Source organism: Typopeltis vanoorti, chromosome 12, assembly GCF_054136105.1.
Source record: "Typopeltis vanoorti isolate ZY-2024b chromosome 12, IOZ_Tvanoo_1.0, whole genome shotgun sequence".
Lineage (NCBI taxonomy): Eukaryota > Metazoa > Arthropoda > Arachnida > Uropygi > Thelyphonidae > Typopeltis > Typopeltis vanoorti.
The window spans coordinates 77,129,975-77,274,153 of NC_143560.1; the positions used below are offsets into that span (position 1 = coordinate 77,129,975).

Consider the following 144,179-nt stretch of genomic DNA (forward strand, 5'->3'; position numbering starts at 1 on the left):
TGTTCGACCAAGCGAAAGAACTCCCCAGTGTCAACTCTGTAACCACCTCTCAACAGTTTAAAAGTCTCAATCATATCACCTCTCCTTCTTCTATCCACCAAACTCTGCAGTCCACATTCCCTCAGCCGATTCTCATAACTATCCTTGCACAGTCCTGAAGCCATCTTTGTCATCCGTCTTTGTATCCTTTCCACAGTTAATTTATCCCCTTCAAATCCTGGGGACCAAATCTGAGAACAATAGTCCAAGTGTGGTCTGATCAGAGACATACAACGGAATGATAACCCTCTTATCTCTGCAGGTCAGTGTCCTCATAATTGCAGCAATCCTCTGTGTTACCTTTACCACCTTTGCAATATGTCCCCTAAATTTCAGGTTTCTATCAATCATCAACCCCAGATCTCTTGTCTCCCCTACTTCCTCCAGTATAACTCCTCCCATAGAGTATGCAGCATCCCATCGATGTTTCCCAAACCTCAAGACCTTACATTTTGCTGCATTAAACTGACATCCCCATTCATTTGCCCATCTATCTAGCTTATTTAAATCCTCTTGCAGGGCTACCATATCTGCACTATTACTAATAATCCTTCCCAGCTTCTCATCATCTGCAAACAACTGAATATCCCCTTGCAATGTCATTGATATAAAGGTTAAACAATATAGGTCCTAGTACTGAGCCCTGTGGGACCCCACTTGTAACCCTCTGCCTCCTTGAAACTGCTCCACCATGCACAACTCTCTGATACCTATCAGACAGCCAATCCTGAATCCAGTTGACCAATCTGACATCCAGACCCATGTGTTGCAACTTAAATATCAGCTTATCATGCGGCACCCTGTCAAATGCCTTCGCTAAGTCTAAGAAAATTGCAGTATATATATATATATATATATACTGCAATTATATATATATGCATGCCTTTCCCTCATCTAATGTTCTTGTAACTTTATTATAAAAGGCTAGCATATTGCTAAAACAAGAGCGCCCTTTCACAAATCCATGTTGACTCTCACAGATAACATTACCCTCATCTGCCCAATGCTGTATATGGTCCCTCACTACTTTCTCCAAGATCTTAACAACTACTGATGACACACAGACTGGCCTATAATTAGACACTTCCAGTCTGTTACCACCCTCATGCAATGGCACTATCTTACCTTCCTTCCATTCCCTGGGCACCTTTGCCAAAGCCAGACTTTCATTGAAAAACCAGGTTAAAGGCACTGTCAGTTCCCTAGCACATTCTCTCAAAATTCGGGGTGAAATACCATCCAGTCCCACAGCTTTACTGACATCCAGAGTACTCAGTATCTGAAACACACTCTCCTCCTGTACTTCTAAACCTTGAACCAGCCCTATCCCTCTAGCATTAAAACTGACTCCTCTAGGATGAAAGACTCCAATAAAGTGTTCATTGAACAATTCCACTATGTCCTCTGCATCAGTCACTCTATTGCCATTTTAATCCCACAATATCATTCTTCAACAGTCATTTCTCCTCCTACTGGCCACATAGCTAAAAAATTCCCTAGGATTTTCTTTGGATCTTAGGGCCAATCTCTTCTCATATTCCAGTTTTGCTTTCCTTACCAAACTAGTCACTCTTCTGGCCTGTGTCTTATATTCTTCATGCATCTTCTCTTCACCTGTCTCCTTATATCTCTTCCATAGCCTCTTTTTCGCATGCAATTCCTGTTTAATATTGTTTGTCATCCACTTTACTCCAAATTGTGTCCTCTTCTTCACTCGTGGCATACAACTTACCATTGCTGCTAACAAATATTCTTTCACAATTTCCCACGCATTAATGATATCCCGGCCTTCCAGTTCCTCCCTCCATGAAACTTCCCGAAGTTGACGTCTAAGACTATTATAATCACCTGCATTATAATTCCACATAAGTTCCTGTCTCTTTGATACTCCTGCATGTCTATTCATTTTCCAAGTCAAAACCATATGGTCACTCTCTCCAACTGGTGGGAGAGATGTCAACTCAGTTATTATCAACTCTTCTGATGCTATAACTAAATCCAAAACTCTTGAACCTCTTGTTCTCTCTGTTACATGTTGCCTAAGACATTTGTCCCTCAAGAATTCTAGAAATTCCATTCCCCTATTACTACATGCATCTTCCTCTCTCCAATTTATACTACTCTAGTTAAAATCTCCCGTAACAATCATTCTTCATTCATGTTAATTCATGTTAATCAATCAATCAATCATTCATGTTAAGCAAAGAACTTTAGAATTAACTTATTGAAACGACTAATACATTTTACACTAATCAGAAAACATAATATGCGAATTGTGGAAAAAAAAAGGCTAATACCTTTATTGCAATATAGGGAATAGGTGAAGGTATTTAGTCCTGTCTAAACTTTTGGAGAATGAGGAGGAAGTCCAATCTTCACGGGTAGCCAATCAGAGATATAGCGGGGACAAGGTCATCTTCAATTATTAATGGTAGCTGGTGAAGAGATTGCAGGCAGTACTACCATCTCGTACTTAACATGATATATATTTATTGTCTAAAATAGGGCAGGATCTACAGTCAGTTTTCTTCAGATTACAAGGAAAGAGTTTCCATAAGAAAAAAACTGCATGCTTTTGCCAGGGAAGGTGTTACAGTTTTACCACGTTTTGCCCCAGTCCTGAAAATAGTTCAGGTGCTAACTTGTTTGCTTTGACACCTTTTTGGCAAGTTGTATGTAAAAATATAACTTCTGCATTACTTCAACCTTGGTATCACCTCTAGGTCTGGCTCCCACCGTAGTCTTCCAAAACAATTTTAAACTCGCCTACATCTTAGACGTCCTGCTCCCTTCCTCTATTTTTTTTTTTTTTTGTTTAAGAGACCATGCTACTTTAGAACAGCTCCACTCACACATTCTTAAAATGTTAACAATGTCAGATTATTCTCTAATGTCTTCATTTTTTGATATGTTACGATTGATGTCATCTTTTCGTTTCCTGAATTTTTTTTCTCTTTCAGAACTCTCATGTCTATAATTTTTGAATCTTTGATTGACTGTTTAATTTCTCAACCTACTCTCAGTTTCATAAGTTAGAAATGGTTTGAATACTCTCTTGAAGAGTAAGTGTTTATAGTGTTGACTAATTTCTCTCTTATTCCATATACATTTTATTCATCTGACTCTACCATATCAGAATATTATTATTATTATTATTATTATTATTATTAAAACAAGACCTCATGGAGTCAAAGACTCATCTAGGAGGTCCTTTTATCTCACACACATCTCATCATACCGGGTCTTAAACACATACAAACTCCTTGCAGACACCACACTCTCAGGCAAGGCATTCCAATCATTCACAACTCTGCACGAAAAAAACCTGCCTCTCACTCCCCTACTCACACCCTCTTTATACAGTTTCCAGGTATGACCTCTGGTTCTCCCCTGATCTCCCACTATTCTCTGTAGAACTTCTCCACCATTGATCCTATAACAACCCCTTACCAACTTGTAGGTCTCTATCATATCTCCCCTCTTCCTTCTCTCCACTAGACTCTGCAAATTACATCTTTTCAATCTTTCCTCATACTCGACATTCCAGAGGTCTGAAACTACCTTAGTCAGTCGCCTTTGCACCCTTTCCAACATCTCTTCATCCTTCTGAAAACCAGGTGACCAAATCTGGGCACAATAGTCCATGTGTGGCCTAATCAAAGCCTTATACAATGGAACAAGAATCTCCCTACTTCTACACGTCAGTGTCTTCCTCATCATTCCCAGAAGTCTTTGTGTTGTCTTCACAATTTTGGAGATGTGTCCCCTAAATTTTAGATCCTTATCCACTATCACTCCCAGATCTCTTATTTCCTCTACTTCCAACAATATATTCTCACCAAGCATAAATTCTGCATCCCATCTTTGTTTTCCAAATTTTAAAACCTTGCATTTTGCAACATTGAACTCGCATCCCCATTTGCTTGCCCAATCACTCAATTTATTCAAGTCTTCTTGCAAGGCCACAACATCTTCACTACTCTTTATGGTTCGTCCCAACTTTGCATCATCTGCAAACAACTGAATATCTCCATCCAAATCTTCGCCAATATCATGAATATACAAGTTAAATAGTAATGGCCCTAAAACAGATCCCTGAGGCACTCCACTAGTGACTTTCCTTTTCCTGGATATTGCACCCCCATACACAACTTGTTGATACCTATCAGATAGCCAGTCTCCAATCCAATGCACTAATCTAATATCCAACCCCATCTGCTCTAGTTTGACTGTCAACTTATCATGAGGTACTCTATCAAAAGCTTTTGCGAAATCCAAGTATATTACTGTGTATCCTTCTCCTCTTTCCAAGGAAGCAGTCACTTTATTGTAATAAGTAAGTAGATTACTAAAACACGACCTCCATTTAGCAAATCCATGCTGTCCATCAAAGATTATACCATTGTTGTCAACCCAACTCTGGATCCTAGTTCTCACAAGCTTCTCCAACAACTTAATCACAACACCTGACACACAGATAGGCCTATAGTTTGATGCTTGAGTTCGATCACCTCCTTTATGAAGTGGCACAATCTTGCCCTCCTTCCACTCTTTAGGGACTTGACCAAGTGCAAGACTCGTATTAAAAAAATATGTCAAGGCAGGTGTCAACTCTCTGGCACATTCCTTCAGAATACGCGGTGATATATTATCAAGTCCCACAGCCTTATTTACATCTAGTTTACTCAACTCCCCAAACACCTCTTGCTCACTTACAGTCAGTCTCTCCTCCCCATCATCAACTGCTATTAATCTCTCCATGAAGTCACATTCACAAGATTGAAAGATCTTTATGAACTGCTCATTAAGTATCTCCACCACACATTCTGCAACAGCTGTCTTTATACCATTTCCTCCAATCAATGTCATCCTTCCATAATCATTCTTTCTTTTGCTGGCTACATATCGAAAGAACTCCCTAGGATTCTTTTTAGCTTCATTAGCTAACTGCTGTTCATACCTCTCTTTAGCTACTCTCACCAACCAAGTCACTCTCCTTGCCTGGTCTTTGTAGAACTCATGAAATTGGTTACTTCCACTTCTCTTATGCTGCCTCCACAATGCCCTTTTTCTCTGTATTGCATGCTTAATCTCTTTATTCATCCATCTCACACCTAACTTATTTAACCTTCTCACCCGTGGTATACATTTAGACATTGCATCCACTAAATATTTTTTGAAAATCCCCCAAACTGCATTGATCTCTTTTCCAGCTAACTCCTCATTCCATGCTACTCCTGCAAGCTGTCTCCTGAGCTCTTCATAATCACCCCCCTTGTAGTTCCACATATACCCTTTTTTCACAGGGGTCCTTGCACTGCTAGCAACCACCCAAGTAATCACCTCATGGTCACTTTCACCAATTGGTGGATGATTTGATACCTCATTGATAATTACATCCTCCGATGAGATGACCAAATCCAAGACCCTTAATCCTCTTGTGCCCTCTGTTACATACTGTCTGAGGTAGTTATCCCTCAAAAACTCAAGAAACTCATTTTCTTTACTTCCAGTTGCTATCTCTTCATTCCAGTCTATATTGCCATAATTAAAATCACCCATAATGATCACCCTTTTCTTATTTGCTTGGCTTATTTGACTATACATTTCACTATCACCACCATCCACATTACCAGGTCTATAACAACATCCCACCAAGTATTTGATTCTATTCACCTCTATCTCACACCATACTGCCTCAAAACCACTGGCCCCATTTCCCTCTTGCATCTCTACTTTGTATGGACATAACTCTTTCTCTATCATCAATAGCACTCCCCCTCCCTTTTTACCCCTTCTATCCTCACGAAACACATCATACCTTTCCATCTCTATTCCTGTCAGGATGTCATCCTCATCTAACCATGTCTCACTTATTCCGACAATCTCTGGGTGCACAGACGCAATTAGTGCAACCATTTCATCCGCCTTGTTTCTTATACTTCTAGCATTGGTATACAAACACAACAACTCATTTCTGGATCTACAGCTAGTTCCACTGATACCACTCACTCGATGTGATCTCTCCATGCTGGACTGGGGCCATTTCCCTTTCTGCTTCTTCATTTTAGAACCCTTTGCAATTCCATCTGTTTCCTTTTGATCCCTGATCATCCCATTACTTTCACTCCTACACATTCTCTCACCTCCTCTTGGAGCACCCACCTTTCTCACGCTGTGTATCCCTGTCCACCCTGAACCTCCCCGTTTCCCTGCTCCTCTTGCACACCCATTCTCTCATTTTCTATAGCACATTTAGGTAAGAGTCCTAAAAATTTTATTTGATTTATTGAGGAGTTTAATGTACTTGAAGATCATGTGTATAAAATAAATTGCTGAAGACGATATATCTGATTTTGATATTATATTTAAAAGATTCAACATGAAAAGAGGCTATATGGGTAGTATCCAAAGAAAAAAAATACCGTTTGCAGGACATTTGATGAGCAGTTCTTCTGGAGAGCTCCCCAGAATCATATTACAGTGGAGGGAAGGAGAGGAAGAGGAAGATCCCAATTGCAATGGAAAGACAATATGAAAGACTGGACGGGTAAGAGTCTTGCAGAAGCAAGAGATAGAAAGGCATGGAAGCTGACTGTTCATCAGCTGCAACCCTCTTAATAGAGGAGGCCACAGGATTAGATTAGATTACATTTAAGGCATGTGTAGTCCTGTGGAAGTAATGTTTTCATACTGTTAAGCAGCCCGAAGTAAGCTTTTCTCAATTCAAATCTACTCATTGACTAGACCAGTCCGATGAAAGGGTTAGTCTAGTTAGTCCATTTTTTTTCCTCACGAAAACTCGTTTTTTTTTCTTTTCCCATAAACTTGCTATATTTCAAACATATTGTGTTAGAGACAAGGAGATGGACTGCTTTCCATCTCATAATTAATGATGGGCTTGAGCCAGCTATCTCTGCTTGTCTACCGGTGGAGATTGAACTTCCTCAGTCTCCAAAAGTTGGATATGGCATTAACGGATTTATTTATTTATTTTATGTTTAATGCCACTCTCGTTTATAACGTAATGCGTCCTTGGACTCTTGGATGCATCATGCAGCAATAATAATAATGTAACTATATAGATTATTATTGACTTTATCCTCAGCAATGAAAAACATCTTTCAAGATTGCTCTGTTATAAACACCTTCAATGTTGGAAGTCACCATCGTTTGGTACACAGTAAAATCCAAATAAACTGCCAAAAAGAAAGAAGAAAATGTTTTGGAGATAAAAGCAAAACATAGAAGTACACAAACTCAACATTAAAAAAGATATATTCCAACACGAGCTAAATAATAGATTTAAACATCTTATTATAGATGACAATGCTGATCTATCAGAAAGTAATGACATCATTATCCAAAACCCTCTACAATGCTCACTTGAAATAGTTGGTACCACAGAACAGAAACAAGACAAAATCTCTGAAGAAACAAAACAGCTTATGAAGAAACGAAGAGAAATGAAACAATCAATTAACCTACAGAATAAAATTGAATATGCGGAATTGTGCAAAACAATCAGAAAACGTATCACAGAAGAAATAAGAAAATTCAGTTGTAAATTCATACAAAACAATTGAAAACAACCGTAGTCTCAAAAAAGCCAAACAGCAATTGATGAACAGCAAATAGATGGTTGCAGTCAAACTACAAGACCGGACCATCACCAGAGATAGATATGCTATAGCAAAAAGAATTGAAGAATTCTACTCAATATTATATCACGATGATGAATTAAATGAAGAAGAAGAAGACAACTACAACACAGATGAAGTACTATTACAGATTCTACCAGAAGAAGTTATACAGAGCATCCAAAACTTCCAAAATGGGAAAGCTGCAGGTGAGGACAGAGTTATAGTTGAACTTCTAAAAACAGGTGGAGAAATAATCTACAAACTCTTGGCAAAACTATTTACTTTATGCCTGAAGAAAAATGATGTAAACAACATGGAAGAAGGCTACCCTAATTCTGATACATAAAAAAGATAGAGGACGTGATGAACTATCGACCTATCAGTCTATTATCAGTGGTCTACAATGTTTACAAAAGTCTTAGCTCATAGGTTTTGTGCGACTCTGGACCTAGCACAACCAAAAGAACAGGCAGGCTTTCGAAGGGGCTTTGGTACAATGGACCATATTCAAGTTGTAAAGCAGATTATTGAACGGTGTAATGAATATCAATTACCACTATGTCTTGGTTTTACTGACTATGAGAAAGCCTTTGATTCACTTAAAACTTGTGCAATACTTAAAGCATTATGAAACCAACAAGTGGAGGAGCCCTACATCAGAACCATCAAATCAGCATACACCAATGCCACAGCAGCAATTCATCTCAATGGAAACATATCTACTGTGGGAATACAGAAAGGTATAAGAGAGGGTGACACAATATCTACAAAATTATTCACAGCATGTCTAGAAGAAATATTCAAACTTCTCGATTGGGAAGAGTAAACCTAAAGAATACCCAAGTTATGTTCAATAGCTATGTCTAACCAGAAATAATAAAAAAATCAATAATGAGGAAATTAAACACGTAGATCATTACATATACTTAGGACAACAGACATCAATGGAACAAAATATCATGGATGAAATTAAAAGGGCACGATGCTTGAATGGAAAGCATTTGGAAAATTACATTCAATATTCAAAAGCCAACTACCATTATGCCTGAAGAGAAAAGTTTTTAACCATTGTATTCTTCCTATACTGACATATGGCTGTGAAACATGGACGCTGAATGCAAAGGAAATTCAAAAATTAAGAACAACACAATTTAGTATGGAAAGAAGTATGTTTGGTATCACAAGATTGGATCACAAAAGGAATACATGGATAAGAAATCAAACCAAAGTCTCTGACATCATAGGAAGAGTGAAACATCTTTAGTGGCAATGAGCTGGGCATATTGCTCGAAGACAAGATCAGTGATGGACAAAAGAAGTACTGGATTGGATTCCACGAGAGGAAAAATGACCATGACTCCGACATAAATCATGGTGGATTGATGATATCATGAGATTTACAGGAGTGACATGGACAGAATTTGGGAGTAATCTTGGAAAGGCCTTCATCCAGCAGTGGATCGACAATGGCTGACGACGATGACAGATTATTAAGAAAAGTTAATGAGATGCTTCCTTCACTTACACCTAATTGAATTTAAATTCCTTTTACAATTTTTCTTAGTTTCTTAAGCATCTTTGCACAATTCTTCCCTGAAAGTAACAAATGTTTTCACATTTCAGGATTCTGATGGCCTTTTCTATTGATGATTGCATTCCTCTTGTATAGTATTTTTCTGTCACTGCTTATTTTGTTAATTTTTTTTTTCAAATTATTACTCCAGACAACCAAAATATTGTTATCCTCAGTATTCATATCACCTTTACAGGTCTGATTTATATATATATATATATTATTATTATTATGTGACACCTCCAGGGAGTCTAAAGACTCATCGAGGGAGAGTGTGCCAACAGCATCGAATGTTTGAGATCTTCCGCCTACTAACCGCGTTCAAGCTTGCTTAACTTTTTGGTGCGCCATTAGTAGCAGAAGCTCTACCATTTCTCAATTTCTAAGCTTTTCAATAGCCTCCAGAACATATTTGTACCTTTATCATATTATTTTCATGACTTTTATTTAACTACTTTTACATGCAGCCTAGCTTTCTTAATTAATTTGTATATTTTCTCCCTCGCCTACTCCCGTTTACGGGAATAAAAAAGGCGTTAGCTGATTTTTTTTTTTTTTTTTTCTCCAAGTGCTTACTATCTGATTTTACGGAAACGGGAGATTAAAATAACTTTATTCCCTTTCTTGGAAACTTGTAATTAGTATGTAGGGATTTATCATTTTGTTATGTAACCTTTGAGAGGGCTAAAATTTGTGACAGAAAGTTCTAGTATCTAGTAATTCTGGAAAGTAAATCTACGAAATTTATGTACGAAGACAACATAGAAAAGGAGTCAAAATGTGATCGGAAATATGTTACACGTCATATCCTCAATCATTGCATCATTCCTAACGTCATCTCATGTGCTTGTTACTATGTAGACAGAAAAGTATGGATAGTTTTTTTTTTTTTTATTATTGACAAAAATAATAATTTATTTTTGTCAATTACTCAATGAACAGTTTTTCTTGATTTCACAAACATTTTCACAAGTAGGTATTTTCACTGTTTTTTTTTTTTTTTTTGTATAATATAATATAAATTATCTGATTATGAGAACGTCGTTTCACAAGACATCCAGAAGAAAGCGCTAGTTAAAAAATGTAAGTGAAAAGAGAACAAATTGGGCACAATTATGTACGTGCAAGTACACACTAGTATAGCAAACGGTGCTGCTGTAGAAAATATGGAATGGTAGCGTAGCTCGAAAAATGGAAGACTCTCTAAAAATATAGGATATAAAATTTACATGATGTTTATTACTCTTACCCACGACAAGAAAAAACTATGGAATTACAAATAGTTTCTGACACAGTCGGATTTAAGGTAGTTTCTTAAAAATATCTATACTCTTATAATCACATCGTCACATGAGCAACTACAAGACATCATTGATGATCCCAAGATATACAGCGAGACCAACTTAGGTTGGTTTAATCAGCTAGAGACTGTACCCACATGTTTTAGCCTGGTTAGGTTAGTAAATTAGAAGTTAGTTATCTAAATGAAGCAAAGCATATTAAAATATAATTTCCCACTCAGGCTATGTGGTATCCCCCATTTCTGAATTTAAAGGTATCAAAGTCATTATTATGTGATATGATATTTCATAGTGACAGATATATTAACTGTCGCTATGAAACACACTGATTTTGCTTTAAATTATTGGAGAACTTGCATTATTTTATTTGAACCCAGTTTAAGATGAAGACTTCATAAATAGCTTCTATTGTACTCTTATATTGCTCTCCACCTTGCAAGCTCCATGACAAAATTATCCGCTATTTCTGAATAGTACAACAAATTAATTAAATTAGGAAGAGATGCATACCCTAATCAGAACTGCACAAATTTTAAAAAAGACAGAGAGCAAAAAATGCGTAAAAGTTTAAGCTGATAGATGTCAACTCCACTCTCCAATAAACAAGTTGTGGCTTGAATTCCACTATGCCATGAATATTTGTGAAAGTGAGACCACCATCTGGAGATTAAATATACTTCTTTAGCCACATCAATTCATTCACTTCAACAATTCATTATTGGAGTCTTGATGTGACTTGAAGTATGCTTAATCTCTCGAGCTAGGATGCCTGGTTTATTTAATTGTCATTCTCATCCCCAGTACTAAATACATGTGATAGATTTACAAAATTTCATGGGTAGGATTCGCATTAAAAAAAAACAACAACAACTTAATGATGTGTATTTTAGTATTTACTCAATGAAGGCATTTCTATGTTTGTCCAAAATGTTATAGGGCATAAAATTTTAGATGAAAAGGAAAGCAACTCCTTTTTGAGGAATATAGTGAGATACAATCCTTAGATATAGAAAACGTCCATTTTTGTAGCAAACTATAGCAGTTCAATAAACTACCCGATTTATTTATTTATTTTTTTTTGTGATGGTGTTAGTGAACATCATAACAGGAAGAAGATGTGCTATACTAGCCACAGAACCCACTTGCATTTAACCGCAGAATATTTTCTCATACTGAAAATAACTGATTTTATATATGCAGTTTAGGAAGAACATGTTAACTGAAAGGCGAAAAAAAAAGAAAAAGATGTGTGTTTAGGTTGTGAATTGTGGTTATATGTTGTGATTGGGTTTTGTTTTGCTCACATGTTTCTGAATGTCTCTGTTCTTTTATAAAAATATTATTCCTTTTTTTATATAGGAGAAAGAATGTTTTTTGTTTAAACTGGTTGAGATTGATTGCTGGACTGTTTTGTAGTAGTGAAGCAGAGACAGTTCATTCCATGTTCCACATGATTTTTTTTTTTTTTTGTCATATATATTTGAGGTTTATGGCTATGGGCCATTCAAAGTAACACATCTGTTTCTGGCTGCACTGGTTGCGTGAGTGTACACTTATTATAAGTGTATTAGAAAATTGGAAAAAGTTTTTCTGCTTGGTTTCTTGTTTCAATCCTTTCCCCAGGCATTAGAAAACAAAACTAGTACATGAAATATCTTCACAACTAGTCTAGTTGTGAAGGAGAAGGGAATGGTGGATGAGCTGATTGCTTTCACGGATTATCTGAACAACTTGCATCCCAATATAAAATTCACTCTTGAACTAGAACAGCACAAAAAATTACCTTTACTTGATATCCTTGTCAAAGTAAACAGAGAACAAAAAAGTTTTATCTTTCTCCATATACAGAAAACCTACCACAATGGGAAGAATTTTAAATGTTGCTTCACACCGTCATCAATTGCAAAAGATAGGCATAATTAAAACTTTACGAGACAGAGCATACAATATATCAAGCACATCAAATAAAAGGAATGAAGAACTGTGCTACCTGAAACAGAACTTCACACTTAATGCCTTTGAACCCAAGTTGATCAGAAAAATTCTTAATACACCTCCTGCAACTCCCTTACTTAACCAAGATTTCAAGAATGCATTCATGTTGCATTACATCAAGAATATCACAGACAAAGTGGCTGCATTGCTCTGCGAGTACAAACATAAAAGTGGCTTTTTTTATCTTTACAAAAAATATCAATATTCTTACATTTCCTCCAAACCTCCACATCACCCCATGAAAAAACCAGGCATTTATGAGATTCATTGCTCTTGTGGCATTTGTTATGTAGGCCAGACAGGAAGGTCGGGAGACATCCACATGTCTGAACGCACAAAAGACGTCGAAAAAAGAAGAGAGCATAAATCAGGCCTGGCATTCCACTACTGGCCATCAAGTACTCTGGCAACAAACAAAAATGTCATATATTGATAATAACCGTATCACAAGAAAATTTAAAGAAGTCTCACAAATGCTTAGGATCCCTACACAATGCAATAAAAATCAAGGCTTAATTTTACATCAAGTGTGGTCTTCTTTCATCAAAAATGTAACTGCCACGGACCTAGGATATAGCATGTGTGATACCACAAAACATGATAGCAACAACTAGCAACGTTCCAACATGCATACAGTAACGAATTTATCATTTGTATTCTGGTTTATCAATTATATTTAACAGTTCTGAAGTTATCCAAAACATCTAATATGTTTTGGATAACTATGTGTAATTAATTATGTGTAATTACTCTTTCTGGCAGAAACTCAGATCTCACCCCCCTCTAGCACTATTCATCTGAACCTTCCAAACTACACACTCTTTAACTCCTTTTGACTCAAGGGTGGCGCTGCGCATACATCTGCTTCGATATACCTTGCCAGAGAGCACCCAACCTAGAATCACCCAACTTTGATCTTCTCTGGATGAAAATATCCCTACCCAACTCAGTCATTTTCATAGGCTGTCTCTATTGCTCCCCAAATGCAACCAACCACTCTGAGCTCTTTAATTTCCTCTTCCTAAAAATTGACTTTCTCCAGTCCCACTTTCCCAACAGCGAAATCATCCTCTTAGGAGATTTTAATGTCCACAATACCAACTGACTTTCCTCCTCCAGCTTTACAGATCCTGCAGGCAGATTTGCTGAAATATTCGCCATCACTAATGACCTTACACAACTCGTTCAGATCAGAAAAATAATACCTGATAACCCAAACCACTCTTCAAACACCCTAGACCTCTTCCTGACCAATGACCCTTCCAGATACACAGTGAAAGTAGAGGGCTTGCTAGGTAATTCTGACCACAACCTAGTGCTCATCTCCTCCCCATGCAACAGCATTTACACAGCCACTCCCATACAAGAATAGTTTAGCATTATAACAGTGCCAAGTGCGACAGCCCTCTGCAACTTCTATGCCTCATTCCTATGTTTAGACTATTGTTCCAACCCAAACACATGCGCTGAACTCATAACCAAAGTAATCCTCACTGGCATGGAATCATACATTCCCTACAGTACTTTGACCTGCCATTCCCTAACTAAACTCTGGTTTTCCAAAAGCAGATTAAAATTCAAATACTGCAAATTCAGTATAAATAAAAAACCAAATACACCATCAGTGGCTCAGATCAAGAACCCCATCCTTGTTTAGAGCTTATACCCAAGCCCGAAATAAATGCAAAAAAAAAAAAAAATCAATGCTTCGAAAAGAGTTCGAAAGAGCAAAAAGCAGGAAATTAGCAGCCTGTCCAAATGGCAGCCAAGCCTTTTGGTGTCTCACCAAAGCAATTGGCTGTAACTTCTGCCCAACACTATTCCCATCTCTATCATATCCAGATGGCTCCATTGCATCATCTCCTACAGAAAAATGCTAATCTCCTGGCCTCACACTTTGCCTCCAATGCATGCACAATCGACAATGGCAAATGTCCCCCAACCATTCTAGATGCCCAACATACAATGCACCCTATATCCTTTTGCCAGAAAGAGATCAGCAAAACACTGTCTAAATTAGACACAAAAAAGTCTCCTGACTCTGATGGCATTCCTCCAATTGTCCTGAAGGTTTGTGCACCAGAACTGTCTCCTGTCCTATGTCGCTGATATACACTGTCTTACTTCACTGGTATCTATCCCACAGCCTGGAAATTGGCCTATATTCAACCCATTACCAGAAAGGGTGACAAGTCACTGTGGTCCAACTACCGCCCGATCTCGCTCACCTCAGTCCTATCTGAAGTAATGGAAAAACTCATCCATTCCCAACTCCTACACTGCCTTGAAGCTACCTGTCTAATAAACAACCGCCAGTATGGATTATGTTGCTGCCGATCAATAGGAGATCTGCTCACATGTGTCACCCATCTCTGGTCAAATGCCATGGAAAAGTTTGGCGAATCTCAAGTGGTTGGACTTGATATTTCCAAGGTGTTTGACTAGATCTGGCACAAGGGCTTACTAAGCAAGCTACCGTCGTTTGGTCTATCTCAAGACATCTGTAATTGGATTGCCAGCTTTCTGTCTGGACACTCACTATGTGCGGTGATGGATAGCTCCTTATTCTCTCACCATTCAACTAATGCTGGGGTTCCTCAAGGTTCTGTCCTCTCACCAACCCTCCCTCCTAATATATATCAATGATCTACTTCTGCTTACCTCCAACCCCCAATACACAGTTTTGCAGATGACAGCACATTGCACTCCTCCCTTTCTTTTGATAAACCTTACTCCACACAACTCTCCTCAGCCTACAGAGCAGCAATCACCACTGCCCTTAATTCAGACCTCCAAGCCATCCTCCAATGGGGTTCAGATAACCTAGTCAATTTCAATGCAAATAAAACTCAGTACTGTCTCATTTCTCATAAAATAGAACCATTTTGACTATACCCAAATTTCCAGACAATCTGAGATTTCTCTTGGAATTATCCTGACATCAAGCCTCTCCTAGCACAAACACATAACGACCATTGCATCCGCAGCTTCTAAAAAACTAGGATTTCTCTTTCGCTCAAGACGTTACTTCACCCCAACAGCTATTAACATTATACAAATCACAAATCTGCCCAACCATCGAATACTGCTCCCGCATATGGGGTGGAGTCCCCAAAAGCTCCCTCAAATTGCTCGACTCCATACAGAGGAGAGCAATCAGACTTATTAATGACCCATTTCTTGCCAACTCACTCCCCCCCCCCCACTTTCACACAGATGAGCGGTCTTTTCACTATATATCTTCTACAAATATTTCCATGGAAAATGTTCATCCAAAATAGCATCAATAATTCCCCCACTTGGTACTAAGCTCATTGGAACACGTGCAGCTGCTGCTCAACATCCCTACACAGTGCACCTTGAAACCCACAGAACAAGTTTCTTCTCTTCCTCCTTCATCCCTGCAACTACTATACTATGGAACAGTCTTCCCCTTGATGTGTTCCCTAGGGAATACAATCTACAGTCATTCAAATCTAATGTGACCAAGTACCTTCTTTCCCAACCCATACACAGTACTAATGTACTATAGGTTGATCTACCAACCTCTCATATATGGGCTCAACATAAAAAAAAAAAAATTAATCATTAATAGGCTTTTGTTGTGTAAAACTTTCATGTACCACTACCCCTGATGATGCAGGAAACTTGTCAGGTTTTAATTGCTTATTTTTAATAAACTCCTTATTTATATTATATTATGGTCTTAATACCAAAAACTTCCCAAAGACCTACCCTTTATAAATCCATGCTGATCATCATAAAAAGTACTATGCCCATCAACTCGATTCTATTCCTAACCAATATCTCCAACGTTGACCTTGACTACAACTGTAGTTATAAAGACTAGTCTATAATTGGAAACTTCTGTCCTTAGGCCATGCTTGTGGAGTGGTACTATTTCCCTTCTTTCCACCCCTTAGGAACCTTACTGCAAGACTCATTAAATAACCAGGTCAATGGCATAGCTAACTGTTGTGCATGTTCCTTAAGAACACATGGTGATATATCATCCATTCTCACAGTCTTATTAACATCTAACCCAATCAACTTCTGATACCCTCTGATTCTTTCACTTCCAATTCTCCTAATGCTTGCCTCCCTTCTATATACAGGGTGTTTCAAAAAGAATGACCTGATTTCAAATAATTATATTTAATAATGAAAATGTGGTACAGTTACGAAATAAATTACCAAGTATGAAGTAAGGCCTAAAGTTTCACTCATCACAATTACAAATGGTGCAAGTTGCATTCATTTGTGGTTCATAGTTGCAGAGATATACAATTTTCAAATCAGGACATTCTTTTTGAAGATCCTGTATTTCACAGCATCATTTACACCAGTATAGTATATGTTAATAAAGTGCTTATTCAATAATACCACCATATCCTTTGCTAATGGGTGCTCTGCTGCCATGACTGTGCAACAATGTCAACTTGCCATAATTATTCTTTCTCCTGCTTGCCATATAGTTGAAGAATTCCCTGGAATTAATCTTGGCCTGATGGGTGCTCTGCTGCCATGACTGTGCAACAATGTCAACTTGCCATAATTATTCTTTCTCCTGCTTGCCATATAGTTGAAGAATTCCCTGGAATTAATCTTGGCCTGATCAGAAAATCTCTCATACTGCACTCTCTAATCTTCATGGATCCACTCTCCTGCTTGTTGTCAGAACATGCTTTCCTTCTCTACAAAGCATCAGTTATTTGTTTCATTGTTCCACCAGGAAAGCATGTTTTGTGTACTTTATTAGTCATGATACCTCTAATGATTTGAGTCCCCATACAATTATCTTTTGACTCTTTCTTCATAATGTTTACTTCCTCCTCATTCACATCAGCCAATCTCTTCTTTAGGTGTTTCATCTCATCTTACAGATGCTTCATTTCACTTTTCATTTTCACCAACTCTTGCCTAAGCTCTTCTTCTACAGTCTCAACTCTAGCTCCCATTTCTAATTGCTCTGACTTATCAATACACTTTTCACATACATTGATGCTTTCCTTCTTTTCATTTATCTAAAATTCCACAAATCTTTCACATTTTTCAGTGCATACATGAAGCAATTTTCATAATGCATCTACTAGGAAAGAAAAAGTCATCAATGGCAGAACTCGATCTTTGTGCCAAAACTTTTCATGCCACCAACATGTGCTTCTATATGTACACCGCTTTCAAAAGCAGAACCAGTAGGAACAAGTAGCAAAACACAATAAACAAACTACTGAAGGACACTTGTATCCAGCATGAAAAAATGTAATTTATGATAAAAAGTAACACTATACACTGTTTTAAAACACTTTTCTTAGTACAGTTCAAATATACCACTCTTTCACTCGCGACACTCCACAAATTATATTAAACCAATAATATAATTTCATGTCAAGTATAATATAGTCTGCACTTATGAGATGAAACTAATGAGAAGCTGATCTAGCCTTTGCTTTGCTTGAAACAAGGATTCAGTGCTGTTCTTCACTCATTATTATTATTACCTGACCTCCATGGAGTCAAAGGAATCATTGCAGGAGGTCTATACTCTCTCTCATGCAAAAAGATCATAAAACCATGCTTTAAACCTATTCACAGTTTTTGCACTCGCTACACTCTCAGGTGATGCATTCCACTTACCAATCACGCTTCATGCAAAGAATTTGCTTCTCACTCTCTTGCTCACACCCTCCTTATACAGCTTCTAGAGATGGCCTCTAGTTCTACCCTTGCTTCCCTCTACTCTATGAAAAATCTCCTCCATATTAATCTGGTAACAACCCCTCATCAACTTGGATGTCTGTCATATCCCCTCTTCTTCTTCTTCTATTCACAAGGCTCTGTAAGTTGCATTCTCTCAATCTCTTCTCATATCTGACATTCCATAGGAATGACAATGACTTGGTAAATCTTCTCTGGACTCTCTCCAATACATTCTCATCTCTTTGAAAACCAGGCAGCCAAACATGTGCACAGTAGTCCATATGGCTTGATCAAAGCCTTATACAAAAGAACCATAACCTCTTTGCTTTTGCATGCCAGTGTCCTCATCATTGCCATAATCCATTGCGATGTTTTTACAGTTTTAGCAGGGTGACCCTGAAACTCCAAGTCTTTGTTCACCATTACACCCAGATCTCTCATCTCTTCCACCTCCTTCAAAATTTCTCCATTAATTGTATACTCTGCATCCCAACCTTGCCTACCAAATTTCAAGACCTTTCACTTTGCAACATTAAACGAATCGCTCCATTCACTTTTCCACTCACATAGTCTATTGAGATCCTGCTGCACGGCCACATCTGCTTCTCATTGTTTTTTCCAGCTTTATCTGCAAGCAGCTGCATATCTCCAGTTAAGCCAGTCCCATTGCCATTAATGTATGAGTGAAAACAATAATGGTCCCAAAATCATTTAAAGTAGGATTGCCACATGCCTAGTGTGTGAAAGCTTATCGCAGTTTCACTACAAAATATTCAACAGATTTTTAGTGTTGCAGTTAAAGGTTCAGCTTCCTGCTTGTTGTCAATGCAATGCATTTGTAAAAATGAGAAATGTTCTTTTATCAGTTAGATGAAAATACCATTTTTATGTGATAATTTCAATGAATTTTGCAATCATAAAAGTAATTGAAATTGGGTATGTGCTCCAAAAGAGGTATTTATAAAATATTGATGTGAAGTCAATAACTTCTGTACACAAGTAGTCCAGTCATTGTTCACATTTAAGGAAAGGATTGAAAAATCCATTTCATTAAATCCTTGTGTTTCATTAAAATTAAAATTTGGAGTGATGTGAATAAACAATTATGAATAAATGAATGCTATGAATAAAATAAACAGTTTGTTTATTATTATTATTATTATTATTATTCAGGCCTCCATGGAGTCAAAAGACTCATCGTGGGAGGTCCTTCCTAAGAACATAAAGTCTGTCAAGACTCATCGAGGGGAGGTTCCCCCTAAGAAACACAAAGTCTATCATACCACTCCTTAAACTCATTGACCGTTCTTGCCTTCACCACTCTATCAGGCAATGCATTCCACGACTCAACCACCCTCCATGCAAAGAAACCACTCCTCACCCTCTTGCTCACAGTTTCCTTTCGTAACTTCCAGGGATGGCCTCTTGTCATCACTCCTTCCCGCTGTTCAACAAAGTGAAAAAACTCCCCAGTGTCAACCCTGTAACCACCTCTCAACAGTTTAAAAGTCTCAATCATATCACCTCTCCTTCTTCTATCTGCCAAACTCTGCAGTCCACATTCCCTCAGCCGATTCTCATAACTATCCTTGTACAGTCCTGAGACCATCTTTGTCATCCGTCTATGTATCTTTTCCACAGTTAATTTATCCCCTTCAAATCCTGGGGACCAAATCTGAGAACAATAATCCAAGTGTGGTCTGATCAGAGACTTATACAATGGAATAATAACCCTCTTATCTCTGCAGGTCAGTGTCCTTCTCATAATTGCAGCAATCTTCTGTGTTACCTTCGCCACCTTTGCAATGTGTCCCCTAAACTTCAGGTTTCTATCAATCATCAACCCCCAGATCTCTTGTCTCCCCAACTTCTTCCAGTATAACTCCTCCCATAGAGTATGCAGCATCCCATCGATGTTTCCCAAACCTCAAGACCTTACATTTTGCTGCATTAAACTGATCCCCATTCATTTGCCCATCTATCTAGCTTATTCAAATCCTCTTGCAGGGCTACCACATCTGCACTATTACTAATAATCCTTCCCAGCTTCTCATCATCTGCAAACAACTGAATATCCCCTTGCAATCCATTGGCAATGTCATTGATATAAAGGTTAAACAATATAGGTCCTAGTACTGAGCCCTGTGGGACCCCACTTGTAACCTTCTGTCTCCTTGAAACTGCTCCACCATACACAACTCTCTGATACCTATCAGACAGCCAATCCTGAATCCAGTTGACCAATCTGACATCCAGACCCATGTGTTGCCACTTAAATATCAGCTTATCATGTGGAACCCTGTCAAATGCCTTTGCTAAGTCTAAGAAAATTGCAGTATATGCCTTTCCCTCATCTAATGTTCTTGTATACGGTCCCTCACTACTTTCTCTAAGATCTTAACAACTACTGATGACACACAGACTGGTTTATAATTAGACACTTCCAGTCTGTTACCACCCTTATGCAATGGCACTATCTTACCTTCCTTCCATTCCCTGGGCACCTTTGCCGAAGCCAGACTTTCATTGAAAAGCCAGGTTAAAGGCACTGTCAGTTCCCTAGCACATTCTCTCAAAACTCGTGGTGAAATACCATCCAGTCCAAAAGCTTGCTGACTTTCATACATTTATTGCTGACTTTCATACATTTTTATTATAGCAGTTCAATTCAATTTAGTTAGGGAATTCTGCAGACTTGTACTGGATTTATTTGGGAGTATAACATCATCTGAATAAAGTAAACAGCTGAGATTAACATCTCCAATTTTGATATCAAGTTTAATATCACTTTCATGTTGCACTTTAATGGAATAATTTACATTGATGCACAAGGAGAAGTAATTAAACATTGTTTAATTATTTCTCTTTGTGTCATAAATTTCATTTATGGCAAAGGGAAATAATACAAAGATTTCACTGTACCTGATTTAGCATCCAGCCATCCTCTTATATCTCCTTCAGTTCTAACTGCTGACTTACCACTCATATATAGACTGTATTAACTCAGTATAACATACCACTTACACAATATGATTGTAGCATTTCAAACAGCTTTTCTCTTTGCACCTTGTTATATGCCTTTTCCAGATTTAAAATTATAATCTACTCTCCTCTGTTCCTAATACTCGTGACTTCAGTATACATAACCTGGATAACATTCTCTTTGCTCTTATTTTTTCTTAAAATTCTGTTTACCGTCATCCTTCTGAAATGTGACTTTGTTCTCCTTCATATTCATGGTACTTTTCACTTCTTTATCATTCATCTTACATTTATTTTGATAGCATATACAGTCAGAGTAAGTGCATCCATTTGACTGTCTCTCATTTTCCTGTCCGGAGAGATGTTTATTAGAAATGTTCATTTCTAATAAACATCTCTTTCTCTCTATCTCTCTCCCTCACACTTCTCCTCAGACATCCCATGCATCTATAGTCTCAAGGCCCCTCTTTCTATGCATCTTCAAGGTCATGGCATTTATTACTATTTTTTTTGGCTTTCCACTATTGCTTTTTAATAACATACTCATAATTCTATCTTGCCAGTCTAGTTGTCCAAATGGATAGCATCTTCAATCCCCAGGTTAGGTGTCATATCCCACTATGGTATATTTGATTTTTTATCATCATTACTTATTGGAAGCCTGAAATGGCAATGGTTTCAAAAGTATCATGTTTGGTCTCTATAATGGGTTTCTGGATAATCTGATCTTTACCCTTTCCATGGTATTAATTTATCACGTTTGCAGTCCTTTGTCCTTCTTATTGCCTCTTCTTACAAACACACTATTCTACTCTTACATCATTCTTCACAGGGAGGACTTCACATATAACAGTGTATTCATTATTTCACATTTTGTCTCTCTCCCTCCTCCATCATCATAGCATTTGGTCTTCCATTTCAGCTAGCAATCATTTCTAAAATTGTCCTACCTCATTCTGCAACCACCTTTATTTACTTCCCAACCTCATCAGTTCATTCCTTACCCCCCCCTATTTTTATGCTCATATTTACTTATTTTGACATCTTTTGTATCTTCGCTGTCACCATTCATTCATTCATTCTGCTATTCCAGTTTCTTCATTTTGCAGGGCATTTTATTACAGTAGTTCATAAGTGAACCCCCCCCCCCAATGGATTAGTTACCATATTTATTGATCAGGCTTTGTATACATATTTTTATTGTTGAAGCTTAAAGCATTTTCATGGATGATTCAAACTCATTCATCTAAATATATCATATACCTGGCATATAAAAGTTTGAATACTTAATGATTCAGCCTAAATTGAATATTCTGACTTAAAAGTAATGTTTTAATGTTTTTTTCAGTTTCTCTGTTTTTGGAGCCAACATCCCATAATGATGACTAGAAACGTAAAGAAACATAAGTGGAAATTTTTTTGTAATTGCATTCAGATGTCATCAAACTCCATGTTATCTTCATGCTCTCCTAGATTTATCAATGAAATGAAAATAGAAGCCACTGTTCATATTCAAAAGCCAGCAGATGTAATAGGATGCTCACCTGTTTCTGTTTGCTCACTTATAGGGAAAAAAAAGCATCTCATTAGAATTCAAGAAGAAGAAATTAAAAGAACTATGCTTAATTTAAAAAAACTTGATTTGAATGATATTTCACAGTATCCTGCAGTTATTTCCCTTTCTCCACAAACTGTTACGGAACGAATTCAGTGTTTAAAAGAGATAGGGATTTGCTGCATTAATTTACGAACCATACAAAGGTAGGGAAATTCCTTCAGAAAATTATTACTGTTTATAATTATTAGTAGCATATCTTCATGAGTTAATAGGCTGACTGTAGGAAATCTCACTCAAACAATAGCATGTCATACTTACACCCTTTAATTTCATTCACATTCACAATATTATTATTATTATGTTACACCTCCAAGGACTCATCGAGGAAGGGCACCTACTCTACAACTCTCCGTCCACCAACTGCAGCAAACCGCATCATCTACACCAACGCCATCTACTATCCACCATCACCACTGGTATTTTCACAGACAAATTCCAAACATCTATGCCCACAGCAGGATTTGAACCAGCAGCCTTTTGGCTAGAGAGCAGATACACTAACCACTTGACCAACCAGGCTGGCATTCCACTCCTTTACTTCTATCCACATAACTCCAATAACTTTATAGAAGAAAATACAGAAAGAATTATCCATAGCATTGATAAGGAATTTCTGTATGGAGAATGATGATGGTAAAAGTGTCAAAAGTATTTTGAAAATTGTGAAGAGGGCCAGAAGTGTGTATTGGGCTGGAAGCAAGTTATCAGTGTTATGAATAGTAACAAAGTTGATGAAATTTTGAATAATGCAAATATAGAATGAATGAAAGAGATAGCAATTCAAATGGTATGAATGAAGCAATGATGATTAAGAAGATCAACAAGACAGAAGTAATGAAAAAAATATTGTGAATATTTTTTTCATTACTCAAGCTCACACTGCTAACTTACAGCAGTGTGAGCTAGAGCAAAATGGAGAAATGTCCGGTGAGTGGTATAGGATATGAAAGAGCATAAGAAAGAGAGAACAAAGATAGTATTGTATATTATATTATAGAGATTTCATGAATGAATAACAAAATTTGTTTTGTTAATACGTGTGAAACTTTGTTTATGAATTTATTCCAAGTTTATGCATACATTGTTTCCAAGAAACAGCCTATGCATAAATCATGCCGATATTCTGTTTGAAATGGATAAATCCAATGATTGCCACATCTCTCAAACACATGCAGCAAAGTGTCATTGAATGATCTTTTCTAATTTCGAAAACCCCTTTGTCAAAAAAGAATTTATGCATAACATATCCTTCCTACACATGAAAATTATAAGAATTGTATTATAAGAATCAATTATAAGAATTGCTTCTATCACCAGAGGCATGAATTGTAACTACTTTATGCTTGGGCTCCTCTTTTCCTTCCATGATATAACTTTTTCTAAAAAAGTTAATTCTTGCATTCTGTCACTTTTTAATTTTTTTTTTCTTGTTTGTTTGAAAATCCAAAAATGTTCTTTGATTAAGTTATTAAAATACATAAAAATATATATAAAATTCTTAATAACATCAATTGAAACTGGCTGATAACAATTGCTATTATCCAATATACTGTGCGACCACAGATGTGAGACCCCATGACACTTCTGCACATGTCAGAAAAAGGAGAATCCATTCCAATAATAGGGTAATCAACGCATTTCGCAGGATGAGTGTTTATTATTATATGTCTGAAAATTAACATTTCTTTTATGAAAATTCTAGTTATTAAAGTGGTAATTATTTTGCTTGTACAACAGTTGGAAAATTTATGTATAAAGCATGTGATTTTGAATGTTGGTAACAAATTTGTACATCACCTTATTCCTTTCTCCCCTTTAACACGAATTGACTTTTCTTGGCACATTGCCAGCCGAGGGTCTCACATCTGTGGTCGGACAGTACACTAACAGCTTTTATTCCCTTATAGGGAGTAGTAGGCAAGGCTGTTTTAGCCCTGTCTGGCATTTGGAGATCTGGTCAGGAGATGGCTGTAAGTGCAGCCATCTCATAGTCTCTAACACAATATTATCTGAAATAGCATGGATTCTACAATCAATTTTCTAGAGTTTGCAGGATAAAAAAACCCAAGTTTCCAGGAAGAAAAACACCTGCTTGCTCATGGCAGAGATCAGCTAAATCAGGAACCGATCAAAGCAAGGCTTAGAAAAAGTTCCTTGGTTTGGTGACTAAAATTGAATTTAGGTCTTTCTTTGGGTTTACTAGCACTGTGAATTCAAATGTCACTTCCACCAAGCTATAACAGGCTCTTCTTATTATTATTATTATATGAAATTAGAGCCTCTGTAGCTCAGTCAGAAAAACCTGGATTCGATTCCTGTCCAAGATATGAGGAACCTTTATCTAGTCTCTTTCAACTAAAGGTGAGTTAGCCAGGATCTCATATGGAGGTAGGAGGTTTTTTTGCCTGTAAACTCTGGTTTTTCGTTCCCCAGAACAGGCAAACTGGCTCCGTGAACACACATTTACAGACATAAAAATTGTCCCCCCACTCTGAATGCCAGACTCTGCCAACAAGCTGGTTTGGGTTTCCCATAGTCACATAATCATAGCAGACCCTGCATCAGGCAAGATAAAATGCTATAAAAAGGAAGATTATTATATGAAATTTTATTATAATTATATGAAAATGAATATGAATGCCACAGTCTTCCATTGGGATACTAGATGAATGTAAATCTCCCAGTGGAAGACCGATAATAATAATATTATATGTGTACCTCTAGGAGTTAGGTAACTTATCATGGCAGGGATCTACTTATACACACATGCCCTACGTGCCATACCCTCCTTAAAGTTGTTCACATATGATGCAGTCATCACTCTCACATTCTATTCATCTTACTCTCTATCCACCAAAAGAAAATCTAGATTTTCATCATCATCATCAAATTCCTGACATGTACCCTCAAGGGGTGTACAGGATATGATAGTACTTCATGAAAAATTTACCTCATTACTAACTTGCTATCTACAATTTTCCTCCAAATCATTCTGTTACTTGTCAAGACCCCAACATTATCAGATCTTACATTTCTACCATCTAAGGCACTTTGTACCATATCAATCCACCTATATTTTGGTCTTCCTCTGGGTCGTTTTTCTGCCAACCTGGTAGAGAACACTTGTTTTGCTAATCTTTCCTCTCCCATTCTGTTCAAGTGACCATACCACCTGAGATTAGCTCTGGTAATCCATTCCTGAATGCTGACAATGTCAAGTTCTTTCCTAATATCCTTGTTTTTAATATGATACTGCCATTGATGCCATCTGTCCATGCCCCTAATCTTTCTCAGGGCTCTCATATCTCCAGTCTCTAGTCTTTGGTCAAGTGTTTTACTTCTGACCCAGCTCTCAGATCCATAAGTTAAAACTGGTTTGAACACTGTCTTGTATACAGCTAATTTAGTATTCCGACTAATTTCTCTCTTATTCCATATGAATTTATTTAATTGACTTCCTACAATACCAGCTTTGTTGATTCTGTTGTCTATTTCCATATTTAATTTACCATCTACAGTAAAAATCGTGCCTAAGTAGCTGAGATGTTTTACTTGTTCCACAGGCTCCCCATTCAAAACACAGTTGACATTTTCAACAATTCTACCTATTTTCATTGTCTTTGTCTTTTTATTGCTGACTTTCATACCATATCTATTACAACAGTTATTCAATTTAGTCAGGGAATCTTGCAAACTTGTAGCGGATTTATTTAGAAGTAAAGCATCGTCCGCATAAAGCAAAGAGCTGACATTAACATCTCCAATTTTGATATCATGTTTAATACCACTTTCCTTCATAATGTGATCCATATAGATAATGAATAACAGAGGGGATAATGTACATCCTTGTCTCACACTAGATTTAACATTAAACCATCTTCCTGTACTTACTTCAATTGTAACTGCTGACTTACAACTCAAATAAAGACTAAGAATTGCTTGATATAATGCCCCATTGACACCATATAACTGTAGTGTATTGAATAGCTTTTCTCTTGGCACCTTGTCATATGCCTTTTCCAGATCGACAAAACTTAAATACAGATCTTTGTTATATTCCCATGCTTTCTCAACTATTTGTCGTAAAGTGAAGATCTGATCCTGACAGCCTCTATTTTGCCTGAATCCAGCTTGTTCTTCACTAAGCTTTTCTTCCACAATTCTTCTCAACCATTTCTCAAGTATACTTGCATACATCTTGCCAGGAACACTCAGTAGGGAAATACCTCTGTAATTCTCACATTCAGTTTTATTTCCTTTTTTATATATGGGTACTATTAGAGCTCTACTCCAATCATCAGGAATTTGTCTCTCTGTCCAGGCTTTCTGAACTATACAGTGCAGCCACTGTGAGGCTTTTATACCACCATACTTCAGCATTTCTGGTCGAATATCATCTACTCCTGCTGCCTTTCCACATTTTAAGCCTTTGATGGCTTTTTCTACTTCAAGTACGGATATGTATTCCTGGCTGTATGTCGGTTGAGTGTTTTTTAATGCTGTGCTATCACTGCTTGTTTCGTTTAGCAATTTTTCGAAGTACTTCATACTTCAAGGATATCTTTTTCTCCTGTTTTCATGTCACCTTTATCATCTCTAATTCCTTTTACAGCACTCTTTCCTCCATTTCTGAGCTTCTTCAACAACCTCCAGAATATCTTGCCACCTTCTTGATACTTAGTTTCTATGTTCTTACCAAACTTCTCCCATGATTTTTGTTTAGCTAGTTTTACACAGTGTTTAGCTTTCTTACAATTTTCTCTGTATTCTCTTATAGCACAAGCTGACTTATCTGCCAGGAACTTTTGATATGCTTTCTTCTTTTCTTTCACTGCCTCTAACTTCTTGTGTTCACCATGGAGTTCTGATTTTTATATCCTTGCAGACAACGTCACCAAATGCCTCTCTAGCTGAATCAATTAGTGTTTTCTTCAGGGCTTGCCACTGAATCTCAAAGGTTTGGTTGCTGTTCTCAAACTCTTTCATTTTTTCTTCAATAATCTTTGTGTATTTTAGTCTACAGTTAACTTCTGAGAGCAGCTCAACTTTGATTCGCTTTAAAACTTTCTTACGTGTTATTCTTTTCAATATGAAATTCAATTTTATCCTGCTCAAGACTAAATAGTGATCACTTCCAATTTCAAATCCTCTGTACACTCTGGTGTCCTGCACCAGGGAGTAAACATCACTATCAACAATAACATAGTTAATAAGACTTTTCATATTCCTTGGCTCTTCTCTCCATGTGAATTTGTGCACATTTTTATGTTGGAGCATGGTATTAGTAATAACCAGTCCATGTCCTGAGCAGATATCCAATAGGTATTTGCCATTAATATTAGCTTTGCTCTTTTCTCCAAATTTTTCCAAAACATTTTTGTACGAGGTATGTGCTAATACCGTAGATTGAACAGATTTGTTCCAAAGAAAAAATGTAAATGGGACTAAAGAGGATGAGAAGCTGGCTGTTTGGAAATTTGATATTCAGCTATGAAAAGATGCTGATCAACTCCATATGTCTGACAATCACTTCCTACTCTGCTATTTAGATCCCCAACAAGGACCAAAAAATTCCTCCACTTCTACCTTAGTAGAGCCTTCTGTGGGACCATCAGCACAAATAAGTCTCATTGTTCAGTTCCCTATTCTGATATTTGCCCAAATCACTCTACTTGACGCTGCCTGCCATTCAAGAAGACGAGCCTCGTATTTTGTGTTGAATACTATGGCTACTCGTTCTTTTCCTTGAAAGCACTTAAGATTATAAGAATGACTCTTGATTCCTCTCTCTCTCTCCCCTTATCTATGGTAAGAGGAGGGGGGGGGGGGTTTAAAAAGGATATATTAAAAGATTTCGCTCGTCTCTTTCTTACAAATTCGTTACCAGCTTCTTTATCTATCATATGAGGTCTCCTATGCTTGTTTTCCAGGATTCATATGCAACACCTTAATTTGTCCTCATGATCAACATTTTACTATTCCATTATCATCTTGGTCACTTGCTTCTATACTCTATCTACTGGTTTTTCATCCCTCAGAACCTTGGGAACTACATCAGAGTACAGTAGATGTGATTGTATCAAGCCTTAATAAATATGTACATCTTGATGTGATCCAGGCATGATCATATCAAGCCTCATAAAGAGATACAATGATCTTTATATTAGTGTTATATTTTGTATCTTTATATTAGCATTCTACATATCATTGCTATCTTCTGTATTTTTTTTTTTTAATATTTTTGCCATCTTTGCTATACATAGAGCCAAATTCAAACTTTTTGTAAGGATGTGGAACAAAATCTCATCAATGTAATATGCCTTCCAGAAATTCTTCAACGTAGAATACATAACTTTGTCTTTGGCAACATTGAACTGATATTCATAATCATTTGTCAATAACAACAGTCTGCTTCGAATTCTTTATCATAATTGTTCCATATTACTCTACCCAGCTTAGCATCATCTTCAAACATTTGGATATCACTCTTCAAAATTTTCTGATAATCATTTATTTACAAAACTAACCAACAGCAGTTAAAGGACATTAGTCCACTGTTTAACTTGTTGCATCAAATCTCTGGAAACTATTTATTTAAAATTCTGAACTATCAAAAATAAGAAAAAAAAAACCGTGCAATATTTTAAAATGTTACTGTTTTTAATTTTACTAATAGTGTGTGTTAATACAGTATTTATTATATACTAATGAACTATACATTATTACTTATTTTATGTGTATTTTTAATTCATGTTTTTCACATGTCATGATTTATTGTTATTATTATCATCAGACCTCCACGAAATCGGAATCATCATGAGAGGTCCCACTGTCAAATACATAGCTCATTATGCTGTGGTGGAGCCTTCATGACTCAGTCAATGTTGACAATATCCTTTGGTTAGAAAGAGCTGGGTTCAAATCCCATTCAGGACATGAACTTTTCTACAGTCTTTTCAACTGAAGATGAGTTAGCCAATCTCATACAGAGGTCGAAGAGTTTTCCCCTCCTGGAAATTCTGATTTTTTATCCTGCAAAACAGGCAAACCAGCCAGAAAGAGACATAATTTACAGGCATAATACACTGACCTCATTGCCTTAGTTGTTTTAGCTATAAAACCAAAACAACTATTCCAAAATATTATCTTCCTTTAGAACTCATACTGTCCATCAGAGAATATGTCTGTTATCAACCCAGTTCTTAATCTTGGTCCTCTCTAACACTGTAACCAGAACTTGAAGCCTTAGTCTTACCTTTATGAAACAAAATAAGTTTGCTCTTTCTACTTCTTTGAAAATTGGTCCAGCATAATACTCGTGTTAATAAGGTATGTCAAAACTGTTTAACTTCCTGGAACATTCTCTCGAAATCCCTGGTAATATATCATTAAGCCTTACATCCTTATTAAGTTGACTCATTTCCTTATATACCTCCTACTCAGTCCTTCCTCCACCCTTCCCACTCTACTCAAGTTCTGCATGAAATATATTTATGAATTGCTCATTTAATATCTCAACTATATCCTCTGTAGAGGTTATCATTCTACCATTTTCACTGACCAGTATCATCCTTCTATAATCATTCTTTCTTCTACTGACCACATTGATAAAACTATCTGTTTTTTCAATGTGTGACTCACCTGCTCTTAGTATTCCTCATGCAATTGATTATTAATGCCACACACCTTTTGCTACTTTCATAATGCCCTGTTCCAGATTACATGCCTCACCTCTTCATTCATCTATTTCATATCTACCTTATTTCACCTCCTGACCCTTGGAATAGTCCAAGCCAATTTCTAAATGGAATACATTTAGACTTTGGCTCTACTAGATAGTTCTTGAGTAGTGGCCATGCAGCATTGATTTTCTTTCCATCTAGTTCCTTATTCCATGATATTGCTGCATGCTGCCTCCCGAGTTTTTCATAATCACCTGCCTTACAGTTCCATATATATCCCTTTCTCATAGAAGTCCTCATATTGCTGGCTACCACCCAGGTGATCACTGATCACTCTTCATGGTCACTCACCAACTGGAGGAAGATTTGATATCCCATTTATAATAGCATCCTCTGATGAGATGATCAAATCCAAGTCCTTTCTTCCTCATGTGCCCTCTGTTACATGCTGCCTTTTTACCTCTCAAAAACATGAGAAATACATTCCCTTTGCTCTCAGATGCCATATTTTATTATCATTATTATTATTGTGTAACAACTCCAGGGAGTCCAAAGACTCATCGAGGGAGGGCACCTACTCTACAAATCTCCATTTCTACCACTCTACCGACCGTAATTACCTTCATCATCTACACCAACGCCATCTACCCCGACCTCCACCACTAGTATCTTCACAAGCAATCACAAACATCCATGTCTACGGCAGGATTTGAACCCGCAGCCCTTTGGCTGGAGAGCAGTGGAGAGGTTTTTATCCTAATCTGTATTACCATAATGATCACCTAATTTGCTTATAAATTTCCTTCTTACTGTCCTCCACATTACCAGATCTATAGCAGCATCTGACAAAATATTTTATTCTTTCCACTTATACCCTTCATGCCTTACCCTTAAAACCAATAGTGGTTTTAAGGGTAAGGCGTGAAGTATAAGTGGAAACTATTAATTACTTCATCTCCATCTTGAATGGGCATAACTCCTTTGCTATTTTCAACAGCAATCCTCCTCTCTTTCTGCCCTGTCTGTCTTCACAAAAAACATCATACCCCTTAATCTTTATTCCTGTCAGGATGCCTTCCTCACCCAACCACATCTCATTTATTCCTTTGTTTCACTTTTCACTTGTTTCAGTGCAACAATTTCATTCCCCTTATTTCAAATACTTCTGGAATTCCTAAACAAACATAATAGCTCATTTTTGGTTCTGTAACATGCCCCACTGATACCACTTCTCAGATGTGACTCCTTACCCCTCCACAGCCATTCCTCAAATTCTTCAATTCTGTAATTCGAATTGGTTTCTCAAACATTCACTTCTACATGGTTCATCTACACTTCTCATGCATTATCTCCCTGTCCACCATGAATCCCTCTTACTTCCTCAGACCATTCAACTTTCAGCATCTTTCTATAAATCCAGAGTAATTTAATAAAAAGGTGGCACACCTTTTGGCAACGCCTACAGGTAAAGATGATCTCGCCATTGCTTCTGCCTGGTATCTCCACTTCTGGGCCTGGCTCTCACTGAAGAGACCTCAATAAAGGTTGAAACTAGTCTGGATAGTGGCCCTTCCTTTAAGGCATAACATTATACATATCTGCAAGGAGATGTGTTTTGCATCTCCTGAGATAGGAGTGATGTTAGCTTGGTCCACCTTTGCTACAAGTTGCCTGGTGTTGTACTACCTTACCCCAGTCCTGAAGATATTTTCAGGTGCAAACTTTGTTTGCTCACACTTGGATAAAGGATTAAACTAAATTTATTCCTGAGATCTGTTCGCTGTAGTCATTATTCTCCTTTCTAGCCAGTTCTCACCAAAACCATTAAATACAATTTGTCTCACTTATATAATTCCATCCATCCCTCAAATTCATCACACACATATTCACGGAATGCACTCCTTTCTTCTTGCACAGCTTCATTAGCATACCTTTCATGATCTTTGTTCATTGCCTTCATCTCATCGTTATCATACCTTGGCCACATACTGACTATCTTTCCTAGCACACTGTAATCTTTTACTATCCTCACTTCCTGATATCCAGTCTCATATGTTCCTTGTTCCCAACCAAGTCATTCTTCCTACTACCACTTCCATCTTTTGCCTATTAACATATACTTCTCATATCCAATACTTCAATCACTCTGTTCATTCTACCTCATTTTTCCTCCCTCCTCTGAGCATATCTGCAGTTCTCCTCATTTGACTCTGTATACATGCTTCATCTCAGAACTACTATGTAAGAACCAATGTCCTTACACAGTGTCTTTTATGGGCTGTGTAACCATAACGGCACCAATTTTGGAAAGTCTGGCTATCAGGTCTCAAAATGCCTGTCTCATTTGAACAAATTTGGCAAATAACCATACTTAGAAATTGGGATAGTGTGCATTGCAGATGCTGATTCTAAAAATAGTCTCTCAGACACGTAAAGACTTCTGTGTAATATTGATGTCTTCTTCCATCTAATCCTATGTGAAAGAGCATCCAAAGCTTAGTTTTCCAATCCAGACTCTGTACAGATGATTGCAGATGTAATTTTTGTATTCTTCAAGGTGGATGTTAACTTAAGTATAAAGAGCTAATAAGCTTCATTTCGGCAATGAAAATATTACTTAAATTAAGGGGATATTAAATCCCACATAGTTTTAAAACCGAATAAGAAACTCAAAGATCGGAATCAGAGAGTTTCTTGCCGAATATAGTAAACTATAAAGTATCGGCGACACTAGCGTTAGCCAATGCAAGTGATCCTAGTACGTAGTACAATACCGGGCAACTCATTACAAAGGTGGGGGAAGTTCAGATCGCTATTCTTAGGTATTTTCCATAATGTAAAAACACATTTCCTAGGAAATGTATGCTGTTATTACATTATGGAGGGAGGTCACTACCCATCTGATGTTAACTGATTTATCAGTCTGTCCAAAGTAGGCTAAACTGCAGACACAAGGAACTGTATACACTCCTAGATGTTCAAGAGGATGAAGTTGATCTTTAGGAGAATGAATGAAGGTAGCTGAATGAGAGGATTGAAAGTAGCATGGAGATCATGCCACTGAGGTACCCTTAATATACGAGGTGAGAATAGTTTTGCTGTGATCTTGTGTATTGGTTGTGGGAGGGATGGATTTGTATATGGCAAGTCAGCATTTTATCCATTTTATAGGGGTTGTACCATTGGCTGAAAAGGAGGTGTGTTGTGAAGGCACCTCAGCTCAGTTTCAATGGCTGTGTCATTTGAACAAATAGTTTTGACTCGGTGAGTCAGTATGTTAAGGATGTCATGATGTCAGGAAGGGTAGTGGTGTGATTGCTTACATAAATACCTTTCAGTATGAGTGGGTTTTCTGTAAATGGAAAAGGATAATGAGCTATTAAGAAGTCATGTCACTACTAGTGTATCTACCAAGGGAAGACAATTGTTACTTTATTATTATTTCCCCCCCCTGTGGTGAACTTACTTTAGGATGTTGGCTGTTAAGATGTGCTAAAAATGTATCCAGTGTGTCTGGACCATGAGGCCAAATAGCAAACAAATCATCAATGTAGCACATCCAAACTATTGGTTTGAGTGGCTGCATTGAGTGCTTGGTTTTTAAATTGTTCAGTATAGAAGTTAGCTGGATGGGGGTGAATCCATTGTAGTCCCATCCAGTTCTTTGTATATTTTTCCTTTCTATAAAAAATAACCCGAGTACATGGTAAATCTGAATAATCGGGTCATTCAGATTCAATCTGTCCTCCTAAAGATCAGCTTTATCCCCTTGCACATCCTGGTATAAAGTTCCATGTAGCTTCAGTTTAGTCTACTTTGGACAGACTGGTAGATTACACCTTCAAGAAAACACAAAATTGCATCCACGATCATCTGTATGGCAAGTCAGGATTGGCAGACCATGCTCTGGATACTCCACATAAGATTAAATGGAAAAAGGCATTGATATTACATAGAAGTCATTTTAGGCCCAAGAGACTATTTTTAGAATCAGTATCAGCTATGAAGAACTCTCTCCACATCAACAAGTATTGTTGCATTAATTTGCCAAAGAGCTGGAAGATAGTCATATTGAGACCTGATAGCATGACTTCACCAAATTCACTTGATGGTTATTCTTTCCAAAGAAGATATCATGTAAGGACAATTAGTTTTGTCACAGTTATAATTGATGCTCTGAAGACTGGGTAGAAAACCAGCAAAATATTAGTAAGTTCAATAAATGTATTTTTTCCTTCTCTTGATGTTGTTTATACCTTGAAGTGTTATTTATGAACATTCTAGATATTATACAAGTTGAATAGAATCCACTGGCTGCTTTCATTCTGTTTGATTCAGCACCTTCATATGTTACTTTCTGATACCGTTCAGTCAGCCATTCTGTCTGCCATCCACTCCATTTCAGTTTGCAAAACAACCTCCCTGTTATATGTACAGGACCAAACACTTTTCTGTCTTTCGATTTATACATGGTTGAAATCAGCCATAAGGATTTGCTTTAGCTATAGAAATAGTTAGCCAAAACTGTTTGATTTATTAAATTTAGTTGTTAAAGCAGTTCATTGGCTTCCTCTACTAAATTCCCCAGTTCATAGCAACGTCCATTACGTATTTCATCCTGTTGGCCCCACCCTCCTACACACAGCCTCAAACACTTGAACACTATTATCCTCACTCCAGATCTCTATTCTATTCTTTCTGAATACACTACACCCATCACATTTTCTTTCTACAAAGGTATTTCTTCTGTTAAGTAGTTCTCACTAATGATTTAACATTCCTTTTTTTTTTTTAATTTTTTTATTTTTTATGGATAGTGATATTTTCATAATTTCACAAATCACTTGAAATTTGTTTTATCATAGATTATGAAAAATGTTCATTCAATCATCTGTAAAATGAGTGATAATTCAGAAATTAAAAAAAAAAAAAAATCCCATTATCTGGTCTCATTCTCTCTCTCTCTATATATATACATATATAACTAAAAGTTTCTAAGGCAAAATACTGGAATAAGATAACATTTATTTTAATTAACAACACGACATTTCTTCCTAATTGCACAGGATTTCTTCAGGTATAAACATACAAACTAGTAGACTAAAGACTAACAAAGGTGACAACCATTATGCAGTTATAGAAGAGATTGATGTTCTTTTAAAATATTTCAAATTGTATGTTGCATTATTCAGTATATTGTGTGGTTTTATGCATTCACATGTACATGACTTTTCTCTTCATGCTGGAAGCAGAAAATTCATCAGTTGTGAGTACCACATTATCTTGCAATAATAGCAGAGCAGGTGGTAGAAGATCCAAAGAGTGAGACATTAATCTTCTGGCAGATTTTAAGCTTGGGTGCAATGTCAAATGCTTGCATTTCCAAGAAAATTCAGGATATATCTGTTACATGATCTTTTGTTCTCTGCAAATCACTGATATCTCAAGTCTTAGACCAGCCCTTTCCATCAATCTGTTGAGACAAATTAATTTTACAAAACATGCAGTAATAATGAGAAAACCGCTTTATATCTTGATCTTACATTTCACACCAAAAGTAATGAAAGCATGCAGTCTTTACCACATGATAAGCACTGAAATGTCTTTTCCTTACCCTGTTGATTTCTGATGCCCCCCCCCCACACATAATTTAACACTTAAGAACAGTTATCTCACATTTTAAAATAAAATAAAAAAGTTCAGTTCTTTAGAAATTTTTTTATTCTATTTTAGTTCTGTGTTTGAACTAACACATTACCTCATTTCCCTTCAGGCATAAAGACTTGATTTGACCTTGGAAAATATGTATAAATATGTGTTAAAAGATTTCAACAGTTCTGTTCTAATAGTTAAGAAGTGAGTTGTAACTTTATTGGTGTAAGATGCATACATTCTTGTTTCTGTATATGTTTAACCTTGTAAATATGCAAAGGATCTAGGAGAGGTAAGTGGGAAAAATCTCCTGCACTCCTCCCAAAACTGTTCCAAAAGCATGCACACATATGAATGCATGCGCGCACGCACACAGTTCTGTTTTTTGAGAAATTTTATACATAATATAAGACATTATTACCTCACCCCTCAAATGGAGCCTGAATATGTTGGAAGTGTGTTGGTAGTTATCTTTAATTGTTTAAAAGAAACAGCACAATCAAAACGTGTAATTATTCATTTCTTCTGCAAATTTTTACATAGTTATGGTAATAATGTGACAATCTCTTTCATTATTTCTAATAATTTTTTTATTTATCAAATTAATTTCAGTTATACTTTATAGCTAGATACTCCTTCATATACCATTGCCTACCCACTCTTGACATAGATGTAGCTATAGAATTTGTAACTTCTGATGTGTGGGGGGGCTGATATTAACAAAAATGTCAACAGCAATTTAAATCTAATAATTTAACCACAATACACCACTCACATTGCAGTAGTTCTCACATCTTTACAGCTACGGTGTCCGCACGGTTAGTCTAGTGGCTTTGCACTTCGCAGCCATATGCCTGGGGAAGGAGTGTCCTGGGTTCAATTCCCGTCGCCGACGTGAGGAGCTTAAGGATCTTCCCCAGCCATAGCCAAGTTAGCGTCTTGGGCATGGACAGCAGGGTTCCCCTCCCCAGTTTATCTGGGGAAGGAACCCTGCTGTCCAGGGATGAAAAACCCCAGTAGGGTTTTTCATCCCGCAAGCAGGCAAACCGGCCCCGTGAACACACACAGATCTACAGCCATAAATACTTAACTCCCCATGAGGAGGCTCAACTCGCCCCAATAGGGACGGGGGAGAAAAGGGAGGAAACTCCATATGAATAAATAAAAAATTAAACAGCTACAGTGCTTTTAAATGTCCCATTTGTCTATGAAGTAAGAGGCTTTAAGATAATAACCACCAGAAGAGAATTATCTTCTCTAGTTTGTTAAAGATTCATTTTTGATGTTTTGTTTTGATTAGGATTATTACTGTTGTTGCACCTTATATACTTGCTAGGAAAAGCTTTTTTGGTGCTAGTCTTAGATTTTAGTAAATACATTTATAAGAAATAAATGTAGCATGTATATTGCATTATAGTAGACAACATGCTAATTTGCACATTGCTGTCTTTAACTTTCATTTTTTTAATTTAGGTTTTATTCTGTGATTAAAAAAACACTGCATCAGTTGAAGCTAGATAATTTTTTATGTTCTTCCACTTCATCACTGGATGTTACAAAACATATGTTAGCTCATCTGGAGTGTCCAGAAGATCTTAAACTTCAGATCATGAATCAGGCTAAAGTTTATTCCTCAAATACAAGTTTAATAGCTTTTAAAAATTTATTCTTGATTGAGTACTTGTCATGGCAGCTGAAATGTAAGTCCACACATATAATGGATGTGCTATTTAAAGTTCCTGGCCTACGAAACAGAAGTTTATTACATTTACAAGAAGTGCTCAGAATCTTAGTAGAAGATTTTAAGATTCCTCTTTCAAAGGTAAGGAAATTCTGCAGTAGATACTTTTTGTATATTGCATGAAGTAATTCATTTCTTTGCATACCTTAAGAAGTTGGCATTTTCATGATATTGAAGAATTATTATACTCTAGCCCCATCTACCTTATTTAGTTTATTATTACTAATCTGTGTTACAGACCCATTGGAGGAGGTCTCACTTGACAAGCAATATCTCTCTCTTGTACTGAACTTTAAACCCATTCCTAGCATTCACTACATGCTCTCCCTATAAAAATCTACTCCTCACTTCCCGGTTTTCCACACCCATATACAACTTTCAGGGATGGCTTCTTGCCCTTCCTCTCTCATCCTCCACTCTATGTATAACTCATCCTTATTAATCCTGTAAATTACTGAGGGATAATTACCTGAGACAGCATGTGATGGAATATACTAGGGGTTCGAGAGTGCTCGATCTAGTAATTGCATCTGAGAATTTGTCCATAATGAATATGACCAGATTGGCACAATTGGTGAGAGTGAGCATATGGTCTTAACTTGGGAGGTGGCTAAATGTGTGGAATTTTCAGTTAAGACAGGGTATATGTGGAATTACAGTGCAGGTAAGTATGGCAAAGTTAGGAGATTGCTTGGATCGGTGTCATGGCATGTAAAACTGCAAGGGCTGAATGTTGATAGTGCATGGGAAGTGGTAAAGGAGTGTTTGAGGGAGGTAATGGCAAATTGCATACCTAGAGTCAGGAGAGTAAATCAAGTGGGAGTTAAATAGATGAATACCATCATTAAGTTTGAGTTGCAAAAAAAAGAAACAATTGTGGAGGGAATTTAAGGAGGAAAGGTGACCTGCCAGAGGGGTAACTAGTGTGGCAGAAGGGTAACTACTCAGATTATTATTATTATTATGTGACACCTCCAAGGAGTTCAAAGACTCATCAAGGGAGGGCACCTACTCTACAGCTCTCTGTCTCCACCACTCAATCCACCAACTACAGTGAATCACATAATCTACACTAACGCAATCTACTGCCCACCACCACCACCACCACCACTAGTATTTTCCCAGATAATCACAAACGTCCATGGCGGGATTCGAACCTACAGCCTTTTGGCTGGAGAGCAGGAAAACTAACCACTCAGCCAACCAGGCTGGCTGGAAAGGAAAGGAAGTTAGCAATGCAGGCTAAAGAGAATCCCAAACAGTTGTAACATAATCCAAAAAAAGCTGTAAAGTGCTTCTCTAAGTGAAAATGTGAAGGTTCTCAACTTCATAAGGAAAGAAAAAAAAATTGTATTCTGAGTTGCTAAGATTCCATTCACATAACTTTTATTACAGTATATTGTTATAATTGTTCTATTTTATTATTAGTTATTGTTAATTTCTTACTGTGCCTAATTTATAAATTAAACTTTATCATAGGTATGTATGCATGGGAAAAACATTGTGTGTATGTGTGTGTATCTACTCTATATATAAAAAGATAAGCCGAAATTTGAAACTTTTTTTTATGTCACGTTTTTTGTCTTAGTTATCTGTGATTTCAGGTATCCACTGGGGGATCTTGGAATGTATCCCCCAGCAGATAAGGGGGTGGACTACTGTATGTGGTTTTTATATGTGCATTCCTGAATTTAATTGTCACCTTATATATATATACATACAAGGTGATAATTAAATATATCATATATAGTAATAAAAATATATCATATATAGTAACTGTTCAATTGCAGTGGGAAATCAGTTTGCTCATCAGATAACTGAATGGTCAGTTAACTGAAGGTAGTGTTATATGATGGTATACCTGAAGGTAGTTGACACTAACCAATCCAAGGATTGGTTAGTGGTTAGTTAATTTAAGTGTGTGTGTGTGCGCGCGCATGCGTGCGTGCGTGTGTGCACGAGAGAGAGAGAGATTTACTTATTTGTTTGTTTATCTGATTTCAGATCAGTTCAGAATATTTCCTTCTTAAGTGCGACCCTGATAACCTTGAAGCTATCCTTCAAATTTCTGATTATGACAATCTTGATTTAAGAGAACTGGCCATGAGATATTCAAGAATTCTTCTGAGATCTGCTGGAGATATAAGCAAAAACATGCAGCATTTGAAAGAGTACCATATAAAAGATTACCAGATAGAACACTGTCCTAGAATATTGACTGTTTCATCTGATACTTTAAAAACAAGAATGATGGAAATATTTCAGATGCCTCAATTACAAGCGATGAGCACATGTCCTAGATTTTTATATTTAGTTTATGAATTCAAAAAAACAAAAAGAAGGCTACAGCTGATGAATAAAGAGGGTTTTATATCTATCTCAATAAATGCACTTTCTTGTTCAAATTTTCATATGTTAAAATCAGGTAAGGATCACTCATATGGGAAGGAATGTTGTTTTTATTTGGCATCTTGTTTAGATAGCACTTTACCAGTAATTAGACAAAAATTGAATGTTCATCCTTTATCTTCTCGGATGTCATTATTAAATATACAAAAAATCACTGGGTTCCTATTGTCGAATGGAATTTCTAGAGAACAGCTACTAAATGGATTACCCATAGTGTTATACCGTAATGAAAAAGTGCAGGAAGTTTTTTATAACCTGCCATATTTTGAAGAAATTCAACCATACTCTGAGTGGAAGACTCATTATAATTTCTTGCAGCTTCTGTTATACTATTTAGAAAAGGATATGTCTTTCACTGGTGAAGGCATATATGCATAAACTGAAAAGCACATCTAGTTCTACAATGAGTTACTCAAGACATGAATATCATGACTGCTTTGTGCATCTATTCTGCTGTATTTAATGTTTAAATTCTTGCAGCAATTTGGTTACTTGAATTTTTAAGTTCAAGTTAAGTTATATATATTTTGTAAGATATCTATAATTTAACTATTTACTAATTCTAAATAAATTGGAGAAACATTGATCTTCAAAACTATTATTTATAAAATAAAACTTGATATTTAAGCATATTTCTTTTACTTCATCATTATCATTTCTAGATTTGTACCCTCAGTATCACAGAGGATATTATGATGCTAATAGACATTTAAGTTTACACTATTATTAGCTTTCTATTAAGTTTTCTTCCAAATTAATCTGTGAGCCCTTACATTTTCCTTCCATCCTGATACTGCAGACCTGTTTTTATTAACCTTTTTTTAATTTATTTAATTAAATAAAACTTCAATTTTAATTAGGTTTTTATTTTTATATCTGACCCACAGATGAAAAGTCACAACACTTATAGCACATAAATACCATGTATAGATAAGCAAATAAGAGTTCTATCAACATGTGTTTTTGAACAGCTGAAGTTTGAAGAAAACAGAGTTGATGGAAGCTGTTTCCAGATGTAGATGGAATGAAAGAGGAGGAGCAGAAGTTGTAAAATATGGTTAGTTTGTTCAGTTCAGAGCTGGATAGTAAATGGATGCCTGCAGAGGGGGGAAAATAGGGCACTTTCCCCCCACCCCCAGATCCACTTGGGAAAAAAAAATTAAATAAATAAATAAAAATTTATTGATGTAATTATTTGTCTCCACGCTTTGCCTCCCCCCCCCTCCCTCCTGCCTTCCCAGAAAATTTTCTGTGGACAGCCATGCCAGCAGCTACTCTTCTTAAAATTTTGGTAAATATTGGAGGAATGATGGCGATGAGTTCAGTAGAGTAATGTCCATGCAAATACTTAACATAAAGCAGAAGCAGAATGTGGGTAGGGGAAAGAAGAGTCATCCATTATTTGGATTGTGCTGTTCTGAATAGCATTAAGCAGTCTTTTATTAATAATATTATTATCTGAGACCTCCAGGGAGTCAAGACACATCCAATGGAGGCCATACATCACCCACACCAGCTGTCACTTTTAATCTCATTCACATTATACATACACAACTTCTTCAGGCAGACTCTTTCACTCACTGCTCTGTGAGAGAAAAAGCTTGTTCATACCACTTAATTGTGCACAAATTTCTAGGAATGCAACTTCCATATAAAGAAAAATTTTATCAGACAATATCCTTTAACACTCATTCAGAAGTTTACAGACCTCTATCATATCACCCCTCTTTTTCCTGCTTATCAGTCTCTGTAGTCCACATACTCTCAGTCTGTCCTCATAATTCCAATATAATCTTTGTACCTCTTCTTTGCTCCCTTTTGACAGCTTCTTTATTTCCACTGAATTGTGGAAACCATATCTGCATACAGTGGTATGCAGATATGGTTTCATTTTAATATTGCAATTTTCCTCTGAAATGTCATATAGGAATTATCCTATATGACATTTCAACTTCAAATTCCTATCTACCATAATTCTGAGATCTCTAGCCTCATCAGTTTTTTGTAGCATAACCATTCCAGTACAATATGCTCTCAGAAATCTCATCATGCCAAAGTGCATAACTGTATGTTTACTAACATTGAACTAATAGCCATTATCATTTGCCCACATTTCCAGCCTATTCAAATCATTCTGTAACTGCCAGATATCATTATCATCACTGATTGCCTTGCCTAACTGGATCATCAGCAAACAATCAAATATCTCCTGTCAGTTCATTCTCAATATCATTAATGTATAGACTAAGAAACAATAAGTCCAAGGATTGATTCCTGTGGTATACTGCTGGTCACCTTAAATCTGACGGATTCACACCCACCATATGCCATTTTCTGATACATGTCTATCAACCATTCGCTTATGCAAGTCATGAGTTTATATTCTAATCCAATATTCTCCAGTACATAAACAGTTTTTCATGTGATATTCTATCAAATGCTTTAGCGAAGTCAACAGTATCATAGTGTGTCCATTCCATTTATCCAACTCTCCCATAACATTGTTGTAAAATATGAGAAAATTGCTAAAACATGACCTCCTTTTAGTAAACCCATGCTGTTCCATGCAGAGTATAGCTAGGCTGTTCTATGCAGAGTGTAGCTAGGCTGTTCTATACAGAGTATAACTTTTCTGTTGACCCATTTCTGGACAAGTTCTTACCAACGTCTCTAAAACTTCACTACCACTCCAGAGATACTGATAGGTAAGTAGTTGGACACATTGGTTTTTTTCACCACCCTTGTACATTCTTTCTACTCCTGTAGTACTTTTCCTGAGCTGACTCAAGTCATACAAACATGTCATGGGCTTGCCATTTCAACTGAATTCCTTTAGCATTTGTACTGATATTCCATCTGTCTCTATTGCCAAATGCTTATCCAGGATACGTAATGGCTCCTTATCCTCATTCTCCCCTTCCTGTAGAGGGGATTTTCAAGTGATGGTACTGGCCCATTTCATTCTATCCCTTTTTCTTTGCTCCACTTCTCCTGAGTTTTTTTTTTTTTTTTACTGTCCTGTTTTCCAGAACACCATCACTAGAATCCAATACCCTGCTTCCATTTGCCATATGGTGTGACCTGTGGACATCTGGAAAGGGGGGATCATGGTAGTCTTGAACTACTTTGACCTCTACTTTGCAAGACAGGCAGACCTGGATGGCCTGGCCAGGATCAGTCAGCCTGTGGACTTGCTTCAAAGGGTCAGTAGTCTTCCACCCCCATGGTGCTGGGTAATGGTTTAAGAGTTGCTGTGGTGCTGGGATAGCCTTGGCATTCTACTCTTAAGTGCAGTCATTGCTTGCTGGTCAGCTCTGGCACCAACCAAAAAAATCTCTTGAGCATATTTTTGGTTTTCAGGGTGCATAACAAGGTCCCAACCAGGTACTGATACCATTGACATATCATTTGATAACAGAAGAAGAAGAAACAAAAGATGTGATACCAACATAAACGTACCAGTGTTTGTGAATCATCCATGTAATAAGTGAAAAGCCAATAGGGAAAATGTCACCTTCTTCATTCAAAAGGGTTTAGTAGGACTGGCAGGATCTCCCAAAACAGTGGAAACATCTAGTCAGCAACACTCAGAAAAATTACTAAAGGTTATGCAATGGGTGAAATACCAATTATAGTGACATCTCATAAAACGTTAAACTCTTCTAGTGGAGTGATATCTGAATGGAATATTCTTGATGTTCCAAATGAGAAGATATGTTCAAAAGCTTAAAGATCAGGAAAATGATAAGTATGAGGGATAGTTATTTGTTTCCAACCAGTAACATCATCCTTACTTTTGATACACCAAAGCAGGGTATCGCGAATATCCTGTTGGGCACATCTTTAATCGAATGAAATGCTTTAAATGCCAGAAATATAGCCATGCCCAAACAATGTGGTAGTAAATAGCATGATAACAAATCTTGCCCTGCAAAGAAAGCTGAATGTGTCAGCTGTCAGGAGGATCATCCTGCTTATTCTCGTGCACATCAGAAGTGGAAGAATGAAAGAGAAATAAAAAAAGATTAAAACAGAACAAAATATATCATTTCAGGATGCAAAAAGAATTTTAACCACCACCACATCTGTTCCAAAATGCTCTTATGCTGAGAAAGTGGCAGTTAAGAACAGTACCATCTCAAACTTGTATATCTATTCTACCATTTGATAATTTTACCTTACCTGAACTTTAGTCACACAACTTACAGTAACACTGCTAAAACTCAAAAAATGGTTCCATTTGATGAGAACCCACTTGTCAAAAAAATTATGGCAAGAATATCATAAAAAGATAAACCATCACGACATCCCCACAGTAAAAATGGCTACTTCGGTATCTGCTGAAATTAATTTAATCTTACCAAATGATCCTGAAATATCAGATGATGTATTGAACAATTTTCCAGAGGAAGAGAGAAGAACACTGGCCATCCATACTTTCCAAAATCAATAAACAAATATAAATCTGACAAACGTAAGCCCTCAAACTCTTGGAAATTGGACAAGTCTACAAATCTAAAACAATAGAAAATTTTTTACAGTGGAGCTGGTGTGGGTTTCACAAGAATATCGATGAGAGCAATGCTGTAGAAAATACTGTAATAAGTCATAAAAAGAAGACCAAAACACTCCATCTCTGAAAACTGATGAACTGCTTATGCCCTAGATCAGTGTTTCTCAAAATGTGGTACGTGTACCCTGGGAGTACGTGGCAATTTTTGGCTATGCATAATTAAAGGAGTCATTATATTTTTCAACAAACAGTGCAATTAGAGACAACCGGCATAAAACGGCATTAACTAATGAATCACATCCCCTCTCCAATAGAAACTGCTGTATAACCAAGCAAAACCATATGTTGCCGATGGAACATATGGTTTTGCTTGACACCACTCCCTGTCGTTAATGTGTTAAAACTAAGAAATATATAGTGAATGTGTTTCAGATATTATGGAATTCAATTGAAGGGAATTAGCATTTCAACTCAACTGTTGAAATGCTAATTTGTCTTTGGTTCCCGCGATCTTTTGTTAATACTGCACCAATCATATGCAGTTCTTCGCTGCTCTACGTATCTCAAGTCTTTGTAAATTACTGGTAATTTTTGCTTGAAATAATGGGAAAGAAGATGACGCTATTTGGGTAGATGACTTTGACGATGCACACAAAGAAACTGTTCTCGATGCCAAAAATAGTGATAACGAGTAGGAGCTTCTTGATAAGTCGCACCATTTTCAGTTTTTTTCTGAAAACTTTAGTTTCCGAAAATTCCTGCACGTATCTCACAACACGATTTTTTAGCTTTAATTTTGGGAAAAAAGTTAGAGTTATATTCGAGTAAATACAGTATTTTTTTTTTAGCTTTCAAATTCTTACGTATGGATCATTAGTTAAAGATTAGATTTATAAAACCCCCAAAAGAGAGCAATATAGCAAATGCAAGTAGCTGTAAGCAACAAAAAAACGTTGATATTGTAAGTGGAGGTTTCTGTGGTTTAGAAGTTCACATGGTATATTCCAGTAATTGGACCACATTTTTTAATAAGCTATATAAAACACAATGAATTAATAAAAGACCCGACAAGTTTCGTAAGTCGTTTGACTTACATCTTCAGGGGGTAACAGGAACTTAAAGTTTAAAACACGAAGAAATGAAAAATTATTAGTAATAGTTCATGCTATACAGTTGTAGCCGTCTGACTATTCATAAAATTAAAAATCAGAATGCAGATTCAAAGCAGTGCTGAAATTTAAACAATGCTGGATGATGCCACGTTCTGTTGTTCACATTCATAATATCCGAGGTCTGACTGAGGTTTATTTTTTATTAAAGCTGACCAAACTTGTTGGAGGATTAATCCTTGATTTTTATTGCATTGTGTTGGTATTTTAAGCATGTTTGCAGCTTCTTTAAATTTCCTTATGTAACGTTAATATTTCATCTGGATCAAATGAAATTGATAAGAGTGTGTCGTCTGACATCTCTAGAGAACCAAAATTTAAAAATAGATCATATTTTTTGTTTACATGAACATATAAATTCAAATAAAATAGATATTTAATTTTAATTGATATTTTAATTAATTTAATTTTAATTAATTAATGAATTTATTTTTTAATTAATTGATTAGGGGGTACTTGGTAATAATGAAAATTTAAGAAGGGGTATGCGGATATATGAAGTTTGAGAAACACTGCCCTAGATGATGTAGTAGCAGTAGTAGTAATAGATACTTCTGGAATTATATAACTGAAACCATATCAAGGATACTTTATTAACATTGTTACAAATTATCAAATACATATAAAGATTCAGCTTGTAGAGACTCTTCTTCTTCTTCTTGGGGAGGAACATCATAAGGAAATTCTCTAAAGAGATATGGAAAGTTGTAATAAAAGGAAATTAAAAGTCATTTATTCTTCACTTCGCATCAAAGAAAAATATTTCACGAATAAGTTAATTTCTTAACTACTCTACCAGTTATGATATAGTGGTGGGGTCATGAAACTGTGCAATTTCAAACTTCTAAATAATAATATAATATTATATTATTTTTATGGCTATTTTGCCTGCTTTTGTTTAGGAGTGCCCCTTTTTTATTGTGATTGGTTTTTTACTCAAGAATTCTTAGGGCATTGTAGATGTATTATGTTAGAGATAAATATATGTAGCATAATAGAAGAAAATTCGCACATATCTTTTCTTAGATGTTGTTGCCTGTCTTCTTTCTGCGGTGTGCATACTTCTGCTGTTATGGTGTTGAAAGGGGGGGGGGGTAGGCAATGTGGGAGAATTAATTTGAAGAAACCTGTTTTTTTTTTTTTTTATATAATATATACATATATTATTTTTGAGGGTGGGCAGAGCGCTTTTTTATAGGGTGGGAAAAAGATGAAAAAGGGGCTGAAAATAGAAACTGTTTTTTAGGGGAAGGGGAAGGGTTTATGGGAAAAGGGAGTCAGGGAGAGGGTTGATGGGAGTGCGAGCTGTTTTGACTGTGTGGGGTCGTCGTCTGAACTCATGGAGGAAGTGGATGCTATCATCCACTTCCTCCATGAGTTCAGACGACGACCCTCATGGTTGAAACGGCTCGCACCCAGTCAACCCTCTCCCCGGCCCCCTTTTTCCATAAACCCTTCCCCTAAAAAATAGTTTCTATTTTCAGCCCCCCCCTTTTTCATCTTTTTTCCACCCTATAAAAAAAGCGCTCTGCCCACCCTCAAAAATAATATATGTATATATTATATATAAAAACAAAAAAAACGGGTTTCTTCAAATTAATTCTCCAAAATTGCCTACCCCCCCCACACACACACTCCTTTCAACACCATAACAGCAGAAGTATGCACACCGCAGAAAGAAAACAGGCAACAACATCTAAGAAAAGGTATGTGCAAATTTTCTTCTATTATGCTACATATATTTATCTCTAACATACATCTGCAGTGCCCTAAGAATTCTTAAGTCAAAAGCCAATGACATTAAATAAGGGGCACTCCTAAACAAAAGCAAGGCAAAATAGCCATAAAAATAATAGTTTTTAAGAGGAGTAACATGGGAGTTTTCCCAGAAATAATACCTATATTATATTATATTATATATGTGTTAAAGATACCAAGAAATTTTATACTTGGTTTTAATCCTTTTTCCAAGGAAGGAAAACAGTGTTTTGCACGTGAAATATGTTCACGTCTGAGCTACTTGTATATAGAGGCTAATGACTTCTTATCACTTGCCTTAGTATGTATCACATAAAGCAAAGCACACCTCCTTTTGGGCATGTATAATGCAGTGCATACATGTAAACATTGGACAATATCAAATGGAATTCCTCATTACAAGACAGTCCTAACTGCTAAGCTATTTGTTGTTATTTTCTTTTGCAGATGTAACTTGATTCGCTTAAAATTAGTGTTGAATTCTTATCATTGAGATGTTGATATAATAAAATATTTAGCAAATGAAGAAATAAATAAACACAAATAAGCCTAAGTGCTTTATTAAAATCTGTGATCACGTGTTCTAAATGATTTTCCGAGACTATTTTGAACTTTCAAAATTAAACAGATCGAAAAATAATTTTTCGAATTTTCTTTTAATATAAAGTATGGTGGTTACTCTTTATGCTGAAGGTATTATTGTTATTATTACGAGCAACTCCAAGGAGTCCTTAGACTCATCTAGGGATGCTCTAAACATCATGTCTACAACTATTCAGCTTCTACACAGATATTATATCTATCATATAATATCTTGCCTTGAACCCACTCACAGTCATGGCACCCACAACAGACTTTGGCAACTTATTCCACTCATTCACCACTCTCCATGCAAAAAACCTAGTTCTAATACCTTTGCTAACCACACTCTTGCCCAGTTTCCATGGATGGCTCCTAGTCTTCCAACCACCAGACCTGTTCTGAAAAATATCCTCTGAATTAATCTTATAGATACCCTTCAGTAATTTGAATGTCTCACTCATACTATCCCTTTTCCGCCTATCAACCAATGTCTGCAACCTACAAATCTTCATCCTGTTCTCATAAGGTTCATTTCATAAACCTGCTATCATCTTGGTCACTCGCCTCTGGATCCTCTCTACCTCCTCCCCATCAAGAAGAAACCCTGGCACCAAGATCTGGGCACAGTAGTCAAGATGGGGTCTTATCAAGGCTCGATACAGAGGAACAATAACTTGCTTGTCTCTGCTCGTCAAAGTATTCTTCAGTAACCAAATGATTTGATGAGCTGATTTAGCCACTTTTGCAATGTGCCCCCTAAACTTCAACTCCCTGTCCACCAACACCCCCAAATCCCCGGCTTCGTCAATCTCCTGCAGTACAGTTCCACCAATGTGGTATACTGCTGCTAATCTGTTCACCCCAAAATGTATAACCTTACATTTTGTCACATTAAATTGACATCCTTTCTCCTTAGCCCAGTACCCCAATCTATCCAAATCATCTTGCAAAATTTGGATATCATGTGCATTCACTATTGCTCTACCCAAATTTGCATCATCAGCAAACAAATGGATAGTTCCTCTCAGATCCTTTCCGATATTATTAATGAACAAATTAAATAGTAGTGGTCCAAGAACAGAACCCTGCAGCACACCACTAGTCACAGGCCGTCTTTTGGACTCTACTCTCGAATAAACTACTCTCTCTGATATCTCTCCATCAACCACCCTCCTATCCATCTCTCCATCAACCACCCTCCTATCCATCTCACCAACCCTATATCCATCCCCATATGCTGCTGCAGTTTTCTGATTAGAATTCCATGTGGTGTCCTGTCGAAGGCCTTAGCAAGGTCCAGCAGTATGACTGTAAACCCATTACCCTTATCCAGCTCAGCCGTCACTGTGGTATACGGCACTGTTTGCATTGGCTGAAGAAATCAGTAGAAAATATATTAGAAAGTTTTTCGGATCTTTCAGTGTTCTGCCTCTTCCGACATAAAATGGATGAAATTTCGGTGGAAGCATTACCAAGATCAAATTACTCTCAACCTTAATCTTTAGCGATTACTGATTTGCTCTCTTACCAACATCTAGAGTCTATCTAGGAAACATTGTCTGGAATTCTCTGCTACCAGTTCACTATGAATGAATTTGACAAATGTCTCAATAACTACGACGACTTCCGAGATAAATAGTCTACGTGTGTATTCATATTTAAACAAAATTTCTGTTTACACAATACAGACTTGCGTATTCTTCTTTTCTGAACCATACCATAAATTCACGTTTATAAAATCCAAGAGCAACAGCACACAGTGAGTTTTGCGAACGCTTATGGTAAATTCATTTCATCGCTAGGTATAGACCACTATTTTTCTTATTGGTGGACTGAAGTGACTTGAAAAAATGTTCATTGTTTGTTATGTACAGCAAGGTTTCTGAATTATCTAAGTTCATGCATGCTACTAAGTTATCATAAAATGACAACCTGTCATGGATATAATTCACATGAGCTAAATATTTTCATATAATATCTTCATAACTGTATATTCTTCACCCTATATATTAGCATCTCTAGTATCATGGGAGAGTCGTGCATTTGCCTTGTCAAGGAAGAAAGAAAAATAGATTTTTTGTATATTTATTAATATTGAGGAAAAACAGTAGAAACAACACTGATTTTCTGGAAAATATAACTTGCTACATTAATTTGCTTAATAGAATGGCACTTTATGGTACTCATCTTCTTTTGTCTAAGTTAAAAAATGTTTAGGAAATTATTTCTTATTAAATAAAAATATATTTTCTTCTATCTGCAGCTGCTCGCAGATGGTAAAATCTACTCTCAAGGGGAGGGGCAGTGGAAGAGCATATTTTTCGAGCCTCAGTGACGTGGCTAGAGCTTTTGCTGCCTGGAGCTGTCCCTGAGTTTGCTGCCCTTCTCAATACACACCAAAAATACTATAAAAAAGTCAAAAAGACATATTGCATTTCTGACAATCTGAGGTTTAGTCACCGTCACCACTGGTCAGGCTGGCGGGCGTTTTCGGCGCAGCTCCCTGATCACCGTAAACTCCCAAATGTGCAGCAGAATGATAGATTTGTTTAAATCTAGACTAGACTAGACCAGGGGTGGGCAACTTTTTTAAGTGTACGTGCCAAATCTTTGGTGCAAAATTTTCTCATGTGCCAACCGAAATTTTGGGGAACATATTATTATTTGGTGTCTTTTAAGTATTGGGAAGACCTTTTCAAATAATCAAAGAATATTGTAAGAGTGGTTATTGTAAGTCATGTAAGATCGAATGAATATAAAAATTAGTGACGGATTGTTTACTTCAAATTCCTACCCTGTTGATAGTGTGAATATTTTTTATTTGCATTTAAGTGTAATTCTAGCTGCCATATAAAGCCTCACAATTTACAGATGCAACTTTTAATATCAGCAAAAGAGTAAACAATAATTCTGATTTTTTTTTTTTTATTTATAAAGATCAATCAAACATAAGTATTTTAAAGTTTTTCCAATATATTGCAGTGCACAATCTCATAATCGTTTTACTTGATTAAAGCACAATAAAAGAAAATAAAATTAAAGATATAATTTTATTACTTCTTAATTCCCTAACAAGTAATACATAAAAATTACAGACAAAATAAATTGTTATTTTACCTGCATAATATATTAAATAGAAGTTAATCTTTACCATTTTTAGCAGAAAACATTAAATAAAAACTAGAGAAAGAAAAATAGTGTATACATTTTATTTATTTAGCATCAATGAGACTTCTGCTGCTGCATCACTAATGACAGATAATTTATATCAGGTTTATATTTTGTAACCTTTGGAGATATGCATGTGCTACTAGTATCATCTACAAGGCTATTCCTGTTACAAGACTTAACAAAGTTCATCACTGAGAACAATGATTCACAAGAATACGTAGATGCAAAAATGGATAGTAATGCTGTTGCAAGGGTTTTTAAACATACAAAAGTTTCGAGAATAGCATTCCAAGTTCTTAGTACCTCTTTTTCCACTTCTCTCTGTTACTCCCGTGTCTAATTTTCCAAGTGAACTCTGAGGTCAACAAATTTCTGCCTCCAAATTGAGCTACTTTGAAAATCAATTAACTGCATTTCAAAATAATCCATATTTATCCACGAAAACATCTGCAAGTTTATTTGAAGATGTTTTCGTGACCTGTAATTTGAGGTTCAAGTCATTTAAATGTTTGCAAAAATCTGCAAAAAACATCAGTTTACAAACCCACAAGATGTCATACATTTGTTTATAAGATATTTGTTGATTAGTCAAAAAGAGATTTATCTCATCCAGGCATTCAACAAATCGTTTCTGAACAAGACCTCGACTAAGCCAACGAACATTGTTGTGCATTATTAGTCCTTTGTACACCGAATCAACCTCATTCAATAGATTCTGAAATTATTTTTTATTCAAAGCACATGCAGAAATGTAATTAACAACCTTGGTTACTGTTTGCATCACTTCTTGAAGTTCCTTTAGGACAGCGTTTGCACATAAATTCTCATGGGATGCAATGAAACCTATCAGTGGATGACCAGCATGTTTTGCAAACAGATTTACAAATCCTGCTTTCTTACCAATCATGCTTGGAACACCATGTGTTGTGACGGATACCACTTTTGAAATACAATTTGCCAAATAGATAATTCATTCATAACTGCTTTACATATTTCAACCCCACTGGTATGCTCAGGTAGTGTTACAAAGTTAATCATCTCTTTGCATACTTCATCATCCCTACAAAATCGAGCAAAGATTGCTAGCCTAGCTGATGATGTAATGTCTGTGCTCTCATCAACACAAATAGAAAAGAACTTACATGAAGCCAAACCTTTTGTTAATTGTTCTGCTGTATTCTTTTCCAACTTAAGTATTCTCTCCTTAATTGTTTTTCTACTCACAGACAATTCTTTAATGCGTTGAATAATTTTTAACTTTTCTGAAAGATTGTCAAAAAGGAAAGGAGCACATTCTAGCCATGCTTCTTTAATATACTTCCCATCACCGAGTGGTTTTCCATGTTGGGCAATAACTTTTGAAACCTCAAAACTAGCAGCAACTAATTTGGAACTAGGCCTACCTGAAATAAATTTCATCAAATTATCAGATGCTTTTTTGTTTTGCTCAGTGCACAAGAAATTAATTCTTTGTTCTTGCTCACTTTTATTACTTAATTTCTTATGAACAGTTTCAAAATGTCTCTTTACAGAAGAAGCCTTACAAACAACTGATTCGGAACATAAAATGTATAATGCTTTATTATCTTTCTTAATCATGCCAAATTTTTCAGTCCAGTATTCTTTAAATTGTCTAAATATCCTTTTCATTTGAATGTCTATGTTTCTTTGCTGGTGGTTGTGACATTCTGCTCAATCTGTAAAGAGCAGGAAGCAAATAAATAAATATATATATATATAAGAAAGCAATTAAATAATTGCTTTTTTCTTCATACAGCCTTTAATGTTAATGAAAATTGGATTATGAGCTGTAAAAATTTGGACAGAGACATATAGACATTGACAAGTTATAATTGGGCTCGGAAAATCTCATCACAATCACTCTCTGCATATACCAACCAAGTTTAAGCAAACCAAAAAGTACTACAATTATAAGCCGACCTACACACATGCAAATGAAAGAGAAGGGTACACATGCAATCTAATCACGTGCAGATAGTGCTTCATAATCCTGAATTTTGGTAATACGTTTCACATAGCTTTAAAAATAACATTGTATTTACTCGAATATAATTCACCCTCGTGTATAACTCGCACCCCTGATTTTACTTTACGAAAAAAGAAATTGAAAAGTTTCGCATATACTCACAGGAAAAAAAAAGTTTAAACATGTTTATGTCAGGACGATAGTAACTTGCTTCCCATGGTAAACAACACGTCCTCCCCAGTAGCCAATAGTGACTGTAGATGCAAGTAAAAACACGTCATTTTATTGTATCACTGAATAAGGTACAGAGACATTTGCAGTCTGTGTAATATATTTCTCCACAAATAGTGTAATTAGAGACAACTGGGATAAAACTGGCACTTAACTAATGAATCACATGTCCCCTTCCCACAGAAACTATGCTATTTAGACTCAAGAAAACCATATGTTGCACTGGCAAACACAGTATCTAACTAAAAACTAGATGTGTGGGAGTCTGTCTCCCCAGCTCAATATAAAGCAATAAAAATCAACGTAAAGTGTTAAAATTCGTAAACGTGTTAAAACTAAGAAATATATATAGTGAATATTATTATGGCAGTTTCAGGTATTGAATTTGGTTGAAGAGAATTAGCATTTCAATTCAAAAATTGTCGGCTTGCTTTTATGCTTGACTCGCGCAATCTTGTTAATACTGCACCAATCATATGCACATCTTCATAACTGCTCTATCTTTACTGGCGTAGTACCATAGCTGTCGGTTCATTAATCATTCGTGAAGGTTTGTTCATTAAGTATCTCAAGTCTTGTAAACTACTGGTAATTTTTGCTTGAAATAACGGGAATGAAGATGGTGCTATTTGGGTAGGATGCACACAAGAAAACGACTCTCTAAGCAGGAAATAGCAATAGCAATCGTGGTGCGAGATATATGCGGGGATTTTACGAAAAAAAACTGAAAACTTTAGTTTCCGAAAATCCCCAGATAATTTTTTTTGGGGGGGGGGGGAGGGAGTGCGAGTAAATATGGTTGGTATGTTTATGGCAATGTAAAGGAAATTTGCTTTCATATCTAATAAGTTAAACATATTAATTGACAATAAATATTTCCAATCCATATTTTAATGACTTACGATTTAATAAAATCCAAATCCACATATATATCCATATATGTGTATTTGGATATAATAATATCCAAATCCACACTTTAGAAAATGGATACGTTCTTTGCGAAATACGAAAAGATACATCAAATGATGGTAAAGGAGTCACGCCACGTCTGGCTGCTTGACGAATGATGCAACAACTGAACTGGACAAAACTTGTACATCAGATGGCTTGGAAATAGGATTTTTGTATCTTATTTTCTTATTACTAAAACAGTGGTAGGGTTTGCTTCTTTATCGCATTTTTATTTGGTATCACAGTACTTCATAAAATTCTATTATATTAAGTTAAAATATACAAGTTAGCGAAGATGTTTGAAATGTATTTATTTAATTATTTTTTAAGGTGAGCCCTGGGTTGCGTGCTGGAAAAAAGTCGTTGGCGTGCCACGTTTGGCATGCATGCCAAGGATTGCCCACCTCTGCTCTAGACTAACCATACATAAAGAATGCAATAAATATTTTTTCAACGGTTTCGATAACGACCCAAATGATATAAATGTGTAACAGATTATAAAAAAAACTAATGATGAATCGCATTTTAGCATTTTTTTAGGGTAAAAACGGAATCAAGCTTGTTCATTTTTATACACTGCATAAATGCATCAAAAGGGTTAAACAAAAACCCTAATATAATAGGGAACCACAGAAATATTATTATTACCGGGGGCCATAAAATCCTGTCAATGGCCTTAGTTATACGCAAAATTAGAAGAAGAAAAAAAAAACAATACGTTTTTCTCAAATGTGTACCGACTGTGAGGTGCCTGCTGCTCAGACATAGCCACCATGGTATAAGCCAGGGGTCACCAAACTTCTTTGACCGTCAACCCCTTCAAGAGTTTCTTGACTTTTTATCGACCCCCTCTATTTTACTATTACGTAATTTTAATATTACCTAATATGTATGTTGATGAATTTTAGAATATTAACGCTCACTTGTATGTCGATGCGCAAAAATGAGACTGGGTTCGAATACGTGTAAGTATAAGTAAATAGCAACCGCGCACGTGTTGCAATCTCGCTCCTGCCGCGTCGGCCGGGCGGGAAACACAATCATCCGTTTATTGGTAAATACGTCATTTTGGCCTACTTGATTGGCCTCCGTAACTATTTTCATGACCTTGCTCCATCTTACCGGTCCTATTCATATCTTACCGATCCTATTCACTGTTCCCACGATTCACTCTTAATTGCGTTGTCATTCAGGATGGAGGTAATCCAAATTAACCGAATTAAATATTGCCTGTACAATGATGTCTTATATTTTTCTATCGAGCCCTGAGCCCGAATCGATCCCTAGCAATGTTATATCGACCACTTTGGCGACTACTGGTATAAGCAATAAAGCAATCGCCATGTCATGCATTTTGTTTTATTTTTAAGAATTTGAATTATAGTATGATAGAAAAATGTAACGGTTTTGTTATATTTATATTTTATTTATTTTAGTTGTAAGTATAGTTGTTAAAAACTAATTCACTAATAATAAAAATTACTAATTTAACATAAATAAAAGAATAGTGGACAAATAAAATTGTCTTATTTGAAACTCCCAAAAAATTGCCACCTGGGGCTGACCCCCCCAGCTATGCCACTGTTGAGCCCTATATATATATATATATATATATATTGTGTGTGTGTTTATTTATTTTTGGATAATCTGGAAACACTATTCTAGAGACCAAAAATATAACTTTTTTTCAAACCTTCAATAAAGTTGTCTCACACCAGGCAATGAAATTCATCTCCCACCTAAAGACAATCATGAACATCCATGTCCATGAAGGGATTCGATCCAACAACTTATTTCTTGATGTTGTTGGAAAGAGGATACGCTTACCACTCAGTCAACCAGAACTAGGTTGACTAAACTTTGCAAACTCAATGTGAGTTAGCCAGTTTCATATGGAGATGATGCTTTCCTCGAGTAAACTCAACTTATGTTTGGTCTCTAGAGTAGGGTTTCCAGATTGTTAACCTTTTAGCCTACCTACGATAGCCAAGGATTCAATAATCTCTAGATTAGCAACCTCTGGTGGGAGGGGGATGGACATTAAAAAGAAAATTAACAAACTTATTACACTTCTCTCATAGCATTAGAACATCTTTATATTGCTGAAAACCCAAATGAGTATAGTAATTTTATGTGTGCTGTAGCTAAATGAAATAGTATTAATAAATTTATAGGTCGATCATCAACAGAGTTGCATGATATCCAAGTTTTCTGTTTAAATAGCATACAGGTATGTTTTAACAACATCATCTTTCCCTTGATGTGTTAGGCTACACTGCCAGTCACATTCAAGTAACCTGGCTTAGTACAAGTATAAACCTATCAGGGAGATTAATCTTATCTACATAATCTGTTGTCTGTGAGCTGCATGTGTTATCTATCCATCTCGACTGATCTATAGTGCGAGTAAAAAATCCTTTCATATCACTAAAAGACGGGCTCACTCACCTTCATTTGAAAAGTCCATAGAAAGATACTTCCTGTCTTAGACGAGATTAGAAATCGTGTCTTTCCAGCCACAAGCATTGTCACTAACGAGGTTTATTGAGATGCATTTTACAGTTAACATAAAGAAGCTAGTTATTGTTTTGATTCCTTTGGCATTTGTTATTCTTTCTGATTAACATTTTATTCCAACTCTGATACACTTCTAGTGCATCTAGAGTTTTGATATTAAATGCTTCTTTTCGCTTTTGAATGTAAGTCCTATCATTTTTATGCAGTTAGTGAATTTCTGATTATTATTATATGAATAACATCTCCACTCATAGGAATACATTAGAAATCATTTTTTTTTTGAATTTGCATCGATATGTACATTTTTGAGACAGGAAAATTTATTCTCTTAAGAAGAATAAAACTGATGGTAATCAGCTAGTGATCAAAAACAGAGTTATGCAAATTGATCATTGTGAATGTATACTTTCTTTAAGTTATGAATGATATAGAGGAAGATTTGAGGGAGGAGGGGTATTCAGTTGTTTGCTGATGATGCAAAACTGGGGAGGGCAATAGTTGATAAAGGTGATGTAAATATCTTACAGAATGATTTAAATAAATTGACAGTGTGGGCAGAGGGCAATGGTTATCAATTTAATGCAAAATGCAAGGTAATGCACTTCGGGATAAAAATGTTACACACTTCATATCATATTGATGGTACTAGATTACAGGAAATTGATAAAACTAAGGATCTGGGGTGATGGTGGGAAGAGATTTGAAATTCAGAGAGCATATTGTAATAGTTGACAAAATAGCTAGAGAATTACTTGGATGCTGAAGAACACATTGACAAGGAAAGATATGGAAGTTATTATCCCTCTTTATTCAACCACATGTTGACTACTGTGCACAGATTTGGTCACCTTCATTTTGGGGATTGGAGGGCAGTGGAGAGGATTCAGAGACCAAGCTGGTGACAGGTCTGTGGAATTTTCCCTATGAGGACAGATTGAAAATGTGTGGGTTGCAGAGTTTAGCTGATGGGTGGCGGAGAAGAGATATGATAGGAACTTATAAAGTTACTAAGAGATTTTATGAGTGACAAAAGAAAAATTGTTAATACATGGGGAGTAGGGGGAAAATAAGGGGTCACACTTGGAAGTTGTGTAAGAGTGTTAGGGGCAAGAGATGGTGCCACTTATCAGTTGTATCTTCACTGGATGTCGCTTATAATTAGTGATAGTCATCTCTAATTGGCTACCAGTAGAGATTGAACTGCTCCCTTAGTTTCCAAAAAAAAAACCTAAAATGGCCTCGCCTACTTCCTATAAGGGAATAAAAAGTAAAGAAAAAGTGTTAGCTGATTTTCTTTTTTTTTGATATCTTCAACCAAGAATTGTCATAGTGGCAGAACACTCAGGTACTTTGTGCGAGACTGAAATAGAAAGTGAAGGAGTCAGAGTAATTAATTAACAAAACAAAACTAATACAAAATACGAGAAACCACATCCTTTGCATAAGACATGCATTAAATGTTATAAATTGAAGTTTGCAGTTAATGTAAGAAGAAATTTATGCTTGTGACTTTTCTTAGGCATCACGCTAGAAGAAAAATGGCAAAGGTAGTCCGATAAAACTCAGAGAAACCATACACTTATTTAAAACGAGAACAGATCTAGGTGTTTCTGAACACCGATGGTCACATCTCTCCATTGTTAAGTGGAGGAAGAGGAACTATATAGTGAAATTAGCTTGTAAACTATGAACAGTTGTCAACAATCTTACTGAAACAGGAGTTAATGCTGATGCATAAATTGCAAACATCTGTGTGGTTGAAATAAACAAGATGGAAAGCAGTACTCTCATAAGAGACCTTACTCTATCCCATCATCATAGTGTAGCTGTTACTCCAACTTGAGGAGTAACAGCTACACTATGCATTGTCAGTCACTTCAATACGCTGCTATCCTGGGCTGCTAGCTGTAATTTGATCTTTATCTTATAGCACAGAATGTTGGATGATAACGCCGGCAGTAATAATCACATGCTAGTATCTTTTTTTCAGAACACTAGAATTTGCAGAATCACAGGTAATGTCAATTTGCTGCAGGGCTTGAATCTCAAACACGTTAGGCTTACTTTTTTTATGTAAATCTCATCCATGAAAATTCGAAAATAAACAGGGTGTTGGTCTCCCACTGTGAAATGAAAATGCCTACCATTGGAAGACACTTAAGCATTCATGCTGCTGCTGTGGGATTCTGATTAACAGTCTGATGTCGGAGAGCAGAAATACTGTACACTTGGCCAAATGGTTTGAAAAGTAATACATTACTAGTAACAAATTAATTAAAAGAAAGTTTTTACATACCTGAAAAACAGCTTAAAGATACATGTATGTTACTGTCTGAAATAATGTGTATCGGATGACTCGCCGGTCATCCTATACCATATCGTATACTTGATCAATGATTTCTGATGTTGTTACACGTTTTGGATGTTCTTCACGTGGATCATCTTCAAGGCTGGTACGGCCACGTTTGAACTCGGCAGCCCATTTCTTAATTGTCGAAAACGAAGGAGAAGAGTGTCCATAAACTTTTATGAACTTCGAATGAATATCGTTTGGCGTTAAACCTTCTTTTACACAGAATTTTATAACTGCACGATACTCAATTTTATCCATTTCAAGGGATAGATACATACAATACTTTTGCTTCAGACAGCTGTATAAAACAAACTACTTGATAGAATGACTTGCAATTTCACATGGTTGCTTATGAGAGATGTACAAACTTAGAAAAAAAAATCTTGCCGATAGTGTTGCCATCTATGGTCGAAGACGAGAGACCACCCTCGTAAAACAAATTAAATTATGGTTTAGATTACTGGAAAACTGTAAACATATAACTTGCGTTGGTATAATATGCAGTAAAATTACCGTTATTTATGAATGCAGTGAATCAGAATGAATCACTCTTATTGGAAATTAGTCTTTCTTCGTGCCATGTGACACATTTTAGGCGTATTTTTATATTACACAACGATAATTAACATTGCATAACTTAGCGATTTCTAAAATTATTGAAAAGACAATCTAAATATGATTATCTTTTGATTTAAATCTCTGCCATGTACAGAGACCCATGAAGAATTGTCTCCTTTCAAGAAATAATTCTATCTAATGTAAATGAAATTATTAGTCGAAATACACGGCATTTAAATGCTGTTTTGATCCCGCATACATTTGACGGAGTCCTATGGTTAGAAAAACCTCGGTTCGAATCTCTTCTATGACGCAAAGAACTTTTATCGGGGATTTTCAATCAAAGGGATCAGTTATCCGGTCTCATACGGAGTTGGAGGATTTTTCTTCCAGAAACTCAGGTTTTCCTTTTTTCAAAACAGGCAAAATGAGCACCATGAACACATATCTATACACATCGAATACTACTGTGAACAAGGAAGGCAATGGGAAACCACCTTGTTCAAGAATAATTCCCTAGTAAAGTAGCACTACTACCCCATCAACCATTAGGTTAAAGAGAAACACGCATATATTCGACAAAAACTCATTTTATAAAGTCATCTTTAACAATAAAAATTCTACTTAACTTGTAGGTTTTTTTTTTTTTCCAAGAGATTTCAAAAAGTAATACACCGTTTCTCAATCGACTCTTTTTCCAGAATTAGTAATGGTAAAGGTCGCTGAAGTTTCTAACTCTGACAATAAAAATAAAGTTAAAAAAAATCAGCTAACGCCTTTTTATTCCCGTATATAGGGAGTAGGCGAGGCCGTTTTTAGCCCTATCTAATTTCTGGAGACTGAGCGGGTAGTTAAATCTCCACTGGTACCCAATCAGAGATAGCTGGCCCAAGGCTATCACTAATTAAGCGGCACGCTGTGAAGAGAGACTGCTGAACAAGTGCTACCAACTCGTGATCCCTAATAACACTCGTATTTAACGTCTGAAATAATGAAGGTTCTACGGTCGATTTTCTTGAGTTTACGGGACGAAAAAACCCGCTTCCCGTGCCAGAGATCGACTAACTCGGGAACCGGTCGAAAAAAAGCTTAGAAAAATTTCCTCTAGTCGCCGAGCAGATTCGAATCCAAGAAGTCTTCCTTCGTGTGGTTAAACGTAAAAATGTGGTGTGCAAACGCCACATCCACTGAGCTACACAGGCTCTACCTCTGAGAATATTATGTTGCAAATAAGACTGTCTACTCAGATATTCTTCGATTGGGAAAGGCTTCGATTCTTGCCACGATGCGAGGAATCTTTATATGGGCTTTTTCAATGAAGTGAGTTAGCTGATCTCATGTGAAGATAATGTTTTTTTCCCCCTCCCTCAACATTGGCAAATCAGTGAGAAAATGTAGACAATTATCAAACAAAAAAACATTGTGCACTTCGCAGTACGTGTTTTAGTGCAGACGGTGGATTTGGGTAGTAGAGTGGCCTCTCTGGATGAGTCATGAGAGAGTATATGTATCATGCAATTGTAATATTACCTTCTAATCCTTATATGGCGCAGATACTTAAAAACTCAAACACAAAATATATTAAATAAAAAAATAACATTTAACAAAAATGTGTGTGTATATGTATATATATAGTAATTTGGACAGATTACAATATGCAAAACATAAATGTAAAAATAAATATAAAATATAAATCCTGATATGAAAGAATAACAGGGTTATCAGAAAAAAGAACGATGCTTACATTTCTTTGGTATAAATATTATTAGAAATGCAGGTTTGCTTTGCCATCCTTGTAGATAGTGTACGACAAGATATTCTACAGTCTAATAAAATAAACTCAAATTAGAATATAACTTTAATTTGTTTAAATTAATCACTGCGTTACACGGGAAAACAGACCTACTCTGCAAAGAGATTATATAATTATAAACCACTTCAGTAAGAAAGAATTTACTTCACACATCTGTTTGAGCTTTCTAATTTTTGAATATTATTTTAAGTCATACTTATTTTTTGATAAACTTTTAACTGTATCAAAATATTATCAAATGAAAAAAAAAAAAAGATGTTAGAGGATTTATTTTATTGAAAGGAGTATATGAAAGGACACCTTTTCCACACACACACAACGGATTATCATGAATTTAATCTTTGCTTTATGTAAGAAAAGCATTATGTAATATTTTAGGGTTAATGTATCTGCTACAGTATTTAAAATGGTGTATTCATTTCATATATTCCTGCTATTTGACATTTTATATTTTTAATACCTGCAATCTGAATTTAAATTCAAACTGCTCTCGAGTTACTTTATGAAATCACATGTTATTATGTTAAAATGGGTATGCAGGATTGCACGGGGGGAAATTTGTTAAGAGAAGTGGAAATATCATATATACGAATATATACACTGTAGAAGCATGAGAAAATGTACGTAAAGTGTTATTCTTTTAAATAAAAAGGAAAATGCGGTAACGATAAAATAAAGTAACACATTTTTTTCATTCTCCAAAGAGAACCTATTGGCTGCCTATCAATTTTGGAAATTTTAATTTTCTTTTTAATTGCCTTTTAATTTACATATATATTATATTTATGCCAACCAGAATAAATGGAAAGCAGAAATATGATTTTTGTGTTAAATCTGATATTTTATTTTCTTTCGATTATTTATTTTTACATTTTATCACGAACGGTAGTAATATCTAAAAATATACAACCAAATGATAACTGTAATTAAACATGAGAAGTTTTTCATAAATACGAAAGGCGATTATTTTTAACCTTACCTCGACAAATATAATTCTGTTCAGAATGTTGTCTGTACATAGGACCTGCACAAATACAACATAGTAGCAACCTGCGATAAAATCTACAAAATAAAATTCATGAATCTTAGGAAATAATTACATTAAAATCAAGTCTCAGAATAAAAATAAGCAATGAAAACAATTATGACAATATCTTCAGAATACATTGCTTGGAAAGAAGTCAACGGAAACCGCGTGGGCAAGGAACATCGTGACATGTAACGAGTCCAGTGTCTGTAGTCCTATAAATTAGAGGAGTATGATGCTCCGAAGTCAGCGCAACCGTGTCCAGATGAGATGGGGCTGCGAGAAGGCAAATAACGGAATTTGAAAGAGGCTTCGTGATAGGATGTGTTGCATGCCTATCTGATCGGCAAATTGTTGACAAAGTGGGCCATCCCAAGTCAGCAATCAGTGATACCATACTGAGATGGAAGCGCAGGGAGTCAACTGCAAGTGCTGCCCGCAGTGGATTGATCCACCACACTTAACGAACGTGACCGTGTGGTAACTCGAAGGATATTATGTAAAAATCGCCATTTGTCCGCCGAAACGTTGAATGCTGACTTCCGTTTTGAACACGAATCCGTACACATTCAGAACCGCGGCTGATAACATGGGTTTCCATAGTATGGTCGCAATATGCAGGTCTCATATTACCCGAACCAGCACGCGGCGTCGCCTTCAATGGTACGAAGACTGCGTATAGTTTGACGTGGAAGCTTGGAAAGTTCTGCTACAATCTCTACTGAGCAGACGGACGGGTGTGGCGTATGTTCTGTGGACGTGTCTTACCAGAGTGCATAACCCAAAGTATGAAATGTGGAGGTGGCGGTGTGATGGTATGGTCCTGTTTTTTATGGTTGGACCTTGGACCTCCATTTGTGATGCCATGAACACTGAACTCCGAGAAGTATCTGAACATTCTGGACAGTGCAGGGCTTCCAACTTTGTGGCAGTTCTACGGAACTGCCACGTCTCACCTCAAACTATAGATCTACTGAAAAAGAGAAAAGAACTGAAGAAATCTGAAGAAAATTTTCTAGACAACAAAATGATCTGTAAGTTACAAATTAAAAGAATTCCAGAAGACTACAAAGCTTTCAGGATACAAAAACTAAGAGAAGCAGTGCAGCAAAAACCATCCTGAAAAAAAAAAAAAAAAAAAAAAAAAAAATAGAGAAAGACTTAAATTTTAAACAGTCAATTCCATCTACTTTACAGGATCAAAATGGAGAAAAACATACTAATAGAAAAAGGATGGAAGAAATTGTGCAGAATTTTTATAATGATCTCTATGCAACTAAGTGCCAAGTTTCAGAACCTATCATTCCAAAACCAAGCAATATACCAGATGTACTGCCAGAAGAAATAGAACATGCCCTTAAGAAAATGAGTAAAGGTAAACCTCGGGACTTGATCTTGTTAAGACTGAAGAAATACAACAAGGTGGACTAATTATTTTTAAAGCCTTGGCTGCTAGATTCACGTGGTACTTCAAAGAAAGAAAGATTCCAAAGGAATGGAAGACCTCAAAAACCATACTTGTATTCAAAAAAGGGAACAGGGAAGACATAAAAAAAAACTATCGTCCAATCTGTCTACTCTCTCTCACATATATAAAATCATGAACAGAGTAATACTGAACAGAATCCAAAACACTCTTGAAGACAACTCCAGTAAAGAGCAGGCAGGATTCAGAAGAGTCTTCTCCACAATACATCATATCCAGCTTATTTCACAATTAACAGAAAAATGCAGAGAATACCGAATCCCTCTATGTTTCCTCTTTATTGATTTTAAGAAAGCATTTGATACCAAAGAACACAATGCAGTCATCAGTGCCTTACTGGAAATAAATGATGTGAACCCTACTTACATCCACACGATAAAAGAAATTAATGATTTTATTTATCATTATCAAAAATCAGACCACACAAATAACCTTATTTGATCAACCTATAAATATAGATATAAAGAGAGGGGTTCGCCAAGGCGATGTGATCTCTCCAAATCTATTTACCAGAACTTTAGCATACATTCTGAAAAAAAAATAGACCTAAACGGAGGAATAAGAATAGATGGTGAATAACTACAAATCCTTATGTTTGTCGATGATCTAGTAATGATATCCCACAACCCAAAAGACCAAGAAGAAATGGGTGAAAAAATATATACAAACAGCAGTAAGATAGGCTTAGAAATGAATCTAGGAGAAAAAAAAATGGATCAAAAACATCTACACAAGTGACAGTCACCTATGTATTGATAACATCCCTATAAAACAAGTGTCTCTTAGGAGAAACAATAAAAATCAATAACGATTTTTCTGAAGAACTAGCAAAGAGAAAGAAAGAAAGCTGCATGGTTATCATTCAACAGACTAAAAGATACACTTACTGATCCAAATCTTGACATCTCTACGAAGGCAAAACTATTTAATAGTGACATTCTTCCCTCACTCACATATGGATCAGAAACATGGAACACGACAAGAAAAGAAGAAGAAAAGACTCTCAGAATAACTCAGCGTGCAATAGAACGCAGGATTAACATCAGCAAAATGAAACATGTTAAAAACATGTAACTAAGAAAAACAGACATAAAAGATGTGGTAATGCAGTATACGAAAGCAAGATGAGATGGGCAGGTCACATAGCCAGACTCAGGGATAACAGATGGACATATAGAATACTCAACTGGCAACCAAGAATAAAGAGAAAACCAGGAAGACCACCTACAACAGGGGTGTTCAAACCGTCGATCGCGGAGCGATTTTTGGTCGATCTCTTGTATATTCCTCCTTACTTACAAATTTAATTAAAACTGAAAACATAATATTTTATTTATCATTATTTTGTATTATTTTTAATTCGCTTTCAGTGTATTGCTATTGTTTATTTATTTTTCGTTAAAAATTGTCAAATCAGTAATTTTCTTATAAGTCCGGGTAAATCAATTAATTTGGATCAGTGGAAGTCAGACAGCGAGCCGAGTGAATACGATTATAAGCAGAGTGTCAAAACTCGATTGTAGCTTAAATATTAAATATTCCAAACACATTACATCGATTTTTTTACTTAGGTTAAGTACCATGTGAATATTGTAAAAAAATAAACTTTGTTTGTCTCGGTATAGTTTGTATTAGATGTTTTTGTAAATAACTCTTTTGAAGCTAACTATATATACTGCTTTAATAAGAATATGTTAGAGAGTTAAAAAGAAAAGCAATGGTTTTGTCGCCGAAGCTGCACATGGCGGCATTAGAAAGATTGTTACTGAAACTCGTATGTATGAGAAAGAGAAAGGCTTGCAGTCTCTAAGTGTAAACATCTCCGAAGTCAGTCAGAAAGAGTTCAAACAGCTTTCCGATGGCCGGCAACTTACAATCAAAAGAAAGTGGAGGAGAACAAAAGGCGTGCTGAACTTGAAACCTAAGATGAAAGACTCATACATATTCTTTGGGGGTTGCCAAACTTCATGCGAGGTCTCAGAGGAGGCCTAATAAAAAGGGAATGAAGCAAGCGGAAGAGTCCTGGTTCCAGAATTGCTGTCAGAGAGGAGGTTGCCCGGTCCAGAGTCACCGTCAGAGAGACTGCCCGGATCCACGTTGCTTGAGAGAGGAGTTTCCTGCTTCCAGAAAGGAGCTTCTCGGTTCGAGACGTCGCTAGAGAGAGACTACTTCTAGGTCGCAGACAAGGTTTCAAATTACCGAAAGGAAAAGTTTCAACTGCCAGAGAAAAGTTTCCAGGCCAGGTTAATATCAGACATTCACCAGTGTGTTGCATTTTCATTACAATTTGATGAATCAAACGACTTCACTGATATTGCTCAGTTAATGGCATTTATTCATATGGTATTTCAAGATTATTCAAGTAAAGAAGAACTTTTGAAAATCATACCATTATTGGGAAGGACTAGGGGAGAAGACATTTTTTCGGCATTTGATGAATTTGTGAAACAACACAAACTTCCTCTTTTTAAACTTGTGTCTATTACTACTGATGGTGCTCCTGCAATGATAGGTAATAAATCAGGCTTCATTTCATTATGTAAAAACGATGACAAATATCCAGATTTTTTAACGTACCACTGTATTATTCACCAACAAGTACTGTGTAGTAAAAGATTAAACACAAAAGATGTTTTGGATATTACATTTAAAATTGTAAATTCTGTTTGAGGAAAAGCCCTGCAACGGCGGTTATTTAAATTACAGGCAGATGATGATAGGGAACTTCTGTTGTACAATAACGTTCGCTTGCTCAGCAGAAGTCAATTTTTAGAAAGATTTCTTGTATTAATTAACGATATAAAATTTTTTCTTGATAAAAAAGGATATATTTATCCACAATTGAGTGATAAAAGATGGTTGTTTCACTTATCATTTTTAGTAGATTTCTGTACGAAATTAAGCAATTTAAATTTAGAGTTACAAGGTAGAGATAAAAATTTAATTGACATGTTACGTTCAATAAAAACTTTCCAACAATACTTACTTTTATTAAAGAAAAATATAAATGACCGCGAATTTAGACATCTTTCATATTTATTAAAATGTTTTGAACAAAATCAAGAAATGCTTCGCTTGATTTAAAAGAATTTATTCGTGAAATAGAATTAGTTGAGGAAGAAATAAATTCAAGATTTTAATAAAACTGAAATGATTGTATCTTTTATTAATAATCCATTTCAAGAAAACTTGAACATCACAGAAATTTCAAATAAAATTAGTGGGCTGTTTGATATAAACCAAGCTGAAGTAGAACTTGAGATAATAAACATTCAGAATAGTTTACATTTAAAATAAATAAACAATGAAGTCATTTGGAAGTATGCACATGAAAAATTCCCAATATTAACAGATATTGGAAAAATTCTGTAGTGTTTCGGATCGACATACTTGTCAGAATCCGCTTTTTCAAATACGAACGTCATAAAAAATCAATTAAGAAACCAAATTACAAATGATCATTTGGATGATTGTCTGCGATTGGCCACTTCTTCATATCAACTTGACTATGAAAATATTGTGAGGTCCAAACAACGCCAAATTTCACATTATTTTTTTTTTTTAATCAACCAGCATTTCCTGTAAGTTTTTAGTTGTGTAATTTTTTAGTTGTTTATTTGTGCATAATCAGATATCACGTTGGGAGAACGCGATCTATATAAGAGAGGAGATCGCCGAATAACTTATATATAAAAGAGGAGATGGCCGAATAACTTATATATAAGAGAGGAGATCGCCGAATGACTTTTTATAGAAAAGTTGCTCGCGTAGTAAAAAAGGTTGAACACCACTGACCTACAAGATGGGAAGATCCACTAGTGAAATGTATGGATATAACATGGAAGAGAGAGGCTCGAGATTTGGAGGCATCATTGTGACCTGCACTCATGGAGAAATTCTGAGTGAAACACAGGTCCATCAAGGTAATATATTGTATTTTAATTTAGTTTTTACATAGTTTGGAAACCCTACTCTAGAGACCAAGCATGGATCATTTTCAAAACCACTTCAGATTTCCAGTAAGGGGGAAGGTGGTCTTATACCAGGCGATGAAATTCATATTCCACCTAAAGACCATCACAAACATTCATGGGATTTGAACCTACAGCCTGTTGGTTGGAGGGCGGGTACCCACACCATCTGCTAACTAGGCCGACAAACATCCAAAGTTTCTAACAACTGAATCGAGCAATAGCAATTTATCTCTCTCTGTCTCTCCCCCCTCTCTCTTTTATTGCTTTATTTGATAAAATCTCTGAATACATTGGTTAGGATTTAGCTCAACAGATTCCGAATGTGGCTTCAGAGGTAGCCACACTCTCATGTAATGACACTTTCGAGTGACATCCACAATAAACAAGAAAAGTCAGTAAAAGTTACCATACGGTAAAGGAATGCTAACATTCAGCGGAGAAATTCACTATATTCAATAACTTGAACGTGGTAGACAAAATTCGAACCCAGGGCTTTCTAGCAAATGTGTCATAGATTTTTTCAACCTATGGCTTTCTAACAAACGGACTCGTTCGTTACTGATTGAGAAACTGAGGCTTTGTATGATTGTGCGTATGTGTGTGTGTGTGTGTGTGAGAGAGAGAGAGAGAGAGAGAAGGAGGAACTGTCTGTTTTAGAATGAAAATGTACTTACCCATTTTCTTCTGAATGTTTTGCAATAAATGAGTGCCCATTGTAGACGTAAACTCGTCTCCCTTTCCACAACCATTTACTATAGTTGGCATATTCTCTTGGAATGTACATCCTTCTGTTAATGAAATAGTTGAGTTCGTAGTTATTAACGCGTGTATAATATGGTAGATTAGATATTACATATTCTCTAACTAAATTACACATCTAGAAGTAAAGTTTAGCCGAAATTAATAATTAAAAACAGCATTTTATACATATGAAGCCATATGAAAATGACCCATACCGCTAGGCCACCCGAAGAAGCCGTTTTCAGTCCGAATCTCGTGGCTGACTAGAGGAACTTATTTTAAGCCTTTCTTCGGCCGGTTCGCGAGTTAGTTGACCTCGGACAAACGGGTTTTTTCTTAGGAATCTCGGATTTTTCGTTCTCTACACTCAAGAAAATCGACAGTAGAACCCACACTAATTTCAGGCAAATAATATACTGTGTTGGGTTAGGGATCACGAGATGCTGGCACTAACTGCCGTCTCTTTACCTAATGCAATTTATAATTAGTGATAGTCGTGAGCCAGCTATTTCAAAATCAAGTTTTTTTTTTAATGTTCTTTGGTGCCTACGAAGAGAAATATTCTTTATTATAATATTAAAAAAAAAAACTTTGGAGCTAGTTTAATTTGAGGGAGTGGGGACAGAGACCTAAACCGATGCGAACAGACTGTTCAGTAGCGAATGTCGCTGGCTTACTTCTCCTATTTTCAGTTGGGGATATAAGACTACACTATGTTCTAATTAAAAAAAAAGCCACCGGAATTCAAGAGCGGGCTCCTTAATTAGACCATTTTATGAAGTATCTAGGCTTAATGATTACTTTAAAATTTATGTATGATTGCTGCAGCATCTGGGAGTAATTAATAAAATGGAGGGAAATCTCTGTTTCTGAAACTTTCCAATTTTATCAGAATTTTCAAATTTTCTGGGAATCAGAACACACACACACACACACACACACACACACACACACACACACACACACACACACACACACACACACACACACACACACACACACACACACACAATCAAAAGCACAAGCTACTTAGAAAATTTCTTGGAAATCCGTGAGATAACTAAAACAGCAACAACACAACAGTTTGGGACAACAAGAAATATACTTTTGTATTTAGCTACATATAATTTGTTTTATTTTGTTTTGTGGTAAGCTCTTCATGGGTCAGGGAGTCCTATTTGAAGAATGTTGTTAACATAAACTGCTTTGATACCAAAGAACACAAACTTTTCTCTAGTCAATAGTCAACAACGATGACGAGCACACTACTCAATGAGATGCAAAGTTCTTTCATCACTCCCTTTAAATCCGGAAGTCATCTCTAATTAAGACGACACGTATTGTTATCGGCAGGGCCGGCTATCTCGGGGGTGTGATGGGTGCAATGCACTCGAGCCTCACGATCGAGTGAACACAGTCGGTACACATTTGCGGAAACGTATTTTTTATTTTATTTTATTTTTCTTCTTCTAATTTTGCTTATAACTAAAGGGATTTCATCGACAGGATTTTAGGGCCCCCGGTAAATATCTCTGTGTTTCTCTATTATATTAGTGTTTTGTATTCAGTAAACGTTATGTTAACCTGTTATATTTCGAATGTGTTTTTTTTTTTTTTCCTGTGCCAAAATCATTTGCAGGTGAGAGGTTTTACAATACGTTTATTTCGAATCCTTTAATTTTTACCTTTGAAAAATATTTTAGGGCCCCAAAAGGTTTCTTGCACTCTGGCCCCTTTATAGAGAAGGCCGGTCCTGGTTATTGGTGGTTAACGTGTCTGGGTTGCTGTTGATTTGGATATCTGTCCTACAGTTACAGACATTGCAGTCAACTCAAAACTTATTTTTGTACTTTGCTTCAGTAATCGCATTATTATTTTCAACGAGAAGCGCATTCTTGTAATCCCAAAGCGTTCTTGCTATGATCATATTTGCCGATAGGTTTGCTTCCCCCCCCTCTTTTTTTTTTTAGTAAAAGGAATAACTAACTGACAATTTCTGCCTGTGCAATAACTTCAACTTGCAGAAATCAAATTATGCTGCGTACCACTATGCAGCCATACGAAGCTAACTAGCTTTTCATGGGCCATGTGAAAGATTTTATTTTTGACCCTCTTTTAGTTGGAAAAAAAAAATGATAGAAAAAAAAAATTAGATTATAAATATTATAATATATGTTTATGAATCGGTCCCCACTGCAGCAAAATTTAAAATTTGAAAATGAAAATATAATACTGATTATTTTGACCTCCCATTTCATGCCCCTTCATCCTGGGCCTTGTATCTGTACACGGTACCAGGATGAAGTACCTGCTTAGTTACGGCACAGCCGCTATGTATAACCTTCTATCCACTTATCCTCCGTCTTGCAAACGATGGTGCGGCCGAAAGATACTTAAATACTATCTTGTGGATATATGAAGAAACATTATACTATCACTATCTTTACTTCTTAACAGTTCCCATAGATTAGGGTTCCCATAATGTTTTACTAAATCTGGGACATTCTGAAAGTTTTACTTAAAAAACCCAGGACATCTTAAAAATTAAGAACACCAAAAATAAAACTATTATATATGTTGCACTTTAAATTAAATACTGTACTGCTGTAAACATACATTAACATTAAATCCACTTTAAAAAAGGATTATTAATCACAAACATATTTAATTACAAAAATATTTATCAGATTTATGGACCTTTTAGAATTTTTTTTTTCTTTTGATATTTGATCGTAGAATTCAGCACAAGATAAATTCTTAAAATGGCTTTACAATGATTAAAGCTTTTACTGTCTCAATTTTAAGTCTGTTTTTTTTTTCATCTGTCCAGAGTGCATTTATGAATGAAAAAAACACGTTCAACAGCTGCATTAGTTCCTGGCAGTGCTAAACAAAAACTAACTAGGCATTTAATACTCCCAGAATTTATACCCTGCTTTGTAAAATGAGCAAACGTTTCACACCATTTATCTCTGACACTTTGATCCTTGTGTTCACTCCACACTTCAAATTTGCTTTCACAAAATTTTTTCATACATACAAACTCATCATATAAGTCCTCTTTATTCAGAGTTAAACTTGGTGACACTGTGTGCATGAATATGTAGCGTTCTTGTATGTTCTTCCAAGTCACGGGATCCTTTCCCCTTCAAATTAATCCAATCCTTAGACTGAAGAGGTATGAGAAATGGTGTACACCACTCCTGAACATATTCAATACAGGTACAGTAGAAATCTAGTCCATAGCTTTCAAACTTTTCAACTGTTATGTGTCCTTCTTTTTCTAATTCTTGCAACTGTTTTCTCACAGTAGTTGTAAGAAACTTTTCTGCCTTCCTACAAGTTAACCTTTCCACCAGTTTGTTTGTTTCATCTTTCACTTCACGTACTGTTATATCTTGCTTTTCAATACATTTAATGGTATCATAAAAGGTTTTTAACTGACTGGCAAGGAAATGCAGGAGTGTAATTGAAAGTGGATTTTCAAAGAAATTTTTGAGACTGATAGGACATTAGTCAATAGAAAGAAAATATGACTTCAATGAAGGGAACATGTCGATAACCCTCTGGATTGCAGGCAAAAGAGAGAGCCATCTTGTCTTGCTGCAACCCAAAACAGTTTTATACTCTGTGTTTGTGAATTCACAAAATGATTTAAGTTCCTCAACTTGTACACAATATATGTGGAAATGTTGGTAAATCTTGTTAATTATTAACTGAAGATAATAAATGAAGTTAAACAATCTGAAGCAGTCTGCGCAGCATTATGTATCACATGTGCAGGGCAACCAATTCCAATTAAATTGTTCACAGTGTTTTCTTGCATTTTGAAATACAGTTTATTCTTTCGCTTTCTCTTCTTTCCATCAAAGTTTGTATTTGTATTATCTGCTAATATAGCCATACACTTTTTCAGGAGATCTAACTTCTGTAACACTTCCAACACATAAGAAAATAAAAGTTCTGAAGTTTCACCATCTAAATTAACGAACTCCAACACGTTCACCTTCACACTTTTTTTTTTTCTGGATGATAGTATCTAATGACCAGAGGCACTAATTTCATGTCAAAGTGGTTTGATTAATCGATTAGTACTGATATAAAACGAACTTCTTTTAGCTCTTCCTCAATCTGCTTTGTCGCTAACGGCGCAATAACATTGGTTATTATTGCCTTGCACTTTGTTTGCGAACACCTGAATTTATCGTTGAAAACTTTTTTCACGATGGTTGTTGTGCAGTCCATGGAGTTAAAGCTGTGGTTATGCACCGCTGTGTGATACCCGAGCCTCCGTAGCTCAGTCAGTATAGACAAGCCGTTTGGTCGGAAAGACCTGGGTTCGATTCCCGTCAGTGACGTGAGGAACCTTTATCTGGTCTCGTTCAACTAAAGGTGAGTTAGCCGGTCTCCTACGGAGGTAAGGGGTTTTATCACCCGGAAATTCGGGTTTTTGTTCCCCAGAACAGGCAAACTGGTCCCGTGAACACACATGAATACGTCCCAGCCATATGCCGGTCCTGAGCCCGGATGATATTGGGGGGGGGGGCAATGGTGAACCACCCTGTAAAAATATCAACAGGAATACTTTGCGGGCAATGCCTACAAAGTCACCAACACGAAGGTTGCTTCGTGCGCTGCCAGTGATAATTCTTTTTCCCTTTCACTCTTGGTTTTCACAATTAAAAAATTACTTATACTGCAGCTGGAAGCCTTACTTCGAACAGCAGCTTTATGTTTTTCCGTTTTCACGTGGTTGACTACGTCTGACCGACTACCATGCGAAATGCAAAATTTACAGTTACATAAAGTACATTCCACATTTTCATCTACACCTTTAATGAAAGGAAATTCTCTTCTAATATTACCATTAATGCTGCACTTACGTTTTGGCATTATAGGGGTAGAAAACGATAAAAATTATAACACGCAAAGTATTGATGAAGTAAGATATTGTTATAACAGAAGCATGGGGAAAAGAACATCGCTATTAAAGTTGGTCGATTGGTAAAGGCTCTGCTGTTAATCGCTCGCAAAAACTTAAGCAAGTTTGAGCGTGGTTAGCAGTTAGAAGGAGTTTAATCATTCGATGGTGTTGGCACACTCTCCCTCGATGAGTCTTTGCACTCCATGGAGGTGTCACATAATAATAATAATAATAATGATAATTATTATAAATAATAAATAAATAAAATTTATTATTATCAACATTCTAATAAAAATTGGTACTAAAAACAAGATGAAATCCGTTTATCCATTTTTTCCTGAAGGATATTTTAAAAAAAGCGGGACTTTTGGAATTACCTCGGGACATTTTTATAAAAAACGGGACTATCCCGGGAAAAACGGGACGAATGGGAACCCTACCATAGATGGTTTTAGTACAGTATGCTGTTGCCTGATGACTTATATAATTCATCGTAATTTAAAATGAAAAAAATAAATAAATAAATAAACCGTTAACGCCTTTGATTCCCTTACAGGGAGTAAGTGAAGCCGTTTTAGCTCTAACGTTTGGAGACTGAGGGAGCAGTTCAATCCCCACCGGAGGCCAATTACAGATAGCTGGTCCAAAACTATAACCAACAGTATCCGGCATCCGCTGAAGAGACACGGCTGGGAAGTGCCGCCATCTCGTGGTGCCTAAATCCTAACACTTTATTGTCTGATATAGTGTGGGGTTTACGGTCGATTTTCTTGAGTTTACGGGACGAAAAATCCGAATTTCTGGGAGAAATCCGTTTGCCAGGCCAGAGATCTGTTAACTCGGGAACAGTCGAAGGAAGTCTTAGAAAATATTTCTCTAGTTGGCGACTATTAAACCTAGGTCTTTCTTCATGCGATCGAACGTCGTAGAGTGCAAACGCCACTTTCACCGATCTACACAGAATTTTAAATTAAAAACGATTACTTGAACTAGTTTAATTTATATGCAGTTTAAGAGTTGCTCTGCAGCCTTTGTTGCGATGCCATCATGAAAAACTTCCAGGTTATGGGAGGGGTGATAAAAAAGGTTATGGGATCGATTTTATTGATCTACAAGAAGAAACTTTTTAAATCTTTCTTTCAGCTCGTCCCAAGTTAGTCCATCTCTAATACAAGAAAGAGGAGGAGGGAGTTGTTTCCCCGAAATTCGTTTTTTTTTTAAAACTCCACACTCAGAAAAGTCAACCCTAGAACTATTTCCAACAACAATATAAGCAAGAGGCTTTTAGGCTTACAACAAAGCAGCAGTTGCCTGTATTTCTTCCTCGAGGCTGTGTAAATCATCAGGCAGCCATAACGTAGCTATTGATGACGATTTATTAAGAGTTTTTCAACTGTGCATTCATTTCCTAAATTTAGAGCCCCAACTCCAACTACTCCCTTTGGGGAATGAAAAAGTATTACATGGTTTGTTTTCTGTATTTTATAGAGTTTAAGAGAAAATTAGACATTCTATGCTGTCCATGGTTTGGTGCTGTAGACACAATTGTCTATATTGCATTCTTGTAAATACAATATGAAATACAATAACAGACTTTTTACAATAACTCTACTTCTGAGAGTGACGAGATTTCATAAAATTTGGGATTTAGGATATACATAAGACATCACAATTCAATTTTGGATTTGATTGTCAAAAAGAGCCAATTATTGGCAAAACTATTAACTATTAATATTAATTATTCCACTCTGAGTAGGTGAAATTTAACGAGATTTGGTATTTATTACATCTCTGAAAATTTATTAAATTGTGTCCATATTGGCTTCAGTTGTGGTATAACTTTTGAAACACACTTTTGTTAGATTTTTACAAACTACCACTACTCAATAAAGTTCTTTGAATAAGCATCCATGTTGCAGACATCACAATTGTTCTAGCAAAAACTTCTATAGAAATAGAAATTGAACTATTTCAATTTTGTTTCAGTCATAAAGTTTGGAAAAGTTGTATAAAATTTATATCTCTAGGGTACATGATCATGCCATGAGTCCCAAGAACGGGTCCAATTTTAATAAAGCACGTCATAAGGCACACTATTTCTTTTCTTTTTACAGTACTAATGCTCTACAAACCTCTTAGAACAATAGAAATTGATCGCATCATGATAGTTCCCAAAACAATGGAAAATTGCTTGGAACAGTTTCATTTCGTATTGATGTAAACAGTTATAAAAAGAAATGCAAAATCTTTTATAAACAGTTATAAAAAGAAATACAAAATTATAACCAAAAACAAAAAAAGTAAAAACAAATTTGTTTTTACTTTTTTTGTTTTTGGTTATAATTCTTTTTATTGGATTTTTGGATTTAGCCTGTGGAGCTCGGTGGAAGTGGCGTGTACGTCCACAACGATAGGGTGCCCCAAGAAGTTCGATTTTAGTCACCAACTAGGGGACCTTTTTTCTTAGCCTTTCTTCGACTGGTTCTCAAGTTAGTAGATCTCTGGTTCGGGCAAGCGGTTTTCTTTTCACCAGGAAACTCGGGTTTATCGTCCCGTAAAAGCAAGAAAATCAAACGTAAACTCCACACTATTTCAGACATAAACATAGTGATTTGTGATTAGGGACCATGAGATGGTGGCACTTGTCAGCCACCTCTTTTCACCAGATGCTGTATATATTTAGTGATAGTCTTTGGACAGCTATTTCTGATTTGACACTGGTGGAAATATAGGACCGATGATAAGGGGAGACTAGGGATGAGTGGTATTGGGATTAGTCATAGGATCAGAAGAGCTATCCATAACCAAGGTAACAGCATTGTCTCCAATTAGTGAAAGTGACTAAGTAGTCTTGACTTTGGAGATTGTAAAACATGAGGAATATCCTGTCAAGAAGGGTATTTGTGAAACTACAAGGCAGATGATTATGATATGCTTAGGAAGAAGCTTAAATCTGTACCATGGCATAAACACTGCAGGGCTAGAGGAAACAGTGTTAAATTGTATACCTAGGGTAAGGAGAGTTAATCAGGTAGGAGTTAGATGGATGAATAAGATCATCAAGCACAAATTGCAGAAGGAGAAGAAAATGCTGTGGAGGATATATAAAAGAGAAAGGTGGCCATCAAACTCATAAACAGTACAAGGCTCAGGCATGAAAGGTGACTAGCATGGCAAGGGAAGCAAAATCAAATTATGAGAAGAATCTGGCCAAGCATGCCAAAGGAAATCCAAAGATTCGTTTTGTTATTTGGCAAGTAAGAGGAAGAATGACTATGGAAGATTAACGTTAATGAGTGATGATGGTCACGAGGAGAAGACAGAAGCAGATAAAATATTTGAGTTTCTGAGTGATCATTTTACAAGGGTATATCATCCTAGTGAGGTTACTGCTTTAACATGTGACAGACACTGATGTGGGAACAGAGATGGATGAATTGGAGGTTCTTAAGATATTGCAGAATCTCAATGTAAATACAGCGGTGGGATTAGATGGGATATCAGCTAGGGTTTTTCGAGAATGTTCAAGAGAACTGGCAATGCCTTTGACTAGGCTATTTAATTTAAGTAAGCTCTGGTAGAGTTCCAAAGGAGTGGAAAGAGGACAAAATAATTCCTTCACATAAGGGAAGTTCTAAGACTGCAGTAGCAAATTATAGACCAATACCAATTAGTATCCCAGCGTGGTGGTAAAAGTACTAGAAAATTGATAAAAACGAGAATTAAGAATCAGTAGATAAAAATATGACACTGTATGAGTGTCATCATGGCTTTATGAAGGGTGGTCATGTCTTAGTAATTTACTAACTTTTTATAATAGAGTAACAGCTGAATTGGATAAAGGAAATGGCTACATTTCCTTTATCCAATTCAGATAAAGATAAATGATTTAGAAAGGGGATAAGACAGAATACCACATAGAACTCTTACGCAAATTAGAACAAATGGGGATGGATATGATTCTGGTTAAGTGGATAAGAGGGTGGCTACTGGACAAAAAGTGGTATATGGAGGGGGAAGAATCGAAGCAAAAACAGGTGACTAGTGGTGTGCCGTAAGGTTCAGTGCTGAAACCATTGCTGTTTAATTGGTACATAAATGATATAGAAAATAACCTGAAAGGAAATATCCAGTTTTCCTTTCAGGTTAACTGGATATTTCCGATGCGAAATTACGTAAAGTAATAGTTAATCAATGTTATGTGGAGAACTTGCAGGACGATTTAAATAGGCTGTCAGTATGGACAAAAAGATAATGGTGTTAGTTCAATGTGGAGAAATGCCAAGTTATGCATTTTGGGATAAATAGATTACAAGCCCTGTATCACATTGATGGCACTGTATACCTGGAAATAGATGAAGCTAGAGATTTTGGGGTGGTGGTAGATAGAGAGTTAAAATTTACAGGACGCATTGTTAAGGGTGCTAAGGTACCCATTAGATTACTTGGCTACTGAAGAACACATTAACAAGTAAAGATAAGGGAGTTGTTATTCCCTTTATGAGCCCTTGATATGCCTATATCTTGATTACTGTGCTCAAGTCTTGTCTCCTTGGTTTCTTAGGGATGAGGAAGTGGTGGAGATGAATCAGAGGCCAGTTATCAAGGTGGCCTGTAGAATATTCCATATGAGGATAGATTGAAGATGTGTGGATTGCACAAGTTGATGGATAGGAGAAAAAGAGGGGATATCATAGAAACATTTAAGTTACTTAAAGGCTTTTATAGGATAGATGAAGGGGAAATGTTTCAGCACTTGGCTAGAGAGACCAGAACAAGGGGTTATCCCTGGAAGTTGAATAAGGTTTGGTTAGTAGGGTGCGAGTACTAGATTTTTTGCCTTTAGAGCTGTGAATGAGTGGAATTGGTTGTCAGAGTCATTAGTGGTGCTTTTTCTGTTAATGGGTTTAAGGAGAGGTATGACAGATTGTGTGTATAGTTTGGGTATCCTGCGATGAGTCTTCAGATGCCATGGAGGTGCCCGTATAATAATAACAATAATAAATTGAGCTTTCCCCTCAGTCTTCAAAAGTTAGACAAGGCTAAAACAGCCTCACCACTCCTTATAGGGGAATAAAAGGCGTTAGCAGACTTATTTTATTTATTTTGCTTGGGGTGGTTGGAATTTATAGCATGGAGGAAACAAATGTTACCAGTATGGTGGTTAATTTCATGAGTTTCATAATTTCTTTTAGTCAAATTAGGATTAAATTTAATTACGAAATTAAGATTTAATTTCAAATTCACTTACTTAACCATTCCGTTAATTTCAACTTCCACTATCAGGTGATAATCTGGAACTCTTCTTTTTCTCAGAATTTGTAATGTGCCAAAGGCTTCCAACAAGGTCATTCGGTGAGGGGAAGTAGTAACTAAGAGTACAGAATATAACATTAGCTCATTTATTTTTATTATTATTTAAAAAAAGTAATCTTTAAAAAAGAAATAAAACGCTTTATTATTTATTTATTTATTTATTATTATTATTATTACGCGCAACTCCAGGGAGTGCTTAGACTCATCGAGGGAGGCCCCAAATCATGTTCATCACAACAATTCGACATTCATATAGTATCTACCATACCTCGCCTTAAACTAATTCAGTCACAGCATCCACCACAGACTCTGGCAGTCCATTCCACTCATTCACCACTCTAAAAGTAAAGAACCCAGCTCTAACACCCCTGCTAACCACACTCTTGCCCAGCTTCCATAGGTGTCCCCTAGTTCTCCCACCACCAGTCCTGATCTCAAAAATATCCTCTGAATTAATCCTATAGAAACCCTTTAGCAAATTTGAATGTCTCAATCATATCACCCCTTTTCCGCCTATCAACTAATTTCTGCAACCCACAAATCTTCAACCTGTTCTCATATGGTTCATTCCATAGACCTGCTATCATCTTAGTCACTCGCCTCTGGATCCTCTCCACCTCCTCCCCATCAAGAAGGAACCTAGGTGACCAAATCTGGGCACAGTAGTTGAAATGGGGGTCTTATCAAGGCTCGATACAGAGGAACAATAACCTGCTTGTCTGCTTGTCAACTTATTCTTCAGCAACCAAGTGATTTGATGAGCTGATTTGGCCACTTTTGCAATGTACTCCCTAAATTTCAACTCCTTATCCACCAACACTCCTAAATCTCGTGCCTCATCAATTTCCTGGAGTACAGTTCCACCAATGTAGTAAACTGATGCTAATCTTTTCACCCCAAAATGTATACCTTACACTTTGCCACATTAAATTGACATCCAATCTCCTTAGCCCAGACCTCCAATCTATCCAAATCATCCTGCAAAATTTTGACATCATCTGCATTCACTATTGCCCTACCCAACTTTGCATCACCCACAAACAAATGAACTGTTCCTCTCAGATCCTTTCCTATATCATTAATGAACAAATTAAACAACAGTGGTCCAAGAACAGATCCTTGTGGCACACCACTAGTCACAGGCCGTCTTGTGGACTCTACTCCTGAATAATAAACCACTCTCTGATATCTCTCCATCAACCACTCTCCTATCCATCTCACCAACCCTATATCCATCCCCAATATGCTGCAATTTACTGATTAGAATTCCATGTTGTATCCTGTCAAAGGCCTTAGCAAGGTCCAGTAGAATCACTGTAAACCCATTTCCCTTATCCAGTTCAGCTGTCACTGTGTTATAATACGTGAGCAAATTACTGAGGCATGACCTACTCTTCACAAAACCATGCTGTCCCCGATAGAGTATCCCATTTTCATCTATCCAATCTTGTATTTTCCTCTTGACTATTTTCTCCAAGACCTTGATAACAATTCCTGTTATGCTGATTGGCCGGTAATTTTCAACAGCAGCCTTGGAACCACCTTTATGCAGCGGAACTATTTTCCCCTCTTTCCACCCCCTTAGGAGTGACCCAGACCCGAGGTTCAAATTAAACAAAATGGTCAAGGGCACTGACAATTCTTTAGCCGCTTCACGTACGACACGAGCTGGCATACCATCCAATCCCACAGATGTATTGACATTGAGGTTCTGTAATAGACTATTTACCTCTACTTCATTCATCTCAATTCCAGTATAAGCTGTTGGTTCTTCCATTCCTGCAATGTCACCACCTGGATGATATACTCTTGCAAAGTGCTCACTCAGTAATTCCACTATATCGACTGATTCGGTTACCCCCCTACCCTCAGCATTTTTTAAAATCATTCTGCCATGAACATTTTTCCTTTTACTTGCAACATATTATAAAAACTGTTTGGGATTCTTTTTAGCCTGCATGGCCAATTTTCTTTCGTAGTCCGCTTTTGCTTTTCTTACCACCCTTGTTACCATCCTGGCTTGAGCTTTATACTGTTCTTGCACCTGCTGGTCACCTTTCTTCTTAAATTTCCTCCACAATTGTTTCTTTTTTTGCAGCTCAAGCTTAATAGTGTTATTCATCCATTTAACCCCTACTTGATTTATTATTCGGACTTTTGGTATACAGTCAACCATTGCCTCCTGCAAAAACTTCTTAACCATCTCCCATGTACTATCAACGTCCAGCCCTTGCAGTTTTACATGCCATGGCACTGAGCCAAGCACTCTCCTAAGCTTGTCATACTTACTAGCCCAGTAATTCCACATGTAACCTGTCTTAATTGTAAATTCCACTCCTTTAGCCACCTCCCAAGTCATGACCTTATGATCACTCTCACCAATTGGTGGCAACATGGTCATGTTCGTTACAGCCACATTCTCAGATGCAATTACTAGATCAAGCACTCTCTTCCCTCTAGTATTTTCCACTACATGCTGTCGCAGATAGTTGTCCCTTAATAACCACATAAAATTCATTTCCTCCCATGTGCCCTCTCCTCTTTCCAGTCAATGTTACCATAATTGAAATCACCCATAATAATTACCCTCCTTCCACTCATTTCTTCTATTTGCCTATGCATACCATCCCCACCATCTATTCCATCACCTGGTCTATAGCAGCACCCAATTGTATATTTTGTTCTGCTAGACTCTATCTCACACCAAATAGCCTCAAATGTGCTCTTTTTTCTATCCTGCAGTTCAACTTCTATACTCCTTGGCTGCACTCATCAGCTATCAATGATAACACTCCTTCCCCCCTTTTATTCTCCCTGTCACTCCTGAACACACTATACCCATCGCATTCAATCCCACTAGCTTTATCATCTTCTGTCAGCCATGTTTCACTAATACTAACAACCTATGGCCTGGAACTGCCAACCAAGGCCAAAAACTCTTCCTTCTTATTCCTAATACACCTGGCATTAGTGTACATGAATTGCAGAAGCCCATTAGTCCCATCCCTACTTTGATGCCTTATACTAACTGTCCCATTCTGATCTGTTGTCCTTTGTACTCGCTCGGGCATATTATACTCATTCATACACTCAACTGCCTCCCTAAACTCTGCATATCTACTTCCCCCCTTAATAAATCTAGTTTCCCTAAGTCTGTACATCCACTTCCACTTCATTCATCAACACTTTTTCAAGCCTCTCTACACCAAATCCATTCAAATGTAACCCATCCATCTCATATAAATCCTTTCGCCCATCGAACTCACTGCACACATCCACAAATTCCACACCACTCTTCATGCATAACCCACGCATAGTCATTGGCAATTATGGCCCTCCTTCTAAACACTTCACTGTCATATCACGGAAAAATACTCACCATCCTAACTCTCTCTCACTCTTCTCTTTTGCTACCTCAAGTAATTCCCTCACATTCTATATCATTTCCATTTTGTCTTCTTTCAAATCATTTGTTCCTGCCACGATTATCATCTCTTCCACCCTGTGTTTTTGCACTCGAATAGATTCGCTGATGTCCTTTATGTTCGCACCCGGCTGGTACGATTTCGTTAAACTCTCAACTATCACACCTCTTAATAGCGAATCTCCATACAGCACTCGCTCCTTCATTTTATTTACGTTTACGAATATTTTATTATTTTTCGTAACAGACTTTCGCCGTTTATTAGTCGGTACGTTCAGCACACATTTTTCCATACGCTCCAGTTGCCGCTTTGCTCTGTGTATCGCTCCGCTCAACCGAGCGATTTCAGTACTTGCATCTATCTCACCATTTTCATTATCAATTAAATCATCCATTCGTTCTATATTTCTACCTTCATTTACACTTTCAATGACGCTCTCAGACCTATCTGGTACTACCTCGCAATTCCTTATCACATCGCTAATTTATATATTCTGACTATCTTTAACGATATCACTCTCGCCACCCGAAACACACTTGAGATCTTCATTCTCCTTACACTTTCGGCACATATTAACTCCACTATCACCATCTGACCAGACTCCCACCGCTCTTCGCAAAGCATACATCTCACAGACAGCACATTGCAGAAACTCTTTCATATCAAAATTCTTAAACAAGCATGGCGACCTGGCCGCCATTTTTTTTAGCGGTGCCATATGTGCGCTATCCTATCTTAAAAATAATAATTAAAATAACACAGAAAACACACAAAAATCGCACAGACACACCAAGAAACAAAAAGAAAACAATACTACGTAAAATTCTAGTAAAATTGCCAAGGATAACATAAAATACTACTAATCTTTTCAGGAGCTCTCGACAAGCCGACGATCATATCAGTGCGACACTTACCCTAACCCAATCACAAAAAGAAAATCAGCTAATGCCTTTTATTCCCGTATAGGGAGTAGACGAGGTCTTTTTAGCCCTATCTAATAATTGGAGACTCAGTGAGCAGTTAAATCTGCACTGGTAGCCAATCAGAGATAGCTGGCCTAAGGCAGTCACTAATTTAAGCGACCAGCAATAAAGAGACGGCTCAAGAAGTGCCGCCATCTCGTTGTCCCTAATTATAACACAAAGTTTTTAACGTCTGAAATACTGCTAGTTATGCGGTCGATTTTGCGGGACGAAAAACTCGTTTCGGGATAAAAAACCCGCTTACTCGTGCCAGAGATCGACTAACTCGGGAACCGTGGGAAAAAGGCTTAGAAACAGTTTCTGTAGTCGGCGATTAGACTTGAACTTAGCCTATTTTTGGGGTGGAAAGTTAACGCCTTTTTTTTCCCTGTACGGGAACAAAAAGGCATTCGCTGATTTTTTTATTTTTTATTTTTATTTTTTATTTTTGGGCGGTTCAGTGCTGAGGCGTGCAAACACCACTTCCTCTGAGATTCATTTATTTACTTTTTCTTTTTTTATTTGATTTGATTTTTGTAAATAACTGCACCTAAACGCTAATTATGTCAGACGCAATGGAATATTTATAAAAGCATTTGACGTTGAAAGTACCCTGAACACCAACATCTATGCTGACGTTCGTTAGCATAAAATCACCTAATTAACAGCATCATTAAATAGCACAAAATTAATCGCCTAATTAATGATTTAGTTTATTTGCTTCTAATTTTTATGAAATGACAATGTCAACTAGATTATTAATTATAAAAACTATAATTAGCCTGTGTAGCTCAGTGGATGTGGCGTTTGCACACCATGGCGCTTGGCCGCACGAAGGAAGACTTGGTTTCGAGTCTAGTCGGCGACTAGAGGAAATTTTTCTAAGCCTTTTTTCGACCGGTTCCCGAGTTAGTCGATCTCTGGCACGGGCAAACGGGTTTTTCCTCCCGGAAACTCGGGTTTTTCGTCCCGTAAACTTAAGAAAATCGACCGTAGAACCCACATTATTTTCAGACATTAAATACATTGTGCTAGGGTTAGGGACCACGAGATGGCGGCACATTTGAGCCGTCTCTCTTCACTGTGTACCGCTGAATTAGTGATAGCCTTCGGCCATCTATCTCTGATTGGTACCAGTGGAGATTGAACTGCCCACTCAGTCTCCAAAAGTTAGATAGGGCTAAATGGCCTCGCCTACTCCCGTATACGGGAATAAAAAGGTGTTAGCTGATTTTTTGTTTTAAATTAATTACTACCTATATTTTCGGAATGTTACATTACCATCTTCAGCAATCACAAAACAAGCCTCATTTGCTTAGTGCGAGTGTCTGCCTGTATGCACATATCATTGTTTTGTGATTGCTGAAGATGGTAATGTAACATTCCGAAATTATAGGTAGTTATTAATTAAAGTTTATATATTAATAATCTAGTTTATATTGTCATTTCCTAAACATTAGAAGCTATGTTTAACAACGTATAAGCTGATCTACAAGAATTAGTTTTACTTACATATGTGATATCAGTTAACAAACAACTACAAATATTTATTGATTTAAGGACCATATCATCTAAGAACTTTTATTGCTAAAAGATAATACGATTTAATGATAAAAAATACAAAGAGCCATCAAGTTTCACTAGCCCCTGTCTACCATTTTCGTAACAAATGCATCAAGTACATGAAAAATATACACTTTAGTAACTGCTAGGCCGTTACATTTGATAATTCGTGTTTGATGGCGTGCATGTGTTCGAATGCTTCAGTCAGAATCCGGTACATGACCACGTGTTATGTAGTTTTTCGTATATTGTAGTTCTGTTAAACTGAGAGAATTGATGAGATTTTTCCATATGTCTTTAAGAACAGCACCTTGATTTCTATTTAAATTATTGCCTGTGCATAGCACCACAGCTGCTTCTTTGAAAGTTTTGTGTCTGTAGTCATTCTCGATGTAAGGCACAGAACTGCTTTTCCAATCTATAATGTGATTTGGTGTTGAGAAAAGATGAGCTAAACCAGATGTGATGATTCTATTGTGATTGACCCCAGGAAATTTGAAAAAAAGTACGTCATCTTTGGGTGATCTTAAGATTTGTCTGATCGTGGTAGTTGGTTTAAAAACTACTCTGATGTTATGAGCTTTTAACATTCTCGCCAATTTTATGGATACTGAATTAATATATGGAATGACAGCTGTGGACACATATTGGGACACCGTAACACGTTGTTGGAGATTGTCATTAAATAGCAATTTGTTTAATATATTAGAAGGGTATCCATTCAGAGATAGAGTGTTAGCTATTAGTGACAGTTCTCTCTGTACCTCTGCTTCTTTCGAAATAGACCTTAAGGCTCTATTATGGAGCATACGAATGATGCTGTGTTTTGGTGATCTATGATGGTTTGAAGAATAATGTAGATACCTACCTGTATCTGTGGGCTTCTTGTAAATAGACAGTTAGATATTGTTATCTTCTCTCCTCACCAGTATGTCAAGAAAAGGTAGTTCTTTGTGTTCTTCTCCAGTTCCATCGTGAATTTGATCTTATTGTGTAGTGAGTTGATTTTATTAAGAAACACCAGGTTTTCCATGGTATCCTTCCACATGATGAACACGTCATCGACATATCTCCACCAAATGGACGGTTATGGTGAAATGGTGAATATCCTTTTCAAGTTTTTCCATAAATAGGTCTGCACGTGGTGGTGACAGGGGGCTACCCATGGCTAGACCTTTCGATTGTTTGTATACTATATTGTTTACTTTGAAGAAATTTGATTTCAGGCAATGATGAAACAACTATGTGATGTCCTGAGGGCAGAGATCTTTAAGAATGTTGACCCTCTACGACCGGTACAGTAGTATCCTTATACATTAGTGAATAAGGACACTTCCTCAAGACTAGCTATAATGTCCGTTTCTGATATTTTGATACTCTTGATTTTTTCCACAAATTGTTGAGAGTTTTTAATGTAGATCTCTGTTTGTCTAATGGTTCCTTTCATTAAATTTGCCAGATGCTTTGCTAGTAAGTACGTAGGTGAGGATCTTCCATCAACTATTGGACGAAGAGGTACGTTTTCTTTGTGAATCTTGGGTTCCCCATAAAGGCGTGGAGTGATAGGATGTAAGGATTTAAGTTGTTTTTTTTTTAGTTCATCCGACCATCCGGTCATATTGCGGATAAGAGCATTAGTCTCCAGATGATTACTCATGATGGGATTTTTATCTAAGACTTGGTAAGTGGAACTGTCTGCTAGTAACAAGTTAATCTTATTAAAGTAATCTTTCGAATTGAGAATGACTGTTGAATTTCCTTTATCCGCTTTGATTATTATAATGTCTTTGTTGTTCCGTAAATTGCGGATAGCTTTCTTATCATATGGAGTAATATTAGGTATTGGTGGTTTTACTGAAGCAAGAATAATCATAGTATTGAATCTGATAGCATTTGCTGTAGCCTCTGGAAGAGGATAAAGACTTTTTTCTATGCCACATATGAAATCATTTTAGGAATAAAATTAGAAATTAGGGGAGATGGCGAAGTTGAAACCCTTTTTTAGGATTTCTGATTCATGATTAGAAAGCCTGTAATCTGAAAAGTTGAAAATCACTTTGTTGTTAGGGAGACCGTGGTGCGACTGGAATTTTTTCTTATAAAGAACCTCGAATTCTTTAATTTGTGTGATTTTGCTTGTTCTGAAAGCTTTTTCGTAGCTACGATGTAATATGTGCTCTATGTTATTCCAAGTCGTGTAGTCCAAACTGTTAGATATGTCATCAAACTGTTCTCTGCACTTCGTGTCAATAATGTTAAGCTCATACCTGGTATGTTGTATCCTTTCTCTTAGTAGCGCTAACGAAGTCTCTCCATATTCTTTTGGCTGTTGCAGATTGGATATGTCCTTTTACTACTAAGAACTTCGGGATGACAGCGAAATCTCTACATCGGAAATGTAAGATGGTTTAGTAACTTAGCTTTTTTGTATTTATTCTTCTCAAAGCACCGAACTTTATGTTTCATTTGTGAACTTAAATTGTTCATATTTGGTCTAATATATTAAAATTAAGAACATTTATTGCTAAAAGACCATACGATTTAATGATAAAAAAATACAAGAGCCAACAAGTTTCACTAGCCACTGTTTAGCATTTTCAAGGCTATACTGGTGTGAAAACAAATGCATCAAGTTATATGAAAAACATACACTTTAGTAACTGCTAGGCTGTTACATTTGATAATTCGTGATTGATGGCGTGCATGCGTTCGAATGCTTCAGTCAGAATCCGATACATAACCACGTGTTATGTAGTTTTTCGCATATTGTAGTTCTGTTAAACTGAGAGAATTGATGAGATTTTTCCATATGTCTTTAAAAATAGCACCTTGATTTCTATTTAAATTATTGCCTGTGCGTTTTTAAATCAACTACCACGATCAGAGAAATCTTAAGATCACCCAAAGATGAGGTACCTTTCTTCAAATTTCCTGGAGTATATGAAATTCCTTGCACGTGTGGCCTTTCTTACATTGGACAGACCTCTAGAAGTTTTGAAATAAGACAGAAGGAACATGTGGGGGATGTCAATCACAATAGAGTCATCACATCTAGTTTAGCTCATCATTTCTCAACATCAAATCACGTTATAGATTGGAAAAACAATTCTATGCCTTACATTGAGAATGACTACAGACACAGAACTTTCAAAGAAGCAGATGTGGTGCTACGCACAGGCAATAATATAAATAGAAATCAAGGTGCTATTCTTAAAGACATATGGAAAAATCTCATCAATTCTCTCAGTTTAACAGAACTGCAATATGCGAAAAACTATACAACACATGATCATGTACCGGATTCTGATTGAAGCATTCGAACGCATGCACGCCATCAAACACGAATTATCAAATGTAACGGCCTAGCAGTTACTAAAGTGTATATTTTTCATGTAACTTGATGCATTTGTTTTCACACCAGTATGGCCTTGAAAATGCTAGAGAGTGGCTAGTGAAACTTGTTGGCTCTTTGTATTTTTTATCATTAAATCGTATGGTTTTTTAGCAATAAAAGTATTTAGTATTCTTAATTTTAATACATTAGACCAAATATGAACAATTTAAGACCCTATCATGTATTAGCAGAAAACAATTTAATGAGCTATTTAATTTATTTGCGTACGTAATAGCATTACTTATTGTAATGGATGCAGTGTACTGAGGAAGGGAAGGTAGAATAAAGAGGAAATGAGTGGGATACCGCTAATGAATGTAAATAAACTGCAGCCAAAAAAAAGTAGATATGCTATTAATCATTGTATGAACTGCAGCCAATCAGAGGAGTGATTGGAAATTATTATTATTATTATTATTATTATTATGACATCTCCAAGGAGTCCAAGGACTCATCCCTGGAGGACACGCTACTCTTCTCTACACATCTCCACTAGTTAATTCTCCAGCTACATACCCCTCCTGTCATCTACCGTCCACCACCACCACCACCAAAAATAGTATTTCCCGCCTGGAAATTGCATGTTTTCATAGTAGATTTGCTGTATTTGGTATGAAAAACCCAGGTTTGTCTGAGAAAAAACCCTGCTACTTCCATATAACATCGACTACCTCACTTTCAATTGAAAAAGCCCATATAATGATTTCTCTCGTCACGAAGATAATCGAACCTAGTATAAGCTATATAACCAAAATACATAGTTGGATAAAATGAGTAGACTAGGTGCAACTAAAGAGAGCTCGGAATTGCCGCAAGTTAACCTTATGGATAAAAGAAGGGTGATTTCAACTATGGAGATATAAATCGGAGGGAAGAGAAATTAAGCAAGAGGTGGGAAAGAGTATGTATAGATTTACTGACGTATAACTTCAATAAGTAACAGCACGTAATTAAAGGGACTCATGGTGCAAGAATATTAGGTCAGATAATAGCATCCTAGAATCTGCTTGTAAATGAAGTAACCGTTGTCGCTCCAATTCGAGAAAGTGATCATGCGGTTTTAGCTTGGCTGATAGCAAATAATATGGAAATTTTGTTCAAAAAGGGAATATCTGTGGAATCAAAGGACAGATGATTATAATAAACTAAAAAAGCTGCTTGAACAGGCCTTGGCACGAGAAGCTTCATAATCGAAGAATCAGCAGTGCATGGCCAGTGGTCAAGAACGCTATAACTAGCTACCTCACTAGAGTTAGGAGTTAAGGGGATGAACAAAGCTATAAAACAAAAGCAAATGTGATGGCCAGAGTGAGGAGTAGTGTGAAGAAACCAGGGTTACGCAGAGGCATTTTAAGAAACACTGGATTAGATAATTCACCTTCGAATGAAAAGTCCTTTATAAAAGAGGTTCCTCGCGTTTTAGAACCAAGAATCCAATTCCAGACGCTAAGAAACTAAATGTATAATTACTTTAAAACTGGAGGTCAACCGAAGTGGATATTTTTTCCTCGAGTCAGACAAACCAACATATCTGCATGTCCGACTTAGATGAACATGCAGATACGATTAACCATTATAGCAATAATTTGGTTGCTATGCACTCAAAGTAGACTCAATGGCCTGTCATAGGCCATTGAGCCTACCTTGTCATGGATGAGATGAGATGACACGTAAACATGTTATATTTTTATGCTGTATCAATTTCATCAAAAAAAAATCAGCTAACGCCTTTTATTCTCTTATAGGGAGTAGGCGAGGCCTTTATACCCTATCTAGCTTTTGGAGACTGAGTGGGCAGTTCAATATCCACCGGTAGCCAATCAGAGATAGCTGGCCCATGTCTATCACTAATTATAGCAGCCACCGATGAAGAGGCTGGCAAACAAGTGCTGCCATCTCTTGGTACCTAACCCTAACATGATAGGTCACTGTCTGAAATAATGTGGGTACTACGGTCGATTTTCTTGAGTTTACGGGATTAAAAACCCGAGTTTCCAGGAGGAAAAACCCGCTTGCCTGTGCCAGAGATCGACTAACTCTGGAACCGGAGTTAGGCGCTTGCGTCCTGAGCGACCAAGCGCAGAGGACGCAAGCGCCACTTCCACTGAGCTACACAAGCCTGTATCAATTTCATATAAATAAATAAATGTAATAAAAATATACAGTATAAAGCTGGCATTATCGGATAACATTTTTCCAGGAATCATCACTTAGCTAAACTATGAGATTGTTATTTCTTATTTCATCTACAAGGAAGGATAAAAATAAATTTTCCGAAAATGGAGTAGGATTGACAGTATGTATAATCTCAGATTTCGGTGAAGGTAAATATTTACCTTTACTTTTCCATATGAACACATCGTCTGAGGGTAAGGGCTCCTCTTGTTTGCTCGCACGAGTTATATGCATAAATTCCAGTAACTGTAAAAGAGACATATTATTGCATATCTTAACGGTAAAATTGCCCATTCCTATTAAAGTTTGTTTCAAAATAAGTAAAAACTTCGTATTCGGTGGTCTTCTAAGTAAAGGTTGATTTAGAAGTAATGTGCGCATGCTCCATTAACTAGCTACTTAGAGTTAAACATTTATTTAGAGTTGAAGTATAATGATATCGATTTATCAGAATTATTCACCATATCCTTACATGTGTCTATAGATAGAAGAAATGGGATTTCTTAAGAACTTTTAAGTAAATTATTTCTGATTATCGATCTTCTTGAGAGTGCCGGTAAAAACACCACATTAGCTTAAGATCAAACTTTATTATTTTTCACTTCTTTACTAACCTTGTATACCTTTTTTGTAGACTTCTTCTGGAGAGTGTGTTAGATATCATTTAAAGAACAGCGATCTACATATGCCACTAAGAGTCCACTATTAAACTACTTTTAACTTGCAGTGGAATAAGAGCTACTATTATGTCATGTTGTCGAAATATTTTAGAAATTTTGTCCGTTACGTGTCAGATATAAAGAAGGGTTACTGCACCTTTGTGTTCTTGATTATTGGTCAATGTCTGGGGAGGGTGTACAAGGTGTTGTTTATGATCTTGTACTTATACTTTGAGCTTGGGTGTGGCTGAAGAATTTAATTCTTGATTCATTTTTCGCAGGTTGCTACTGGAAATGTTGTGTACTCTCTCTCTTAACCTTTTAATTATTCCCGTTTCATGGATTCGGCGGTGAATTAAGCTGTGAGGTAGATAGGATTTCTGTATTCTTTATTTAGCATACAAAAATCCTGAATACAGAAGTTAATATGCTGCTTTCATTGGAATCGTATCCTATAAATCCTATATCTATGAAATGTTGTACAACTGCAACTGTCCATGCCTTTAGTTTCCCCGGATGCAATGTAACCGAAGCGGTTACCTGGCTCACTATTACTGGACCTTGCTGCCCTTCTTTGGAAACCATCACTTTCGCCAGTATGATAACGTGGTCCTTGGGAAGTTACAATGAGAGTGATTACGGAAAAGTTAATTTGTTGCATACAGGTGGTAGCAGGATGGCTAGGATATATCAATAATAGTGAGCCTGTGTAGCTCAGTAGAAGTGGCGTTTGCACTCTACAGCGCTTGACCGCACGAAGAAAGGATTTGGTGATTCAAATCTAGTCGTCGACTAGAGGAAATTTTTCTAAGCCTTTTTTCGACCGGTTCCCGAGTTAGTCGATCTCTGGCACGGGCTAGCGGGTTTTTTCTCCCGTAAACTCAAGAAAATCGATCCTCGAAGAACCCACACTATTTTCAGACATTAAAAATATTGTGTTAGGGTTAAGGACCACGAGATGGCGGTACTAGCTTTCCCCTTTCTTCACTGCGTACCGATGATTCAGTGATAGCCTTGGGCCAGCTATCTCTCTCTGATTGGCTACCAGTGGAGCTGAACTGCCCACTCAGTCTCCAAACGTTTGATAAGGTAAACGGCCCTGCCTACTCCCTATACGGGAACAACATAGGCGTTAGCTGATTCTGATTCTAGTGATTTTGGGGGAAAGAGAGAAAGAGAGAGAGTTGGAAGAAGTGGTACTGAATGAACTAGAGGGAATTGGAACATTACCTAATTTCGATTTGAATATGATGGTTACAACTGTCGAGATATCACTACATGATTAAAACAATGTGCTAAACAATTAGTAGTATCTTTGATCTGTTTATTTAATGAGAATCCCATAGCTGGAAGAAACTGAGAGAAATTGTACATGGCATAAAGATAGCAAAAGCATCAAATTTCAGAAATTTTATCGATTTACATTATTAGCAACTTCTGCAACACCATAGTAATTAAGACATTGGAGAAGTTGCTTAAGAGTAAGATACAGGATTGGGTAAAGGGAAAACTTTTATATGGAAGCCCAACATGGAGTTACACATGGCAAATTAGTATTTAAACTTGGCAGATGGAGTTAGATCAGTTGGCTGGAACATTAGAGAGAGGCCATCTTTCTGACAGATATCAAGAAATTTGTTTTAGTGAAAGAAGTTAACAAGCAAAGGGGTGATCCCACAGGGCTCTGTTCTTCTGCTAATATTGCTTATCTTATATATTAATGATCGCATTGGGAATATTCAAAAAATTGCAAGTCAATAATTTGCACATTCAATATTTTTTGAAGAATTTGAACCGGTTCCTGTATCTTTAGAAGTTTTAAAATGGCAAGAGTCTGCTATATATTCTGTTGCTAGCATCAGCAACTGTCATTTTTCACAGAAGCAGAAACGTGTCATTAATCACACGTTTCTGCGTACACCTAAACATACACCAATGAAAAGCGATAACTCATGACTTCATTAATCGTGAGCTATCTTAATTTCGAGACTTCAAAGTGCTCGAAGCTTGTACGTGAATAACAATTAACAAGTTCTCAACAGAAATCAAATAAAACTATATTAAAATTAGTGCATGAAGTGAGCATATACATTAAAACATTCATAAAACTACTAAGTATATGGGGGAAGCGACGAAGTGGCGAAGGGTGCGTAAAAATAGTAACAAGTACATGTTTGTAAGTAAGAAAATTTAAGTTCTCGAAAATAGTCATAATGAATTAGATATGAATGAATTAATGAAATTAATCAGAAAGGGCAACAAAATTTATCCGTATAGCCCTCATATAATAATAATAATAATAATAATAATAATAATAATAATAATAATAATAATAATAATAATAATAATAATAATAATAATAATGACTTACTGCAGCAGCTTTTGACTTCACAGCAGTTGCAGTAGTGCTTCTTTCTTCCTTTTGTTTAGCCTGAAATAGAGAGCAATAAGCTATCGGCATAAAAGCTATTAATATACTCAGATAAATATCTTAAACAACCCCTCCTTATAAAGAAAATATGCAATTTTTTTTTATCAATCAATCAATCTTTATTTATATATAATATTCATAATACATTACATGAACAATTGTGCATAACATATGCTTGCACGTACTATCCGACCACAGATGCCCGATCCCTGGCTGGCAGATTGCCAAGAAGAGTCAATTCACGTTGAAGGAGAGAAAAGAATAAGGCGATGTAGGAATTCGTCATCAACACGCGAAATTGCGTGCTTTATACGTAAACTTTTCCAACTCCTGTACAAGCAAAATAGTTACCACTTTGTAAACTAGAATTTTCATAAAAGAAAAGCTAATTTTACGACGTATAATAATAAACACTCACCCCACGAAACGCATTGATTACTGTATTATCGGAATGGATTCGCCTCCTTCTGCCATAATAATAATAATAATAATAATAATAATAATAATAATTGTTTACAACATATATTATTATAATATTAACAATGATGGTTATTACAATCTTGGGGAGGGGGCTACCAAGCGCGTCGCTCGGTGGCGGATGAGGGAAGCCCAAGCGGGCAGTTCCGAATAATGAATAAGGAGCCTTGGACCCAAGGCGCACTTCAGAATCATGGTCAGGAGAAGTGCTGTAGACCACTGTAAAGATGCCAGCAAGTAGAAGAAGAAAAATGTCCCCAGGCCTGCGCGGCTCTTTGCAATTCCACCAAGGTGGTGGTGAGAAATATGCAAGAGCTGGGGGTGCTAAGAATCTCGCAGAGGAAGGTAGACCACCATCTGGAAATTCGACCCTATTTATTGGTTCCTTCAACACTCGAACTCTGTCTTCTGACTCCCATATTGATTTCCTGCTTCAAGAACTGCAAAATGTAAAGTTTGATGTTCTCGCTATCTGTGAAACCCGAAGAAGCGATGAATTAACAGCAAAATGGAACAATGGCAACCAAATTTTCCAGGGAGCCTCAGATAACACTACAAGGGCTGGAGGAGTTGGCTTCATCATAAATGAAAAGCTAACTAAAAACATTATTTCTTGTACAATCCATTCTGAACGACTAGGAACACTAATATTAAAAATTGGAGAATCCATAACAATAAAAATAATAGTAGCCTATGCACCCACCTCAACAGCTGATAAAGAAGAAATAGAAAATTTCTATGAACACCTACGAGAAACATTACTGAAAAAAAAACAACATACACAATAGTGTGTGGAGATTTCAATGCAAAGATTGGTACATGATTTATTGAAGAAAAATACATTGGACCGTGGGGGGGGGGGGAATGAACTGGGTGAACTCCTGGCAGAATTTGTAGAAGCAGAAAGGCTGTACATTATGAATAGTTTCTTTAAAAAGAGAACTGGAAAAAGATGGACTTGGCAATCTCCAAATGGAGAGACAAGAAATGAAATTGATTTCATCCTAACAGATTGCAAAAGAATAATAAAAAAATGTCGACGTCATTGGGAAAACTTACTGCGACATTCATTCAGACCACCGTCCAATAAGAGCCACTCTCAAAATACATAAAAAAAATGAAGAATACATATGAGCACAGTCCAACCATAAAAAACGCTCAAAACAGCTAAACCCAGAAGAATTTAGAAAAAAGGTGGAAGAAACTGACTGGAAATTAAAAAATGACATCGACGAAGACTTAACAAACTTTAACAATAAATTAATGAACTGCAAAGAAAGAACCTCGTATGAACTTCCTCCTAAGACCAGGGAACGTCTATCAGCAAGAACAATAGAACTATTGAAGAAAAGAAGAATACTGAAAGATACAGGAAAAGATCGTCTAGAATATAAAATTATTTGTAAACAACTGAGGCAGAATATCAAAGACGACTATAACATATATAGAGCAACAAAATTGGCAGAAGCAGCTAGGCTCTGCAATAGCCTAAAAAAAGTAGAAAAAGAAATAAATCTAAAGCAACCACTACCGTCAGCCTTCATAGACAATCGAGGAAACAGACACACAAACAGAGGTGATATGGAAAAAATAGTAAAATCGTTTTATGAGAACCTTTACTCATCTAAACAAGTAATCACAGCTCCAGTACCAGACGAAAATTTGGAAAATCTGGAAATACCATCTGTCCTACCTGAAGAAATAAAAATGGCTATCCACCATATGAAAAATGACCGATCACCAGGAATTGACGGTATAAAATTTGATGAATTAAAAATGGGTGGACAAATACTCTTTAAAGCTCTAGCAGAAAGGTTTACCCGATATACAATTAAGGAAAGTACCTACTGAATGGAAAACATCAAAGACCATAATTCTGCATAAAAAAGGTAATAAAGAAGACATCAGTAACTACAGACCCAGCTGTCTATTAGCACACACATAAAATATTCGCCAGAATCATCCTAAACAGAATACAAACCTCCATCAACGAAAATATCTGCAAAGAACAGGCTGGTTTCAAAAAAAGGCTTTTCAACAATAGATCACATCCAAACTATTACTCAGCTAACAAAAAGATGCAGAGAATACCAGATCCCACTTTGTCTTCTTTTTATAGATTTTAAAAAGGCATTTGACACTGTTGAACATAACGCAGTATTCCAAGCTTTAATAGAACAAGCGTAGAAAAAGCATACATCCAACTCATAAAAGATATCTACAAAGAAAGCACAACAAATATCATCCTTTTTAATCACCCGATTAAAATTAACTTAAGCAGAGGAGTACATCAGGGTGATGTCTTATCACCTAATATCTTCACATCTACTCTGGACAGCATCATTCGAAAAATTGACATGAAAGATGGAATAAACATTGATGGTAAAATATTAAATATCCTATTATTCGCCGATGATGTGGTATTAATATCTCACTCACCCAAACTCTTAGAATCAATGCTGAATAACATAAGCCAAAACTGCCAAAAAATTGGACTGGAAATACACCCTGACAAAACAAGATGGATGAAAAACAAATACTGTAAAGATCATACAATCACTCTAGAATCTCACACCATCAAAAAAGTTGAAGAATACATCTACCTCGTCCAGTCCATAAAAATGAATAATGATATATCAAATGAAATAGCAAGGACAAAAAGAGCTGCTTGGATAGCCTTCAACAAAATAAAATCAACAATTACCAACCAAAACATAGATATAGACATAAGAGCCCATCTTTTCAATAGTCACATCTTACCAGTATTAACTTATGGCAGTGAAACATGGAACACAACTTTAAAAGAAGAGCAAAGCTTAATAACAACTCAACGTGCAATAGAAAGAAGAATATACAATATAAACAAAATAGACCACGTAAGACACACAGAAATCAGGAAGAAGTCTGGACTCACAGACATAATAAAAATCATCTACAACAGCAAAAGAAGATGGGCAGGACATCTCGCCAGAATGAGAGACAACAGATGGACAGTCAAAGTTACAAACTGGTATCCGAGAGATACCAGAAGGAAACCTGGAAGACCAGCCTTAAGGTGGGAAGACCCAATGATTAAGAAAGTTGGAAGAAAATGGAGAAGAAAGGCCCATGACAGGAATAGCTACTCTTTACGACCTGCAGTCATGGAGAAATCCTGACTGAAACCACAGGTCCATCAAGGTAATCAAGGTAATTTATACAATAACAATAGATATTATTTCTCTATATAATAATTTTTTTGAATAATAATGATTTTTTTCTGTTATTATCATACAGAGTTTTTACATATGTATAATTAAGACATTACATTTTCTGCTCTGTACAAAATTCTGTATACAAAACAGAGTATCTTAGTTCATTTTAATATTTTTTTCTTTGAATATAAATACACACACGTGCTCAGTATCATCATTTATTATTATACATCTTATCGACATATACAGGGTGTTCGGGATAAATTTGACATATTTATAATTAATTATATTTTTCCGTAAGTTACATGTATTAACACACACTTCTCTTCATTTAAAAGTTTGGACCCTTCTTCATTCATATACAAGATGTCAGAAAGGATGGATAGCTGGAACCCACCTGAATCATGGAAGAGAATAACTTGTATCATGATGATTCGTGCCCGCCATCAAAATAAGGATATTACGACTGCTGCCCAATGCTCCCTGAATACAGTAAAAACAATCAGGCATGAACTAGAGACTTGCAATGGTGACTACGAGGATGTAGCAAGAAGAAAGATCCCTAGCAGACGATCTGATTGCGTTCGTACAGCAGAATTCCTCGCAAAAATGCAGGAACAGGTGTTGAAGAACCCTGGCATTGGAATTCGGGCTTTGTTCGTGGAGTTGCTAACTGTAGTCAAGCCCTGGATAACAAGGGTAGCCAATGGTAGGCCGTATGTATGGCAGCAGGATTCGGCCCATTGCCACACCTCTGGGAAAAGTCAAAAATGGTTGTCTGAAAATTTCTACGACTTCACCAGTCCAAATGTTTGGCCTCCAAACTCCCCAGACCTTAACCCCATGGATTATTTTGTATGGGGCGCAGTTGAAAAAGACACCAATCGCACTTCCAGTAATACAAAAGCCCAGTTAATGGATAAAATTAAAACAGTTTTTGCGGCCCTTCCCAGGGAGACTGTAGCATCAGCTTGTTCGAGGTTCCGAAGCAGAATTGAAGCTGTGATCGATGCTAATGGTGGTTATTTTGAGTAAATCTTGTTGATAGTATTGTAATTAACTCTGCCTGTAATGTTTTTTTGTCAATTCATTAAATTTAATAGATACAAAGAAGATTTTCTTTTTCCTTACGAAACTGTCAAATTTATCCCGAACACCCTGTACATTACAATAATTTGCAGCCTATGATTAGTTGAATGAGGCGGGCTAATCCCACCTACTTTGAAGCTAGGATTAGCTTTTATGAAGAGAGTGGGATTAGCCTTCCTATTTTTGTTGTTTGGTACTGTTTATGGATGGAATGTAGGCGTTGAATGGTGGTGATTTGTGATGTGTATATAAGTATAAGTGTTAATGCTATATTAACTGTGTTGGTATAGTTTCCAGAGTTCGTGTTTTAATGTTCTGTAGTTGTCTATGTGTTTTAAATTTTTTGGTATGTTGCTGAGTAGAATGGGTATACCAAATGTAATCTCACAAAAGAACCGTGTGAATTGAAGGATCTAGGAATGTAGAGTTGTTGTGAATCGTGTTATGCGAGATGTGTCTCTGTTGTTACTATAGGTGATGTTGAAGTAATTCCTTAGTAACATTATGTAGTGTTTCAGATTTTTAATGCACAGGATTCTGTGTATCGCCATAAGCGGTTCGGATATTGGCTGTTGTATATAAGGTCTCCAAATCACTGTTGACACAATTTTCCTATGTAATGTTTCTAATTTTGTTAGGTGGCTGTTTGATGTGTTTGTGTAGACCGTTATCCCGTACCTGAGTAGAGATTCACAAATACCGTGATATAGGAATTTTTTTTTTTGTGTTAGATGGAATCGAGCTTTTACTTGGAAGTGTTTTGCTGTGATGATGCGGAGTTTAGTATGTAGACATTCTATATGTTTTGTCCATTTAAGGTGGCAATTTATGTAAAGGCAAAGGTATTTTGCATGTGTTACGGGTTTGATTTTGGGACATTGGCAGGTATTTTTGTTGTTAATGCAGCATATGTATGACAGTGTAGCGATAGTGGTGCGGGGTGCAAGATTCTCGGATTATGTATGATTAACATCAGTGCCGTTGATTACAATTGAGTTTTGGTAGAAGTAAGTTGTGATTTGGTTAGGTCTTGTTGTGCTTTGGAGAGAGCCGTGTTGATGACTGTGTGGACTGCTAGTAGCGCAGTGTCATCTGCGTACTGATATATTTGACTTCGTGTGGTGAGGTGATGAACGTAATTAATGTACATGTTAAATAGAGTAGGTGATAATATGGCCTTGTGGGACACCGTAATTTATTTGTATAACCCGGCTGTAATATGTGTCTATTTTTGTTACTTTTGTTCTGTTTGAGAGATAGTTCCTGAACCAAGTATGCAGTGTTCCTCTTATTCCGATTGAGTGTAATTTGGTCAGCAGTATGTCATGTTCAAGTGTATCAAAAGCTTTGTATAAGGACAGCGAACTTGTTTTTATCAAGGACTTTGTTTATGGCGTCGGCGATGTCTTCTAATAAGGTGCTGATGCTTTTTGTTTTCTGAGAGCCGTATTGGTTTTGTGAGATAATGTTGTACTTCTGTAAATAGTTCTGCAGTCTAGCGTGTGTTATTTTTTCAAGAATTTTGGAGATGACTGGTAGGTTAGCTATTGGTCTTGTAGTTCTGTGTATAATTTCATTTGCCATGTTTGTAAATTGTCATAAGTATCGCAGTTTTTAGTTGTGGAATAATCTCAGTGTTGAATATTATGTTTACAATTCTCAGAAGTATTGTATTTATTTGTTTAAAGCGGTGGCGGCCGGTGAAAATTTTAAGTGGGGGTGCTGCATATACAAAAAAAAAAAGAAAAAAAAAACTGTTTTTTCCTAATCAGTAACAAATTTATTAATAAATAAATTTATATATTAAAAAATTGCTTTATTAAAAATCTTTCATCCTCACCACGAACAAACACCAATAATAAGTTTCGTATCAATAGCAGTGACAAGCGGAAACGAATATCGGCGTTAGATCGCAGTGTATTTGTTTCGTGTAACGATAATTAAAAAAATATAATTCTTTTCATATATTCAACAGTGACACTCGTCATAATTCATCCTTGTATCTATAACAAATAAATAATTATATGTTATTTTAACAAAATAAAATAAGATTTACAAAATATAGTTCACCACGAACACACATCAATAATAAACGTTTCATATCTCACAGAAATAGCGCGCGGAAGCATATGATATGCTGCCCAAGCGGCAGTGTATCTAATGAATTATCTTGCAATGACAAGCGCAAACGAATATCGGCGTTAGATCGCAGTGCATTTGTTTCGTAATCTAAAGCGTTAATCAAAGAATTCCAATTATTAACTATTCAATCACTGTCGAAATATAAGCCTTTAACATGTATTGCATTTATACAATGTTGTAAGCATTGTTATTATTTATGAACACAAACAAAATTTAATTTTTTCATTTTTTCCTTGGGGGTGCTGCAGTGTCGCAGTGCTTATGTACGAGCCGCCACTGGTTCAAAGTGTGTGAAAAGGTCTATGCATCTTATTTTGCCTATTCCTGGATATCAAGATCAAGATCAAGATAAGATAAGGAATCATGACGTGATTCGTTGTTTATTTGATGACGTTTTGTGTGTGACGTCATAAGCTTGTAATGTTTGGAATTTACCTGGGGGCATGTGTCAGTGACGTCAGTTCTTGTGTTTTGGTTCACATATGGAATTATGGGTGATGGTAGAGATAAGGATACACGTTGTGATTGGTGGTGAACTTCTTACAAGATCAAGATCAAGATAAGATAAGGAATCGTGACGTAGGTGTGTGTTGTTATCAGATAAAGATAAATGACATCATTTGATAGTTGTAAATAAGTGACGTCATTTGTTAGTTGTCTTATAAGTGACGTAAATAAGTGACGTTATTGTTTTGCATGGAAAGGAAGATATATTAGTGGATAAGGAATGGTGTCGTGATTGGTGGGACACTTCTGACAAGATCAAGATCAAGATAAGATAAGGAATCATGACGTGGATATTTGTTATTATAGATTTTGGAATGTTTGGAATTTCGCTGGGCCCTCGTATGTCAGGGACATCACATGGTGTGTTTCGTTCGCTTATTGCCTTATGGGTGATATTTAGAGATAAGAATCATGACGTTATGTGTTTGGAAATTTCTGGGGAACATATGTCTCTCTGTGATATCACATGGTGTTTAGGTTTGGCTATGGAATTGTGGGCAATGTTTTTGAGATAAGATATCTTGGAATTTTCCCAGAGTGACAGACATCCGTCATTGTCATCATGTTTTGTGTTTGGTTGTCTATAGATGGATGTACTAATTTTCCAATACAGTTTGAGGTATTTCTTTCCTGTTAAAGGGTGAGAATTATTAGAGTACAGTTGTGATGATGGCTGTGATTAGGTTTTTCTGACACCAGTATATAATAATTTAATTATATACTGGTGTCACTCAAACACACACTTTTTTTTTCTTCTATAGATGACTGTACTAATTTTCCAATACATTTTGGGATATTTCTTTCCTGTTAAAGGGTAGGAATTCGTAGAGTCGTGATGGCCGCTGTGATTAGAGGTTCTTCTGAATAATTTAATTATATACTTGTGTCCCTCATACACACACACACATTAGACATGAAAAGTCGCTAATGTATCCATGTTGATACTTTAATATGTACCCTATGATTATGCTTATGAAAAAAAAACTATTCAGTATTAGAATTACGCTTACCAAAACATACGAGCAGTGATTATTGAAATTACAATTATCAATTTTTATGTTTAAGTTAAAAAAAATTAACTTACATTTCTTTCCAGAATGGGAACATCTTGGTACTATATAGGTTTTCTGAATATTCCAAATTGTTGATTTTTAACATATATTCACAGCACAGAACACAAACACAAGTCTGAAAATGCAGTTGACTTTTTCATTATAGGTTACTGGGGATAACATATATTCACAGCACCTGTCTTTTGCTGACTAATATATCCTCCAGCGATCGGTAATTGTTGTGTCTACTTGTGAACTTTTCTGACTGGGAGGGATTGGAATTCTCCTGGTCTTACTTGAGGTTTTGATAATACATTCCAAACATCATCTTTTTGATGACTGATATTTTCCCTTTGATGTTTTGCACGGTATTATCAGTTCGGGAAGTACGACTGTTTTTCTAGAGTAAAATTCTTATGACACATATCCTAAAATTATTCATTCCTGATTAAGGATTTTATACAGTTATTGTTTTCAGGTAGATGGCTTCTTTGTTTGATTACATTTTGTGTAGCTAGGAAACTAGAATTTATTTCAAATGAATATTAGCTCTGTAATATATATACTTTGTTAATTTCCATGTTACCTTTTATTTGACTGTAATATTATTAACAAATTGAATTTACTGAATCTAACAAACAGAAATTAAATAAAGTGAAAAAGACAGTATTATTATTATTTTCCTATTCTTCTGATTTCACATTTGTGCTGATGTTCATAGTGTATGATTTACCACTGGTGCTTACGTGTAATTCATGTGACTTTTCTACATGTGACATTTCAAAACAATTTGTTGAAATATGTAAAACTCATATCTGTTAGTCCAGGTCTGGCTATTAAGTTCGTAAATATTTTTTGATTTTTCTCTTCCAATGGCGAGTATTTTTTGATATATGCATGTTGATTCACTTGTTATCTGTATGCTATGATACCTTTTTATTTATACAACAAACTTTTTAAGAGTTTAGTAACTTGATGGGTTAAAATATCTAATATCCCTTTGTAAATAACCAAATTCTAACAGTCGTACTTTAAGTACAATTGTTTTTTCTAGTCTATTGGAGATAATATATAATAAATAAATTGTCACTTTTCAGGTGAAATATTCTCCAATAAAATTCTGCCTGTTAATTTAATACTCATCTCCTTTTGCTTCCTAGAGTTGACACAGTTTCATTGAGTAGATATTTTTTTAAAAAAAGTTTCTGGTTAATTTGTGGCATGAAATTTTACAAGGAGAATAAAAATATTATGGTCTTACTTAAATTTGTATAACCTATCAACGACACCCAATTTGTTCATTTAAATGTACACATTTTTATTTGAATGAAATATTATTTACAAATTGTATTTACTGAATCTAACATACAGAAAATAAATAAAGTGAAAAATACAATCTATTTTTTTTGTTCCTTAACTTCTTATTTTTAAATTTGCACTGTTGTTCAAAGGTTCTTCCAAGCTTGTGGAATTGCCATCATGTGGCTTTTGACACTGTGACTCTCATCTGAAATTTAATTTTCATTTGGTGATCGTTGGGAATTTATTACTGTAGTAAAATTAAAGGTTGCATATTTATTTTTTTGAAACCAATAAATACACTTCTCAGAATTATTAAAAGCACAGAATCTTTCGTTAGGTTTCCAAAAGCATTTAAAAGTACACGTTATGTTTTCACGTTTTGGGCATCCAATTTGATTTAAATCAAGAACAGGCCTCCCTATTAACCTCGTTAATACTTTTGATTTTTCCTCTTCCTTTGGCGAGTAATATTTGATATTTGCATGTTGATTCTATCATCCAATTTCTTAGTTTGTCCAGAGATAGTGAACCAATTTCCCATTTCAGCTGATGGTTATATTTTATTAACCAAGAATTCTGTTTTTTAACTCTTTCAGGTAATTCTTTCCAACTACAAGGTGATTTTGTCAATGCATATCTTACAATAATTCCATCTGAAATACAAATTTCTTTAGGAAATAAATTTGAAGTCTTATTCAAAAGAAATTGACAATCAATCATAGCAATGATAACCGAAAATTCGTATTTTTCAACCACTGTCGATTTTTCATATTCGTTTTCCTTCATTCTACTTCTTAGATTACTTCATATGGAACCACAAATAAATAGTTATTTATTATTATTATTTCACTGATTATTAGCTCTGATCTTATATTTTATGTTAACTTTCTGTTACAAAATTCTAAACAATTAGAACTTTTCACAAATAACTTTTCAAAGAATTTTGTGGCTCACCTATTGTTTTTACATTACCAAACACAAAACAGCAGCTGCAGTCGATGAACGATTACCTTAAGTCCAAAGTCACTCGACTCTATGGTTTTTTCTTATAGTACTGTTTACATTTACTATGCCCTACCCTGACCGTTCCTTCAAAAATGAACCTTCTGCGCAAATAACTCAACGATATGTTTTTGCATGCTGTTGAATATACTATTGGTGTGTTTTTATCTTACTTTTATCATGATGTAATGTCATGAACTTTCATGACAATTACATCATGAGCCATAACGAATAAATCACATTTCCGAGATACACTTACTGTATTGCCTTGTTCAATACTAATTTTTTGTATGAATTAGAACCATCAGTTATAACCTAGTCTGTTACCTTCATATAGCTTACTAGTTTGTATTCCCTGAAGATGCTGATAGTAAAAAATTGGTGAAACATGTAGGATAACAAAATAAAGCTACTTGACAAACATTATATAAAAAAAAGTGTAAGTCTGTATTTTTTATAAGGTTGTCGACAATGCCCTTTAATATGATGGAGTTTTGTAGTGTTGTGGGGAGGAAGAAGTGGCGTAATGAAACGAAGCTGAGAAAGCAGTGATTGGCGATTTTGGTGTTAATTACTGATGAGATATATGTATTGATTGGAGCCCGTATGTTGATATGGTCAATGCATGATCATGTTAGTGAATTGTTGAGTATATCTTCTCTTGTTAGGGAGTTTATGGTAGGGTTTATGTTGTACTGACTTAGTACGAATATATCAAGGTATGTTCGTGGTTGAAGAAGTGTGGTCAAGAGTATATTAATGTCTCCTGTTAGGATGAGCAAATGTGTTATATGGTGCTCAATTCCTCTTAGCCATGATTCTAATTTGTGAAGAAAGCTGAGTGAATTTTTATCTGGGGGTCTGTATATTATTTATTGTGTATTTGACACTATATTTGTCGTTATTTGTGATTTCCAAAATTAGTGTTTCCGCATGTTTGAAACGACTTTGTTTTCCCGTCACGTTGTATTTTCTTTGATAAATGCAAAGATTCTGCCTCCTCTTTTGTTTGGTCTACATAAGGTGTAGGAATGGTAGTTATTGATGTTGTATGCATAAGCTTCTGTGTCATTTATTGCAACTTTGGTCAGGATTAGTACGTCTATGTTTGTCAAGGTGTAATTGAGCAGTGTTATCGATGTATGCCCGTGTTTCTTGGCATTTCTTATGTTTGTTTGTGTATGATGGTGAAGTCGGTATTTTGGAAATGTCTGTCCATTTCTTCAATCTTTTTTATAATAATAATAATAATAATTAATATTTATTCTCTTTCAAAGAAATTGCATGTACACAAAAGTGGATAAACAAAATTAACACTGTAATACAAACGTTTGTTATAATAAGTAGAATTACTACATGTAACCATTGTTATTAATAACAATAATAGTTTTTTTTTTAACTAGTTACTCAATCTTCATAAATCATACGTGCTATTATAATAGATACATTGCACATATGTGCAAACAAATACTTGTTACAGTATATTCGTAATACTATATAAAAACCACCCTCTTTATCATAATCTTGCATGCATTTTATGTTTTATATACAACTAATATATTTGTTAAATTTTTTCGCCATTGTAGGGATTAAATGTCCAATTCTGAATGTATTCATTTTTTTTATTTTAATTTTATAAATATATGTTTTGACAGAGAGATTAGTATTATCATTCAGGCTATTTACAGTTATACAGTTAACACAGTCTGTTAACTGTATGACTTTGCAGTCTATTCAGTACTCAGTGCTAAATGAATAATAGCAATATTAATAACAACTATGATAATTGTGATTGTGAGGATTAGTCGATTAGGTCGTGCTGAGACAGGCTAATCCCACCGACTTCGAAGCAAGTGTAGCTTTTATGAACAGAGTGGGATTTAGAGAGTGAGAGAGTCTATGTAAAGTCCATGGTATTTCGCATGTGTTACGGGCGTGATTTTGGAATGACAGCCGTTTTTGTTGTTAACACAGTGGTATGTGTGACAGTATAGCGTGAGTGGTGCAGGGCGAATGATTCTTAATCGAATAATAAATCTTAAATGGAATAACGAATCTTAGACGAATAATAATAATAGTGCAAAGTAAAGAGATGATGAGGCAGTGTAATCCCACTGAATAAGAAGCTAGAGTGTTAGCTTTTTTTTGAAAGAGATTGGGATTAATATAACTTATTTAGGTTTTGTTTTTTTTTGTTGTTGTTAGCTTTTGATATTGCGGTTTCTATGTTGTTGTTGTTGTTTTATGAAATGGTTGTCATCTTTTGCTGTGTTAAGTGTGTAGATACAGTTTCCACATTTCATGTCTTAATGTTCTTTAATTGCCTAGATGTTTTAGATTGTGTGGCAAGTTGTTGAATAATAATAATAAATAAAGACTTACTTCTACAGCTTTTGTCTTCACAGGAGGTGCACGAGTGCTTCTTTCTTCCTTTTGTTTAGCCTAAAATAGAGAACAATATTTATTTTCAACGAATAAACAGGAAGATAAAATGAGCAAACTACCGGAAATAGTATTTCCTGTAGTTTTCTCTTCTCTAATCTGTTTAATGTGTGCTCTAACGATTTTTATTCCTGGTTATGTCATTTACTTCCGCCTATCTCATATGGAGGAAGCAGAGTTTCTTATTCCTGGAAACTAAGATTTTTTATCTCGAATACAGGCAAATCGGCCATAAAACACGCAATTAACAGACAAAAATACTATCAGGGGAAATAGATAGTGACGTGTTCCGTAGATGATGGACTAAATAGTACTGACGGTAGGTTTTGTGGTGTGGCGTAGAGTCTCCTCTCATGACGAGACCTTGTAGGTGTCAAGTAGTAGTAGTAGTATTAATAATGATTATAGAGTGAACATTCTGAAAAAGAAGAAATTGTTTAACTATAAAACTGTAAGAAACCAGTATGTGTTATTTTGCAGATAAGTGCAGAGCAAGACATCTTTTTCCCCAGACTTGTTAATTAACTGATATATATATATTTTTTTTTTGGCTTGATCTGCCGAAGTAAGTAAGGCTTATGAAGCCAATGTATTATGTCTGATAATTTTTGTGCATTTTCCGGTTGGCCTGTTCTGTGGGCTGAAAAACTCAGTTTCCAGGAATGAAAAAAAAAAAAAAAATTGACACCTCAGCATGAAACCGGCTAACTCAGCTTCAATTGTAAAACTTAAATGTTCCCCGCGTTCTAGACAAAATTCGACCCTGGGTCTTTCCAGCCGACGGACAAATCTGGCAACTGTGTGACGAAAGTGCCTTGTTAAGCTGTAAGGCCTATACGTATCAGTGTGCGTCACAATTCCTGATTTAGGCCTATTTGTGTGCAATGGTAAAGTTATGAATCGATTGTGGACACTGATCGCTTCTTCTGTGAAATACACTAAATTTCCCATGACGAGTTCCCGACATGGAGGTAGCTGGTCAGCCATTTTGGATCACATAAATTTATGAATGCGAGCATTTTGATTGAACCGTTGTACCTCAGTCACAACGGTTCAATCAACGGTAACAATGATCCCCCCCCCCCTTCAGCTGTTTATAAAATTAAACATGAGTTCTAATTGCGATTGGGACAAAAAGAACCTTTATAAGGACTTTTAAACTGAAGGTGAAATAGTCGATCTTGTTTGGAGGTGCAGCAATTTTCTTCCAGAAAACATGGATTTTTCATCTCTAAACAAGCAGCTGAATTTACAGAAATATATAATCCAGTGGGCATAAGAACTAACCGCCTTGTACTATTAAATTAAGCTTCTGGAAGTCAAGGATACTTTGGCAAGTCATGCGCTTTAAAGGCATGAAAAGGACCGAAGAAGGAGATTTTTTTTTTTTTTTTAGTTTGGTAAATCTTTTATGGTTTCGTGATATAAACGATATATAATATTTCAGACTACAATTTTAGGTTTAAAATCTGTCAAGTTGTATAACTATGGTAATTTCTGCTCTTCTTTTTCCATTTCAGGTTTCTTCGAACATTCGTCCTAATCGAGTTAATACAATAATTTTTGTTCAAGTGAGGCCGGCATTATCGATACCCTTTTTTAACTCAAAATTGTCCACTATCAAACTCTGTAAATTTATCAAAAGCAAACAAAAAAAAAGTACTAAGATAGTTCAAGCATGGAATTCGGCATGTCCTAGGTAATTTCGGATAAAAAATTCAGCCTCACTCAACCTAGACTGAAGTTCACAACAAATGCAAAAACTCACAGTCTTGTGGGTTTTTGCATTTGTCTAATTCGTCTCCTTTACAAATGGCAGTCGTATTTGTGGTCATTTGACATAACATTCTACCCATCGATGCTTATACCTAAATTATACCTCTCAAAAAAATTATATCCTTGTTTAATTTTTTACCTAAGTGTACGCAGACAAAGTTTGCGTCAGATATCTTCATGACTTTGCTACTCATATATGGAGTCTTTTGACTTCACATCAATTACCTCTGCAACTCATTCCCTGTGTGTGTGTGTATATATATATATATATATATATATATATATATATATATATATATATATATATATATATACTTTGCTATGAAATGTCGAAGGATCACTACCCAGACCGGTTTCTACATTTACTATGGCCTGATCAGTGGGAACTATTCCTAGGAAGATAATACTGAGGTTGAATCAATAGAGAAGTTCTATTTTTTCCATATACTAGTAAGAAAATGGTGTATCACCATGTTATTCTTATACTTAGATAAAAGATTCAAAAAGAATATAATTTATTGTCAAGCATAATTTAGTTTGTAGCCAAGTGAAAAAAACTTTGTGCAGCCATCTCTGATCCAGATTATTTTAATATTATGGCGATACGCTATTTTACTACTTGAATATGGAAAATATAGAATTTCTGCATTGATTCAATCTCAGCTCTTTCTAAACAGACTAAATGGGGGTAAGAGATGCACTGAAAGCTCATAGAGACTATGTATGGGATGAAAAGTTATCCTCCATTTCACCTAGTGATCACTCCATCTGGGGACTACTGAAAAATACCAAAAACAAAGGCAGATCCCTTCCCCCAATATTAACTGATCAGGGCCTTGCTCACACAGATGTGGACAAAGCAGAGGTTATAGCGAACAGTTTGGAAGAGCAATGCAGGCCTTCGTATGGAAACCTTGACTTTGACCACATATATAGGATTCACAGCAAGGTCAGACACTCACTCAAACTTCCTATCACCAGCACTGACCATATTGCATCAACATCACCTGCTGAGATATATGACATTATTAAAAATTTAAAGAACAAAAAAGCTCCCGGACCAGACGGCATTACTAATCGTGTGATTAAACTTCTGCCCCGGAGGGCAGTAGTGTACCTGACCAGTATAATAAATGCAATTTTAAGATTTCACTATTTTCCTTCCACCTGGAAACTGGCTGACGTAATTCCCATACATAAGCCAGGCAAAGACTCACACCTACCCCAAAATTATCGTCCAATCAGTCTCATCTCAAATCTGGGTAAGGTTGCAGAGAAGGTCATCCTCTCACGACTTCAGACCTCAATAAATGACCTAAACATCCTTCCAAAAGAACAGTTTGGTTTTAGGCAACACCATAGTACTACCCAGCAAATCCACAGAATTGTTGAATACATCACAACCAGCTACAACTGGCGCCAGTGCACAGGCGCTGTTTTCCTAGACTTATCCAAAGCATTTGACAAAATCTGGCATTTTGGACTCCTGCACAAGCTTATCTCAGCCGGCATCTCACCTGGAATGGTTCATTTAATCCACTCATATCTTCAAAATAGATCAATGCAAGTAAAAATCAACGGTTCTACATCCTCCCAGCGCCACATCTTTGCTGGAGTGCCGCAGGGATCTCTACTGGCTCCATTACTGTTCTCTATATACATGTCAGACATCCCGCACAATCCGATGACTTCCATTTTGGCCCTATATGCGGACGATACGGCAATACTAACCAGATCTCTCAGACCCCTTTTCATTACCAGAAAGCTTCAAGAAAACATTCTAAAGCTGGAGGGTTGGTTCTCTAAGTGGAGATTGGAAGTCAACCCCCAGAAAAGCTCAGCCGTTCTTTTCTCAAAAAGGCCAATGTCTCCTATAGGAGATTTGTTACTATTCAATACTAAAATTCCCTGGCAGTCAGAAACAAATTACCTGGGTGTAATTCTCGACAAAAAGCTATCTTTCAATCAACACACCAAGTCTGCATGCACAAAGGCATCTAAAGCCATAGCACAGATCTATCCGCTAATTAATAGAAATAGCAAGCTCAGCAACAGAATCAAATTATAACTATACCAGATGACGATTCGTCCTATAATCACCTATGCCTCTCCGGCCTGGAGCCACACCTCTAATGCTAACATCATCAAAATACAGCGAGTGCAGAACAAGTGCCTGAGAATGATTTTGAACGCCCCGTGGTATGTTAGAAACATTCAACTCCACAGAGACACAAATATTCCGTATATTTTCTCTTTTCTACGATCCTTAGCCACCAAGTTTTTCCTAAAGACGTCCACACATCCCAACGATTTGGTTCAACAAGCTACAGCATACGATCCAACGGACATATTCAAATATAGAAGACCAAAAGCTATATTGGCCTCCTTTAGTGATGCATAATCTCCATGCCCATCCAGGGCGAGCAATCTGCTCATAAATTTTACCTTCACTGCAACCACAACAGATAGCGGGGAATATGAAAAGCATCTTGCTTCACCCCTAAAGACATAAATGTCAATTGTCAATTGTCAATCTCAGCTCTTTTTATGTCTAGTTCCCAGTGATAAGAACTCAAGGAAGATCGAAACGAGCTGGGTAGTGATCCTTCCCATATCCACATCCGAAAGGGAGTGCGCTGTGCATCATGAGATACTGAGGTAACAGACGTAAAATCAACAGCTTCTACACTAGTGTCCAAAACTTAAGGCTGAACTCTTTCTGAAGATTACAACCGGAAATGCCGACTAATCAGCTTGTGGCAGTTTGTATAACTGACAATTTCGAGTAGAAAGCGGGTACACATTCAGATTTTCGAATGGCGCGCAAAGGGAGCACGTGGTAGCACTCAACAGGATAAAATGCAAAAGGCTGCGTAAAGCGAACTGTGTTTGTATTCGAAGGAACTATTTTCGGGAAGGAATAAAATTGCAAAATTGGATGTCTTTAACGTCTCAAAGACATCATTTGGATGACTTCACGCGTGGAAGAATTATTGGAAAGCTTGAAGAAGGCCGCAGAATTACTAATATTGCCAGAGAGTTTGAAATCTCACATAGCGTTGTATCCAGGCTCTGGGCAGCGTTTCAAACCAATACAATATGTTCCAAACGTTTGCTAAGAGGTTGTCCTCACTTTACAATGGAGCATGAAGACAGATTTTTGGGGATAACAGCAAAACCTAATGAACGCAACACGGCCAGTCGGCTAGCTCCATTCAAGCACAGGTGCGCGGATATCTTGAGAAACTCTAGCAAGACATCTGTGAAAATTAAGCCTATATGCCCGAAGGCCTGTAGTCTGCATACTTCATCCACAGCTCATCGTAGAGAACTTTTTCCATGGTGTTGTATCCATAAAAATTGGAACCAATTGGCTAATGTACTCTTTACAGATGACAGTCGTTTTAGTCTTTCTTCCGATTCTAGACGACACTTTGTCTGGTGTGAAAATGGTACTGCTTACTATTGCGAAAATGTTCTTCAAAGGGATAGATAAGATGGTGCTGGGGGGTCATGGTGTGGGGAGGCATTATGCTTAATGGATGCACCGAGCTACAAGTGCTGGAAAAGGACTATGCCTGGTGAACAGTATTTCAACGAAGTTCTTCAACTTTAGGTTCGATTGTACCGTGATGCTGTAGATGAAGAATTCATTGTGACACTGCCACACCACATCGTTCAGGAGCAGTGGAGATTCTTCTGGAGACCAAGGATATTAATCGAATCGAAGTGGCCAGCACGCTCCCCAGATTTCAACCCCATAGAACATGTTTAGGACGCAATAACCAGATGCAGTGATGCTCGTAATTCCCCCCCCCCAGAAAACAAATGTCTTTCCGAAGGAAGAGTGAATCAATCTGCCTCAAGAACTCCTGAATCACTTAGTGCTAAGCATGATACGACGCATGAGAGCCGCATCGCAGTCCGGGGGTGGACATATTCCACACTGAAATGTCTTTCCTCATAGTTTTCTGTAAGCATTGTACATTCGGAAATTTGGAACTTTTGCAAAAAAATACGTGTTGCAATTTAATTTGTACGAAATTTATAATCTATTTTTTGTGTAATATAATTTATTAGTATGCTGGCAATTAATTTATGTCCATATGTGGTTGTAGTCATGAAAAATGTTTCATATATAGGTAAAAAAATGGAATTTGTCCTTAGCTTTTGGACACCAGTGTATATTCCATATATAAATAGCCTAGTCGAGAAGTACTTCGAGCACTCTTTGCGTACACTTTGGTAAAGAATTTATTAAGAATATACACTGCTTGGAAAGAAGACGGACACCATAGTGTGAGGAACAAACAGTCATGGCGCCCACCTTAATAAGATGTAATACTTCCTTTCGCTACGATGACTACAGCAACCCTATGGGACATACTTTCCATAAGCGTAAGATAGCGATCGATTGGAATTTTGGACTATTCTTCTTGTAGGTATGTAATGAGCTCCTTCACTGTTGTGGGTCAGACGTCCCTTGAACTCACCCAGCGCTCCACTTCATTCCACAGAAGTTCAATAGGGTTGAGATCACGGCTCTGTGGAGGCCAGTTAAGTATGGTGAAGTTCGTGTCCACAAACCACGTAGTTACAGCAGAAGGCGTATGACAAGGCGCATTATCATGCTGAAAGAGACAATGGTTAGTTCCGTATAAACGGCACAAAGAAAGAAGCATTGCATTATCTAGAATCTTCGTACCTCTTGGAGTTTGTGTTGGTGGGCCTATGTTCGTGGCACCACAAACAGAGGCCCGAGGCCCAACCATTGAAAAACAGGACCATACCATCACACCGCCACCTCCGAATTTCATAGTTGGAATAATGCACTCTAGTAAGAGAAGTTAATCGCCATACCCACACCTAACTATCTGCTCGGTGGAGAATGTAGGTTGATTCGTCACTCCATGACATAGCTTTCCAAACTTCCATGTCCTACTGTACGCTCTTTGCAATACTAAAGCCGACGCTGCATGCTAGTTTGTATAATGTGGAGTCCTACCATGCAAACTCATGTTGTGAGTCTCAGTTCTGAATGATTTTGTACAGATTTGTATTCCAGTCGATGCCGGAACTCCACATTCAACGTGTCGGCCGACGAATGGCGGATTTTACATATAGTATCCTTCGTAGCACCCTACGGTCACTTTGTAGCACTTCTAGTTGATTCCGTGCGCTTCCTTCTCAGTATGGTATCACTGATTGTTGACTTGGGACGGTCCAATTTGTCAGCACTTTGCCGAACAGATAGACCTGTAACATGGCATCCTATTCACAACGCCTGTTTCAAATTCCGTCAGTTCTCTTCTGGCCGCCATTTTATCCGGACACAGTTGCACTGACTTAAGAGCATCCTATTCCTCCAATTATACCGGCTATAAACACGCACGGCACGATGCACCTTGCCTGTCCATGGGACTGTCCGTTGACTTATTTTCAAGCAGAATATATATATATGTATATAAACTGAGAGATAATTAAAGATAATTGAGGATACGATATCAGTATATCGAGTATGATTTAAAATGACAATGATTGGAAATCAATAGCTGACTTACCTTCCCAAGCTTTCGCTTCGCAGTAAGTTTGACACGCTTTTTTTCTTCGGGCTAGATATTTAAATAAAGAGGAAAATTAAAAATCTAATGTGTGTGGGTGTATAATATATAATATGTAGAAATTTTTTTTTTTTTTACCTTGGGTGTAATATACGTTAAAGATACCAATCTTTAACGTATTGAAGATTGGTATCTTTCAATACGTTAAAAATATTGAAATACGTATTTTTTAACTGACGTTAAAAAATGTCAGTTAAAGACATTTTATAAACTGGTTTATAAAATTTCCATTTTATAAACCAGAAATTTTATAAACTTGGTTTTAATTCTTTTCCCAAGTAAGCAAAACAAAGTTTTGCGCGTGAAATATATTCACGTCTGAACTACTTGTATATAGAGGTTAATGACTTCATATCACTTGCCTTAGTATGTTTCCCATAATGCAAATCCCATAATGGGCACCCCCTTTCAGACGTATATAATGCAATGCATAATGGGAAGGGCCACTACCCAGACCGGTTTTGACCTTTATTGAGGTCTATTCAATGGGAGCTAGACCTGGGAGAGATACCTAGGTTACATTAACATTAACATTTCTGGCTAGATGGGTGAAGCAAAATTGCTTTTCATATTCCCCTTTGTCTTGTAATGAAAGAACTTTGAATGGAGTGTTTGTGAGCTATATGCTCGCCCATTGAGGGCAGTGAAGTTAGCTGTGTTCAGTTGAACTCAAGATAGACTTTGGTCTTCTTTTATATTTGTAACTTTCTGCTTCATTATATTCCGAGGCTTCCTTGATTAACGGGTTTGGATGGTTACTTGTCTTGATAAAGAACTTCTCAGCTAGATTTAGGAGAAGGGAAGAGATATAAGGGATATTAACTTCTCTATGGATCTGGGTGTTTCTTATAAACCAAGGGACATCCAGAATCATCCTCAGGCACTTATTCTCTAATCTCTGAAGTTTTAGAATGTTTGAATTCGCGGTATGGCTCCACGGTGGGGATGCATAAGTGATGACCGGTCGAATTACCATCTTATAAATTGTTAATTTTGTTTGCGTGTCCAGTTTACTTTGTTTGTTGATCATAGGGTAGAGCTGTGCTAAGACTTTGGATGTCTTTGAGGTAATGTAACCAATATGTTTGCTGAATAGGAGTTTACTATCAAGAATCACTCCAAGATATTTAACTTCAGTCTGCCATGGAATCTTTACTCCCAATAAAAAAATATCCTCCATGGTATGGATTTTCTTTCTAGTAAACAATATTAACTTGGATCCTCATCCACTTTTATAAAATGTTTATGCTGGTTGAGTCTTTTAGTAGCCGGTTTTGGGCTCAGTGATCTTGCAATCAGTGTAGTATCATCTGCATATAATGCAGTGAATGTTGTTCTTTGATTCAGAGGGATGTCCGCTACATAGATTGAGAACAGGAGAGGTGCCAGAAGATATCCCTGAAGTATGCCTGCCCAGATCCTGCGTCTAGTCGAAACCGTTTCGCCGACCCTGACCTGCATATATCTGTCTTTCAGGTAAGAATGTATTATTTTTATTAACTTGACTGGAAAATTAAATTTTATCAGTTTGTAGAGAAGGCCTTGATGCCATACTTTGTTAAACGCCTTCTCTGCGTCGATGAAGATGGCAGCTGTATTGAGTTTCCAGTTGAAACCTTTAGTAATGATTTCTACCAGCCGGTGCACTTGTTGAGCTGTACTATGAACCTTACGGAAGGCAAACTGTTCATTAGGCAAAATTCCTAACTTATCTGTTTCTGCTTGGAATCTTCAGAGGATCGCTTTCTCTGTCATCACCTTTCCAAGGCTGGACAATAGGCTTATGGGTCTGTAGCTTTAAGGAAGGTGACGATTTTTCCTAGCTTCTTCAATGGCATGATGGTGGCTGTTTTCCATGTATTAAGGAAATGCTGGAATCTAAAGATGGCATTTGTAATGTTGACGAGATGGACTATGGCCTTTCGTGCAAGTAGTTTTACTATTCTGTTAGTTATAACATCCGGTCCTGGAGATTTTTTACTGTTTAAATGGGAGATGATATTTATCATTTTTGCCGGATTCGAAGAAGTGATATGTTGGGAGTTAACAGTGTTCTGTCTTAAGGTTGTCCTAACATGACGATGAATCTTGTACATAAGGTTGATATTTAGATTTGTATAAGATGGATTGCACTGAGATTCTAGGTTATCTACTAGTGCTTCGGCTTTCTCCTCATCTTTGTGAACTGTCCTTTTCTTGGTTTGTATAGGGGGTTTGAGTTGCTTTTTGGATCAAGTTGCCCTGCAACACCAGGGCAACTCATTGTAAAGGTGATAAGCTCTGATCACTATTCTTAGTATTTTCCATAATGTAAAGCACATCTCATTAAAAGATGTATACTGTAATACATTATGGGCGGGGTCACTACCCAGACCGGTTTCAACCTTTTTTTGAGGTCTCCTCAGTGAGTAGCTAGACCCTAAATACCAAGGTTTTAGTAATACAGAGCCTTATCAACTTTACTTATACAAGTTGCTGCAAGGTGTTTTTATTTTGAATAAGAATCTCTGGAGGAGATATAGATGTAAATAAGTTTTTTTTTTACATTGGATAATGTATATTAGGGTTACCAAGCAATTTTATAAACTTGGTTATTTTACTCCTAATCGCTAGTAAGCAAACTTAACTGTTTGCTTACTTGGGATTAGGTAGTGAGATTAGGTCTGAGTAGTGACCCCACCCATAATGTATTGCAGTATACATCTCTTAGTGAGATGTGCTTTAAATTATGGAAAATACTAAGAATAGTGATCAGATCTTTACCCACCTTTACAATGAGTTGCCCTGGTGTTGCACCACCTTTAGATTTGAACTACGTTCAGGCGCAAACTTAACTGTTTGCTTACTTGGGATTAGGAGTAAAAGATTCGGAGTAAAATAACCAAGTTTATAAAATTACTTGGTAACCCTAATATATATTACCAAGGTAAAAAAACTTATTTACATCTATATCTCCTCCAGAGATTCTTATTCAAAATAAAAACACCTCGTAGCAACTTGTATAGGTAAAGTTGATAAGGCGCTGTATTACTAAAACCTTGGTATTTAGGGTCTAGCTACTCACTGAGGAGACCTAAATAAAAGGTTGAAACCGGTCTGGGTAGTTACCCCACCCATAATGTATTGCAGTATACATCTCTTAGTGAGATGTGCTTTACATTATGGAAAATACTAAGAATAGTGATTAGAGCTTTACCGACCTTTTCAATGAGTTGTCCTGGTGATGCACCACCTTTAGACTTGAACTACATTCAGGTGTAAACTTAACTGATTGCTTACTTGGGATTAGGAGTAAAATAACCAAGTTTATAAAATTACTTGGTAACCCTTATATATATATATATATATATATATAAGACACTTCCGTAGCTCATTCGTTTCCTTTGGTTGGAAAGATCTGGGTTCAAATCTGGTCTAGGATGTGAAGAAATTTTATCACGACTTTTCAACTGTTGAAAATTAAGTTTTAAGTTTCAACTGTTACAAAAGAAAACTTAATTCCATCGTCCATTGACTTAACAAACAACAAAGACATTGAGATTATAACAATCACATTTAAAAATATCTCAGTCACATCAGTTTATAAACCGCCGGAAGAAGCTTTCTCCTTCCTCTACATCCTCCTCAATAATAATGCATATATGACTAATGTTGTATTAGGTGACTTTAACAGCCATAGTATTAACTAGGGTTACACATAGTCTAGAGTCCAATGAAGATGGAGAGCTTGTTGAAAAATGGGCTGAAAACTTTTCTCTAAACCTGATACATAATCCAATTCATCTTTTATAATCTCCCTGCATCTTTCAACAGTGGCAGATATAAACGAGGCTATAATCAGATACAACAGGCGCTCAACTCATGACAAGTGACAACGTTCATTGGATTGGTCGACACAATAACCAATCACAGATGCTAGGTGATCTCAAAATTTTAGATCACCTGTTCCACCTTCTCAGTGGTTTAAAAATATTAGGAAGCTAAGAATTTGATCCACTGCACCCTCTTTACATTTTCAAATGGCTCACAGGTGTATGCATTTCAAAAGCACACCCAGGCTATTAACGCGAATGTGACATAATGTTTCCACGGTGAAAAGTGCCTTCTTCATGAAGCACTAATGCTTTATTACCCTCCTGAAGAGAGCAATGAAGCATTAGTATATTGTGTTCAATTTTAGGAATTGCGCAAAATCTGCAAACAATTGGGGGTGTCTTTAACAGGAATAAATGCAAGTATATATTAATATATATATATATATATATATATATATATATATATATATATATATATATATATATATATATATATATATATATATATATATATATATATATATATATATAGAGAGAGAGAGAGAGAGAGAGAGAGAGAGAGAGGGAGAAATCAATCACTAATAATTAGATTTATACTGAACACCATTAAAGTGACATTATTTTGGTACCGCAGATAATTTATAGGCTATAAATAAATAAACAAAATAATGAACTAACACTTTTTATTCCTTTATAAGGAGTAGCAGAGGCCTTTTACTCCTATCTAGCTTTTGGAGACTGAATGGGCATTTCATTCTCCTCAAGTAGCCAATCAGAGAGATAGCTTGCCCAAGCTATCACTAATTATAAGCAGAGACCGATGAAGAAGGCAAACAAGTGCTGCCATCTCTTGGTACCTAACCCTAACAGGACATTTTATTGTCTGAAATAATGTGGGTTCTATGGGAGAAAAAAAAACAGAAAACCCTGCTGGCCCATGTGAGAGATTGACTAACTCGGGAACCGATTGAAGAAAGACTTATGAAAATTTCCTCTCGTCGGCGACTATACTTGTACTTACAAAGTCTATCTTCAGGTTCCTTAGCAGCAGAGGATGCAAGTGCCACTTTCACTGAGCTACACAGACCTCTTTATATGCTATATGTATATATATGTACAAAAATTATTATCGAATGCCCATGATACGTACCTTAGATTCCAAAATTTTTATTTTTGGAGAAACAGATTCCTTTTCACTTATTTTCGTACGTCTCTCACGACCTTTTGGACTCCTTCGCTCTTCACTCAATTTCAGTCCTTCAGTCCTACGAGAAACATCTAAGCTGCATCTTTCATCACTCTTTTTCTGGTCACTTACTCCAACGATCTGGAAAAATTAATACGATTTTTAGATGTTCCTCAAGGAATGATGTTCAATTTGGTCTACCCATGCAATTTAACAACCGTTAGAACAAGGCACAGTACAAATACGAGTGGTTTTTCATATTTTTTCAGAGAAACTAGGAATGCAGTGTGTGTGTGTGTGTGTGTGTGTGTGTGTGTGTGTGTGAGAGAGAGAGAGAGAGAGAGAGCAAAGGATTTCATTTTGTGTGCACAAAGGTGGATTAAGAGAAATCAGAGTGATTTTTTTTTGTCTTCTTGATATTATGTACCTGGTGGGAGAAAGAATGATTATGAAGGATCACCTGTAATTATATTATAATAATAAAAAAATCAACTAACACCTTTTTGTTCCCGCATAAAGTCTTTTGGAGACTGAGTGGACAGTTCAATCTCCACTGGTAGCCAATCAGAGATAGCTGGCCCAAGGCTATCCCTAATTAATCTCGTGGTCCCTAACCCTAACAAATTATTTTCTAAAAATAGTGTGGGTTCGAGAAAATGCTTAGAAAATGTTACTCTAGTAGGCGACTAGATTCGAACCAGTCTTTCGTCGTGTTGTCAAGCGTCGTAGAGGGCAAACGCCACTTCTACTGAGCTACACAGGCTCTCATAATTAGATTATTATCAAAGTAATTGGTAATCAAGTTGATATTAACCCTAATTACTTAATTACCAATTAGGTAATGAGGGAGGAAGATGCATTAGAATTATTAACGAGAATGAACTCGATTCATCGCGTGTTTTAAAGGTTGCTGGAGAACTAGTGGTTGTTGTAACTTGGTTATTTAATGCTAGCTAGTACCCCTGAATAACAGCATCAAAACGGATGCATTACAGTCGGAGACGTTGACCCCTCAGAGGTAGATAACATAGTGAAGTTAGTTAAACATAAGATATAAGAGGAATCCATCATAATTCTACACTGAGCAGCATGGATTAGCTAGGATCTTGTTATAATGCTGTATATTGTTACATTTAATAAGGTGACGGAAGTAGTAAGATAGAAATTAACGCTGTGATATTTTATGAATTATGCAAAGACTGGCTTTGAGAGACTGTTACATGTCAAATGTAGTGGCCTTTCTAAATGATGCTAAATGGTCTTGCTTAACCAGTTGAATTGGATACATAGTTGACTACCTACTTATCTGATGTTAACAAAGAGTTCTGTATACACAGAGTATCAGTTCCTCCACACTCAAGATAGGTTCTATGTTAACGATGTTGTGCATAATTTAAAAAATTATTATTATTATCATTATTACGTGACACCTCGAGAGTCTAAGGATTCATTGAGGGAGGGTACAAACTAGTGGAGAGCTATGGAAATTTTAACAAAGGACTCGCATTGTCGAGCAAAAAAAAACCGTATTTCACACAAAAACATTTATTAATACAGCTTGTGTACAAATCCCAATCAAAAAGTATGAGGCGACAATCAACCTGTAGAGGCTATCATTTTTAAACAATTATTTCATGATCTAAACATGAAATATTTGCACACAATCATCTGTGTTGATTTATCTTACATAAGAAAAACATTTTTTAACTATCAAAATATAATAAGAATAAAATCTTTTATAATCGCATATATAAAAAGTCCGCATTTTTTATAAACAAAATAAACTTCTTTTGTTTGCGGTAGAAGTTTTTATGACACACAATCCATAAAGAATAAATAAATATTATCTAAACACAATAATATTGAAGTACGTTATATTTTTCTTTTGTGATAATACTTCAAGTGATAATCAACGGTACCAATCAAGGGTCATTATTTTATAGTCCTATTTATTTATATGCGATTACCAAAAGTGAATTCTTATTTGTAAAATGGTGGTAACAGTAACTATAATATTTTATTTAATAAAATCACTTTGTTAGGTTACCGTATGAGTTTGTCGCTTAATATATTTCAATTTTTTTTTTTAAATAAAAAAGTAAACAAGAAAAACAAGGGGCTCGCAAATTTGAGAAAAATTTAACAAAGGGCTCGGGTGAGCCCCCGCGAGCCCCTTATAGCTCACCACTGGTACCAACCATATTGGACGATTACCAGCCATACCGAACTGCCACTGCCAATATCATCTACGCCAATGGCATCTACTGACAACCGTCACCACTAGTGTTTTTTTTTTTTTTTGTCTGTAAATTGCGTGTGTTCTCAAGGCCGATTTTTTTGTATGCGGAATGAAAAACCCGAGTTTCCGGGAGAGAAAACCCTGCTACCTCATTATGAGCTCAGCTAACTCTCCTTCAATTGAAAAAACACATATTCCTCTCGATGAGAATGGAACTCAGGCATTTTCCAATCGAAGGGCGCAGTATACCGTCATTCTTCCAATTGCAATACGGTAGCGAACAAGCCGAATTTTCGTCAAGTTTTTTTGTTGGATGTGGTTTCTGTTTCAGTTCACAATAATTTTGATTTTGGTTTCGGTTTACTATTTTGATTGAATACTTTGTGTTTCAACTGTCTCGACTATGTTTATAACGGAGTTGTGCGTGTTTAATAGTGTAAGCATGTTGGCATTCGTAGTATTTTATTCATTTTGTGTAGCTAAAATGAATGCATCTACAAGATGCATTCATTTTAGCTACATATTTTTCAAGCACACATCCATGACTCAAAGGCAAATTGCCAATGAGTGTGGTGTTGGTCTGGTTACTGTTAATGCGATTTTAAAGACGTTTAGGGAAACAGGTACCTTTTCTCCTGACAGAAAATAAATATGTGGGCGAAAAAGGAAAGTAACGCTTACTCAAGATCGTTTACTAGTTAGAAAAAGCAAAATGAATCCAAGATTGATTGCTGTAGACAGAGACTTGGCAGCTAGTGGGATTAATGTTTCAGACATGACAGTCCGTCGAAGATTGTTGGAAGCAAGGAGGGCTGCCCACATACCAAAAAAAGAAACAACTGTTGACGAAGGCTATATAGGAAAAGAGGCTCCGGTGGGCAAAAATGTACAAAGATTGGACTACTGAGAAGCGGAAGAAGGTGATATTCTCAAATGAGAACGATTTCTTTGTCCAAGGAGAGCAAGTACCCTATGTTCACAAATCAGTGGCCGAAAAGATTTTTTCCATCTACCTTATACAAGCTCCTAAACACTTCGCTAAAAAGATGTTCTGGGGTTATTTTATTCATGGCGGTCCAGGATCACTTATGCCTGTTAACGGTATGATGAAAAGTGACCAACAGACAAAAATATGGAGAAAAGAGTGGTCCCACAGATCTAGAAGAACTCATCTTCCAACAGGATCTCGCTCTATGCCACGCTTAAAAAAAATGAAAGAGTTCCTCAAAAATCCCAACATCCAGTTGCTTCAGTGACCAGAAAACTCTTCTGATATTAACCCAATAGAAACTTTGTGAGCCATAATGAAACAGAGACTTAGAAAATTAAATTGTGATACAAAGGACTTAATACAACCAATTATAAAAGTATGGTTTCGAGATGTGCAGAAAGAAGAAAATTTGTGTTCTATGTTGGTTGAGTCCATGTCTAAGCGAATTAATGAACTTATTAGGAACACAGCAGCACACAAATTATTAGGTAAAGTTGGAGTTTAATTTTTTGTACTTATTGTCTTGCGAAATTAAAATTTTCCTTAAAAAATAGGAGTGTTCGAATTAATTTGTTCGCTACTGTATATTCAGTTCTTTGCAAGAGATCACCGTTCTATTTTGGAATTCAGAAATGTAAAGGAATTCCCGTTCTTGGATTTTGGAAATGTGAAGCCAGTCAACAAGAGATATTTTTACTATGTATCTTGTATACTATGTATATTTTTGCTATGTATCTTGTATACTATGTATATTTTTGCTATGTATCTTGTATACTATGTATATTTTTGCTATGTATCTTGTATACTATGCATATTTTTGCTATGTATCTTGTATACTATGTATATTTTTGCTATGTATCTTGTATACTATGTATATTTTTGCTATGTATCTTTTGCTATGTATTTTGCAATTTATCCACTTTAGGATAAATGCCATGAAAATGTTTGGGAGATCTCAAGTAGTTGCTTTAGATATCTAAGGTATTTGATCGTGTTTGGGATAAAGGCCTTGACTTGCGCTGCCAGCTTTGCCTTTGTTGCCACATTGTTTGTTTTTGTAGATGAAACTTTATCCTTAAACTTGACAACTTATGCAGGGTTTTTACAGCAAATGTTATTTCACCTGCTGTCTTCTTTTTATACATACCAACTTTCTCTACCTGACTGCAATCTAATTCACAGTTTTGTTGATGATAGTAAAAAGCACTTATTTTTATTTCTCTCGAACCTTGCGCTTGCAAAGATCCACAAAACTTTTAGAATATCAACTTCTAGCACTCTAATTTATGATTTCGGAACCTTTCTTCAAGGGCGAGGGGAGGGGAGGGGCAGTCACGATAACCTTGTTAATTTCATTGCTAGTTTAATTCAGTCCGTCTTATTTCTCACATAAAAAAAACTTTTTATTTCTATCTTACTTTTGATCCCCCCCCCCAGTAAGTATCTGGACACAATAAGATTTCTGTTATTTGGATAACTTTGCCTCTTATTCAACAAGGCATAAATATATTAAAAATATAATCTGAACGGCATCCAAGAAATTAAACTTTCTCTTTTTCGTTCAAGGCTTTGTTTTATCTGTGAAAAACTATGAATATCTCATATTTAGAGATGACGCTGAATGAATTGGCGTTCCCTAAAACTGCTTAGCTCGGTATTAGAAGAGGGTAGTCTCACTAATTCACTCCATTTTCTTTCATGTATAAATTCATTTTCTGTTTCTTGCATTATCTACAAACATTTCATGGTCATTGTCTATCTTAAGCGTTATCGTTAAGTTCCTGTTCTCAAGGTCTGTCAGAGTTCATTCCCAATACACAGATTGTTTTCTTCCTCTCCATCCATTCCTTCTACTGCTCTTTTGGAACAGTCTTTCCTCTTAGGTTTCAAATCTAATGTTAGTAGGTTTTTTGTTTCTCCTTAACTTTCTGCCCATTCAAGGTATTAATGCATTATAGGTTGAACAGTCTCTCATGTGTGGGATTACCAGACAATTAAAATTGAACCACATTCGATATTAATAGATCTTATACAACTTGTTTTATAACGAGTACAAATACGACAAACACACTGCTGCTTAACCAATAATGTCACAGATAGTAATTGAACAGTATGCAATTACTGGTTGTGGGCGAGCAAGACTGTTGCTTTGTAATTGTCTTCTTTGTACTGTACTTTGGTTGTTGAGAATAATTATTCAATCTTTCCCATACAGTAGCGATTTCCATATCCTGAGAAAGTATATCCCATCAATTTTGTTTAATTAATGGAACATTTCAGTATTTCATCAACTTCAAGAGATATGTATATTTTGGTTTCATAGTTGTGCACTGTGCCAGATGACGAACTGGTCCTTGAATAACACATGAGGCAAGGGGTGCAATCGTAGCGCAGTCGCAAAGATGATGCGCTACTTGCCTTTCGGTTGAGAGATCTGGGCTGGAATCGTGTTTAGGACAGTAGGTAGCCTTTATTAAAGCATTTCAAGTAAAGGTGAGACAGCCACTCTTATAAGGACGCGGAAGGTTTCTCTCTCAAAAATTCGGTTTTTCAACTCACAAAAACAGGCAAAGAGGCCAGAAGAGTGCACAATTGACAGACATGACATACTACCTCCATAGACTTAGTTATTTGCGCCGTAATATAAATTATGCAGTCTAAAAAAAACAAAAAGAGCCTGTGTAGTTCAGTGGATGTGGCGTTTGCACACCACGGCTCTTTCCCGCACGAAGGAAGACTTGCTTTCGAATCTAGTCGTCGACTAGAGGAAATTTTTCTAAGCCTTTTTTCGACCGGTTCCTGAGTTAGTCGATCTCTGGCACGGGCAAGTGGGTATTGTTTCCAGTAAACTCGGGTTTTTCATCCCGTAAACTCAAGAAAATCGACCGTATGACCCATATTATTTCAGACATTAAATATATTGTGTTAGGGTTAGAGACCACGAGATGGCGGCACTTGTCGAGCCGTCTCTCTTCACTGCGTGCCGCTTAATTAGTGATAGCCTTGGACCAGCTATCTCTGATTGGCTGCCAGTGGAGATTGAACTGCCCACTCACTCTCCAAAAGTTAGATAGGGCTAAATGGCCTCGCTACTCCCTATATACGGGATAAAAAGGCGTTAGCTGATTTTTTTTGAAAAAACAGAAGCCATTCTTCCAATTTCACCAATATATCAGGAACATAATTTTTGTAATAGATTTTCACTGTAGGTGGATCACTATAAAATAAGTCCACATATATTTCCTTATCTCTCTCTTCAAGGTGTGAGGATCGATATTTTCAATTTTCCTCTCTTGATTTACCAGATTATTTTTAGAAATGTCTTTCAATATTTTCAAATGATAGCTACTGGTGATTTTGGCATGTTGAATCAGTTTGCTGTAAAATGGAATGACAATTTCCTCTTATGATACGTGGCAACCATAATTTTTTAAAAACTGACAACATCCTCCCATGAGCTTTCCTTGCTACTGTTGATATCCAAGGCTTTTGAACACTTTGCTACTTTTCCATTTTTGCACACGTCTGACTCGGTTCAGGAATTGCGCCAATTTGAAGGCACAGGTCTCTGTTTCTCCATATTGGATATGTGACCTTAGATCTTGGGGGGGGGGAATCCAAAGGTGTGCAACCAGAATGGTACGAATTCGGACTGTACATATGGATACAGAGCACAGGCAACGAAAGTGAAAATGGAGAAAGTTACAGAAAAACAAATACGGTATATATATATATATATATATATATATATATATATACATATGTTAAAGATACCAAGAAATTTTATAGACTTGGTTTTAATCCTTTTTTTTACCAAGTAAGCAAAAAAGCAAGTAAGCCAAGTTTGCACCTGAAGTATTTTCAGGTCTGAGGTAATTCGTGGTAAAAGTGGCATAAGCTCTGATCACTTGCCTAAGTATCCCATAATACAAAGGCCATATCTTTACGGACATGTCTAATGCTATTTATTATGGGAAGGTTGACTATCCAGACCGGTTTCCCTGTTTAAGTGTGGGGTTACCTCTCCAAAAAACTCATGAGATCACCCAACAACGAGTGACCCAAAGGATCATTTAACTCAGCAGTTGTTCCCCTCATTAACATGCTCACCCTGTCACTGAGAACTCTGAGCGTTGGCTCTACCCAGTGGCAGGCCTACCCCCATCATCGAGCAGAACCGCTGATATCTCATCTGAGGGGCAACAACCGAGCCTCAGATAACTTCATGGACTACAGCATTGTCATTCGTTGCCCCTCTACCTGAGTAACAGCAACAGCCGAGCCTCAGTTAGAACTTTATTGGTTACAGCATTGCCATCCATCACCCAAGCTTCCAACCGGTTTCGACCTTTATTGAGGTGCTGTTTAAATAAAGACCTCTCTAAAAATTAGTCGGTCGGTCCCCCAGACCACTCCCTATGGGTGACCACAGGACCGTCAACCTCAGCGTTGTTCCCCTCAGTGACAGGCTCACCCCGTCACCGAGAAGAACTTCTCAGCATTGAGTCTACCTAGTGGCAGGCTCACCCCACCACCAGACAAAGCCATAATCTCAGCGGTTGCTCCGCTCAGGGACAGGCAAAAACCTACCCCAAGCAGAGCCTCTCATACCTCAAGGAAAGGGACCACTTCTGTGCAAAAGCGCATCAGTGGAAGCCAGACCCAGGGGTGGTGATACCAAGGTTGAAGTAAAGCAGAACTTATATTTACCTGTACGAGTTGCCACAAAGGTGCATAAACCTTATTAAATAAAAAATCTCAGGATGAGAGAAAGATGTAGAAAGTTTTTTACCTTGGGTACTATACGTTAAAGATAGCAAGAAATTTTATAAAATTGGTTTTAATCCTTCTTTTCTTTCTTTCTACATATTTCTCTCATCTTGAGATTTTTATTTAATAAGGATTAAGCACCTTTGTGGCAATCATATAGGTAAATATAAGTTCTGCATTATTTCAACCTTGGTATCACCACCTCTGGGTCTGGCTCCCACTGACGAGACCTCAATAAAGGTCGAAACCGGTCTGGATATTGATCCTTCCCATAATACATAGCATTAGACATGTCCGTAAAGATATGTGTTTTGTATTATGGGATACTTAGGCAAGTGATCAGAGCTTATTCCACCTTTACCAAGAGTTGCCTCAGACCTGATATTACTTCAGGCACAAACTTGGCTTACTTGCTTGTTTGCGTACTTGGAAAAAAAGGATTAAAACCAAGTTTATAAAATTTCTTGGTATCTTTAACGTATAGTACATCCAAAGTAAAAAACTTTCTATATATATATAATAAATGTGGAACTGTACAAACACTGACAAATTCATAAACTTAAAAGTAATGAAAAAAACCTTACAAGGAGTTAAGTAATATGGAAGTGGAATACAAGTGTCCAGAAATCACATTAAATTTTATTGTGCAACAGCTATTAATATACTGTATATGAAAGAAGTTTTACAGTAAGACCAGACTAAAACATATATAATGGATTGCATACAATGAAAACCATCAAATACATGAAAGGTTAGTGCATTACTTTTAAGTGCACCATTTATCTTTTCTGCTAATGAAAGGATTTGTACGCTTAGAGCATATGGACTAAGTTCTTCAATGTCCCATTCATTTACATTCATGTACTAACTGAAGAAGCAAGCGATGAATTAATAAGCGAAGTAAAGATTTCATCTCCCCCCCTTTGTTTTACACGTTGGAAGAACTATATGGCAGAGCAATAAAACATAATGCGAAAGCTATTCTAGACGGCTTAAATGTTTATATTGGAAATGAGGAGCTGTAATCAGACGCTGACCATTAAAAATTTACGTTTAAATAGCAATGATGAGAAGACAAGACAATGCTCATGACTTTGTGATGAGCAAGAACATGCTAATGAACAACACATACACGGAAAGGAAAGACATTCGTAATATAACATGCATGCTATCAGATGGAGTAAACAAAACTCAAAGAGACCATGTCTGTTTGATGCAAGGCACGTTTCAGATATCATAGAATTAATAAGGAGTCCCAGAGGAGCAGACTGTAACTGAGACCATTTTCCTGTGATAATTAAATACAGATAAAACCCCACAGCGCGCATAGTTAAAACAGGAAGTAAATAAAAAAAAAAAACATGTTAAGAAACAGAAAAAAAAACGACGGCGATGTTAAGAGATCAATATGAAAACAACAAAATTATATTATAGGAAGAAAAATTGATGGAAATTATGGAAGTAGTAAAAAAAAGGTGACGAAGGAAATAACTGAGGAACAAAAAATGATAGTTCGATGAGAAATGGAGAGAGAGAGAGACAGAGAGATGATCAAGGAGAGGAAAACTAAGTAAAACATGCTATAAAGAAGAATTACGGTGATAGTTGAAGAACATGAACGAAAGGGAAGAGAAAGAATAAATAATATATAAGAAAGAGGATATCTGAAAGAAAATGTCACGAAATGTGACAGTCTCTCTATTTGTCAATTTTCTCTTTTTTGCCAAAAATGAAATTAAACAGTTCGATCTAAGGAAAAAGAAATAAAGAAACGATTTCGACCTATAGCAGTCCTATGCAAGTCAAAGAAATTAAACAGGAGATAAAGAAGGACATACGTAAGAAATGCGCTGAATACATTATAGAGTTCCTAAATTGACCAAAAGTACTAACAGAGCATGAAGATAAGAAATATACTGTAAGTACTGGAGGAAGTAAGGAAAGAAAAATTGCTAGAGGCTCCAACAAATGGATGAAGTGAGGATAGCTATTAAATTTCACGAAGAACAATAATACACAGAAGAACAATAATTAATAGAAGCTAGAATAAAAATAGACGGAGGCTATTTAACAATAATTGGTTTATATGCCCCAGAAGAAGGAAGAGAACAGGATAATATTGATTTTTATAATCAGCTACAAAACATATATAATAAAATAAATAAAAATGATTATGTAATTTTAGCAGGAGACTTAAATGCAAGAATTGGAAACACGAAAATTAATAATAATAATACAGGAATGCATGGAGAACATACTCTAAACAGGAATGGTAAAAAACTGATTGACTTTGTAGTTTATAATAACCTAAAAATAATGAATTCCTTCTATAAACATAAAGACATACATAAATATACTTGGGCAGCAAGAGGATGGAAATCAATATTAGATTACTTCATATTCAATGAAAAGACATCAAAGTTTTCGCTAGATGTTAGAGTTCACAGAGGACATGAAATAAGCAGTGACCACTTCCTTGTTAAAATAAAATTAAGATTACCACCTAAATGGCTACAAGTAACAAGAACAGAAAAAATTTTAAACATTTGTTTATAAAACTAGACTGTTGAATGATACAAATATACAACGGCTACATGAACAAAGAATTAACAAATATCTAGATAAAATAAAACAAATTGAAGAAATAGAAATAGAATGGCTTAATATAAAACGATACTAAATGCAGCAGCAAATGAAAGCTTAGGAAAGACCAACAAATTCAATAAAAGGAAAAAACTGAAGATCTGGGATGATACAATCAAAGAAATAATCAAAAAGAAAAAAGAAGCCTATCACAAATGGTTAAGCAGTAAAAGATTAGAAGATGAAATAGAATATAAAAGAATAAGAGCCATTGCTAAAAGAGAAGTCAGAGAAACACAGAGAATCACGGAACAAATTTGTTTCTAATTTAGAACATGATTTATATAAAATAAGACCCAATGTATATAAGATTTTGAAACATTAAATGCAGATACCAAAGAAAGCATAAAATTAAACACCGAATTGAAATTAGAAGAATTTCTAAATTACTACACAGAATTGTGGACAGACAAATATTTTAAAAAAGACAACTGGCAAACAATTAACGAAAATGAAAAGGAAATAACTAAAATCAGCCTGAAAGAAACAAGAAACGGAAAATCACCTGGAGAAGATAAGCTAGGTTCAGAACTATATAAATACGCAGGAACAAGATTCAAAGAAAGACTCTTATTATTTTTAAATAAAATTTATTCAACTGGTATTCCCCCCCCCCCCCAGTAGAATGGAAAAAAGGAATTGTGATTCCTATCTTTAAAAAGGTAATAGAGATTACCCTAAAAATTTTAGAGGTATCAGTATACTAAATTCCTGTTACAAAATATATAGTAGAATCTTAAATAGCAAACTAATGAAATATTCCGAAAACTTTATTTTAGAAATACAGAATGGATTTAGAAAGGGACGATCATGTATATACCCGGCCTTTTGCCTAAAATTAATAATAGAGAAAAGAAGAGAATACGATTTAGAAACATATATTGCATTTATTGACTTTGAAAAAGCATTTGACAAAGTTAAAAGAAACATATTATTTAACATATTAAAAGAAAGACAAATACTAAATAATATCCTAAAAGCTATCACAAGTATGTATGAAAATAATCAAATACAAATACGATTAAATCACGAGCTATCGTATACGAGAGAGATAAACCAAGGGGTCCGACAGGGATGTCCCCTCTCAGAAACTCTTTTTAATATCTACTTAAATGAAATAATAATAAAATGGAATAAAAATTTACATCAAGGAATTAAACTTTCTCCTACAGTAAAGTTAAACACTCTCCTCTTTGCCGACGACCAAATAATAATTACAAATTCTGAAGATAACATACAGAAAGCTATTTTAGATCTAAATGAGATGTCCAAAGATTATGGTATGATAATATCAACAGAAAAATCAAAAACTATGGCCTTTAAAGGACAAGATCCAGCAAGAACTAAAATAGTAATAGATAACAAGATCTTAGAACAGGTGAATTCATTTAACTACCTAGGATGTATGATCACATATGAAAATGAAAAAGATATAAACGTAAAAATTGAAAAATATTTAAAAATAACAGGTGTAATTAACTCTATCTTTAAACCAAACTTGGTTCAAAAACAAACCAGACCAAAAGTATACAATACATTAGCCCTACCAGTCTTAATGTATGGAAGCGAAATCTGGACAATAAAACAAAAAGACAAAGATTAACAACAGCAGAAATGAAGTTTATGAGAAAAACTGCGAAGTATACCCTATTTGATCACAAAAAAAATGAAGAAATTATGAAAGAATTAAACCAAGAACCAGTAATAGAAAAAAATTAAAAATATAAACATAAATGGATGGAACACCTTCAAAGAATGAAAACAGAAAGATTACCAAAACAAGCCTTAAAGTAGAAGCCATTAGGAAAAAGAAAACCAGGACGTCCTCTTAAACGATTCAACGATGACTTCTAAGGCTGAACAGGCCGTGCTAGGCCTCAATCCTTGATACGCATGATGATGATGATGATGATGACAATAATATACAGGTAGTCCTCGACTTATGACGAGGTTACGTTCCAACCTCTCCGTCGTAAGTCGATTCTGACGTAAGTCGAGGACTTTTGTTAATTCTTGATTTGTTTGATTTCTGTTATAATATTTTCATAAATTAGGTTTCCATATAACTTAAAATGGTGAAAAACGTATAAACTTACATAAACATTTATAAGTTATTTATTAGTACATACAAATACATAAATACAAAATTAAGAAAGAAAAATTTAAGAAAAAAATACATAAACACATATCAAAAATGGTGCACTTAATTTAATTTGAAATTCCTTTAAATATTAGTTAACCTAAACAAAACAAAAAAAAACTTATTAACAGTGTCTTTAATTAAACAGGTGAGTAACTGTCACTTATTTGGCGATATGCTTATTTCTCGCGATCGGGAGTATCTTTTTTAATCAGAAAATTGGTTAATGGTTTTTTTTTTTTCCTTCATATATTTCGCAATAACATCTAACTGCTTCTCGAATTCGCTTTTCGACTTTGGCGAAGCGATCAGTGTCTTGATCCATATTTTCGAGTAGCTTAAGTCCTTGATTTAGTTTAGAAAATACTTCAGCTAATCCTTTTACAGTAAATTTTTTTAACTATTTCTCTTCTTCATCTTCCTCGTTATTCCTTTCTTCTTCTACAACTCTTTCGTTTTGGAAAATCAAGTCTTGATCAGTCAGTTTACCTTCTACGTGATTTTACTAATTCTTCTATATCGGTAATATTGTTTCTAAATCCAGTTTTCTTGCAATTTCAACGATTTCTTCACCAATTTATTCTAACATACTATGATCACTGTACTCTTCGAGTGTCTCCTGCGGTAGTAACTTCTTCCAAATTCCTTGCATACATTGTTCCGATACTTCCTTCTGGATACATTGGTTAATATCGTAATTTTTCCAAAGATCGCGTAATGTTATAGCATCGTTGTCCATTAGTGTTATTGCTTGGGAAAACGTAGTTTTCAGGTAATATGTCTTGAATGTAGTAATCGAAACTTGATCCATAGGTTGAATCACAGCTGTTGTATTGGGAGGTAGATACATCCCATTTATATTTTCATTCAAATCACCGATGTGAACAGGATGTCCTAGAGCATTGTCAAGCAGCAATAGAATTTTAAAAGGAATGTTTTTTTCAAGACAGTAGGCACGTACTTCTGGAATAAAACAATTTAAGAACCAGTCTTCGAATAAAACAATTGTCATCCAAGCCTTAGGATTACTCCTGTAGTAAACCGGCAATTTATTCTTGTCAATGTTTTTCAAAGATCTGGGGTTTTGTGAACGGTAAACAAGAAATGGTTTTAATTTAAAACCAGCAGCATTTCTTCCAAGAAGAAGCGTAATCCTATCTTTAGATGCCTTAAAACCAGGCGCCGATGTAGCTTCTCTGTGAATGTAAGTTCGTTCTGCCATTCTTTTCCAGAACAGTCCGGTTTCATCTATAGGTTGAATAAACAATCTGCTCTAGCAAATAGCCTTCATCTTTTATCATCTCTTTCAGATTTTTCTTGAAAATTTCGGCACTTTCAAAATCGAAACTAGCAGCTTCTCCCGTTATTCGTATGTAATGTAAGTTAAATCGGCTTTTGAATCGATAAAACCAACCTTTACTAGCGTTAAATGTACTCGCCGTATTTATCTTCTTGTTGTTTCCTTAAATTGTCAAATAGGCTGCGTGCTTTTGTTTGAATCGTAAACAAACTGAGAGGAATATTCTTGTTGATTTGATCATCTATCCATATCATTAAAAGCTTCTCCATTTCATGAATTGCCACTTCTCTTTATTTCGTTAAAATTGTACATTTTATATTAACTGCCTCTTTAGCCGCCTCATTATTCTTGATTTATCTTTTATGATTGTTGAAAAGTTGAATGCGATAGTTTTTCTTCTCATGCTATTTCACCGACTTTCTTTCCTTTGTCATATGCTTTAACCTTCAATTTAACATCTAAACTTAAAGCTTTCCTCGTCTTCTTTTTTATGTTGGAATTTTCATCAGTAGATTTACTTCTCTTACCTGGACATGATAGGGTTAAGACGAGATACAAAAATTGCAACAAGAGAGAAAAACAAACACTTCGACTGCTGATTAGCAACTAACGTGCCAAAGGCTGTGATAAGTTAGAAGTGGATGAATCATAGCGGCGGCTTTGCTTGTCGACTAATGGCGAAGCTGCAATGCGTATACAAAAGCAATGTGATATATGTATGTATATGATGGCGGCAAAGGTAAATGAGAGAATTTTAATAATGATAATTGCTGGCGGTAAAGTTAAATTAGAGAATTTTTAAAAATAATAATTTTGGCCGTCGTAAGTGCGAATCGTCTTAAGTCGAGGACTACCTTTATATTATACATAGATGTACATCTACTCTTAAGCAATTCCAGACAAGCCCCACTCTCAAAAAAAAAAAAAAACTTTATACACAGTAATATGAACTTGGAATATTTTCATCGTTGTAAGCATGATTTGGAATTAATAATTCCAAAAATCAGCAGAAATTAATCATTCTATATAAGTTCTGCTAAATATAATAACTTTTTCTAGGTCTTTGTCTCTTTTCATCCGGTTCAAGGGTTAGTTGATTTTTGGCACAGGAAGATAGATTTTCTCACGGACACTTGGGTTTTTTAATTCCGATACGAAAATCAACAGCAGGATTTAGGATAGGGAACTGCCTTAAATTGTCTGCTGTAAACTCTCTCTCTCTCTCTCTCTCTCTCTCTCTCTCTCTCTCTCTCTCTCTCTCTCTCTCTCTCTCTCTCTCTCTCATCAACTAATATACCTAATATATAATTATATACTGATATACTGTTGTGGGTGCCATGACTGTAAATGAGTTCAAAGCAAAGTATGATAGATACTGTGCGAATGCCGAATAGTTTTTTATACGTTATACGTTATACGATGATAGCTGATGAACTGCAGCCAAAGAGAATAGAAGTTCAATTTCAGGATAGTGAAAATAGCACACTTGAGGCTATCTGGTGTGAGATTGAGGTCAGCAGAACAAAATTTACAGTTGGGTGCTGCTATAGACCAGACGATGAAATAGATGATGGAGACAGTATGCATAGGCAAATAGATTCAATGAGTAGAGGACAGGTAATTATTATGGAGGATTTCAACTATGTTAACATTGATTGGAGGGAGGAGCAGTGGCGTATTTAGGTATAGGCCGTATAGGCCCGAGCCTAGAGCCGCAAATTTTGAGGAGCGGCGGAAATTTCCGGGCTCTCATTTTTGTAATTATATTTATATTACGAATTTACGATATAAATAGGTTATGCATGTAAATCAACATGTTCATTAAATATGGGAGGGGAGCTCTTTCTGCGGGCCTAGGGGCCGGAAATACCTAAATACGCCACTGGGGAGGAAAGGACAAATGGGAGGAAGGAAATGAATTTTATGCAGTTACTAAGGGATAACTACCTGAGACAGCATGTAATAGAATATACTAGGGATTCGAGAGTGCTTGACCTAGTAATTGCATCTGAGAAATTGACTATTATGATTATGACCATATTGCCACCAATTGATGAGAGTGATCATAAGGTCTCCTGGGAAGTGGCTAAATGTCTGGAAATTTCAATTAAGAAAGGGTACACGTGGAATTAGCGGATTGGTAAGTATGACGAGCTTTGGAGATTGCTAGGATCAGTGCCATGACATGTTAAACTGCAAGGGCTGGATGTTGATAGTGAATTGGGAATGGTTAAGGAGCGTTTGAGGGAGGTAATGACTGACTGCATACCTAGAGTCCGGGAGAGTAAATCAAGTGGGAGTTAAATGGATGTATAACATCATTAAGCTTGAGCTGCAAAAAAAGAAACAACTGTGGATGAAATTTAAGGAGAGAGGGACTTGCAGGCACACGAACAGTACAAACCACAGGCCAGAAGGATAACTAGTGCGGTATGAAAAGCTAAAGCAGATTATGAAAGTAAATTAGCAATGCAAGCTAAAGTGAATCCCAAACAGTTCTTTCGATATGCTGCAAGTAAAAGAAAAATATATATGGCAAAATGATTCTAAGGAATGCCGATGGCAGGGAGGTAACTGAATCAGATGAAATAGTAGAATTACTAAGCGAACACTTTGCAAGAGTATATCACCCAGGCTGTGATATTGCTGGTATGAGAGAACGAATGGCTGAAGAATTAAAGTGAATGAAATGGAGGTGAATAGTATATTACAGAACCTTAATGTAAATACATCTGTGGGATTGGATGGTATACCAGCTCGAGTATTACGTGAAGTGGCAAAGGAATTTTCTGTTCCCTCGACCATATTGTTTAATTTAAGTCTCAGCTCTGGGTTACTCCCGAGGGGGGGGGTGGAAAGAGGGGAAAATAATTACATTGCATAAAGGAGGTTCCAAGACTGCTGTTGCAAATTACCGACCGATCAGCATATCAGAAATTGTTGTCATGGGTTTGGAGATATTAGTCATCAAGAGAAAAATACAGGAATAGATAGATGAAAATGGGATACTCTATGGAGGACAGCATGGTTTTGTGAAGGGTAGCTCATGCCTCAGTAACTTGCTAACACAGTGACGGCTGAAATGGATAAGGGCAATGGATTTACAGTGATACTGCTAGACTATGCTAAGGCGTTTGACAGGATACCACATGGAATTCTAATCAGTAAACTGCATCACATTGGGATGGATATAGGGTTGATGAAATGGATAGGAGGGTGGTTAATGGAGAGATATCGGAGAGTAGTTTATTCAGGAGTGGAGTCCAAAAGAAGGCTTGTTACTAGTTCTGGTTACCGCAGGGTTCTGTTCTTGGAGCACTGCTATTTAATGTGTTCATTAATGATATGGGAAAGGATCTGAGAGGAATTGCTCATTTATTTGCTGATGATGCAAAGTTGGGTAGAGCAATAGTGAGTGCATATGATGTCAAAATTTTGCAGGATGATTTGGCTGGATTGGCAGTCTGGGCTAATGAGAATGGATGTCAGTTTAATGTAGCAAAGTGTAAGTTTATGCATTTTGGGGTGAAATAATTAGTAGCAGTATATCACATTGGTGGAACTGTACTCCAGGAGGTTGACTAAGCAAGGGTATGTTGGTGGACAGGAAGTTGAAGTTTAGGGGTTAGGGGGAACATAGCAAAAGTGTCTAAAACAGCTCATCAGATCACTTGGTTACTGAAGAATACATTGACGAGCAGAGATAAGCAAGTTATTGTTCCTCTTTATCGAGCCTTGATAAGAACCCATCTTGACTACTCTGCCTAGATCTGGGCCCCTGGGTTTCTTCTTGATGTGAAGGAGGTAGAGAAGATCCAGAGGCGAGTGACCAAGATGATAGCCGATCTATAGAATGAACATTACGAGAACAGGTTGAAGATCTATGGGTTAGAGAAGTTGGTTGATAGGCGGAAAAGGGGTGATATGATTGAGACATTCAAATTATTGAAGGATTTTTATAAGATTAATTCAGAGGAAATATTTCAGAACAGGTCTGGTGATGGAGAACTAAGGGCCATCAATGAAAACTGAGCAAGAGTGTATTAGAGCAAGGGTGTTAGAACTAGGTTTTTTACTTGGAGAGTGGTGAATGAGTGGAATAAGCTGCCAGAGTTTGTTGAGGGTGCCATGACTGTAAATGAGTTCAAAGAAAAGAATGATAGATACTGTGCGAATGCTGAATAGTTTTTCTTCATATGATGTTTAGTGCCTCCCTCGATAAGTCTAAGGACTCCTTGGAGTTGCTCGTAATAATAATAATAATAATATACGTTATTTGCTCATATAGATATAGATATACATCACTAGTTATTTATATTTATATAATTATATATAAATATAATTAACTAAATAAATGTAATATTATAACTAAGGTATATGAACTACATTAAGCAAACATAAATATATTAACCGAATATAAACCAGGTTTATATTTAAAATAGCTTGGTATCTTTAACATATATATATATATATATGTTAAAGATACCAAGCAATTTTAAACCTAGTTTTACTCCATTCCCCAAGTAAACAAACAGATAGACAAGTCAAGTTTGCGCCTGCACGTATTGGAAGTCTAGCTGACCCCTCAAAGTAGTGCAAGTCAAGGCAACTCATGGTAAAAGTAGAATAAGCTCTGATCACTGTTCTTAATATTTACCCTTAATGCACAGCCCATCTCCTTGAATAGATGTATGATGCTATGTATTAAAGGCAAGGGGCCACTACCCAGACCGGTTTCGACCTTTATTGAGATCTCATCAGTGGGAGCCAGGCTAGAGATTTTTATTTAATAAGGTTAAAACACCTTATGGTAACTTGTTCTGGTAAAATACTTATAAGCTCTGTATTACTAAAATCTTGGTATTTCTAGCTTGGCTCCCACTGAGGAGACCTCAATAAAGGTCGAAACCGGTCTGGGTAGTGGCCTCTTGCCTTTAATACATAGCATCATACATCTCTTCAAGAAGATGGGTTGTGCATTAAGGGTAAATATTGAGAATAGTGATCAGAGCTTATTCTACTTTTACCATGAGTTGCCTTGACTTGCACTACTTTGAGGGGTCAGCTAGACTTCCAATACGTGCAGGCGCAAACTTGACTTGTTTGTCTGTTTGCTTACTTGGGAAATGGAGTAAAACTAGGTTTAAAATAGCTTGGTATATTTAATATTTATTATACCCAAGGTAAAATACTTTCTACATATTATATATATATATATATATATATAGAAAGTTTTTTACCTTGGGTATAATATATGTTAATAATACCAAGCTATTTTAAACCTGGTTTTTCCTCCATTTCCCAAGTAAGCAAACAGACAAATAAGTCAAGACAAATAAGTCAAGATCAAGATACATCTCCTCAAGTGGCCCCTTGAGGAGATGAATGATGCTATGCATTAAAGGCAAGGGGCCACTTACATTACGTGCAGGCGCAAACTTGACTTACTTGTCTGTTTGCTTACTTGGAAAAAAGGATTAAAAACCTAGCTTATAAAATTGCCCCACACACACACACCTCGGTAGTAGCAACAGCCGTGCCTCAGCAAACTTCATTGGCTACAGCATTGCTGTCCACCACCCAGGCGTCCAACTGGTATCGACCTTTACTGAGGTCTCGTCAGTGGGAGCCAGACCCAGAGGTGATGATACCAAGGTTGAAGTAATGCAGAACTTGTATTTACCTACAAGAGTTGCCAAAAGGTGCTTTGACCTTATTAAATAAAAATCTCCGGATGAGCGAAAGATGTTGAAAGTTTTTTTTCTTGGGTGTACTCTATGTTAAAGATACCAAGAAATTATATATAGACTTGGTTTTAATCCTTTTTTTCCCAAGTAAGCAAACAAGCCAAGTTTGAGCCTCAAGTATTTTCAGGTCTGAGGCAACTCATGGTAAAGGTGGCATAAGGTCTGATCTATATAGAGAGAGAGAGAGAGAGAAAGTTTTTTACCTTGGGTATAATATATGTTAATAATACCAAGCTATTTTAAACCTGGTTTTTCCTCCATTTCCCAAGTAAGCAAACAGACAAATAAGTCAAGATCAAGATACATCTCCTCAAGTGGCCCCTTGAGGAGATGAATGATGCTATATATATATATATATATATATATATATATATATATATATATATATATATATATTGTTTTTTTAATAAAAATCCGTAACTGTGTGCAAATTATCAGAAGTAAGTGATTACCTTTAATTTAAAATAAATAATAACAGAGGAAGTATTTTACCTCAGTTTTTGGAGACTTCTTTGAGATCCTTTCATCTTTTTGATCACTTTTAGTTTTGGGAAGTGCAGCCTATGTCAGAGCATAATGAAATTATTTTAACAACATTAAATGCACAAAAGCACAGTGAAAGTGAAAAATAAAAGTCTGAAATAAAATTAATTTTAAGATATGGCAGAGAGAGAGAGAGAGAGAGAAATATTAAAGTTGATATTAAACACTAAAAATGCTTAATATTATCAGGATAACTTTACAGATGTGAGGTAACCTATAACTTCATAAAGGTTTACTATATTCCATGTCAGTGGTTCTGAAACTGTGCCCCACCGTCTCCCGGAGCGCACAGTTTGAAATTGAAAGAACAAATAGGGTGCATTTTTAAATAAGCATCAACTGTAAGCAATGCTTTGCTAGCATTCTACAAGGTGTCCTAAAATTCAGGCAAGAAGTAATTTTGATAGAAAACACAGGTTTTTAATTACAAATCGTAATTTCTTATTGATTCATAAAGTATACAGTATAGGGTTATGCATGGAATAGCATATCGGGTAAATGGCCTCCACGGCTTTGCTGGCACATACGCACTCTTTTGTCGAAATTTTCCATGACCATTTTGCATAAATGTGGCTGAATTTCGTTGATACAGCGCTCAATTTCCTCCTTCAAGGCGTGGGTGGTCGTGGGCTTGTTGGCATAAATCTTAGACTTAAACCCCAAAGCAAAAACCCCAAAGAAAAAAGTCCAACGGCGTTAAGTCACATGATCTGGGCGGCCAATTCTGATCACCAAAACGGAAAATTACACGACCAGGAAATGACTCATGCAGTAATTGAATTGTTTCTCGGGCTGTATGGCATGTGGAACCGTCTTGTTGAAACCGCATGTCGTTCACATCCGTATCTTGCAATTTAGGCACAAAAAACTGGATTATCATGTCGCGATAGCGAGCACCATTAACTGTTATTGCCTTACTAGCCGCATTTTCGAAGAAGAATGGACCGATGATGCCTCCAGCCCAAAATCCGCACCAAACAGTGACACGTTGTGGGTGCATTTGTTTCTCAACAATCACTCGTGGATTTTCTGAACCCCAAATGCGACAATTTTGTCGATTAACGAAGCCATCAAGTTGAAAATGAGCCTCATCGCTGAAGATGATTTTGTTCGAAAAATAAGCATCCACTTGTTCCATAATCCATTCAACGAACTCTCTTCGCTTTGTGTGGTCAGTGGGCTTCAGTTCTTGAATCAATTGAACTTTGTAAGCATAAAGATGCAAATCTTTCGTGAGAATACGCTGTAGAGAGCTTCTCGAAATACCCAATTCAAGACCACGGTGCCGAATTGATGTTCCTGGACTCTCAGCAACACTCTCACGAACTGCTTCGATGTTTTCTGTTGAACGACATGTTGAAGGACGGCCAGAGTGCATAAGATCACTAATTGATCCAGTTTCCTTGAATTTTTTAAATAATCTTTTTACAGTTGATGAAGTTAAATCACTATTCCGACCATATTTTGTACAAAAATTGAGAACTGTAGCTGCCAAACCTTCATTATTTTTAAAATATTGCTCAACAATGAAAATGCGTTGTTCTTTCGTGTAGCGCTCCATTTTTAATAACCCTGAACTGTCAGCTGTCACGCTGTCTTTTTTTTCTCGTTGGCAACACTTTACCGCACAAATGGCGCTAAATTTAAATTTTGCGTGAATTTTGGGACACCCTGTACAAGATGACATATAGAATCGCAAATGTAAAATGCCTACGTGCGCCATGAACTGAGAAAGTTTGGGAACCTTTGCCATATGTCATGATCAAAACAAGATGGCAATAATAATCATATCACTTCTATTTCCTAGAACCATGATGCCATTTCTCTTGCAATTTGACAGTGTATTATCAAGATGATATTGAACTGCATCTTCTTATGGATATTCCACAACGCAGGCAATGTAGATCTGTCCAGAATATCAATGTAACGTTTGGTGTTCATTTTGTAGGCACTATAACAATGGGTCTTAGTTTTGCTCATGTATTTGAGATCCCAAGATGAAATGTGTTCATTCAAATGGTGCACAAAAGATAAAACTAGCAAAAATGAATTAACAAAGGAATCTGGATTTAGTGGGCAAGACTGGAAAGCTGATTAATTTTTTCTCACAAGTTACACAACATAATCTTCCAAATCAAAATCAATCTCCGTAATCAGAAGTTGCTTGTATTGTATCTTACGCTGACAAAATTAAAGTTGAACAAAACTCCACACTTACTACTTTTCCTCCTTGCCCAGCATGGTACGGAGATCCCTATTATTATTATTACATAACACCCCAAGGAATCCAGGGACTCATTGAGGAGATCACACCGCTCTACAACTATTTAAATAATCATTCTCCTTCTTACATGACGCCTCCACGAAGTCGTAGGACTCATCGCGGAAGGGTACTCCACCTTACTTTCTACAAACACCTGTCTCCTCTACTACTTAATTCTCCACCTACACACAACGACACTACTTCTGCTATCAACGCCATCACCAACAACAGTATTTTTGTTTGTAAATTGTGTGTTCTCATGGCCGATTATTATTTAATATAATATATCGATAGTGGTGACATCTAGCATATTCAGATACACAAAAAACAGATCTTTTGGAACCAATTAAAGTTATAAAATACAAACATAATATACTGTGATGGACGCATGTGGAAGTGCGCTAAGTTGACAAGGAAAGAGAGAAACTGAATGTTAAAATTTTTAACATTAAAAACTTTAACGTGTGTGTGAAGGAGGCCTTAGATTCATTTATTGAACAATTGTAATTGACTTACCAAGTCAAACATAGTTATCTGGTTCCATTAAAATCCTATCCGCTACTGACAACACAAGGCATGGTGCGTAAGATTTAACTTCCTATGTTGGAGCAGCGGATTTTCCTCTCTCCTAATTTCTGTGTCGTTCTATATCTCCATAGTAATGGGGAAAATATGACCATTAATGATAGATGTTACTACTCGTGAAATATTAGCTTTAATAAATTGTTATGATTTAATACAGTAATTCGTGTCAATACTTTATTCGAATATCTTACATGCTATACATCTAATATAAATGAAAATACATGTTGCTCACACACTGTTGGAAGCGAGAAAAATTTTAGATAAATTCAAGATTCAACTTCAAAATGTACGTTTCATACATCATAATTTATTTAGAAAACAAATTCATTGTTTATTAGTGTAATAATAATTACTATTATAACTAAGATGAAAAGTCAAACGGCTATTTTTCTGGCGAAGTTAGATCGTAGTTTTCGATCTTAGAGTTTCGCATACTGGCTGTAAAATAATAAAGGATTTTTATCCCCTCAAATTAATAAATACTATTATTAGATTGGTAAATAATGATGATTACTATTATTATGCATTGGGAATAGCATTACTGTAGTAGCAATACTTGGCATATATACAATTTTGATCAATAGAATTCAAATCAACGTCAACTTTTCACAAACTTCGATAATGTTTCACAAAATTCTCATTAATTGTTATCCAAGCATTACTTTTATAAATACAAAACAATAAATGCATAGTATTCCACTTTTTCTGAAGTAATTCAAATAAAGCAAGTAATTTATACTGTAATTTATAATCTCAAGTTGAATTTTGAACGTACTTCATATGATTTCTGCCATTTCTCTTTACGCACAGTTCGTTGAGATTCCTTTTTAGTCACACCTTTCGGACGATCCGGAGGAGTAGACATTTTCAAATATCTAAAGGGGAAAAAAATACTTTTCATTAACACTTCAGTAACTCATTTGGCATGTTCCACATTTATCCGCAACTTTGAAAAAAAAAAAAAAAAAAATTCAAATATTCGTAAAACACTGCAGCTGAGAGGAATAACATACTTATTTTTGCTTAAATTACTGTGGAGAAAAATATACAATATTGTGTGTGCTTATTAGATCTTGGATTAATGATGATGTCCTTGACGAATCGAGAAGTACTGGTAACAGTCTTTAATTAATTGCGAAATGAACTAAAGTTTACGCTACATCAACTTCAGAATAGATAGAAGAGGCAAGAGCAAAATTCCCTTGATTCTCTGATATGCAATTATTCTCAATCACTTAATTAAATATCACATACAAAACGTTTTCAATTTGATGTACTCCAATTTGCCCAGCGAGTCTTTGAAATTATTCAAAGAATCTCAGCAATGCACAGAATATC

General features: G+C 36.2%; 2 protein-coding genes across 4 annotated transcripts; one reads left to right on the forward strand and one right to left on the reverse strand.

Annotated features, from left to right (window-relative positions):
- Positions 1 to 10,420: 10,420 nt before the first annotated feature.
- Positions 10,421 to 40,967, forward strand: LOC150100907 (transcription termination factor 5, mitochondrial-like). The gene is made up of 4 exons (XM_090401495.1): positions 10,421 to 10,711; positions 22,582 to 22,994; positions 37,659 to 38,007; positions 39,931 to 40,967. Exons 2-4 carry the CDS (start codon positions 22,612 to 22,614, stop codon positions 40,711 to 40,713), a joined length of 1,515 nt encoding a protein of 504 aa, XP_090257621.1. The 5' UTR covers positions 10,421 to 10,711; positions 22,582 to 22,611; the 3' UTR covers positions 40,714 to 40,967.
- Positions 40,968 to 46,577: 5,610 nt separating this feature from the next.
- Positions 46,578 to 107,291, reverse strand: LOC150100908 (uncharacterized). Of its 3 annotated transcripts, none has more exons than XM_090401496.1 (8): positions 107,163 to 107,291; positions 93,956 to 94,015; positions 91,087 to 91,171; positions 79,342 to 79,462; positions 69,100 to 69,213; positions 62,918 to 63,000; positions 61,870 to 61,951; positions 46,578 to 46,704 (listed from the first exon to the last, which is right to left on the reverse strand). In XM_090401496.1, exons 3-8 carry the CDS (start codon positions 91,157 to 91,159, stop codon positions 46,620 to 46,622), a joined length of 558 nt encoding a protein of 185 aa, XP_090257622.1. In that variant the 5' UTR covers positions 91,160 to 91,171; positions 93,956 to 94,015; positions 107,163 to 107,291; the 3' UTR covers positions 46,578 to 46,619. The 3 variants fall into 3 exon arrangements, with proteins under 3 accessions (XP_090257622.1, XP_090257623.1, XP_090257624.1); XM_090401498.1 differs by lacking the exon at positions 46,578 to 46,704 and adding an exon at positions 53,120 to 53,225; XM_090401497.1 differs by lacking the exon at positions 93,956 to 94,015.
- Positions 107,292 to 144,179: the final 36,888 nt, after the last annotated feature.

Coding starts and splice junctions, on each gene's coding strand:
- LOC150100907 (XM_090401495.1), top strand. CDS start 22,612: ATGATGACTAGAAACGTAAAGAAACATAAGTGGAAATTTTTTTGTAAT. Junction 22,995..37,658: donor AATTTACGAACCATACAAAG/GTAGGGAAATTC, acceptor TTTTTAATTTAG/GTTTTATTCTGTGATTAAAA. Junction 38,008..39,930: donor TTAAGATTCCTCTTTCAAAG/GTAAGGAAATTC, acceptor ATCTGATTTCAG/ATCAGTTCAGAATATTTCCT.
- LOC150100908 (XM_090401497.1), bottom strand. CDS start 91,159: ATGCATATAACTCGTGCGAGCAAACAAGAGGAGCCCTTACCCTCAGAC. Junction 79,463..91,086: donor GTTCATATGGAAAAGTAAAG/GTAAATATTTAC, acceptor CTGTACTCTTAG/TTACTACTTCCCCTCACCGA. Junction 63,001..69,099: donor AAACATTCAGAAGAAAATGG/GTAAGTACATTT, acceptor TTTATTTTGTAG/ATTTTATCGCAGGTTGCTAC.